The following is a 144,179-nucleotide window of genomic DNA, read 5'->3' on the forward strand; positions in this document are numbered from 1 at the left end:
AATTTGGAATGGCTGGGAGCCTGAGCCACAAGGAGCAAGTGCCCTCACATCTTTTCCCCACTTGTCCTCCCTTGTGGGCGTGTGAGAAGGATGGGGGGGCAGAGCAGGAAGCAGGTCCTGACACCATGATCTGCTTCTGAGGGAGCAGCAGAGGCACATCTGCTGCCCTTGGGGAGGGGCCAGAAGATGCTCAGGGGCAGGGTCCTGCACAGGGCACAAAAGGAGGGAATGTATTTTTTATGGCTGAGTAATATTCCATGTTTTCTTTATCCATTCATCTGTTGATGGGCTCTTGGGTTGCTTCCTATCTTGGTTAGTGTGAATAATGCTGCAGTGTACGTTGGGGTGCAGGCATCTTTTCGAACTAGTGTTTTTGTTTTCTTCGAATAAATACCCAGGAGTGGAATTGCTGGATCATGTGGTAGTTCTATTTTTAGTTTTTGAGGAACCTCCATACTGTTTTCCATAGTGGCTGTATCAGTTTACATTCCTACCAAGAGTGCACGAGGGTTCCCTTTTCTCCACATCCTTGCCAACACCTGATATTATCTTTCTGATGATATCCATTCTACCAAGTGTGAGGTGGTATCTCATTGTAGTTTTGATTTGCATTTCCCTGGTGATGAGTGATTTTGAGCCCCTTCTCATGCGCCTGTTGGCCATCTGTATCTCATCTTTGGAAAAAAGTCTGTTCAGGTCCTCTGCCCATTTTTTATTTGGGTTTCTTGGGGGGTTTTTTTGACATTGAGTTGTAAATCTTACCATTTGCAGCAACATGAATGGACCCGGAGATACGCTAAGTGAAATAAGTCACACAGAGAAAAACAGATACTGTATGATTTCACTCACATGTGGGATCAAAAAGACAAGACAAATAAACACACAGACCCATAGATACAGAGAACAAATGGGTGGTTGCCAGAGGGGAGGATATGGCTGGGGGGATGGATGAAATAAGTGAAGGGGATTAACAGGTACAAACTTCCAACTGTTAACATAATTAAGTCATGGGGATGTAATGTACAGCACAGAGAAAATAGTCTATAATATTGGAACAACTTTGCGTGGTGACAGATGGTAACTAGAATTATTGTGGTGAGCACTTCATAATGTTATAAAACTATCAAATCACTATGTTGTATACCTGAAACTAATATAATATTGTGTGTTAATTATAACTCAATTTAAGAAAAGAAAGGAATTACCTTGGGGTCATTACCTTGGGGTAGTTTCCATGGGGAAAGGGGCAGGGATGTCTCTGGGGCCAAGGCTGTCAGAAGCTTTGCCATCAGGTGCAGCAGCTGGGAGAAACAACACAGCACAGATGTGTCCCTGTGTTAATCGTACTGCCACCACCTGCCTCTCAGTATCCACAATGTGGAGATCGGACAAAGAGCTTCTGGTCAAGCAATCTGGATGCATCCAATGCTTCTGCCCCCAGACTGGCTGCAGAGCCCCTCTCCTCACTGCCTGACGCTCACTGCCTCTGTGGGACCACAGTCAGACCTTAGCTGCGAGGGAGTCTGGGGAGTGTCATTTGAGTTTTTTATATTTTGGCTTTTCTGCTGCTGCAGTTCAAAGAGGCATTGTAGCTAGAGTTCAGGAAGGGATTCTGTAAGTGGGTTGGAATAGGAGTCATAAAAGCCAGTCCATAATATGTACTAACCCCTACCATCCAACTAGATAGATTTCCATCATGCTGTTTATTTCCTTCTAGTGCCAGAGCCCTCCAAACGAAATAAAACACTCATGGTTGTTTGTTGATTTTTATTTGCTCCATGCCTCCCTCTACCGCATTCATTTATAATTTCCACTCATGCAGGGACCCTGTCCCCCCTTGTCCTTCACTGGATGCTCGACTATAAACCACAGTGCCTACCATATAGCTGGCCCTCAGTAAATACTGGAGAAAAATCAGCAGACCCTTTGAGAATTAAATAAAAGCAAGTGATGGCCCTTTCCATGGAAAAATACTTATAGGCACGACATTTACATTCCACTTTCTGAGATTCCCCAGGAAGAAAGTACAGTGAGGAGATGAAGATGAGGTGTGCCCTTATTACTTTGCTATAAATGTAGCGATTTTGCTCTTAGAATGATTACACTGAATGTGACACCAAGAGTAGAAAGGCCAGAGTAGAAATGTTTCAGGCCTCGGTGCAGGTGGGAGAGGCGCACGTGTCACTGGCAGGTCACTGCCCTAAAAGTGCAGGCCAGCAGCTAACACCATGTTTGGAAAAGCCTGACGGCGGGCAGAAACTGCAGTGTATCTCCATCTGGCATTGACACAAATTCCTGGCCCGGGCCAGCTCGTTTTTCAGACTGATTGGCTGGCAACAGAAAAGGAAGAAAAAGAAGTCTTAGGTCTTAGGGTGCATTTTTTTCCTTCTCTTTCTACAGCTTAAAGGAGGCTCAAAGCCTAAGAAGGGATTCGCAGTCCTTGAATAATAGCCAGAAAAGGAGATTAATAAGAAAAGAAGGTATGTGAGTTTCAGAGCACTGGGGGATTTTTCTGAGTTTTAGTATTAGAAGAATTTAGGGCTCTGCCTGGCATTCAACTTCCTAGTTCTATTGGTATCACCCACCGCATAGCTCAGGAGCCCCCATTTGCCTTCCCTTTTCTTTCACCAGAAAGGAGCTGAAGTCAAGGTCAGTCACAATGTCACAGTGAGGTGGTCTCCCAGCCCCGGCCCAGGAGAGGTTAGGGCAGGGACCCTGGCCCAGGCTCTCACCTCAGGCTGCTGGTGGGAGAATAAAGAGGAGGGGTGCTTTGCTCGATCTGGCTACCCGGGGGGCAGGGGGGAAAGTTCTGGTGCCTTTGAGAAACCTGGACTTGGCCCGGAGACATACTCCTTTCAAGTGATGAATTTGTCAGACTTCCATATTTCAAAGGAGAGTCAGCAGTGAACAAGCAAACAAGTGTTCAGCAAGTTAATCAAATGATTCCAAACTCCTTGATAACAATTGGCTTTCTGCATTAGTTCTCTTTTTCCAATGGGGATTCTTCCTTATGATCTTCCCTCCTAAAGCTGTGTCATTTGGCCAATTTAAATAGACTCATTATAGACTTATAGATTCATTTTTCTCCATATGAAATATGGCAATATTCTTGAAAAGAAAGTTCCTTATACTCACCTCCCTTCGTATGAGGGATGGTTCAAAATGAGTATGGGGCTTCCCTGGTGGCGCAGTGGTTGGGAGTCTGCCTGCCAATGCAGGGGACACGGGTTTGAGCCCTGGTCTGGGAGGATCCCACATGCCGCGGAGCAACTAGGCCCATGAACCACAACTGCTGAGCCTGCGCGTCTGGAGCCTGTGCTCCGCAACAGGAGAGGCCGTGGTGGTGGGAGGCCCGCGCACCGCGATGGGGAGTGGCCCCCGCTTGCCGCAACTGGAGAAAGCCCTCGCACAGAAACGAAGACCCAACACAGCCATAAATAAATAAATAAATAAATACATTTAGAAAAAAAAAAAATGCTATTAAAAAAAAAAAAAAAGAGTACGATGTTTTTTGAAATGTATTTTCTGAGCTATTTCCTTTCAGACATCGTTTCCATTTCTGGTAAATCTCAATGGCTGGGCACCCCAGCCTTTGAGGTGGTAGGTTTCAGTGCTTCAGGGGTAAAGTGGATTCCTGCTTGCAGCAATATGCTTTAACGGTGGAATTGGAATTTTGTTGCTGTGGGCTGCAAGACAATAAGAGCAAAGGCTAGACTTTGGAGAGAAGAGAATGAGAAAGAAAAAAGAGTGAGCTGGAGAGAGTGAGAGAGACAAGGAGATGGAGACAGATGAAGAAAGCTGGGAAAAGAGAGAGAATGAATTTCATGAATTTCTGAAGTATGTAAAGATGCTGGGCTCACAGAGCTTCTGCCCTGATGGTAGAGAAGTTACCTTGTGCCGAGCAAGGCATGGTCAGGAGACCTCTCCCGCTTTACTAGGAGGATGTGGTGGATGCAGGGAGTTTTGAGGGAAGGGAGTTAACAGCTGTGTCTCTCCCCTTGGTGTTGGGAGCGGGTGGTAAGAAGAAGAGAGAGGCAATCTGGGAAACTGAGCACTGACTGAAGGGGGATTTTAAATTAAAAAGTCAGGTTGAACTAAATCTGGATTCACCATCCCGTCCCATCATCACCAGCCCCAGCAGACTGACACTCCTGAGCGAGATGTATCAGTTAGAGAGAAATTGAGAAGCCACATTTTCTTTACCCACCTGAGTGCAGTGTGGATAATTTTGCTTCCAGTCAGAGTTCAGCTTAGCCAGTGACTGCATGTCTACTTTGTTGATGAAGAGTCCTGTGAGAGGCAAAAGGAGACCACGAAATGATATCCGAAATCATCTTGATGATCAAGTCCTTTCTTTTTACTACAAGGCACTGAGGCAGAAAACTTAAAAAAAAAAAAAAAAAGGAAATTGGGCACATCAGTTTCTCCCTAACCCATCATCCCCCACAGAGAGGCAAAGTTTTCATCCATCTGAACTCCAGTCAAGCCCAGGTCAGGTCAGTTCAACATCATGAGTTATTTTCAGCCATGATGGGTGTTGAAATTAATTTCCAGGCCCAAGATGCAGCCACTCCTGCCCGGGTGACACATCAGTAAACCAAGATGTAGATCACTTTTGTGTCCCTGTAGATGTTCCTCTTGACCAGAAACGCAGTCTATCCAGGCAGCCAACTCCCAAACGCCAAGGTGACTCTGGGCTCTCTACTTACTTCCTATTCCTTACTCATTTTCTGTTTTCTCTTCCATGTTCCTTATTCTTTAACTTATAAAAGCGTCCTGCCTTCCACCACATTTTCCAGTTCTGTGGACGCTTGGGAACAGAGACTTCCTGTTTCATGAAGTGTTAAAGTTTGTTTCTGTTACCTAAATTGTCTTCTTTAATCGTTTGTAGCATCTAAAAGGACTTTGCTTTGGAAGAGCTGCTGATCAACTTTGGTTTCTGTTTTTTGAGAATCCCCAGATTTATATTAACCAGTAGAACAATCAGCCTTCATCTCATAACTGACTTCTTTGCTGTGACTTGCAGACTGCTGTAAAGACTAGAAGATACTCAAGAAAACAAGAGCAGGAAGCCCAAAAAGGCGACTAACACACTCTGAGGGAAATTAAACCAACTACCTAAAGCAGATTCTAGTACCCTCTAAAGAACATAAATATGTGGTGAAGAAAGCAGAGGAAATTGTCTGTACTTGAACAGGCAAAAGCCAACCAACCAACCAAACAAACAAACAAACCCCAAACCTATCATTTGTTTTAAATAAATGTTAGTTCATTCATTAAAACAGTACCTATATGCATGAAGATTGCTACGTGCATATGTTGGGCTGCACCCTGCAGGCCTGCAAACTCTGTACTTGCCCAGCTCAAGACTGAAGAAAGAGTCCAGAGTCACTGATAGAGGCATGAATGGTTCGCTAGATGCGGGGGTAGGGATGGGGTTAGGGAGGTTACCAGTGATAGAGGGAATTGACAGTTGAAACCAGCAGAGGAGCACGGCCCTCACTGCCCCTTGGATAAACTATCATAGTGGAGATAGCTCTGATCCAAAGATTAGAGCAGTCGCTAGCTGGGGTCGGGGTCAAGTATGTAGGCAGCTACTAATTAGACTCTATGAGTAAGAGGGAAGGTCAGTCAAGTGAATAGGGTGTAGGTGAGGCAGGGACTGGTCGGGCAGGGGATGTACAGGGAGCAAGAGGGCAACCATCTTGAGTGGCCTGACCATACAACCTGCAAGTGTTATTATTTATTCAGTGTACACATTATTCTTTTTTTTTTAAGTGTCTGGGGGTCTTTTTAAGATTTTTTTTTTGATGTGGACCATTTTTTTTTCTTTAAGTCTTTATTGAATTTGTTACAATATTGCTTCTGTTTTATGTTTTGGTTTTTTGGCCACGAGGCATGTGTGATCTTAGCTCCCCGACCAGGGTTCGAACCCACATCCTCTGCATTGGAAGATGAAGTCTTAACCGCTGGACCACCAGGGAAGTCCCCATAATTCTTGATTCACATATGGATTCCCAGTCCCCTGCTGTAGCATTGTGGTTCATCCCATTCTCACTTCCCGCCCCGCCCCCCCAGAGGTAGGGAAATACTTCTAACGATTTATGATGATTCTTAAAAACAAAAAAAACCACAACATTCCTGGCTATTTTCCTAATTAACATCTAAACGTATACCCATTTACATTATTACAAGTAGAATTAAATTGTTATGAAACACTTTACGGTGTGAAAAAAAAACCGTTATTTTTACACGTATCAACTTTTTGATAAATAATTTTTAAATATACAATTACCTATCAAGAACTTGGTCATTCTTAGTTTTAAATATAAAGAAGTAAATATGGGGACTTTCCTGGTGGCTCAGTGGTTAAGAATCCACCTGCCAATGCAGGGGACATGGGTTCGATCGCTGGTCCCTGGTCCGGAAAGATCCCACAGGCCGTGGAACAACTAAGCCCGTGCACCACAACTACTGAGCCTGCGCTCTAGAGCCCACGAGCCACAACTACTGAGCCCACGTGCCACAACTACTGAAGCCTGCGTGCCTAGAGCCCGTGCTCCACAACAAGAGAAGCCACTGCAATGAGAAGCCCGCGCACCGCAACGAAGAGTAGCCCCTGCTCGCCGCAACTAGAGAAAGCCCGTGTGTAGCAACGAAGACCCAATGCAGCCAAAATTAAATAAATAAATAAATAAATAAATTTATAAAATTAAAAAAAGAAGTAAATATGCTTTTGTACATACTCGATGGCTATTTTAATGGACTGGCACATGATGGGAGAAACTTTTCTCCCGACATTTAATATAAATAGTGGGAAACAGGTAGAGAAATTATTTCTCTACATTGCAGAACATCAGTTATCTGTTGGTAAAGGCTGGGTGGAGGTGAGCAGCAGCTCAACTCTGTAACGTTTTTATTTGCTTCTAAGACTGTTGACCCATGGACTATCCTCCGAAGAATTAAAGCCAATTCGTTTCCTGTGTTTACCTGATACTCCCCAACGATCCAAGTTACCAGTTCAGTTTTATTTTTACAAACTTACTACTCAGATCCAAATTTCATTTGCAAGCTGAGATGAATCCAAATCTGCCATTTCAATAAGTATCCCAGTTAATCTATTTTAGTGAGCAGAAATGTAAGGCATGTAAGCCAGAGATAAATGTGGAAAACAAAATACAGAAACACTAGCAATTAAAATGACACAGCAGGGAGGCAATGGGAGAGCAACAGGAAAGATTACACGAATGAATTAATTTGAAAGGGAGGAATTTGAATGAGGGCCCTACATTCAATTACTGGCAAAGGATGATTAAATGATCAGGACAAGCAAATAGAATGGGAGGTAGGGGGTCGGGTGGGGAGAGAACAGGAAAGTAAGAGTTAGAGGTGGAAGAGGTCAAGGGAGCTAGTCCTTCATCCACTTAGCAATTCCTTCATTGACTGAACAAGTGCTTATTTAGAATAAATTTTGTAGAAGGTTATGTGAGAGATGAAATACAGGAGACAGAAGGGAAGAAGAACAAAGGGATAAACTGGTCTTGGCCAAGAATTATGGGCTCTTTAAATGGGGAAAGTGAGGGTAGAATAATCTGATCCAATTCGTCTGTCACAGGAGGGAACTAATGAAAAGTTGTGTTCTTCTAGGCAAGGATGTAGATAAGAGAGATGAAGCTGTAGAAAAAGGGAGCAATGTACAGGGAAGGCTGGGGAAAAACGGGAGGGAGCAGCGCCTGTGATACAGACAGGCAGCCTCACTGTTGGGCTTGACCCAGTGAAGGGGAAGGGAAGGATGCTGAAGACAGAGGTTGGCCACAAGCACAACATCCCAGCCTTCCAGAATTTAGAAGAGAAGCAGCCCGGCATATGGATGTAAAGCAGATGTAGACATCCGTCCCTGGAGTTTCCATAGACATGGGAATATCGGCCCTGTGCACGTTTCACTCACACCTCAAAACCAGTGGGAAAACCCTCTCTTTTTTCTACCACTGCAAGGGAGCCCAAATCTCTACGCTGCCGCAGGTCCAAACAAGGAAAACAAGAAAACAGAGAAGAGGAAAGAGGGCAGCTAAGAGCAAACTCAAGGGTCTAAGTCCTCTAATCTCTGAGTGGCCTCTTCAGTCACTGAATTTTAAAATGAAATTTGATTTTGCCAGTGTTTAGAATTTTCACTTAAGTGACAAAAAAAAAATTGGTCTCTTCGCTCCACCTAGCGTTGCATCTTGAAATGACATGCTGCTCGACGCCTCTCACAACCCGAAGGAGCTGCAGTTATCACAGCCACAGAACCGGAAGTTGAGTGAGGGACACGGTCGGATGAGCCTCTTCTATTGCGTAACCCTGAGAAGTGCTCCGAATTAGATCGTGCATTCCACGCACCAGATGAGTTTTCTCCATGGTGTCCAAGGATATCCCCAAATCTGAGGCAAGGCAGTAACTGTGATCCAGTTACTGACTTGGAAGTTCAGATATAGGACACGACTCTAGCTCCCAGTGCGATGAGAATAAACAAAGCCTGCAGGTTAACTTGAACGTCAGCAACTACATGGTAGACTATAGAGAATTATGTGTAATTCTAGAAGGAAGGAAGAAAGGGAGGAGATAGAGCATATCATACCTATGTATATAACCGTATCTGGTAAAAACTAACGAATACACTGAGTAAAATACAGAGTCATAAGGCTATTTAACTGTAATAAGCATATTGCTAAAAAGTATTAAGTAGGAAAGTAAAATTATCACCAAGAGATACTAATAATAGTAATGACCATTCACTGAATATTTACTATATGCCAGACGTGCACATACACTATTTGATTTAATCCTTACAATGGTCCTCTAAAGTAGGCATCACTATAACTGTTATTCAGGTGTAGAAATTAAGGCCACCCAAGGTCACACATAGTCATTAACTGACAGAGCCATGATGCGAACCTCAATCTTTCTGATTGAGGTTACAAAACTCTGGTTTTCACTGCTGTGCTATGCTGCCTCCTTCTGTCAGAAATGCTTTACATTCATGACTAAGTATAAATCTAAAAACTCAACTTCCTCTTTATCTGTTTCCTATTTCCTTAATCTGTTACCTATCATTTTCATTAGACTAGTATAAAACTATATCCAGAAGTGATCATTTGATGTCGTGACGAGTGCAATGCAGCTGAAATGATCATTGAAAACTTGGACCGCACCTAAATTGTGAGGCAAAGGAAGAATATTTTCATAACTTCGTATCTCATTTGCACATGCCGAGGTGCAGATCTCTGCATCTGAGTGGCTGGTAGTACCAGGAACTAACATTATCAACACATCAATCGTGTGAGAAGCAGGTACCTTACAAATGAGTCTTTTCTCCAGAAACCTTGACTCACTGACCCCATGAAGCAACAGCAGATCTGCAGTCTCAACACAAAAGAGAAGACTGTCAAATTCTCTCCTTGCTTAGCAAATTAGCCAATTCCTAAGGATCTTGTCCCTTTTGCTATGCCTCATCAAGAACTTTCCAAAAATGTAAACCAAAAAATGGGAGAAATGTTCTCTCAAGTTTCATTTGATTGGTTCACAAGCACTCTTTAAATGGTCTTAAGTTAATTACATTCCTGCTGAGAAGAATTTTATTCTATACATGGCCCAACCATTCCATAATGCTCTGGGTCATTAAACCCCTCAAATTTGGGGAAAAAAAAGAAACATTTTCTCTGTGAATGGACGTAAAAGAGCATTGGGCCAAAGTAGCATTTTTTGAGGTCTCCAGAACATCCTAGAATAGTTTGATTTAGGATTAAAGTATGTTTATTGCTAAAGTAGTCAAGCTTGATAGTAGAACTTTTATGGCAGCGAAATGTTAAAAGATCTCATCTACCTCTTCTAAAACTTTATAGTTGATTTTTCTCATACTTTGAGGATAAAGACATTGGTAAATTCAAGTCAGCAAGAAAACAAAGAAAGGTTTATTTCTTTAATATTCCTGGGTTTATATGAGGGGGAATTTTAGGGCTCTGGCTGAATGTAAACTTCCACATCCATAAGCTGAAAGTTTACTTAGGTTTGTCAAATGCCACATCCCTCTAATTTCTTCTGCGTGGATGCTGATATGATGCTGGTCTTATGGGTGTTGGTAGCTTATCTTCACCCTCTGATACTTTGCCAACTAGTTTTGTTTTTGATGCGGTCCGTGGATTTGGGGTTTTGCTATCTAATTGCTCTATCTGCTTTTAATGTGATGATTCAGGGAGAGTCAAATACTCTCTGCTGCCACTGCCATATCTTCAAAGGCTGTGCATCTTAATGTTCATTCTTTATTACAAAAACAGAGCATGGGCATGATAAAAGTTTAAACAACATGGAAGAGTTTACTATGAAAATTAAATCCTTTTTCCTTTCCATACATACCTGGAGTTTTCCCACCCCAGCTCTCTGGAAGTAACTACTATTCACAGAATCTTATGTAACTTTCTAGACCTTTTCTAAGAATATAAAAGAATATAGTTTAGAGATATAGGTCTTTTTTCTCTTTTTACACAAATGGGGTCACACTATACATTATTTTGCAATTTGGCTATATCACTTAACAACATAACTTGAAAATCTTTCTAAAATGGTAAATGTATATATACCTACCTCATTTTTTTTTTATACCTACCTCATTTTTAACTGCTCTGCAAGTATTCTGTTTATTGAGTTAGCAAATAGTATTGGTCAATACCCTATTGGTACAGTGAAAGTTTTTTTAACATAATGTTTTCATCGTTTTGGAGAGTGTATTTAGGAGCCAAATTCCCTGAATGAAATTAAGGAGTATGGAGTGGAAAAGCCTTTCTAAGCAAGAAACAAAATTCAGACATTGTGAACAGATGGATAAATATGATTTTACTAAACTTTTTTATGGCCTAAAACAACACACACAAAAAAATCAAAAGACAGATAACAAACCAGGCAAAAATGACAGGGTGTATAACAAAAAGTTAATTTTCTTAATATTAAAAAACTTACAAGGGAGTTCCCTGGCAGTCCAGTAGTTAAGACTCAGCGCTTTCACTGCTGGGGGCCCAGGTTCAATATTTGGTGGGGAAACTAAATCCCACAAGCCACACAGCACAGCCAAAAACAACAAAAAGCAAAAAAAACAACAACAAAAAAAATGAAAACAAACAAAAACTTACAAGTAATAAGAAAAATATGTAAAAACAGTAGGAAAACTGGAAAAAGACAATCAGATACTTTAGTGAAAAACAAATACAAATAAACAAAGATGAAAAAATGCTCAGCTTCACTCATAACATTTCAAATACGCCATCAAACAGCAAGATGCTATTTTCCATTTATCAAATTGTCAAAGTTTAAGTATCCTTGAGACTATCTGAAAGCAGGAGCTCTCAAGATCTATTTGGCAGGAATATAATATGGTGATTGATATGACATTTTGGATGAAGATTGAACGATAACTATCAATGTTAACGGCATACCCTTACTTTTAAAACATACACTTTTAAGTCTCTTAATATCTTCAAGTAGAGTCTTTATCAGTGATGTCTCCTTAACCAATCTCCCCTTTGATGTGCTGGTGGTGTGCCCTGGGACATATGGGCACTGGCTATAACAGTATCTGAGTGCCACCAGATGGTGATTTTACAGATAAAATCAGGTACTATTTTCCTAGACTGTATCTATGCCTACTCCTCGAGAAACGCGACAGTGTTAATCTGATGCAATTCTTCTTACGTGCTAACAAGCTGTTGTACACAATTAATTTGTTTTGAGTGTTCAAAACTCAGAGGTACAGCCTATCTAGTTTTCTTATAAGCATTACTAGATTTATCTTAATAGTAAAAACAATAGCTATAATTGATTGAGTACACTCTATGTGCCAAACAGTTAGTTTAACTATCCCTAATCTTCACAATAATTCTGTCAGTTGGTTACATTGTCTCTAATTGACAGAGGAGGAAATTCGTGCTCAGATGAAAAAAGTTGCCAAAGATCATAAAGCTAGTAAATGGCTGAGTCACGATTTGAATTTAGGTTTGATTAGCTCCAAAGTATCACACCGTATTTGCCTTTCTCAATAGTTGGGAATCATATTTTGGAACTCACATGTGGTAAGATATCTACTTTTGTTATTGGTTAGACTTACTAAGTTTTTTATTCTTTTTGATGCTATTGTGAATGAAATTTTTTTCTTTTTTTTTTTTTTTGGCCTCGCGGCTCGTGGGATCTTAGTTCCCCAACCAGGGATTGAACCCGCACCCTGGGCAGTGAAAGAGAGGAGTCCTAACCACTGGACCACCAGGGAATTCCCATGAAATTGTTTTCGTAATTTCTTTTCAGATTATTCCTTGTTAGTGCACAGAAAAACAACTGATTTTTTGTGTGTTGATTTTGTATCCTGCAACTTTGCTGAATTTGCTTATTCTAACTGTGTGTACGTGTGTGTAATCCTTGGGGTTTTCTATATATAAGATCATGTCGTATGTGAACAGAGATCATTTCACTTCTTTCTTCCTAATTTGGATGTCTTTTATTTATTTTTCTTGCCTAATGGTCCTGGCTGGAACTTCCAATACTATGTTGAATACAAGTGGCAAAAGCGGGCATCCTTGTCTTGTTCCCAATATTAGGGGAAAGGCTTTTTGTCTTTCATCAGTGAGTATGATGTTAGCTGTGGGGTTTTCATAATAGCTTTTATTATGTTGAGGAAGTTTCCTCTATTCCTAGTTTGTTGATGTCATACAATTTTGGTTTGTTTTGTATTTTCTAATGTTATCTTGACCCTGTTTTGAGGTCCTGGCTAGAGGCTAGTTAGCTGTTCTTGAGCCATGGATTAAGTCCACACCCCAGTCACTTCCCTTACTGGGCTTTCACACAGAGGCCGCTATACATCTGCCCTAATTGCCCCGGGTTAGTTAGGTACCAGACCAGTAGGGACAGCCCCTATGCCCCAGATTCCACTGAAATTATTCAAATTAGTCAATCCACGGGGAGCCACGAAAAGCTATAGCTAAGCCCAGCCAGCTTGCCACACATATATCGCCCCCACAGCCCAGCTTGCTGCTACCCTGTCCCCAGTTGCAACTCCCTGTGTGGGCCTGCCTGGCAGCCTTCTCTTGTTTGGAGCTGCCTTTCATCTATCTGAGTATTACTGTGTCCTGCTTCACCATCAAAAGAACCTTTAAATCTTATAAAACAATTGGCTCTGTGAGCAGGATGGCGTGGCCATGACGATAGACTCTTGAGTAGCTTTGTGAAGGGACAGCTCTTGTCTTCCTAAGTGGTTCCAGGCTCCCGTGAGAGCCACTTAGGACAGAATCTCTGCCTCTGATGAACTTGCAGTTTAACCTCACGGCTTGCTGCTGTGTCTGCCAGTGATTGCCACATCCCTCCTGACACTAATGTCCTGGACCGGGGAATATTCAAAACAAACAGTCCTAATTGGCTAAACTGGGCTTCTAGATACTAGCCCAGGTGGGACCCACCTTAGGGCAGCAGGAATGCTGAACCCTAAGCTGCACTGTCTGGGGTCGGGCGTTCTCCTGCGTTTCGGGTCACAGCCTGTGTTTGGCAAAGGATCGTTCCAGGGCCCATCGCATCTTCGGCGTTGGTGTTTCTCTATTATTATTATTTGGAGCGGAACCTTGATTCGTCCCTGTGTTTCCGGTATGCCCTGTGGAGGAAGGTGTTGGGCGGGCTCCCCGTGGTAGAGAATTGGCACCCCGGTCTCCATGTCGATGTTGCTCAGGTGGAGCTGTCTTCCTTGTGCTGCATGCCTTGCCTCCCTCCAACCAACATGCCCCCCACACTCTCGGGGGGATCGTGAGATGCATCCTTGGAGACCAGTAGCCCAAGGTTTAATCCAAAGGGGGCCCTTCGGACAAGGACACCAATATCTTACTCCTGCACCGGGCTTCCCGCTCCAGAACGCCCTACCTGAGTTACCCAATTGCTTAAGTAATGCAAAGTCCTGAACCGGTGTGCTTGGGCTTCAGTAAGTGCTGCCTGTATCAACATGCAGAAGGACTGGTACTTGGGACAAGGGGACTAATGGTGCTGTCCCAAGGTCAGGCTGCCGTAGCACCCGAGGTGCAAACCCCAGCCCCCGGGAGGTGGACTGAGAACCCTGGGAAGGACAGCCAGCTGCCTGCAAGGTAGGTCACTAGCCCATCCCCCGCTTTTCCTGTGTTCATTTAGAAGGTTCTCCAATGAGTTACCAGACAGAGACAGAAACTAAGCAGCTAGAAGCAACCCCACCAGAAAAAAAAAAAAAAGAATACAGAGGGATGAAATGTTTAATTTTATATTTTTATATATTAAGTATATAAATTTAAATTAAAGCAAAGGTCCATAATTTGACCCATTGGAAATCCAAAATTAACTTTACAAATGTGTATGACAAAAAGGTAAAATGATGCTGATTGGCTTTTGTGCCTCTGCAACATCGGTTCTAAATTAACTTGAATATTTGCTAAAATATACCAATTGACAAACTTCATGGACTTAATCAATATGGGGGCTCAAGTCATAATTACTGGCCACATCTGGGGATCCCAGCAAATTTAAGCATGGTAGCCTTTATAATCTCAGGAAAACAACTAAATATAAAATAGAGAAAAAAATATTTATGCCTTGCCTAAATTTCCCATGGTCATAGTACCCTTTGCCCTAAAATATCCCACAGTGACATAGACACTCAACACACTGAGTAATACATTGAAATCGAACTATGCTTTTGACACTTACAAATCAACTTGACAAAATGGGACTCCATGGACCCCAGTTAAAATAGTTAATATAGCCCAATGTAAATTAAAACAGGACCTTCAAGGATTGAGACTTATTATGTAAGACCTAATTGGTGAATGGGTGATTGTCCCCACTGCTTCTACATTTTTTAAAAATGTTCTTAAACCTGGAAAGAATAAACGATGCCTCACGGTGGGTTACTACAACCTTAATGCTGTAGTCCATCTATGAAGTCTCCCATACCGAGTACCCAATATTATTAAATTACTAATTCCATCCATCCCATCCACAACCAAGGAATACTTCCTATTATAGATTTGGCTGCTATGTTCTACTCAGTGCCTATTTCAACAGTCTCTCAGCTGTAGTCTGCCTTCATCTCCAGAGGGACACTGTGCACGTTTTTCCGGCTACCAATGGGGTACCTCCACAGTTTGACCACCATGTACCATCTTTGAGGACAAGATCTTACTTGCATCCATCTTTCCCCAGGAGCACAAGTATGACATTACATTGATGACAACCTCCTCAGAAGAGATTCATTTGACATGCTCTTAAGGACATACAAGTCCACAAGTCCAATATCTTGTAGTAGTTTTTGGGTTCTGGAGTCAGCATATTCCTTTTTTACCAATTTTACTCAGTCTCACTGATGCTGCTGCCTACAAGTCAGCACATCTCAGATGAAGCCCCTCCAACAGAAGTCTCTAGAATCGGTTCAAATTAAAGTCAACCAGCCTTCCTGTTCGTGCCCTCAGAGACTCCTTCACTGTAGTGGCTTTAGCAATCTCTTCCCATGCTTCCTGGAATCTCTAGACCACATATGATGGCCAAGAAACTGCCCTTCTTGGCCCCATGCTGTAGGTCATTAGAGCAAAAATTGTTGGCCATGTACCAGGTTCCCCTGTAAATAGGATTTGTCACAGACTCTGAGCCTATGACCCTCCATACTCAGCTTCCCATTACATCTTGGTTCAGAATCCCACAAGCTCAACTTGGATACCAAGACCTCTTTGATACAGGTTTGGATGGAGCCATACTTGGGCTCTCTGGCATATTCTACCTGCAGGGGAAGTGGCATCACCCCTCCTCTGTCCTTTGCCAGATACCATGGTGTGGAGGAGGCCACCATTCCCCCAGACTCCTTGGTTACTTGGGGAGTCCCTTGGTATTAAATGAGTGAATAGCAGTGGGAGTTTTTATATTGTACAGGTGGAATTGCCACCATCATATGGGATGGAGCTCAGTTGAGTGTGGGTGCTTTCCATCTCAACCAGGATGTCCCCCCGTAATGGATGGGACCCAAGGGTCAGCACAGTTGGCCAACATTCAGGCAGTAATCTCAGCACAGTACACCCTGGTCAGCAAATGGTTCCATCTGCACATTTTTACAAACTCCTGGGTCATTGCTTAAGTTGTACCTTTCAGAGTAGAGAACTCTTGGCTCCTAGATACCAAAACTATGAGTCAAAGTCACATGTCTCTCTACATATACAAGATCACAGCATAAGGCCTTACCAGGACACTCCTTACCTCCTTCAGTGCTCCAGACATAACTGATCATAACCAAAGCACACATTTCACTTCTCAAAACAAAGTGTTGGGCTATAATGCCTTCTGTAAAAGGCATTGAGCAGAACTTACAGCCTCCGATAGGCCCCTCCTAACAGGTTAAATTGAGAAGACTAATGGACTCCTCAAAAACTTCTGTTTAAGTTACAAAATTACACATAAACCATTAAATAGGTCTCCACCTTTCCCTAAGGCCTTAATCTCTCTTAATTCAAAGCCCTTTGGTTGACTCACATTTCACACTAACTTTAAAAAACTTTCCCATCACCCTTTCCTGTATTTAAAAGACGATGTGTCTCTCCTCCAAGTATACAGACTTATATATGAGGCCCTTTAATAATGTTTCACCCTATTTTTACAGATTTTCTATCCTGCTCCCAGCCCATGTGGGCTGAGGCCAGATCAAGGGTGCACACTCTCCTGGGATCCATTATACCGTAGATTGACCCCTGGGCCAAGACACCTGTCCATCTGATATAAGAGCCACTAGAGCCTAAACTTCCACCACCTAAAACCTTCCTCTATATTCAGGTTATAAGAGGTAGATCATTAATCTGGCTCTCCCTCTGATCCTCGCTAGGAAATTAACATTAGTTTTCCAGGGCCAAGCCCTCAATAGAGTGAACTACCCAGAAGGGAGATAGGAAACCCCACTTAGTAAATGAAAATCACCTTCAGAGATAATAATGGAATCAACATCATATCCATAATAATACAACTAGAAAAACCCTCTTTGGTAAGAATATTTGCCAGGGGAAATCCACCAGGCAACAGAAGACTGTCACGTGCAGCTGCACACCATCCAGTTGGCTGTTGGTCTTGTAACAACTGGTCTCAGAGTTTTCATTAGTTTGCGATCTGGAGGCCTAAGCCTTCCAAGTAAGCCCTTGTTTCAACCATATATGATGAATTCTGATGTCCCTTTGCCATCCAGTTTAGCCCAAAGACCTCACTAGCTTGCCCGTCACCAACCAAACTGACAACGGAGGCAGAGGGCACCTAGTCTTTGGCTAAATTAGAGCACCTGCCAACAGACTAATGCTGAAGCTCCAGCATCAGACAAGGATGTTTCAGTTGCCTAACCACCTGACACCCTGTTAACCACATGCATCCAAATCAGGCCATTGGATTTAAATCCTATTTGCAGTAAAATCTCTCATCATCTATCTGGGCAAAACCTTGGATTATTGGGAGCTTTTAGATTCAGCCACCCTTAATTAGGATAGTAATTGTGCAATTGCCAGTTGGGTTACGAAGCTTTGGTCCAATTACAAAAGATCACCAATACTGGCATCACTTTTGCTAGCTGTGATGCACCCAGAGAGCCCCTTGATTTAAAAGATATTTACAAGCTCCCAGGCCCGACATTGCCTTCAAATTCTATGAAGGGCTCAACCTTGTTATGATACCATATGGTCACAAAAACATGACCTACATCAACCCAAGTGGGTGTCCATGTGGGAAGGATATCCTGGTCCCACATCCAAGACAGCATTGCCCTGGCCCAGGAGCTTGCAGCTAAAAATAACATTGCTCTCCACAACAGATATAACTTCATCCCGGACTCTCAGATCACTACCATGGCTAACCTCTCTAAGGTGCCCACAAATTGGACACGGGACATTGATTGCTTTCTTCCTCTGATACTAGAGATGCTATTACACTTCCTGAGCTCACTGTCTGCTCACTCCATGATCCTTGTATACACCTTGCTCGCTGCCAAAACCCCTACACTCCCATGCCTAAAGGGAAAACTTATCAAGGTTACTACTAACTGTGCCATTCTAAATATAAATGAAAATTATTAGTCCAACCCTCGACTTCCTGGGGAGAGGCCTCCCACTTTCCAGTGCCTTCTCTTACTCTCTCTCCCAGCTTTCCACCATGACCCCCCACTCTGCATTCTGACCACCCCTTCCCTTTGGTTATAAACAAATACCATTAACCTTTACATATACCTTCCTAAATGATTAATTTATACCCTCCAACAATGTAACTGCCAGACCTCCCACCCTGACCCAAGAAATACACCAAGATATTTGTCACAAAATTACAACTCATATTTTAACACACTCTTTAACTCCGCCAAGATATTTTTAGAGACTCCAGAAATTTCAGTTCTGTCTTCTTGGCTGATACCGTATAAATGAGGAACTTGGTGATGGGCTGGCCACCAGGACTCCTTGTACTTCTTTTCTTTTTTTTTCTTTTTTCTTTTATTTTTTTTTAACATCTTTATTGGAGTATAATTGCTTTACATTGTTGTGTTAGTTGCTGCTGTATAACAAAGTGAATCAGCTATATATATATACATGTATCCCCATATCTCCTCCCTCTTGCATCTCCCTCCCACCCTCCCTATCCCACCCCTCTAGGTGGTCACAAAGCACCGAGCTCATCTCCCTCTGCTATGCAGCTGCTTCCCACTAGCTATCTATTTTGGTAGTATAAGTCCATGCCACTCTATCACTTCATCCCAGCTTACCCTTCCCCCTCCCCGTGTCCTCAAGTCCATTCTCTACATCTACATCTTTATTCCTGTCCTGCCCCTAGGTTCTTCATAACCATTTTTTTCTTTAGATTTCTATATATGTGTTAGCATACTGTATTTGTTTTTCTCTTTCTGACTTACTTCACTCTGTATGACAGACTCTAACTCCATCCACCTCACTACAAGTAACTCAATTTTGTTTCTTTTTACAGCTGAGTAATATTCCATTGTATATATGTGCCACATCTTCTTTATCCGTTCGTCTGTCGATGGACACTTAGGTTGCTTCCATGTCCTGGCTATTGTAAATAGAGCTGCAATGAACATTGTGGTACATGACTCTTTTTGAATGATGGTTTTCTCAGGGTATATGCCTGGTAGTGGGATTGCTGGGTCATATGGTAGTTCTATTTTTAGTTTTTTAAGGAACCTCCATACTGTTCTCCATAGTGGCTGTATCAATTTACATTCCCACCAACAGTGCGAGAGAGTCCCCTTTTCTCCACACCCTCTCCAGCATTTATTGTTTGTAGATTTTTTGGTGATGGCCATTCTGACTGGTGTGAGAGGATATCTATCTCATTGTAGTTTTGAGTTGCATTTCTCTAATGATTAGTGATGTTGAGCATCCTTTCATGTGTTTGTTGGCAATCTGTATATCTTCTTTGGAGAAATGTCTATTTAGGTCTTCTGCCCATTTTTGGATTGGGTTGTTTGTTTTTTTGATATTGAGCTGCATGAGCTTCTTGTAAATTTTGGAGATTAGTCCTTTGCCAGTTGCTTCATTTGCAAATATTTTCTCCCATTCTGAGTGTTGTCTTTTCATCTTGTTTATGGTTTCCTTTGCTGTGCAAAAGCTTTTAAGTTTCATTAGGTCCCATTTGTTTGTTTTTGTTTTTATTTCCATTTCTCTAGGAGGTGGGTCAAAAAGGATCTTGCTGTGTTTTATGTCATAGAGTGTTCTGCCTATGTTTTCCTCTAAGAGTTTTATAATGTCTGGCCTTATATTTAGGTCTTTAATCCATTTGGAGTTTATTTTTGTGTATGGTGTTAGGGAGTGTTCTAATTTCATTCTTTTACATGTAGCAGTCCAGTTTTCCCAGCACCACTTACTGAAGAAGCTGTCTTTTCTCCATTGTATGCTCTTGCCTCCTTTATCAAAAATAAGGTGACCATATGTGTGTGGGTTTATCTCTGGGCTTTCTATCCTGTTCCATTGATCTATATTTCTGTTTTTGTGCCAGTACCATACTGTCTTGATTACTGTAGCTTTGTAATATAGTCTGAAGTCCAGGAGCCTGATTCCTCCAGCTCTGTTTTTCTTTCTCAAGATTGCTTTGGCTATTTGGGGTCTTTTGTGTTTCCATACAATTTGTGAAATTTTTTGTTCTAGTTCTGTGAATAATGCCATTGGTAGTTTGATAGGGATTGCATTGAATCTGTAGATTGCTTTGGGTAGTAGATTCATTTTCACAATGTTGATTCTTCCAATCCAAGAACATGGTATATCTCTCCATCTGTTGGTATCATCTTTAATTTCTTTCATCAGTGTCTTATAGCTTTATGCATACAAGTCTTTTGTCTCCTTAGGTAGGTTTATTCCTAGGTATTTTATTCTTTTTGTTGCAATGGTGAATGGGAATGTTTCCTTAATTTCTCTTTCAGATTTTTCATCATCAGTGTATAGGAATGCAAGAGATTTCTGTGCGTTAATTTTGTATCCTGATACTTTACCAAATTCCTTGATTAGCTCTAGTAGTTTTCTGGTAGAGTCTTTAGGATTCTCTATGTATAGTATCATGTCATCTGCAAACAGTGACAGCTTTTCTTCTTCTTTTCCAATTTGGATTCCTTTTATTTCTTTTTCTTCTCTGATTGCTGTGGGTAAAACTTCCCAAACTATGTTGAATAATAGTGGTGAGAGTGGGCAACCTTGTCTTGTTCCTGATCTTAGTGGAAATGGTTTCAATTGTTCACCATTGAGAACAATGTTGGCTGTGGGTTTGTCATATATGGCCTTTATTATGTTGAGGTAAGTTCCCTCTATGCCTATTTTCTGGAGGGTTTTTATCATAAATGGGTGTTGAATTTTGTCGAAAGCTTTTTCTGCATCTATTGAGATGATCATATGGTTTTTCTCCTTCAATTTGTTAATATGGTGTATCACATCAATTGATTTGCGTATATTGAAGAATCCTTGCATTCCTGGGATAAACCCCACTTGATCATGGTCTATGATCCTTTTAATGTGCTGTAGGATTCTGTTTGCTACTATTTTTTTGAGGATTTTTGCATCTATGTTCATCAGTGATATTGGCCTGTAGTTTTCTTTCTTTGTGACATCTTTGTCTGGTTTTTGTATCAGGGTGTTGGTGGCCTCGTAGAATGAGTTGAGGAGTGTTCCTCCCTCTGCTATATTTTGGAAGAGTTTGAGAAGGATAGGTGTTAGCTCTTCTCTCAAAGTTTGGTAGAATTTGCCTGTAAAGCCATCTGGTCCTGGGCTTTTGTTTGTTGGAAGATTTTTAATCACGGTTTCAATTTCAGTGCTTGTGATTGGTCTGTTTACATTTTCTATTTCTTCCTGGTTCAGTCTTGGAAGGTTGTGCTTTTCTAAGAATGTGTCCATTTCTTCCAGGTTGTCCATTTCATTGGCATATAGTTGCTTGTAGTAATCTCTCATGATCCTTTGTATATCTGCAGTGTCAGTTGTTACTTCTCCTTTTTCATTTCTAATTCTATTGATCTGAGTCTTCTCCCTTTTTTTCTTGATGGGTCTGGCTAATGGTTTATCAATTTTGTTTATCTTCTCAAAGAACCAGCTTTTTGTTTTATTGATCTTTGCTATTGTTTCCTTCATTTCTTTTTCCTTTATTTCTGATCTGATCTTTACGATTTCTTTCCTTCTGCTAACTTTGGGTTTTTTTTGTTCTTCTTTCTCTAATTGCTTTAGGTGTAAGGTTAGGTTGTTTATTTGAGATGTTTCTTGTTTCTTGAGGTAGGATTGTATTGCTGTAAACTTCCCTCTTAGAACTGCTTTTGCTGCATCCCATAGGTTATGGGTCGTCGTGTTTTCATTGTCATTTGTTTCTAGGTATTTTTTAATTTCCTCTTTGATTTCTTCCTTGTACTTCTTTTCTTCCTTTCTTCTCTCATGATAAATTGTTTTCTATTCAGTTTAGGGCAAATTATGCCCAATCTCTAGAAGTCTCCTCTATTATTGTATTTAGGTCACTCAAATATCCCCCAAAAACTGAACTCAAAACTAATGTCAAGACATCAAGGGGTCAATTGTAATATAGTTTTAAAAAATGCTCTCTTGACCCAGTTTTGAGGCCCTGGCCAGGGGTCGGTCAGCTCCTCTTCTTAAAGAACTTACTCATTTCCCTGTGGGCCTTTCACACTCCAGGCCACTGTACCACAGGTAATTTAAACAGAAAGGAATGTTACCATTTCTTTTGAAACGGTATTGATGTTAAAGTGTACATTCAACTCTTATATAGGCCTATTTCTAGGTAAAGAGTAAAGAATAAGATTAACATTTTATACAGGCTGTAAACTCTAGCTTACAGCTTTCTGAATTTCACTAGGTTTATGTACTTTTTCTCCAAATCTTTAGCCAGTAAACCTCCCCCTCCCCACCTTCCTTTCACTTTTACTTCTCATTTTTTAAGGACCAGTTCTCATATTCTTATTATAAATCATTCCAGATACAGATATAACTTCCTGTTAGGAGAAAAGCAAGAAGCATGTTCAAAAGCAACTGCCTATCCTTTTCAACACTGGACGCTCTCTTTAATTTTCTGTGTTGATTCAAAATTTGCATTATAAAATGGAGATCGACCTGCATGAGCATTAAACTGTCACCAATGACTAGTTTAATCTGATTACAGTAAATTATTAGTTGCTTTTGATACTTTGAACTTCTTTGTGTTGTGTGATTGTTAATGGCTTTGTTTGACATTTATGACTCCATTCACTGGATGCCCAGTAGGCATCAGTTCATTCAAATTTAATTAAGATATTTAAGGTGTAGGATGATATCATATTGTATATCAACTATACTCCAATTTAAAAGAAAGGGAAAAAAGTAAGAATAACAAGGGCAAATGCTCTTAACAGCAGATTTTGATTTGAAATCAAGCTGCTCCTCACATAGACAGGGGTAGCACCATGAGGGTTATTTATTTAATCATGACTCTGTAGAACAATTCCAGGAGGCCAATTTACTCATAATAAATACTGGAAAAATGTCCAAGTTGAAAGTAAATAAATAAATAGAAAGAAAGTGGGATGATAATGAAGTTTGGTCTGGAATTTTATTTTATTCTATTTTGTTTATTTTTTGCCGTGCCACGCAGCATGTGGGATCTTAGTTCCCTGACCGGGGATCGAACCCATGCTTCCTGCAGTGGAAGTGTGGAGTGTTAACCACTGGACCTGGAATTTTATTTTTCATATTAATAAATGAATATCAAATTTAAGGCATAGAGTTTGAAGAGACCTTCACCATATCCTGAGACTGTCAGTGAAGGAGAGTGAGACCATTCACCCGAACCCATCTCCCAGATTTACAAGAGAGAGGAAGATATCACCACTTTTCACCTACCACGTAAAATTACAAAAAAAATAAAAAGTAAGGAAAAGCTCAAGTTAAGCTAGAAGCTCTGTGTGTCAAATGTTGGTTTCTTTTTCAGAGGGGAAGTTCAAGTTCAGTTCTGCTCAGTGGACATGAGTGAGAGTAACAGGAGGGGCACAGTGTTATTTCTTCTCATTAAAGTTCTTGCTGAGTTTGTTGTCTGACAACAAACTTAATTTAAACCAGCTGAAGCTCAGTGAGCAGAAATGGAAATGACACTGGCAAGAGGAACTGCACCTTTACTTTAGAGAAAGAGTTCACAAAGAAAAAAAGAAAAAGAGATGCCTTCTGGAATTTCAGACAGTTCAGAGCAGGACCATGTCCTTTCTGAATGGTGGCTGTGAAGGGAGATGGGTCAGCACAGTTCAAAATGATGGTCTATCTGATGCTCTGAGGGAAATGTAACTGTTTATCTAGGTCCATAATATACTTATCACATTGTTAACCCATGGGAAGTTTTTTTTTTTTCTTTTTTTTTTATTTATTTATAGCTGTGTTGGGTCTTCGTTTCTGTGCGAGGGCTTTTCTCCAGTTGCGGCAAGGGGGGGCCACTCTTCATCGCGGTGCGCGGGCCTCTCACCATCGCGGCCCCTCCCGTTGCAGAGCACAGGCTCCAGACGCGCAGGCTCAGCAATTGTGGCTCACGGGCCTAGTCGCTCCGCGGCATGTGGGATCCTCCCAGACCAGGGCTCGAACCCATGTCGCCTGCATTGGCAGGCAGATTCTCAACCACTGCACCACCAGAGAAGCCCCCATGGGAAGTTTTTGTTTGTCTGTTTTGGAATCATAGTTAACATACAGTATTATATTAGTTTCAGGGGTACAACATAGTGATTCGATATTTTTATACATTATGATCACCACAATAAGTCTAGTTACCATCTGTCACCATGCAAACTTGTTCCAAGATTATTGACTATATTCTTTATGCTGTACATTACACACCGGTGACATTTATTTTGTAGCTGGAAGTTTGTACTTCTTCATCCGCTTCACCTACTTCATCTGTTCTCCCGCCTGCCCCCGTCTGGCAACTACCAGTTTGTTCTCTGTATCTATGAGTCTGTTTCTGTTTTGTTTGTTTGTTTCTTTCTTTGTTTGTTCTGGTTGTTTCGAGCCCACATATGGACATATATCATAGTTTTGATTTAATTCTCTTAAAAAGGGAAAAATAAACTTTTTCACTGTAGCACCTACCACCATAATAGCTAAATAAGTTAATGCATAATTGAGAAATATACACTGGAGAGAAACTGACCTGTGTTGTATTTAGAAGCCAGCATGAATTGAGGACTATTAATATCTGGATGAGAACTGGTATTATGCCTAAACTGATTATTGCATTATGATTATTTTATTCCAAAATAAAAAATTATTTTTTGGAAGCCATTCTTTAGTTCAACCAACATTATGGAAAACCTGATATTTACAAGAAGCCCTAAGGCATAAGAGATGGGTGTATAGGGTTGTGGGGGGAATGAATTTCATTTATCTGATGATACCCAACACATCACTCCAAATTTTTTTGGTTTAAAACATGAGTCATCTACTTGTTTACTCCTCTGGGATTTTGGCAGGACTTGTGGGGACAGCTCATCTCTGCTCCATGGGGCATCAGCTGGGGTGACTCAACTGGGATTGGAAAATCCTCACCCAATATGGCTTACTCAATGGCTGTCTTCTGGGTGCTCAGTTGGAGCTATTGGCTAGACCCTCGGTTCTCCTCCGTGTTGCCCTGCACAAGGCTAGGCTGGGCATCTCACCACACAGCGACTGGGTTCTGAGAGGAAGAGGGGCAGTCCTAATATGCAAATGCTTATCCAGCCTTGCCTGGCTGCATGCTTACTAATATCCCGTTGGCCAAAGCTAGTCACGTGGTCAAGCCCAGGGTCAATGTGGAGACCACACAAGGGTCTGAATACTGAAGAGCAGCCTGGTTCACTGGAGCCCAAAGTGACAGCCTACCATGGAAGACTGGCCGGAGAGTCACACACAAAGAGCACACCCTGTCCTGCCTTCAGGGACTCACAGAGAAGAAACCTTTTGAATAGTAGTAACGTTTTACTGCACATCCCAGTGGGTAGATGTGGGGGACAGTCGTTTGCCTGCTTATGCCATTATATCATAGATGTGACTTCAGAATCAGAAAAGTGTAACCACAAGGTGGTCCAACTAAGGCTGGAGCCCAGGAAAGGGCATTTTGCACCCTGATACAAACTAACTTCTTGCTCTCAATTCTGCAGTCAAGCTAATGACATGTTTCAACTGTTCCAGGCTGTTTTCTTACTTTACTAGTATAAAGCATTAAGGCAACTTGCGGTATGTCCTCAGGCAGATCCCTCACCTAGCTCTGTTTCATTTTCCTCACTTCTCAAACAAGGGAGCTGGATTCAGTGATCTCTACAGTTCCTGCCAATTGTTATATTTTACTGTATAACATTATAGTTAATCCTATGATGTTATATCAACAATGAAAACGTGTTGCTTTTTTGACAAGCATGCTCCTTACACTAGTTGAAGTCAGTAAAGCTAATTGATAACTAAATAGTGAATCTGAACTTTCTCCGGGCTCATCTATTTGTTCCCTAACAGATTCTGACCATGTAAAGTGGAACAGCATGAGTTAGGACCGGCTCCTGGCTTTGCCAAGCCCAGCTCTTTCTCTGCTGTGAAACTTGGTCTCTTTGATCAAAAGGTTAATTTCTGCATTATTTGTCTTACAAAGCTGCTAAGAAGATAAAGTGAGATAAGAGAAGTGAAAGTGCTTAGCTTTGATTAGGGACTGAGTTTTTTTTCTGTCCCTCTAACCGATTCTGACCGCCATGCATCAGGCTTTGGTTTAAAAAAAAAAATAGAGGAATTCGCTCTCAGTTAGATATTCATTAACCTCTAGAGCCCTGCCCACATCAACGGGTGAGGTCTTAATTCTTTCAACTTTCTCTGTTGCTAAATCTGTGACCCTCTTAATAAAACCCAAGGGACTGTACAGAAGAAGAAAACACAAGACATTTTTAAGAAACAATGTAAAATACCTCTTGCTGAGATTGTGATTTTTTTCCTTTGCCCTTCTTAGAATGTACCAAGGAGAAAACGTTGTTTTTGTTTTTTTTTTAAACTTTAGTTTCACTTTCCAGATTGCAGCGAACTTCCTCACTTCCCAGATGAAAACGACTGGATTTGGACTAATGAGAAAAGGAACGGTCAGCTGCCGTCAGAGTAAGTGAAGGTGTGTATTTTAAATTCTTCCTGGGATGGGATCTCTCATGTTGGGTACAGCTAGAATGCTTGTTGGCTTTAGCATTCTTTGATCTTTCTTGGATCTGGTGCTTGAGATCGAGTCAGAATCATTCAACACGGAGGGTGGAAAAAGGGGAAAGAATATAGGTGTGAAGTGACTTGTATCACAACTCAGAGGACAAGGGACAGCAACAGTTTCTCATTAACATGATAAAACATTTTATGCAGTATTTTTTTATTTCCTTTGTAGTGTTCTGTAACTGGGAAAGCACATTAGGGAAGCGATGGAAATCATTCGGCAACAGCCTTTTTAAAAAAATCACAGCTTTGTCTTAAAGATGCAAAGCCCTGTGAGCTTTAAAGAGCTTATCTCCTTTTCTCAGTTTTCTTGGCTGGAGAGGAGACAGGGGCTGGCATTTTATAATGGACTTGACAAGGAGAAAACACTTCAGGTATTCCTAGGAGTAAGAAAATGGCTTTCTTTGGCCTCATAAAGGAAAACGGAAGAAGATGAGACATGGAAAGATCTTCAGATGTGTAGCAAGGTCAGAAATGAGCAAATATGGGCTGGTCGGCCTCAGGTGGTACTGGTTTCAGGACGTTGGCTCCCAACTTTACAGTAGGATTATGTGTTAGTGTGTATCTGCAGATAGATGTGCCTGCATAAATTTAGGGGAAAAAATATTGTGAATTTACAAACCAGACTGTACAAGCCAAACTGCAAATAATGATTAAGCACCCTGGCGGCAGATGCCACGTCCCAAACATGATGCAATATTGTCTTTTACTTGGACAAAGAAATGTGTAATCCTAGGTTTTTCAAAATTGCAAGGCCCAGTGAATCTACTTCTCATCTCTTTTAAACTTCCTTTGTTTCTGTTACGTCTCATGAAACATCAACTCTTCACTCTAATTTCATTCTCTCCCTTTTTTGTTTGTTTGTTTTACTGTAGCACATTCTAGAATAACTTTTTCATGAGTCTGTGCATATCTCAAAATGCTTCTTCCCCTTATCTTTAATTGTTCAGCCTCATATGAAATTTGGGGTACAAAATTATTCCCCCTGCACGTTTTGAAAGCTTAGCACTATTGTTTTCTAGTGGCTCATGTTGCTGATGAAAAGTTTTGTGGCAATCAGGATCTCTTTCCTCTGGAAGTAATTGATCATATGTTCTCCTTAAAAGGTTTTAGGATTTTTTTGGTGGATGATCACAATTCTGACGTTTCAGAAGAGTCTGTGTCTTTTTCCTTTTTCACTCATCCTGCCTGGCATTTGGTGAGTCTCTTCCATCAGGGGAAGTGTATCTTCATATCTGGGAATGTCTTTCAGTCCTTACATGTTTTGTAAATGGCTTAATCCTTCTCAGTATTTCTTATCTCTAGCTACAGCCCTTCCAGAAGAGGTAAATGTCACCTAGGCAAGGAGGGGAATATATTTCAGGTACTATGCCTGTGAGTTGGTAAATAGAGGTAGTACCCTTATGGTACTGGAAAGAGAGTTTTCAGAATAGGCTTTAGAACTGGAACACTAGATTAAATGAAATTAAAAAATAACTAAGGAAAAATGTGAAGAGGATGAGGAAATAGTATAATTAAGTTCCTCATCTTTTTGGTGGGAAGAAACTACTTAAAGTCCAGAAATGAAGAAATAGAAACATAAGCATATTATTTAGGTTTGTGGAAGTGACCATGAGAATTAAAAGTAGAAACAGTCAAGAGGTTTACCTTGGAAAGTTGCAAATGGGGTGGAGGTGAAGAGCAAGGAGGGAGTTTGTTTTTTGATCCTTTTTTGTGCTGATTGAATTATTTCCATTTGATGTATTACTTGTATAATACGTACTTGTATATCATAAATGTTACGAGTAATGAGATCACATTTGTTACATATATTACATATATAGTCACATTTGTTGCATATATTACAAGGAATAAACCAATGCATATGGAAGCACATGTTATTAATGCTGCCCATTACTTTTTATGTTTTTCTTTTATAAGGCAAAATCATGAGCAGGTATTTGCTTTATCGTATCTACTCCTTTTTGGGACTGTTGCCCTTTTGGATACTGTGTACATCTTCTACCAACAAATGTATTGTTAGACATGAAATAGCTGACTGCAGTCATCTGAAGTTGACTCAAATACCTGATGACCTCCCAACAAACATAACAGTGTTGAATCTTACCCATAATCAACTCAGAAGATTACCACCTGCCAATTTTACAAGATATAGCCAACTTACTATCTTGGATGGAGGATTTAACTCCATCTCAAAGCTGGAGCCAGAATTGTGCCAACATCTCCCTTTGTTGGAAATTTTGAACCTCCAACACAATGAGCTATCTCAGCTTTCCGATAAAACCTTTATCTTCTGCATGAATTTGACTGAACTCCATCTAATGTCCAACTCAATCCAGAAAATTCAAAATAATCCCTTTAAAAACCTGAAGGTAAGATGGAAATGAATATTTCCATGTAAGAAATGAAAAATATGTTATCGAATATTGTTTCAAGTCATTTATGCATCTTTAGACTTCATATCTAAATATCAAGGTGAAGAATAAGAAATCTGATCTACCCAAATGGGGAGAGGGGGGCTCCACACACAAACATGGCCATTATGATTGGAAATATTTTCAAGAGAGCAAATACCGTAATTTTAGAGAACTCTCCTCTCTTGCATCCTTCCACTAGAAATAGAACTTAGATTCAAGAGGTAGAGACCAGAGAGGAATCAGAATATCCCATGAAGAACGGCAAATAAACTCTCCACACTGCTGATTTAGTACCTGCAATAATGAAAAAATATGTCGAGTCCAAATTCTAATTTAAATAAAATTAACAAATTGATGCGTGATAAAGCCAACTGTTCAGCTAAAAATTACACACTTTTGATTTAAGAAATCTTCTACAGTATTGCTTTTCAGTAGCTACCACCTTTTTCTTGTCAGTACTTTGCTTGAATTTTAAATCTGTGAAAAAATATGCTAGTGTGTTTAAATCTGAGGCAATTATTAAGTGCTTTTCTTATAGCAAAGCTATTTTCAGAACTCTGTTTTCTTCATTTTGTGGGCTTATAAAAAACTGAGCATTCCTCGACCTCAAATACCAAGAATAATATACAAATTTAAATATTCTTAGAAACATTTATAAAATGATTTGCTTGCTAGCTAGGGATTTGAAATTCTTTCTTGTGCCTTCTTAGATTCTGATGTAGATGAAATGATGTCTTTGGGCACAAAGACCTCAAAATCTGGTTAATTGCTGGCAAAATGTTATTCTTATTTTTAAAACATAAATAGAAGTCTTAAGCTCTTTGATAAACATTACATAAGATATTGCCCTAACATATATCAGTTTTTCCTTACATTTTACCTGAGTGGAAGTTTACATGTTCAAAGGTAGCACAAAGTGACAAAACATCCTACAGCACAGACAAAACAAAAAAATAATATTCTGAACTAGTCATGATGCAAATTTTACATAACTACCAATCTTTCTCAATATCAAAATCTTTTTATTTTTTGAAAATCTTTTAAAAATTTCATGAACAGCAGCATTCTCCTCATGCTTCTTAAGAAAATATTTCTTCATCTTTTTTTTTGTTGTTTAGTTTCAAGGTTGATGCACGACACTATGTTTGATAAGCCACATGAATATTTCTTACATCATAAATGCTTATTATAAATAAATAAGTAAATAAAAAAGCTTATTATTAATATTCCTTACATCACGAATAAATAAGCTTAAGTCATTTTATTTTGGTAAGAGAAATAAAGTGATTCTTTGAATTAAGAAATTAGTCTTTGTAGCAATGGTATTTTCGATCACAGTGAAGATTTTTTATTACTCCTACCGTCAGTTTTCTATAAAATAATAAAGATGTGACATTTTGCTGTCCAGTTATTTCTAAGATTCATGTACATTTAAAAGAACTATTTTTCATGGCAAGACTGTAACTTATATACATATTTTTTCCCCTCAGAATTTAATCAAATTAGACCTAGCTCATAATGGTTTATCATCTACTAAATTAGGAACTCAGCTGCAACTGGAAAATCTCCAAGAGCTTCTACTATCAAATAATAAAATTTCTGCACTAAGACGTGAAGAACTTGATTTCCTTGGCAACTCTTCTTTAAAAAGATTAGAGTTGTCATCAAATCAAATAATGGAGGTAAGATAAAAAATTTTGTGTTGTACTTTTAAGTGTGGGCAGTCCCTAATTGTGTCACGTGGGTAAGAATCTAAAGGTAGAGATAGAGAAAGAGGTGATAACCTTTGTCACGTCTTCTAGAAATCCTTCACACTTACTGCTTAGGATCATTGATGTCATCCTCACAAGAAAGGGAGTTTGGTAGCAATTAGGAGCTGGAGCTCTGCTGTCAAACAGAAGTGGGTTAAAATCCTTGATCCATTACAGACCAGGACTTTGGCATTGGGGAACTTAACCTCTCTGGGTCTAGTTTCCTTGCCTATGAAGTGGAAATAATACCATCTATTGCACAAAATCCCTGGAAGAATTGGCGGCTTCCCTGGTGGTGCAGTGGTTGGGAATCTGCCTGCCAATGCAGGGGACACGGGTTCGAGCCCTGGTCTGGGAAGATCCCACATGCCGCGGAGTGACTGGGCTCGTGAGCCACAATTGCTGAGCCTGCGCGTCTGGAGCCTGTGCTCCTCAACAAGAGAGGCCGCGATAGTGAGAGGCCTGCGCACCATGATGAAGAGTCGCCCCCCCTTGCCGCAACTAGAGAAAGTCCTCGCACAGAAACGAAGACCCAACACAGCCATAAATAAATAAATAAATAAAATTAAAAAGAAAAGAAAAACAAAACAAAACAAAACGTTTTGGCCCATCAAAGCTGGGTTTCCGGCAGTGTTAGACCAGGGCCCCATGCCCTTAGCAGCTGTGCTGTGTTGCCTCTCTGAGGATGATGGTGTATCCTGCCTTTTAAAAGTAATATCATAACATGAATATCCTCCATGTCATTAAGAATTATTCACAAACTTAATTTTAGTGACTGCAAAATAATCCTATCCTGTAGATTTACCATAATTAATCTAATCATTTCCTGCTTTGTATTTTGACTCACTTTCTTCCACATTTCTCTCGTGTCATCCATTGGCCCTAACATCTCACAAGTGACACAGTAGAAATCAGAGCCTCTTTGCTCTCCCAGGAGACTTGAGCTCTATCCTCTCTGGATCCCTTCCCTCCTGCCCCTGCTCTCTTGCTCCAGCGCTGAGTCTCATAGCAGCCAAGGCTTCTAGTGTGGGACTGGGGGGCAGAGCGGAAGGGAGCTGGAAACACAGTAAGGAAATAGTCAGGAGAAAACCCTGGTGGGAAGACAGAGAGGATCGCTGGAGCTCAGAGTCATAGAAAGGAAAGTGCATGTCAATGCTTCATAATAAAATCCACCCATTCATTCCAGAATGTTCACTGAGAGCAGTGGTCACGAAGAGAGAAACAGGATCTGCCCCAGAGGTGACTTTACAAATAGTTTATTAATTACAATAATACTCAGTGTGATGAAGTAAAAGTACCAGGAGACTTAACTTAGCCTGGGAGATCAGGGAAGACCCTCTGAAGAAGTGGCATCTAAGCTGATACATGGATGCTGAGTAGTAACCAGTGACCAGGGGAGACAAGGGCTGGAGTGGGAGGTGGGTGATACAGGTGCAGAGGAAGGAGCAGGGAGACAGAGGGATGGAGAGAAAACCCAGAGAAGGTGGTGAAAGAGGAAAGGGGATTGAGTAAAGAATATGCCTGCTTTTCAAGGGTCGTACAGACTCGTTGTGTTTTGGTTATTAACCTCTTTTTCTGTCCCACTCTTAGTTCTCTCCAGGGTGTTTTCATGCAATTGGAAAATTATTTGGCTTCTCTCTGAACAATGCCAAACTGAGCCCCAGTCTCATAGAAGAGCTCTGCTTGGAATTATCAAACACAAGCATTCAGAATCTGTCCCTGAGCAACAACCAGCTGTACACAACCAGCAACACGACTTTTGTTGGGCTGAAGCAGACAAATCTCACAGTGCTCGATCTTTCCCATAACAGCTTAAGTGTGATTGGTAATGATTCCTTTGCTTGGCTTCCACATCTAGAATATCTCTTTCTGGAGTATAATAATATAGAACATCTGTCTTCTCGCTCTTTTTATGGGCTTTCCAATGTGAGATACCTGAATTTGAGACGATCTTTTACTAAACAAAGCGTTTCCCTGGCTTCACTTCCCAAGATTGATGATTTTTCCTTTCAGTGGCTAAAATTTTTGGAGTATCTCAATATGGAAGATAACAACTTTCCAGGCATAAAAAGCAATACTTTCACGGGATTGACAAGGCTGAGATGTTTAAGTCTATCCAACTCCTTCTCAAGTTTGCGAACTTTAACAAATGAAACATTTTTATCACTTGCTGGTTCTCCTCTGCTCACACTCAACCTAACCAAAAATAAAATCTCAAAAATAGAGAGTGGTGCTTTTTCTTGGTTGGGCCACCTAACTGTACTTGACCTTGGCCTTAATGAAATTGGGCAAGAACTCACAGGCCAGGAATGGAGAGGTCTAGAAAATATTGTTGAAATCTACCTTTCCTACAACAAATACCTAGAGCTGACTAGCAACTCTTTTGCCTTGGTTCCAAGCCTTCAACGACTGATGCTCCGAAGGGTGGCCCTTAAAAATGTGGATAGCTCCCCTTCACCTTTTCACCCTCTTCCTAACCTGACCATTCTGGATCTAAGCAACAACAACATAGCCAACATAAATGATGAACTGTTGAAGGGTCTTGAGAAACTAGAAATTCTGGATTTGCAGCATAACAACTTAGCTCGCCTCTGGAAGCATGCAAACCCTGGCGGTCCTGTTCATTTTCTGAAGGGTCTTTCTCACCTCTACATCCTTAACTTAGAGTCTAATGGCTTTGATGAGATCCCAGCAGAAGTCTTCAAGGACTTACGTGAATTGAAGAGCATCGATTTAGGATTGAATAATTTAAATATCCTTCCACCATCTGTCTTTGATAATCAAGTGTTGCTAAAGTCATTAAGCCTTCAGAAGAATCTCATAACATCTGTTGAAAAGAACGTTTTTGGGCCAGCATTCAAGAACCTGAGTAATTTAGATATGCGCTTTAATCCATTTGATTGTACATGTGAAAGCATTGCCTGGTTTGTTAATTGGATTAATAATACCCATACGAACATCTCTGAACTATCAAGCCGTTACCTCTGCAACACTCCACCTCAATATCGTGGTTTCCCAGTGATGCTTTTTGATATATCACCCTGCAAAGACAGTGCCCCATTTGAACTCCTTTTCATGATAAATACCAGTATCCTATTGATTTTCATCTTTATTGTACTTCTCATCCATTTTGAAGGCTGGAAGATATCTTTTTATTGGAATGTTTCAGTGCATCGAGTTCTTGGTTTCAAAGAAATAGACAGACAGCCAGAACAGTTTGAATATGCGGCATATATAATTCATGCCTATAAAGATAGGGATTGGGTCTGGGAACACTTCTCCCCGATGGAAGAAGAAGATCATACACTCAGATTCTGTCTGGAAGAAAGGGATTTTGAGGCAGGTGTCCTTGAACTTGAAGCAATTGTTAATAGCATCAGAAGGAGCAGAAAAATTATTTTTGTTATAACACAGAATCTACTGAAAGATCCATTATGCAAAAGGTAGGTGAACACTCTGAAATCTGAAGTGTATTCTCGTTCTTAAATTGAGCTTTTAAATGTTACTAACATTATTACTCACAACTCAAAGTATTTTAAAAATAAAATTAAGAAGAAACGTAACCTGATTTTTAGTGACAGATTAAAGTTAATTACAAGGGAAATGTTAATTTTAGAGCTTTGGGCTATTAAAAACTGTATATTGATATATACCGTAATTCAGTTATTTTTTTTAACTTAGATTCAAGGTGCACCACGCAGTTCAGCAAGCTATTGAACAAAATCTGGATTCCATTATATTGATCTTTCTTGAGGATATTCCGGATTATAAACTGAATCATGCGCTCTGTTTGCGAAGAGGGATGTTTAGATCTCGCTGCATCTTGAACTGGCCGATTCAGAAAGAACGGGTAAATGCCTTTCATCATAAATTGCAAGTAGCACTTGGTTCCAGAAATTCAGTACATTAAATTTATTTAAAGACTAAATTAAAGGAGTAGCTTTCCTAATTTAAAAAAGGTCCATGGTAAATTTACATTTTACTTGATAATAATGTAAATCTGTTCATTCATACTTATCAATAAGAATACCACAAGTATCTCTCTTCTATGGAGATATAATCTCCCTATTTCAGGCCTTTTATTACTAATCAAGTTAATTTGACCCAAAATGAACAGATAAGAATATCCTTTACTAATGAATACACAATTGGGTTACTGAGGCCTATCAAAACAAAGTTTTAAAGTATTCCTCATTTAAAGAAAAGTTAGAGGTATATGAGTGTTTGTGATAATTATATTTGGGTTTTTTTTTCTGGATGCACTCAGAATAAAATATAACTTTTATGGGTACAATGCTATTTCAATTGTGAAAGAGTAAAATATACAGCCATGTTTTTAAAAGTTGAATTACAGCAATTTTTCAACTGAAAAACTTTATATTTTAGTGGTACCTGTCACAGTGTTGATTTTGTTAAATGTTAAATACCATTTTAATATACATACTCAGGACAGAAAACATTTGCACTTCATTTTGATTACTTAATAAATAAATATTTTAATAAATACATTTCCTAATATTTGGAATTCTGCTATATGAGGCATTAGAAGACACTATTCTTTTACTTAGAAGTATTGCAGGAAGGCTTATTTCCTAAAGGTTAATTAGTAGATTGGCTTTGTGGAAACAAAATACTTTCTTCCTCTGGTCACAGATTTGGCCCTGGCCAAATCACGTGGTTCCACTGGGATTTTTTTGACTACTGATCTTGAAAATTACAGTGATAAACAAAATCTTAACTATTCCCAAATCATTACTGATGATGATCCTGGTATAATACATTCCCATAGAATATATTATTATACCATAAAAAAGTATGCTGTGTGTAAATTAGTCCTTATGATTATTTTAAGTTTTATTTTTGTTTTACAATAAAAAGAGTCTGATTATTGGAAATAGACATGAATAGCTTTTAAAAACCTTTATAGGGCTTCCCTGGTGGCGCAGTGGTTGAGAATCTGCCTGCCAATGCAGGGGACACGGGTTCGAGCCCTGGTCTGGGAAGATCCCACATACCGCGGAGCGACTGGGCCCGTGAGCCACAATTGCTGAGCCTGTGCATCTGGAGCCTGTGCTCCGCAACAAGAGAGGCCGCGATAATGAGAGGCCCGCGCAATGCGATGAAGAGTGGCCCCCACTTGCCGCAACTAGAGAAAGCCCTCGCACAGTAAACGAAAACCCAACACAGCCATAAATAAAATAAATAAATAATTCCCATTAAAAATAAAATAAAATAAAATAAAAACCTTTATAGTTCTGGTATTCAAATATAAAGGAGAGTTGAAATGATCATGTTGAGATAATTTATATACTTGAAGCACTCATTTGTCTGCTGAATTGAGGGAGCATTTGAGATGTCACACTTTGGAACTTTGATTTAAATAGTTCCGTATTCTCGGGGCTAAGTTCACATAATCCTAAAAAAAACGTAATACCCGCTGTACTGCTGGCTCTGAAGGACTCTACAACAACATGAATATACGGAGAACTCATTTTCACTCTCTCATTATACACCACCCTCACACTTGAGACATGTGTTTTGTAGTTTTTTTGTTAAGATTTGTTTTCTAACTGTGAAATAATCCTATTTTAATTTGGCATCATAAAATAAAAATCACAACTAGTTTTTTCGTGATGCACTTTGTATGTTATCTATCAATATTCTCAACCTCACTGAAATATTTCTAAATCTATTATTATTATTATGACTTTATCAATATATTGTCAGTTTGTGGAAAACAGAGCAGGAAGTAATTTTGCTTTCTTTCTCTTGTTTATTTGTTTATGAGGTAGTTGATTACATGCGCACAATTTAAATTGAGCTCAAATGTCATTTTTTTAGAAGTTGCTTAATATTTATGAGGTTAGGCTATACAAGGGGTGGCCTGTTTAACTGAATATAATTAAAACTCGTAAAAGGCATAAGCCTTGACTTGTGTTTGACCCACACAGGAAGCAGCATCCTGAACTCTGCAGGCTATCCTCTTTAACTGTTCTCAGGAGGAGTCCATCTCCCTTGGGTTCAAGACAAAGGGAGTGCAGAAAGTGATGTTTTGCTGACCTATTTAATTTACACACGTGAACTGACTTGTCTGAATGCTCTCAGGATGTCATCATGTAATCGGTTCACCCCAACTCCTTCCCGTTTTCACTTTTAAAACAAAATCCAGCTGAATCAACAACATGGAGTTTGAAATAAATCTAGGAATTTAGATTTTACCTAAAAATGACACCTTTTAGGCTGTAATAAGAAGTAGACGCAATCAATTTGTTAGTGAGTAGGGGGGTTTTCAATGCCATTTATTTAACAATGTTTACTTTTCCCAATGTCTACCTTAGATTATTTGTAGAAGGGTCTCAGTAGTAAGTGATGGTGATCATGAGAAAACGTAAAGATGTTCCAACTCAAGAGCTCAAAATACATTTCTTGCGATCTATAGAGACAGTGGGCATCAGAGATCTTTTGGGGGTGATGAAAATGTTATAAAATTGGATTATGGTAATGATTTCACAACTATGTAAATTTACTAAAAATCGTTGAATCATACACTTAAAACAGGTGAATTTTTAGTACAAAATTATATATTAATTATTTATTAGTAAAGCTGTCAAAAAATTGTATTCATTGAGGAGCTAGCTACATGTGCCTAGCCTTGTACTAACTAAGCACTACGGAGTATGATTGGATATGAAATGTGTTGTAGGAAATGGGGCAGTAGGAGTTGGGGTAGGAAGGGATTCTTGGGGATAGACCTGGACAAGGAAGGCTCCATGGAAGAAGATCAGACCTTTCAAAGGCGGGTAGGAGTTTGGTGAGTGAGGAGGAAGGTGGAAAGGAGGGAGGGAGACATGAGTTGGTGTTGGGAGACAGTGGAGATACTGTGGAGGATGGAACCATGCTGCAGAGGGCGTGGCAGAGGAGTTTAGATTTAAGAGGTTAGGTATTTTGAAATTGTAACGTTATCAGTTTCTATTGGCAAAACCAGAAATTATAATAAAATTCCCTCTTGGGGTGTGTTACTTAGATTTATGTGACACCTAGTTGAATAGAGGAGCATAACTTATAATTTCACAGTCCAAACATCCAGGCTTACTTTCACATAATAGAAGGGGATTTGAAGCGTTTTTTTTCCCAGTAAATATATAAGCCTGTATTAAAATAGCAAAGCATGACAATCAATTGATCATTAGTTACTAATTACACCAGGTGATATGTTAGCCATTCTTAGCTCTTGCAACTAAGCTTTGATCCATGTTCCTGTCCAAGGAAGAAACTGGGTCTGTTATGTGACTTCCCGCCCCCAGTTTAACAAACAATCATGAGGGAGGAGTCATGGCACTTTTCAATGGTGGAACTTTTCCAGTTCTGTGTGAGAATTTCTGGGAAACCTGTTTTGAATTCTTAGCTTGCTTTTATCTTAAGTCAGTTCCCCAGGAAACAGACTCCAAGATGGAGATTAACTGAAGCAGGTTAGGGGAGGGCTCTGATTTACAAGGGAGTGAAATAAGCTGGATTGGGAAGAGAGAGAACGATGAGCTTTGAGTCAATTGCAATTGCAGCTGAGGCCTTAGTGGACCCCATGGGGAGCTCTGGAGTGGGAATGGCCCTACAGAGTTGATGCAAATCTAGGCGTAGGGGCTAGACTGCTATACCCTCACGTCAACCAGTCATTGGATGTAGACAGCCCCAGGAAGGAAGTATGACTTGAGCAAAAAGCTTTGCTACAAAGCAATTCCAAAGCAGGGGCTCAGTTGTGAAACATCAGAAGGCAACACTCTGGGCACCTGGAAGAACAGATGCCCGAGCCCTTGACGGTGAGAGCTTGGTGGTTCACTACAGCGTCCACTACACCTTCTAAGGTATTTATCATTCCATTGGTTTCTTTAAGCACTTCTTCAAGGTTGCAGCCATTTTATTTTTAAAAAATAAAGTCTCTTCCAGAAATTATCAATCTGCCCTGATCTATGGATTTTGAAGAGGCAGAAAGAAGTGAACCAACTCAAGCTCTGGAGCTCACAGAGGGTAATACTAAAGAAGATAGCATTGTCCCATTTGCTTAAGTTTCATAATGTTATCAGTGTAACTATATTTGTTCAGTCAATCAAGGTGATGAAGAAACGGCAAGAATTTCAGTTTACTTTTTTTTTTTTAAATTAATTTATTTATTTATGGCTGTGTTGGGTCTTCGTTTCTGTGCGAGGGCTTTCTCTAGTTGCGGCAAGTGGGGGCCACGCTTCATCGCGGTGCGCGGGCCTCTCACTATCGCGGCCTCTCTTGCTGCGGAGCACAAGCTCCAGACGCGCAGGCTCAGTAATTGTGGCTCACGGGCCTAGTTGCCCCGCGGCATGTGGGATCCTCCCAGACCAGGGCTCGAACCCGTGTCCCCTGCATTGGCAGGCAGATTCTCAACCACTGCGCCACCAGAGAAGCCCCCCAGTTTACTTTTATTGGTACTCTAGTCCAGACAACTCTTGTGGGACTCCTTCTTTGATATACCACCCGCTGCCCCACACAACATGCAGAGCGAATCACTTCATTACTTATGCATCCATAGTACTTTATTCATACCCTTAGTCCAACTGCACATCGGGTTCTGCACACTGTTTAGATCTGACTCTATCCCGAACCCCCGGAACATGAGCACCTTGAAAGCAGGGAGCTTCATCTTATTCATCTTACTCGCCTTGATATCTAGATGAATGACTGGAACATAGTAATTTTTCAAGCAAGAGTCTGGGCTGAAAAGTAAATGTTAGATTGGTGTTGTGGCAGTGGAAATAGACATGTTAGCTTTTTTTGAAATATATTTTTACCATCAGGAAATTTTGTATTTGGTAGTTCTGTTTCTGGGAGAGAAAATAAACAAAGAGAATCAGGATGCTCCAAAATTCCCTCCAACCTCCTGCAACTCTGCAATACCTATTCCAAAAACATGCCGGTATGCCACGTAGGAATGGTCCAGGGAGTTCCAGGTCCCTACTTAAATAAAACCTTAGTTTACATTCTAAGTTTTCTTGGGATCTTGTCTCTTTCTTTTCATGCTTCATCTCTAATCATTTCCTCCTCTTTACGTAGCCCCTGACACACAGTAAGCAGTCACAAAATGTTTGTTGATTGAATGATTAAAGGATTAAGTGAATGAATATACCATGATCTTCAGTCACCCAGAACTATCTGCAGTTCCCCAAATGTGCTTTGCCCTTTCAAATTGCCATCCTCATGTAAATGTGGTCTGCTTTCACTGCTGTCCTATCTCCTTCTTTCTTGGCTAAATTTGGTAGTTTCAAGGGTTAGGTCAGGTATCAGCTTCTCCTATAAGGAGACCTAACCCTTGACTCAAGCCTGACCTAACTTTTGAAATTTACAGCCTTCCTAAACACACCTCCTCCATAGGATGAGTTAGTAGGACTTTATCTCGTACCAAGTACTCTTGTATAGGAAGGGCTCAGTCTCCTAAATACTAGGAATGCCTGGGGAAGAATCTCAGGGGAGAGTAACCTTAAGATCCACCGTTATTGATGCAAGAATCTGTACAAACCCTGGTAGAGGAAAGGGCTTTGCCTCGGCTGTGGCCTTGGAGCGGGCTCTCAGGTCAGAGACTTTTCTCCACTCTACCCGTTTGCTGAAGGTAACCCTTTGGTGCAAGGGGATTTAAAGAGCTGTTCTTCTGCTGGGGTTGTTTTGGTGTGAAGCAATCTTGACTGGATAAACAGTGGGTCAAATGAGAACGTCCTTCCTCAGAGAAACCCGGTTACCTAAGCAGTGGTAAGAAACAGAGGCTCCCTCTAGAGTTCCCTCATAAGAGTTCCACCCTCCCAGCCTGGCAGCTTAGTGATTCTGCAGCCTCTTCTGATGTAATTTAGCTCTGGCAGCTCACAGGGCATTCCCTGACCTTAAAGTGTGTGTGCTCCCAAAATCAATCCTAGCCCAGAGGGAGCAGAACATCCCTCCCCACCAGCAGATCACGCTTATCAGGAGGCACCTGATGATTTCTGAACAGAATAGCAGAGTCTATAGAGGGAAGATGGTATGTCAGGGAGGGATGGTCCAGGGCTGTGGTTAGGAAACTGAAGTTCTTTTTAATCCTGGCATAGTAGGTTTTGAGCATTGTACCTCTGAATAATTTCCAGGAGGTGCCATTGGGCACAGTTCAAACTTTCAGGACAGACTCAGCAGTTACATAATATACCCTCCATTTTCCTCCTATCCCTCTTATTTCTCTTTTTACCTACCTTCAATCTCTTTCTATTCCTCTCTGTTCTCCCTGAATTATGCCCCACTGTGGAGGCTTGCTTAGCAGAAAAACACAAACATTAAAAAAAAAAAAAAATCCTGTTAGGAAACTTTAATGTACATTCAATTGATCTAAAGGACGGCACTCTACTGCAAGTCCAGGCATCACTTCTCATCTTGGCTATACTTGGGGAACTTTATACTTGTGGATACTATCAAAACAACACTGAGGGGCTTCCCTGGTGGCGCAGCGGTTAAGAATCTGCCTGCCAGTGCAGGGGACACGGGTTCGAGCCCTGGTCCGGGAAGATCCCACATGCCACGGAGCAACTGGGCCCGTGCACCACAACTACTGAGCCTGCGCTCTAGAGCCCACGAGCCACAACTACTGAGCCCATGTGCCTAGAGCCCATGCTCTGCAACAAGAGAAGCCACTGCAATGAGAAGCCCACGCACCACAACGAAGAGTAGCCCCTGCTCGCGGCAAGTAGAGAAAGCCCGCGGGCAGCAACGAAGACCATTTGTAGAAATGAATTCCCACAAAGAAACGGAAAGTAGTGAAACAAGTCAAGTGTTTATTAGGAGGAAAAAGAGTACTTGTGAATAGGCACACATGGTTGAACTCAGAGAGTCGCACCCTCGTGGTAGTTTGACTCACTTATATGGGGCATGTCTTCCAGGTTTCCTTTGGCCAGTCATCTTGCTTTGCCTGGTTCTGAGTCTGTATTTGGTTTAACTCAAGGTCCTCCCATGTATGCGTGCATCTCTTAGCCAAGATGGATTCTAGCCAAGAGGCCTATGGGTAGGTTGACATCACTCCCTTTTTGACCTCCAAGGAGCCTTTCTGCACATGTATAGTCAGGAAGGTCTCCTTGACCTTGAGAATGAGAAATATGTGGTCTCTATCTTTTATCTGGGCGGGGCTCACCTCTCCTATTATCCTCCTGCTGTGATCTTCATCTCGGATTATCTGTCCACAGGGGACAAACTCCAACTGCTCAGCCGGGGGCCCATCTATCTCCGGCCTCATTGTCACTTCTCTTTCAACTTATTTTTCTTTCGTTAAGATGTTCTATAAGCCTGATTTCTAACCACCCTTTTGAGTTACTCATCACTGAGTTCTCCTGTGTGTATGTGAAAGAATCTTAAATTGGGCACACCCCCCTGCCATGGCTGTTCCTTCAGCTGAGTGCTGCACACCAAGGGCTCTGTCTGTGAGAGGAATCCCGTGCTTGGTGTCCTCATGACATGGAGTTTTGCATGCAGATCGATTTAAAATGTACCTCTTGTTTACATAATTTGCATAATTTAAAAACATAATGTTGCCAAACTTTGGAAATGTTAATGTTCAAACTGAAAATCTCCACTACCTGTAACTTTCCCTCTGGATCAGTATGTGGTTTATAATCCCAGCCAGTGGTTTGATCTGTTCCAGTGTAATTTCCATGAGCTCTGCTTCAACTGGAGAACTAGTCTTTGTGAATTTTTTGTACATAAGTGTCTGTCACAAATATTTTAGCAAACACTTTCTATTTCTCTGGCTTGTGCATATCTTGGCTGGCATTACAGAAAAATAGTGCAAACATTATTCCCTTACTGGGAAACTTTTTAATTTTTCTCTCGTTCATCTATCTTTTGTCAGTCTTTTTCAGGGCCCAGCCAATGAACCTAAGGTGGGTAGAGGGAAAAAATAATTTTCTTCCTCTCCTACAATTGCAAAACTTTTTTTAGAACTCTTAACCAGTTCTTCAGTTCTGAAGTTTCCTCTCTGTCCCTTTTTTGGAGCATCTTAGTTTGTGAAATCTTTTTCATGAAGAGTCAAGGATTTTTACTCTTTTTCTCCCCAGCAATTACCTTGCTTCTGTGAATTTTTTCAGATTTCAATTTACTGATCTTTCACAAGACTGACACGTATTGTGGAACACCAGTTCATGTGCCCGATGCAGAGTAAGGCCAAACAATCTGCAACGTCGGAGTTTGGAACAGAGAAAGGTTTACTGCAAGGTCAAGCAGGGAGAACAGGTAGCTCATGCTCAAAAAACCAGAACTCCCCAATGGTTTCCAGGAAAAAGTTTTTATAGGCAAAATTTAGGGTGAGGGCTGCAGGGTGTGCAACTTTCTTCTGATTGGTTGGTGGTGAGATAACAGGGAGGTGTTCCAAGACTCAGCCAGAAGTTTCCATCCTCCACGTGGATGGGGGCCTTAGTTCCTGCAGAAGAACTCAAAGATATTGTTATGTGTATCCCTTGAGGAGGAGCCAGGACCCTGCTTTGATGGCTGCACTATTGTTTCTTGATTGTTCCTCCTTTGTTTCTGCATTCCCTCATTTCCCCCATTAGTAACTGTTTGAATCAGCCTTTTGGAACCCAGGGAAGGTCTAGGAAGCTGAAGAAACCTTTTCCTACAAACAAGAAACAGGGGACATGGAAGGATTTGTACCCAGGAGGACCCCACAGGGTCCTGTTCTGTTTCATAAGTCTTGCACACCAGTTATTATGTGCTAAAACTGATGCTTTATTCTGAATCAAACTCTCAAGCACAAGGCTGCTGTGTACCTCCAAGTTCTCTTTAAGCACAAACTTGGACGTGCAGACCCTTGAAGCGGACAGAGATCTGCTGGTGAGACCTAATGCCACTGAGCTCAGCAGCCCTACTGCACGGACAGATTTCCTGTGCTCGGCTGGAGGGCGACGCAGCCCAGGAAGGGTCAGGGCACAGCTTCACTGCTGCCTGAGTCCTGGGCTTCATCTGTGCTGCGATAAAGAGCATCCTTTCAATGTAACCTGGTGTCACATGTGATGAAAACTAACATCTACTGAGAGCTTACCCTGTGCTAGGCTCTGTTCCAGTTCCCAAGCATGTATCAATTAATGTAACTATCAAAGTCCCATTATTTGAGATAGGAACCGTTATCACCCCTGGATTACAGGTGAGGAAACTAAGGAACACAGAGAGACTTGGTTGTTGGCCAGTAGCAGAGATAATACGAGCCTAGGAAGTCCAGCTCCAGAGGCCCCCATACTGTACCGTCTTCGTCAAGGTGCTTAGTAAATATTTGTTGGATCAGCAAATACCTCTCCTTGTCCAGAAGTTTAGTGTGGTTTTTTTTTTTTTTTTAAATTTATTTATTTATTTATTTATTTTTGGCTGTGTTGGGTCTTCGTTTCTGTGTGAGGGCTTTCTCTAGTTGCGGCGAGCGGGGGCCACTCTTCACTGCGGTGTGCGGGCCTCTTTCTACTGCGGCCTCTCTTGTTGCGGAGCACAGGCTCCAGACGCGCAGGCTCAGTAGTTGTGGCTCACGGGCCCAGTTGCTCAGTGGCATGTGGGATCCTCCCAGACCAGGGCTCGAACCCGTGTCCCCTGCATTGGCAGGCGGATTCTCAACCACTGCACCACCAGGGAAGCCCTAGTGTTTTATTTTAGTAATAAAATTTGATAGTACTTTTTCTTTATAGAATATTGGCCTTGGTGTCGTGCTAAGTGAGACAATTTAAATCCCTAAACAGATTAATTCCTCAGGTTATTTGTTTCAACTTTCAGATTTTCAAAACATAACATTTCTTCATAGCAACATGGCCATCACTTAATACTTTCTCAATGATGTAGCCAAGCATTATTATACACATCAGAAAACAAGTTCATTAAATTGTTAATTGACCAATGTAAGCATAAGAGTTTTATCACATAAAACATGGCTGTGACATTTCTAATAAAGTCCATCTAAAATCAACACTGCCGAAGTTAGAAACAATGATCTACTGCATTTACTTTCATTTCCTTACTCTGCCTGAGCCAGACCATTGTGGTACATCACCTGGGGCTCATGTTTTGAGAATGGCATGCTACAGGTAATTAACAGAAAAGCCTGGTAGCATCTAACATCTGTCTGAAAGCCTGTTGATTGATGAACAATGGGTATAAAAGACCTAGCATCTTGTGAAGAATTGTTTATCATGTTTGCAATTATCGGTCATTTTCAAAGGACCCTCAAACAAAAGGATCAATCATTCATCTATTGTGCATTCTTCATGAAGCTGGCTGGCCAGAAGTTTACATCCACTGTTTAACCCACAATGATATTTTTCCCCGTCCTTTTTATATTTTCTGTCATCCTCCCTGTAGATTTTTTTTTTCTGTCGCACAGTGCGGCATGTGGGATCTTAGTTCTCTAACCAGGGATGGAACCCTTACCCCCTTCAGTGGAAGCACGGAGTTAACATCTTTATTGGAGTATAATTGCTTTACGATGGTGTGTTAGTTGCTGCTGTATAGCAAAGTGAATCAGCTATATGTATACATATATCCGCATATCCCCTCCCTCTTGCTTCTCCCTCCCACCCTCCCTATCCCACCCCTCTAGGTGGTCACAAAGCACCGAGGTGATCTCCCTGTGCTATGCAGCTGCTTCCCACTAGCTATCTATTTTACATTTGGTAGTGTATATATGTCCATGCCACTCTCTCACTTCATCCCAGCTTACCCTTCCCCCTCCCCATGTCTGCAAGTCCATTCTCTGCGTCTGCATCTTTCTTCCTGTACTGCCCCTAGGCTCTTCAGAACCACTATTTTTTTTTTTTTAGATTCCATATATATGTGTTAGCATACGGTATTTGTTTTTCTCTTTCTGACTTACTTCACTCTGTATGACAGACTCTAGGTCTATCCACCTCACTACAAATAACTCAATTTCATTTCTTTATATGGCTGAGTAATATTCCATTGTATATATGTGCCACATTTTCTTTATCCATTCATCTGTCGATGGACATTTAGGTTGCTTCCATGTCCTGGCTATTGCAAATAGAACTGCAGTGAACATTGTGGTACCTGACTCTTTTTGAATGATGGTTTTCTCAGGGTATATGCCCAGTAGTGGGATTGCTGGGTCATATGGTAGTTCTATTTTTATCTTTTTAAGGAACCTCCATACTGTTCTCCATAGTGGCTGTATCAGTTTACAACCCCACCAACAGTTCAAGAGGGTTCCCTTTTCTCCACACCCTCTCCAGCATTTATTGTTTGTAGATTTTTTGATATGGCCATTCTGACCGGTGGAAGCATGGAGTCTTAACCACTGGACAGCCCAGGGAGGTCCCCTCCCTGTAGATATTTTTAGACAATTATGATAATTATTTTAATTTGTAGCCAACTTTTTAGAGCCAAATATACCCACTGAAGATTTTCATAGAGGTACCAGGAAGATTCTATGATCATGAAGCACCCCAAATATTAATTACTACCCCAATAGTGTATTCATTTTCTAGGGCTGCTATAACAAAGTGTCACAAACTGGGCGGCTTAAAACAACAGAAATGTATTCTGTCATTGTTCTGGAAACTAGAAGTCTGATATCAGATGCCAGCAGAGCCACGCTCCCTCTGAAACCTGTAGGGAAGGCTCTTCCTTACCTCTTACTAATTTCAGGCTATGGCCTTCAAAGATTGACATGCCTCGGCTTACAACTGCATCACTTCAAGCTCTGCCTCTGTCATTACGTGGTGTTCTCCCTGTGTGTTTGCATTCAAATTTCTCTCTTCTTAAGGGTATTGGATTAGGGCCCATGCTAATGACCCTGTCTTATGTTGATTTTATCTGTAAAGATCCTATTTCCAAATAAGATTACATTCACACAGACTGGGAGTTAGGATTTCATCATATCTTTATGGGGAACACAATTCAGCCCGTAACAGGATACGTGCAAACACACCTCAGAGACAGACTGCTTTCAAGGCTGGGATTTGCAAAAGGAGGAGCTTTTCTGTAGCCTTATTGACAGTATCTGCATACTTAAAGAAAATCATGTGCATAGAGGGAAGTGGTTAGTAATGAAAGCATAGAAATATCTAAAGTTAGAGAGCTGAAGACAGGTGGGTGAATCCCGCACTGTTCATGTAGGGTTGCTCTTCCAAGGTGGAGGAGGGTGATTTGCTCCTATGGTTACTGCCCTCTGTATATGAAATATATATCATATATATGACTCACTCCCCTTGCTTTGATTCTGTGCTCACCTAACAATCTTCCAACTTAATTTGACATCAACAGGAATTCCTCCCCTAGGGAAAGAGCAGAGGACAACACTGCAGTTGTTAGTTAACACATTTGAGTTGGGGCTTATGCATCAGTATTTTTGAGTCAAATAAGTGGGGCTCCATCCTAAGAGGCTGGTCAGGTATGAAGGTCCTGGGCCTGTAAAATCAGGAACCCTGAGACATGGCAGCAGACAAGGGCTGCTCCCAAGGAACTGGGTGAGTTGAATCAAGCTTCACTCAGCAATGACCCTTTTTTGCTGCCTGTCCCTTCAAGTTAAATTACATATGTTCAGAATCAATCAGAGGATTAGCAGCTTAAACCTGAAAGCTCATACTCCAGAAGTGATCTGAATACATGTTTTTATTAACCTTGCCTCCTATCAGAGAGCTGGCCATGGTTCCTTTGGTCTTGTCAGATTGGGTAAGTCCCAGATCTTTTGTAATCAGGGTTATCGTTCCCAGGTTTATGGTCAAATTCCTCACCATCAGCCCAGAGTTCTGCGAATCTGGTGAAGCTCTAAGGGTGATGGAGAAATTGGAGAGTGTTCCTTTAAGGCACGGATCAAGGAGGGGAGCCAGGGTGTCCGTTGTAGACGCAGCCCCAGGCTGCAGTCTGGGGCCCAATTAGCAGTGAGCTAAGCAGGGTTTTTGTTTAGCTTAGCAACCGCCTGCGCGGTCCCGGGGGCCCGTCGGGGTATCTGCGGCGGGCGGAGGCCCGGACCTCTTTTCTCAGCTCGCGGTGGCGCTGGCAGCTGCAGAAGTCGCCTCCGTGGGCTCCCGGACCCCTGGCCCTCGGGGTCTCGCAGCACTAGGGCAGAGAAGGGACTGCTCCCCGCGTCGGGGCAGGTCCGGCCGAGCGGGGCCGAGCGCCTGGGGGGGGGGATCCTCCGCGTGGGGAGAGCACCAGAGGCTCCCGGGGTGCGCGGCTTGAGGGGACCCCACGACCCCCGTCCCCACCCCGGGCCGCCTCGTCCCGATCCCTGCGGGCGGCGGTGGATGGAGCCCCGCAGCCCGGCTCCCCGCGGACTTGAGGTTCGGCCAGCAGCCAGGACAGCACTTCCAAGGCCAGGACATGAAGGTCGCTGTGTTGGACCTTGGGTCTCTCTTTGCCAAAATCTTCAAGACCTCGACGGCGCCCGCGGCGATTCCCCCGCCGGTCGCCTCCTCCAGCCACTCGCGAGGCGCAGCCACCGCAGGGCCGGCGGGCATCGGGGCGGGCACCCGGCTTGGCACGGCCCCGACCTTGACCCTCTTTCCAGCCCTGGCGCCCGACTCCCGCTCCGGCTCGCGGGGGGCGCCAGCCCTGCAGCAGCCGACACCCGCCCCGCTCCATCCTCTGCTCGCCGCCTCCCACCCCCGGGTCTCGGTCGCGAGCCGCACGGCAGAAGCGGGAGGGACCCCCCGCTGGCTGCCCAGTAGCCCGAGAGCAGCCAAAGTCCGGTCCTCGCCCCCGCCCCTGCCCTCGGCCCCCTCCAGCGGCGTCTGCGGCGCAGCCGGCTCCCCCGCCCCCCCCGGTGGCCGTGGCGCGGCCGCCCCCGGGCCCTGGCGGGGTCTGGGCGGCGCTGCCGTCCATCGGGGGCTCCGCGGGCAGCGGCAGTGTGACCGCGAGCCCACCGAACCCTCGCCCGCCCGGCCCCGGGGAGCGGGAGCCCGGCACTCGGGTACCCCCCGGGCCTGGCCCCAAGACCCTGTTCTTCACCCTGCCGGACCTCGGCGAGGAGTGGGCCTCGGACAGCGACTCGGAGGACGGCCGAGAAGCGTGAGTAGCGGCTGGGGCCAGGCAGGTCCTTCTTGGGTTGGGACCCCTGCGTCTCCGCCTGTCACACCCACCTTGCCAGGCGCCCCTTACAAAACTGCACTATTTGCAGTAACTTCCACTAAGTGCCCTGGGTACGTCCCTGCCCTTTTCTTGGATCCTTATTCCTCGGCTTTCTTTTCTTTTCAAACACAGGCTGTGACAGGCTTTTGATCAACTTTCTCGGAGGTAGTCCTCTGCTGTTCACTAGCAGAGAGGGAGGGAAGACGAAGCAGGACTTGAAGGAGAGGAGGACAAAATTTTCTTTTCCAGCTGAAGCTTTGACTTAGGTCATTTGATAGTCAGGTTTCCTTAAGGACTTAGAAAGGAGCCTTTCTCTAATGCAGGATACGGCGGATGTGCAGGGTACCGGATACCTACACTGGCAGCTATAATTTTAAGAAATGGTGAGACACAGGGCGCCTCCCTCCTTTTCAAGGATCAGCCCCAATTCTCATCCTAAGTGGGATTTTTTTTGTGTGAGTCATCGAGTTGATTTACATATGTATAACATCATCTGACACAAATGGATTTGTATCATATAGCCTGGAGCTCCTGTGTTATTGCCATGGGGCCCTGAGGTACTCCGGAAACGCTGACTGACTTCGTGGGAGCCATCTCAGTGGGAATTAGGGGACACTTCCCTCAACACACAGACACACACACACACACACACACACACTCACACACTACCCTTTCACCACCAGGAGCAGTGATGAAAACATTCCTCTTGTAAAATGTGGATTTTAGAACAAAGGCAAATTTTATTTTTTTAATGAGAAGATATAACTCCTCTTAAGTGGGTATAAAAATGTTCAGCCTTCTTGAATTTCACAAAAGGATAGTGAAATGGTCAAAGGCAAACCAGAAAGTCCCGTTCATGGATGCAGATTTCTGTATTGTAATCTAGCAAAGGAAGAATGGTCAGGCCTGTTAGCAGAGAAGCTCTCTTCTCCCCCCAAAAATGGACAGGAAAACTTTTGCATTAAGACTGATTCTAACTCAATCAAAATTTAAATAACTATTTTCACAAAACTGTGTGCCATTCATCTCAGTGCTAAAATAAGTTAAAGACTAAGTCGTTCCTTTTCATTTAAAATATTATATTATGAAATAGATGAATCAACTGATTTTTTTTTCCGCTAAGGAAAATCAGTTGCATTTGGATAAGTGGCTAGAATCCATATGTCTAAGGAATTAGGCCTTTGTTATTGGCTACTGGTCCTTAACATTTATGCAATTAATGTTTTATGAGCAAACAGATATACGCACTGACCTTAAACTCTAGTCTTAGTGTTTTTTTCCAACAGGCACTGAAACATTCAGCATGGCCAGTGGAAAGCACTGGTGTTGGTTTCCTTTCTTGAACATCTTAAACCATGTCTGCCTTGTCCAAAAATGCTTAATGGATACTTTTTGAATAACACCGTATTTGGCACTATTTACAGTATGCTAATCTACATTAGCAAAGATATCCAATTGTACTGAAAGGGCAGACATTGAATTTTACACAATTACTTTGAGGAATAATAGGTACAGATATGTGTGTTCAAGGATCTTCCTAATTATGTGCCTTTGTTCTCTCCATGGGACATCCGACAGCCCTTCAAGTACGTTAGCTTTTTTTTGTTTTTTTTTTTACATATGCAAATAGTCATGTTCCCTTCCTTCCATACCTCATTTCTTTTTTTAATCATGAAGTTTACAAACGGACAAGGGAAAAGAAGAAAGAAAGGAATTTTTCCTTCAGTCTTACAGACCTTTTGCATCTTGAAGTATATTTTTTTCACTCCCGGATTTCTGGGGTGGCTACTTATAACACTGAATAAACAAACATGCTTCAGCCCTGGATTTAAATTTTACAGCTGCTACCTGATCTGTCAGTTTGCAGTTAGCTGTTGCTAGTTATTAGCCTGCCTGATTAATAACAAAATCGTGTACTTGGTTTTCTCAAGCCCAGGGACGCAGAGAGTGGAAGATGGTTACAGTAAGAATAAGAGACGGAGGGGGAAAAAGCATAGCTAGAGAGAATGGGGATACATGTAAAACAAGTGCAAGCAAATCTTGAGAAACATGAATCTAATTTGAAGACCACCACACTCATTTACAAAGAAAAGTCCTCATTCACAGTTTATATTTTTTGGAAGAAAACCCATGTATTTTACCTTTGACCTGATTCTGTCCTTGGCCTTTGTTAAAACTAAAAGTAGTGAAATTAATTTGAGTGGGGACATATGCAAACTTTCAATTCAGAGCCTTTTCCTTTTTCACTAAGGTGCTATGTAATAGCATGAGTTTTGATCTCTGATTCATGGATTAAATACATGACTGGCCCACAGAAGAGGGGTTCGCCCTTTTCAGTCCACAAGACATACTGGTGGCCACATTTGAACCAGAGGCAGAGATCCTGAGTGGCCTTATTTACCTCACTCTTCTGCACCCCCAGATGTGTGATTCAGCACTTTCATCCTCATCTTCACCTCCCTGTGTCTTTCACATATAACGTTGTCCCTCATTCACACTGGTTTCTGGTCTCCCCAGCCCTCTTTCCTACCTCCTTTTGCATTTCCGGTTTGAACTACACAGTTATCACCTTGTAAAAGGACTTTTCGTTTGTTCTGCAAATAGAAGAATTTCTAACAGTAGATAAGGAAGATAGATGGAGAATTGCTGTGTATGAAGGTTGGTAGAGTTAAACTTCACATGGTCAGGAAGTATTTCTATCTTTTTAAAATTATCGCGGATAACAGAGAGTCATTGCCCTTTTGAGTGACTGAGTTTTCTTGTTAAAGTCATGTAAATGTGGAAATATCATAGTTGGTGCCTGAAGGACTTGTTAACTTGACTGCCAATAAAATGAATGCAGGGACTTCTCTGAGGCAGCCCAGAGTTGGAGTGATACTTAAGGACCCAGGCAGGAATCCAGTGAGTTGGATTCCTATCTCAAACCACTTGCTAGCTGTGTAATTCTGGGCAAGCTCTTCAGTTTTCCAAACTGTAGATTTTCCACCTTGACAAAATGGAGATAATAATACTTTCCTCATAGGGATGTTCCAAAAATTCACTGAAATAATATTTTAAGTGCCTAACACATGGAGAAGTGTTTAAAAAATAGTATCTGATTATTCTCTGCTTCTTGGCACAGGAATGAAAATAGAAAACATGTTTCATTGAAGAATACATTGCAGGAGAAAAAGAGAGCGACAGAAAAAATGCATTGATATTTATTGTACAACTGTAATAAATGGCATCTTTTAGTGAAAGTATTTGGGAGAACAAATTGCAGTACACTCTAATCTTTCATCATTTTCCCTGTAAAATTTACAGAAGATAAAGGTTACTTTAATTAGTATTACCACTCATTGCTGTACAATACCTAGAAGAAAATGTATTTGCCACCCTGGGATCAAACTTCTTTACTTTTCGAGACACTGCAGCATAACCAGTAGCATCACAAATCAAATCGTACGTAGCCAGTACCTCGTACAGCACTTGCGCATTCCTACCCAGTGATCGTATTATATATATGCGCAGCATATCTTTTTTCAAATGATAAACTCTTTGTCCTGTGACACAACACACACCCACAAAAGGCATTTAATAAATACTTATTAAAAGAATAAATGAGAATATTTTCATCACAAAATCCACTTTCATGGGTTCCTAACCTTATAAAACTCAAGAGGAAATTTAAATGTCCTTCTTTAAGAAATTGTCTTGGGCCTTTCTGTTTTCATTGTCTTGGAGTTTTCCCAGAGTTAGTAATGCTTTTTGCTGGGCGTTTGCATTTCCACAGGGATGAATGGTGAGCTCAGTAGACAATTGTCATATGACTGTTACTTTCTATTACAGTCATATGACCATCAATTTCGTTAAAAGTAATGAACTTGACTTGGTCGTTCATGTCTAGCATTTGCTTAAACCCAAGAAAAGAATTTTGTTCTTAATGTCTTATACAGTAGGTTTTTAAGCTTTAAATTATCTTCTTTACTTTGTTATTATATTTGAAGTCTCAAAAATTGAATTTGAGTTATTATGTTCTCCTGTGTATTTAAAAAACACATTCTGAATTTTTTCTAATGTGATAGGTAACGTGTGTACTTGATATGTTAGCAGTTACCAGTTAGTTACCTGTTATCAATCCATGATAAGTACAGAAAGTGAGGATAAATCTTTAGAAAAGTTTATAGCAATTGACAGAGTAACTTTATGTCTGTTGACTGGTAACAAAAGTTTTGGATTTGTATTTTGTGTATCTTTTTTTCCATTTTACTTTCTAGTAATTTATTTTCATTACACTTAAAAAATTATAACATCCACAATGAATAGGAAAAAAATTTTTAATGGTCAGACTACACATTAGTTTGAGAAGCACTGAAGCAGACTTTATTTAGACACCTTTAGACCACAATGAGCAAATTTCAGGACACCAAGAGAGAAAAAAACAGCCAAATGATTATACTACCATTTTACTCTTCCTAAAGTAGAGGGCTAAGCAATATCTGAACAGTATCCTCTGATTAAAGATGAAATTCTTTAAATTGTTCAAATGATAGAGTTGAGAATATGCTCTAGTCACAATGTCTTTGGGAGCTATGGCTGTGAAGTTACAACCGGTGGCCAAGAATCCACTGCTCAGAAGGAGGGCGTTTCTCACACTTACTGCTTTTTTTTCTCTTTTTGAAGCTGTATGCCAATGGCTACATCCCATCGGAGGTCTCCTAACTCATTCAAAACCCTTGATGGCAATTTCTCTCACAAAGCAAAACTTGCAAACACAGATAATTTCCCCCCAAAAAGGAACTTTTAACAGGAAATTTACAGACATGACATAATCTCTTCTCTTGTTGCCAATGTATAGTCTCTCTGGAAGAGTTCCTGACTTATGGCTAATAGATGATCACGTGTATTAATCCCTCCTGAATCGCATAGGAAGGAATCATGTCATGACGAAGGCAGTGACCCTATGCCCTATCAGGATATTTTTCCATATTTTAAGTTTAATTTCCATTTGGAGCTTACGTTCTGCTACTGGTGGAAACGAAAACCCAGTTATCTGGGATTGCTCTCATCTTTATCTTAGGCTTGCGCCCCATTCTGGGGGCTTACACGAGACCAGGACATTCAGTGGCGGGGAAGGAACCCACTTGTTCTTTGATAACATCTGTTCTTGCTGAATCCGCTGAAGTATCCATAATCTCGTCTTGTCCTTCTTTAGAACCCAGGTCTCATGCCTTTATCCACAAAGGCCCTTCAAGTTAGGGGTCTCCCTCCCTTACTTCTGTGGTACTTAACGGGAGCCCCTGGGGGCGGCCCGCCGCTCTCATACCAACATTCTCAGTCACGGGACTCCCGGGGGAATGCCCACCCACACCGCATCGCCTTTCTTTTCTCTGGGATTTCACCACCTCACCTAAGTTCTGTGGAAGCATCAGGACCCTCTGATCCCTCACCTCCACTGCATCTGAGGTCTGAGCTTTGCGCCTCTGAATCACAGTTGCCTAAAGGACATCCTCTAGGAACTCCCTGGTGCTGAAAGCCTGATTCAGGGCTCCACCAGCCTGTGGGAATAAGAAAAGACACTCCTTTTATTATTTGGCTATGGTGTAAATCAAGTGAAGGGCTGGCTAGATTTCTGCCCTCTGTCGACTTCCTGGCTGGGTGCCTTCCATAGGGAACGGTGTCCCTGGTGGACTATTTTGCTTTGTAGTGGACCCTCAAGCCATAATCCCCATTCCCTAACCTCCCTGAGATTCCCTCTCTCAGAAATATAGAAAATCTGAGCCTACGAAATCTCCCCATTCCAGGGAATCTGTTTTCCTTCTGAGGGTTAGGAAGAATCTCCCTGACCTATCTATTTCCTCCTAAATCCTTTTCTATGTTAAAAATTAAAAATCCATACCAATCTTGTAAGCTTAGGCTTAAAAAAAAAAAATAGCAGCAACAATAGCATAAACATAAAGGAAAAAAACCCTACTGCATTCTCTGCTTTCTGAAACAATAAGCAAAAAAGCCTTGGATCACTCAATGTAGGAAGGGACAAAGGAAAATGAAAGAACACTAGGGAAAAAAATATCAGCTAACATTTCAAAATTCTCTATCACATATCCTTCATGCACAGAGAACACTTTTTTTCTCCTTACCAGTGCAGTGTAGTTATTTGTTTAATTCAACAGCAGCCAAATCACACACCTCTTTGGATATGAATAATTTTGCAATCCATAAGCAAGAATTTTGCTTTGTAACAAAATATTACATGAACATTTTATGGTCCTAGGAATACTAGGTATTATATACATATTAAATAGAGCATGATTCATTAAATACTATGTGCTATTCATTAAATAAATGAATGAATACTATTCATTAAATATGTATTGAAAAAATTCAAAACATGTCCCTTAATTTTTTTAATTTATTTGATCAAAGTACAGTTCATTTACAATGTTGTATTAATTTCTGCTGCACAGCAAAGTGATTCATTTATACATTTATACATACATTCTTTTTCATGTTCTTTTCTATCACGGCTTATCACAGGATATTGAATATAGTTTCCTGTGCTATACAATAGGACCTTGCTGTTTATCCATTCTATATATAATAGTTAATCCCAAACTTAGAAATAGTCAATGAAGACACGTTTCATAAAGCACAGAAACTAAAGAAAGCCTTTGACATGATTAAATATCCAGTTGTGAACTTGGGAAAGAAGCAGATGGTCTTTGGTAGTGACAAGAAAAACAGTGAAGCTAAGACTTTCCCTACTGTTACTTAATAAACAGATGATTAAGCCTAAGTTGAACTCAAAATGTTCTTCTCATATGCATATATACATATATATTCTTCTTAGGATCACTGTCTTCTTAAATTTATTATAGTGCCAGTAATGAGGATGAGGACAAATCCCGTCTGGGAGCTCACAATTTACATCAGGCTTTTAAAGCTAATAATTATATTTCAGAGAATGTCACAGATGCATAGAAAGTTGAAATAAGGATTTATTCAAAAATGCAACATTTCATTCAAATTCCTAACACTGGACAGTGAAGTCTTAAAAACCGTTCATGTATATGCAAAACTCTTCCTAATCCAGTTAAATTAAGAGTCTACATTGAATAAAATGAATCCCTCCCTCTAAAAAACTAGTAATTTCATTCTAAATTAATGCATAAGAAGTAAATCCTAGGGAACTTTAATTTTATAGTATATGAAGTCTATTTTAAAGAAACGGGTGATGTATTCTCAAGAAAAAGTCTTGGTTTTACTTACTAGTTTAACATTTTTAATAAGTGTTTCACTGATTGATGTGAACATTGCTCAAATATGTATTATTCTACAAAGCCAAGGTTCTCAGCATTTGAAATAACGACTAGTATTTCCATGTCTACCAGGTACCAAATGCTGTGTGCATGTTCTATAGTCATTGCCATGAATCCCCAAAACAAACATACAAGGTAGGAATTTTATTTCCATTTTATTTACATATGAAGAAACTGAGGTTCAGAAAGGAGAAGTGGTCCAATTCATGTGGTTATGGTTAATACGTGGAAAAATGTAAGATTCAAATCCAGGCAGTCAATTTTTACCATCCGTGCATATGTGTAACCAAGTGTTTTTAAGACGATAATAAGGGTTAAAGTCTACTTTTACGGTAATTGGTAGTATTTTTCCTGGAACAAACTGACTCTAAGAAATTATACTCTTTTCAATAAAAATAAGTATGAAAAATAAAAATCATGTTAATAAGTAATCTAAAAGTATCTTCCTCAAAATATTATTTCTAGTAGTACTGATCAGGAGACCAAAATTAAAGCATATTTTTGTCCATTTTGAAGTACAGATAACAAAGGACTTTTATCATAAAGCTATGACATCTTTAAAATAAAGCATTAGTTTTGTCATCTCCTAGTTTATTATATATGTGTTTCTTATAAATCATTTTGTGTATATTTAATAGTAAATCAAATACTTTATTCATACAAGTAAGGCAGATAATTAGCAAGCATTGTCTTACTTGAAAAAAAAACAGAGAAGAAGCAATTAGATATGGTCCTTGTTAGAGGAAAGGGTATACATATACATTAGCATTTTCTTAATTAGACGTTTCACTTAAGGGTTTGGAAGAAGCCTTATAATTAAATATTGAGGGTAAGGATATGGAATGTAGATGAAAGGGATAGTCTTGGTAATGCTCTATTTTTAAAAATGCTAATCACTGATAAACTTAGTCCTAAATTTCTTGGTTCACACTTCACACAACTGAGATTGAGGTGAAGGACCATGATTTTAGGTGATAGGTGAGTAAGAAGAAATTGTGCTCTGTAGGAGATTCATATAGTAGTTTTGTCTTAAAGAGTAACTCAGCTAAATGTTATAAAAAACAAAACAAAACAAAAACAAACAACACAACCCTCTGTGGAACACCTCAGTATGCAATACTTTTTTCCTTCTTATAATGAGGAGAATGTGGTTTTATCTTTGTTTTAGCCAAGGGTTGACCTGTGCTTGATGGAAATGTGTCTTCTTATGTTCCAGAGCTCATGATTTTTGTGAATTCAAGGTCAATATGAAATTCAGTTTAGGATTGGAATGCTTATCTTTACTATTTAATGTACTTCAGTTCCTCATTTGCTTAATATGGACACTTTGAGTTTAGCATTGTGTGTGTGTGTGTGTGTGTGTGTGTGTTTGTACTCCAAATACCCTTCTAAGCCATATACCTGTCCCTGTTGGAAACCTCTGTTTTTACCTCAAGCTGACCATGAAGCAGCATGCAACCCTGTTTTCCCCATAAAGCAATTGTGAATTGTTCTTGCATTAAAAAAGTAGGGGGAAAATTTATATTTTACTGAAGATTCCCTTGGCAGAGGAATGGAGATTTATATCACACATTGTGCAATATTTCGGTACAAAAATTCCCTTCATTCTACTTCCAACAGTGGCAAACTATTAATAGATTGTTTTAGAAAAACCACCACCCGAGTACTAGAAAAGCTGGACAATAAATTAAAAAACCACTCCAGAGCTTTGGTAAACTGGAAATAGAGCAGCCTCACAGGGCCTGAAACCCAGATTTAAATCTTCTTAATTCCTGACGGGATTAAGATGATTTGCGATTGCTGGAGCCCCAAGCCCTGTCTGCTGTAAGAACCAAATTTAATCCCCACTGTATTTAAGATATAAGCAACAACTATATACTGTTCATCAAAGACACAATTTATGTATAAGAATACAGAAATGTTTAATATAAATGTATGGATGAAATGTTTGTACATGCAAATTCTAGAAAAAAAAACTGGGGTAGCTTTAATAATACCAGACCAAGTAGACTTTAAAACAAGAAGAATTAGTGGAGGTAACAAGGGTCATTTTATAAAGATAAAAAGGTCAATTCATTACAAGATATGAAAATTTTAAATTTGTAGGCACCAATAACATAGTTTTAAAAGTATATAAAAATACATCTATTTTTGACAGAGCTGGAGCAGTTAACATCTGCTCCTAAGGTTTCTACTACAGATGCAAGAAAAAGTGTTTCATACTTTCTGTTTGTTTAACTGTGGCAGCCAGATTGAATGAGGAAATAAAGTAATTACCATACATGGGGAGGAGAAAAATATAAAACTCAGAAATGATCTTGTAAGCAGTGAAAAGCCTATTTTACTCCAGAAAAGGTAACTAAAATTTGAGTTTAGAAAAAAATTATCTATTTATGTCTATGGTGACAATTGACAGAACTAAGAGAAGAAATAAGCAAATGCAAAATCATAGTGGAAGATTTTAACATACCTTTCACAACAGTTGATAGAAGATATATAGAAAAAGTTGAACAATACAATAATTACTCGAAAGGATATCAAATTTATTGTAAAGGTACTATATATATAAAGCTTATTATAAAGCTTTATATAAAGCTTTAGTATAAAGTTACTAAATATTATAAAGCTTATTATAAAGCTTTATATAAAGCTTTAGTATAGAGCTACTAAATTTATCTATCTATCTATATATGGTCTTTTCGATAATAGTGCAGAATCAATTGTATATCCTTAAGGAAATAAAAAAACTTGATCACCTGTGTCATACTTCATGCAAAAACAAAAGTTCAAGTGAATTGTAGATCTACATATGAAAGAAAAACCAATGAAACTTCTAAATACTATAAGAAAATATAGGAGATGATCTTCCCGTCTTAGGGTTAGGCAAAGATCTCTTAAGTAGGACTCTCCAAAAAAACGCTAACCAGAAAGAAATTACACCATGTTAAAATTTTAGGAACTTCACTTAATCAAAAAAGACCATTTACTAGGTTTTTAATTACCCCAGGGCAGCTTTGTAAGGCCAGCTGGCCCTGTAATTGTAATTAATTGTTGGATAGGAGGTCCTTCGGAATTTGTTTTTGAGTTGAGCTTAGCTTCTGTCCTTTCACTATTATTTTTGTGAAAGGTTGGAAGACAAAAACCTAAATAGTTACAGATTAAGGCTTAGAAACACACACGTAGTATTTCCACAGCAGAGAACTAGTAATATTAATCATCTGACAAATTATCCTGGTACAATATCATTTTCCAGTTTAGACTGCTTTTTAATAAAGAGCAAAATTTTATAGAACTGTTATCCATTTCAGCAAATTAAGCCATCAATGCTGAAAAAAATTTTATTTCAGAATCAGAAGTTACTGAATTTCATTGACTCTAAGATTCTGTTGATTAAAGCCACACTTTAATTTTCCATTCCACTAAAAAGAAAAATGTTACCTATGTTAAATGTGAAATCTGCCTAAATGTTAAATATGATACAATGCTTTCTCATCAATTAGAATTCTAATTTATTCTTTAGTCTATAGGTGTCAATTACATCCAGTTGATTGGTGGAGATGTTGAGTCCAGCTATGTTCTTACTGATTTTCTGCTTGCCAGAACTGTCCATGTTTGATAGAGGGGTGTTGAAGTCTCCAACTAAAATAGTGGATGCATCTATTTATTACTCCTTGCAGTTTTATCAGTTTTTGCTTCACGTATTTTGACCCTCTGTTGTTAATGCATATACATTAAGAATTGTTGCGTTTTCTTGAAGAACTGACCCCTTTATCATTATGCAATGCCCCTTTTTATCCCTGATAACCTTCCTTGCTCTGAAGGCTGCTCTGTCTGAAATTAATATAGCTACTCCTGCTTTCTTTTGATTAGTGCTAGCATGGTATATCTTTCTCCATCCATTTACTTTAAACCTGTATGTGTCTTTATATTTAAGACAACATATATTTTAATTGGTGCATTTAGACCGTTGACATTCAAAGTGATTATTGATATAGTTGGATTAATAGCTACCATGTTTGTTACTGTTTTGTATTTGTTGATTGATTTGGGATTACAAATAAATTTTAACAGGTATATGAATTCACTATTAAGAAACCCACGACTGGTGAGGATTAACTATATTTTTAATGTTTCAATTACATAAAATGAAATTTAGGATAGTGGTCTAGCAGTTAGTACAAAGTCTTCATTATCAGCTCTACTAATTGAAAGAATAAGTCAAATCAAACATTAGAGAACACTTTTTGGAAAATTTTACTATATTATACTATACTAATTTTACTATATTTAAAATATTACTATATTGATGTTGCAGTTTGGTAAATTGAACGCTTCATAGAATATATTTAGGTAGTTTTCCCTTTGAAAGCCTGATGAGTTCTTTATAAAAAATATTTATAAAACAGTTTTTGAGGGCTTGTTCCTTCTTTCACTTTCTACCAATAAAGTATTATAAAGTAATTGTTTAAAAGTAAGAAAAAATTACTGGCTATTAAAGAATGTTATTGAACCCATTTATCCAATGCATTAGTTTGAAACATAAAATTTATTTTTCTGGTTCAAAGCAGTATAGTATTGGCTATTTCATATGATCTTGTATAAAAATTATTGTCCTGATCGATTTCAGCACTTATTTAGAAATTGTTGGGTTTATGAATAACCAACCTAAGTATTTTATTTTGAGTAACATACTATTTCTATATCTTTTTATAATTTTATATGAGCTGTACACCTCATATATGACTTATTACTGTCTAAGTTTTTTATACTCTTCATATTAAAAGTCTAATAATTTTTCTTTCTGCTATCTCTTTTCAGATACAGCATTTCTCTAAATTTTAAAACTTTTAAATATTCTTTGCTAAATATAGTGAGCCTTGGTTTCTCCATATCATTTGCAGAGGGCTTTGGAGGGGTGTGCCCTGCATAGAAGATTGAAGTATGGTGTTGATTAAGCTTTCTCACCAACAGCTTGAGTTAGAATGTTGGCGGTGCCATGCCATCAACTACTTTGTGACTCAGTTTACCGATCTGCAGAATGGTACTGATAGTATTCCCCGTTCAAAGAATTACTGTGAAACTTAAATGCACTAATTTATATCAAGTGCTTAAAATAGGGCCTGGGATGTGGTTAAGTATTCAAGAAATGTTGGTGAATATTGTTATAGAACGCATTTTCTATATCTATAGGAGATATTCATAGAACATCTTTTAGATAAAAAGAACTTCAACAGAACTCTGCAAATTAGCTCTGAGATGAATCCTAGAAAGGGTAAACTTTTGAAGTCAGGCTAGACAGATCTGGATAAAACTGTTTACCTTTGGTAATTAATGTTTCTCGTCCTTGGTTTTCTTTTCTGTACAAAAAAAATGTAATCACCTTTCAGGGTTGTTGTGAGGTTTGGAAGTAAGGTATGTAGGTCTCTGACCATATTTGCCTGCCAACGTGAAAGCACTCCATCCGTGGAGGATGTTAGTATCGTGACACTTTATGTTGGCTGTGCAGACTAGATATTGTTCACAAAAATAGTGATTTCCGATCTAAACAGGATTCTGCATCTGTACTAGATTGAAAATTCACTAAATCCTAAATCTTGCAAAAACAAAATGGAATTAAAATCCAGCTGGGCATGGTTTTCAAAGTGCTAAAGGAGTGACGTCTAGTGGTTTTCTGGCAGTATTGCACGCAAACATTTCAATTTTAAGGAATCGGGCTCCCATAATTGTGGAGGCGTGGGAAATCGAAAATCTGCAGGGTAGGCCGGCAGGCTGGAGACACAGGGAAGAGTTTCAGTTGCAATTCAAGTCCACAGGCAATCTGCTGGCAGAATTCTTTCTTGGTCTTCAGATCCAGAGGACATGCCCCAAGGAGGAGCTTCCTCATCCTTACTTGGATGTGATTGAGATAATGACTTTTTAGGGGATTCTTGAGGGGCTTGAGTATACCAGGCTTGTGGGAGGAATGTAAATAACGTGTGGCTGGAATGGGATTATGGCAGAGTAAAGATGTCTGCAGACTCTCTGGCCCTCTTCTCACTGAGAAGGGCATTCTATCTTCCAATGCTTTGAATCTGTGACTGCTTTGATAATGGAGAACGGTGGAAATGACAGTATGTCTGCTCAGGGCCAGGCTTTAACAGAACAGACAGTTTCTGCCTTGGTTTCTTGGAACCCGGAGCTACCACATAGGAATTCTGGCCCCCCCACGGGAGCGACTGCTTGGGGGCAGCCTTGAGACTACATGGGAGAAGGGCCCAGCTGCGCCCAGCCTTCCAGCCATCCCCATGCCCCAAAGTGCTAGTATGAGGGTGAAGACCTCTTGGACCCTCCAGCCCAGCCCAGTGGCCAGTTGAATAGCACTGAATAACCCAGGTCAGTGCCACATGGGGCAGAAGAATCACCCAGCCAAGTTTTCCTGGAATCCCTGAAATCTGTGGCTTGTGAGCATAACCCCAGGACTGTTGTTTCACCCACTAAGTTTGGGATGGTTTGTTAAGCAGTAATAGATACCTGGGACATACATGCAGGCCACATCCTAGCTGAGTGACCTCGAACATGTCATTATAAGGTGTCTGCCTTCAGTATTTTCATCAGTAAAATTGGATAATGGTATCTACTTACCATGGGTGTTAAAAAATTAAACAAATTAAACAAAAATAACATATAAAGCAGCTAGCATGTTTGGATCATAATATTATTCTTTACTTTTTTTTTTTTTTCCTGTCATGTCTCCTTTCATATAAATAGTATTAGCAGGTATGTGTTTATTTTAGGTACCATCAGTTTTCCTGATTCACACACAAACACACACACACACACCCTGCATGTATATACATATGTATGTATCATTAATTTCAGAATTTATAACCACTTACCACTTTAAAGCTGAGGATTTGTAAACATGGTGAGGGCCCTAGTATCCTTAGTTCAAGAAATGGATCATTGTTTTGCTGTTGGTAGTTGGCTTCTTATTATCATCTTAGGGTTGTCCATTAAGAGTCAGAGTCAAAATAAATAAACTGGATTTTTCACTATTAAGTGGAATAGGCATGGTTTACCTCTGTAAATGCTGAGCTGGAGGAAGAGGTGGGCTTCTTTGTACCTGTCCAGATTTAGCAGGCCTTAGACCTCAAAGGAGAATAGATGCATGGCAGGCTGGACTGTACTCCAGTGTCCCATTTATTCATTGTAATTATTAAGAATCTCTTACTGGGAAAAGGCACGCAACAGGTAGTGTCTGCCCTTGGACATGTTACTTTGAAAATGTGTATTACTTTAGCCAACTCAGCCGTATTTCTCTCAGTTTCTGAAAATGGTGGCTTGGCCATTTTGCTATCTCACGGCATACAATCTGGTGACTCTAGTCCTGGTATTATTGTATGACTTCAAGATTGAAACAAGCACATATTAATAAACCAAAACACAGGTGTACTCTCCGGTTTGTAGAAAAGTTATTGGACTGTATGAGATAAAGCATCTATTTGAAGATGGGAGAGACAGGACAGCATCGGAAGCAAATCTTCGGTGCCTAAGTAGACCTAGAGTTCCTGTTAAGCAGATTAGCATCTTGCATTTACCAGGCTGAGACTTGAATTTTTTTTAAACCTCCCTCTACCTCCCTGCCCTCCCCCCCACCCCCCGCCACGCCCAACTAGGAATCCTTCGATGGGAGGAGGGGGGTCGGTGAAATTGTCTGTATTGCTCCGGTTCATTCAAATTCTATTTAAAAGGATTAAGGACAGCAAACACCTGTCCGGGCAGCCCCGGGGAAGGGGTGGGAAGGTCAGACCGGTGCGCGCTGGAGGCCCAGAGAGGGCAGTGGGGCCGGCGGGTGCCCAGAGGCCGAGTGGCCCGCGGTCAAAGCTCAGGACACTGGGTTATAAAATGTGGCCCCCGGCAGCGGGAAGGGGTACGGCGTGCTTTTCCGGAGGTCGGGATCCGGGGAGAGCGGGACGCGGACCGAGGGCAGAGGGCGGCGGGTGGGAGCGGGGAGCGCCGCCACGCTCCAGAAGAGGGGACGCCGCGGGGAACCGCCGCCTGGCCCAGCCCGCCCCCGGCGAGGGGCGCGACGGCCAGCGGAGGAGGAGGAGGGAAGGGCGGGGGCCGGGATGCGTCGCCGCGCCGCGCAGCGCCGCGCCGGAATCTGGCGCTTTCGGGGCCGAGGGAGCCGGGGCGGGGGAAGCAGCGCCGGGCGAGCGGAGAACACCGCGCCCATGGACCGCGCAGCCCGGGCCGGGAGAGCCCCTGGCCGCGCCGCTCGAGCCTCGCGGTTCCCGGCGGCGCCGCGGCCGCACCTGCGGGGCTAGCGGGCGGGGGCGCAGGGCTGGGCGGCCGGGGAGCCCGGGCCCCGGGGGCGCGGGGGCGCCGCCTGCAGGGGGCCGGCGCGGGCTGGCAGCGCCCGGCGGCGGCCAGGCCTCGGGGCTCTGGGCCTGGCCCGCGGGACGCGAGCCCAGACCTGGGGCTGATGGTGATTGGGTGAGTCCTGATCTGGGAAGGGCGGGAGGGGGAATGAGTTTGCCTTCGTGTCACCTTTTTGTGCCACGCGCGTGATTTTTTCCTGCTTGCAAAGTCAGAATCCATCTGGTCTGTTTCCCTGCATCCATTCCTGAAATCTCGTGCTGACGCCATCAGGCCCTCCGGAGCCAAGATGCTCACTTGGTCTGACAAGCGTTCGTGGCGTCTGAGATGACTTCTCTTCAGTCCCAAGAGCCGGGACCCTCGGTTGCTTCTAGAATGAGCTTGTATAAGTCAGGGCTTACCATCCTGCGTTCCAACCCATTCAGAATGCAATACTCATTTCAGACAGTCTTTTTAAGCAGAAATATAAATTTTGAAAGCTGCCATCACTGTTTAATAATTGAATTTCATTTTTTTTTTAAATTTTTTTTTAACTTATTTATTATTTATTTATTATTTATTTTTGGCTGTGTTGGGTCTTCGTTTCTGTGCGAGGGCTTTCTCTAGTTGTGGCAAGCGGGGGCCACTCTTCATCGCGGTGCGCGGGCCTCTCACTATCGCGGCCTCTCCTGTTGTGGAGCACAGGCTCCAGACGCGCAGGCTCAGTAGTTGTGGCTCACGGGCCTAGTTGCTCCGCGGCACGTGGGATCCTCCCAGACCAGGGCTCGAACCCGTGTCCCCTGCACTGGCAGGCAGACCCTCAACCACTGCGCCACCAGGGAAGCCCTGAATTTCATTTTTAAAAATAAATTTATTTATCTTTATTTTTGGATGCGTTGGGTCTTCATTGCTGCGCAGGCTTTCTGTAGTTGCTTCGGGGCTGTGCAGTGTGCGAGCTTCTCATTGCGGTGGCTTCTCGTTGCGGAGCGCGGGCTCTAGGCACGTGGGCTTCAGTAGTTGTGGCTCGCGGGCTCAGTAGTTGTGGCTCACGGGCTTAGTTGCTCCGCGGCATGTGGGCTATTCCCGGACCAGGGCTCGCACCCGTGTCCCCTGTACTGGCAGGTGGATTCTTAACCACTGCGCCACCAGGGAAGTCCCTAATAATTGAATTTCTATAGGGCAAAGTGGCAGAGGTTTGTGGGCTATCAAGAGGCAACTTTTAAAAAGTAAAAGTAGATAATCTAGTAATTTCCTTGACAACTGGAATGGAGTGACTCGGGGAGATTGAGACTGAGCTTTAATTTAACTTTGATGCACCAACAAATTAGTGCAATATAGTTTGGTGGTTGCACTTCAGTCTACCCTAAAACAAATCCTATAATTCTGTTATTCTCTCTTGTAAAGACATCTATATGATCGCTCACCTCTGTTTATAGTAATTAATTTGTTTTAAAAATTCTCTTTTTTGTAGAGCACTGTAGGTATACAACTAAGGACAGAACTGATTCTCTGATTAATATTTTTTTAAAACTCTATTTACATACAGAAATATAAATGATGAAAATTAGGTACCATTTAATTGAAAGCAAAAGCGAACTTTTTAAATGAGTGGTGTCCCTGTTAGAAATATTGAAAGTTGACTTTTTTCCCCCAAATGACTATCATATCTTAAGTTAATATAAAATATAAGTTATTTGTATGGGAAAATATTATTTCTATAAAAGAACAGAAGTTGTTTACTGTAAAACGTTAGGAAGGTATTTGACTAGAGGGAAGTAAATGTTTTAAGAGGTTCAATGAAAGGACATTTTAATGATTAACACTAACTGGGCTCTACCAGCCAGGTTTAATGCCTTATTTAAAATTGAGAGATTTCTTCTGTTTTAGTTTTCCATTACTCTTAATATTTTAAAACTCTCTACAAATCAGGCTACAAACCCAAGCTACAATGCCAAACTAAAGTGAGTTATTGTTTGTGTGTTTCAGTCATTTCTTTTATTTCTTTGTGTTTAGTGATTCAAAAGAATTTGATATATTTCAGAATTAATAAAGAATTATCGAGTTTTTTTCGTGCAAGGCCGGTTGGCTTTTGCAAGCTCCAGGGCACCTGGTCTAGGGATACGAGGGACCTGAAATCTAGCTCATGTTTCCGTTGCCGAGTTTTGGAGTGAGTCTGTATCCACCTAGGTTTGGAGCAACTTTTACCAGTCTGGCTGAGTCACAAGAAGTTGTTTTTTTCCCAGTTTACATAACAGTTCATGTAGGTTAATAACAACCTTGATTCTAAGAAAAATAAAAATGGTAGGGAACTAGGCTCAGTGTCTTGAGGTGTGTGTGGGGTGTGTGTGTGTACACACGTGTGTGTTTAGGGGGACGTGGTTGGTGGAGAGGGACAACTTTCTACAAAAGGAAATTTTAAATGTCTTAATGAATACACTTATATTATTACATTACGGATACTTTTCATATTTTATTTTATTTTTTCAGAAGAGGGCTGCCAGAAGGATCTGGAAAGCAGAGTTTTGCTGTGAAAAGCAAAGATCCTTTACCTACACATTTTACAAGAAATGTACAGAAAGCCATTGATAAATATACCTGGTAAGAATTAGTCTGTTAAATGTGTCTGATTGCAAAATGAAAATGTGCCCATAATGAATATGGGAAACAAAGTCACTGATGGGCCATGAATTTCCACAAGTAAAAGAAGCAGTTTTATTTTTAGCCAACTGAAATGTTGCACTGCATAAGTCTTTTAAAGTCAGTGTACTGTGAAAATTAACCAATATATTAAAATAAAGAAAGAGGAAGTAGGCACAAGGTCAAGCCACTTCCCAGTATGACCTCTTCTCAGTAAATGTTATTTATGTTACAATTCTTCCTACAGTGAATCCGCGTCATCATTTTCATCAAGTGGAAGCCCCACGCCCACAGAAGCTCCCAACTCCTGGTCTGGGTCTGGGACACAGAGTTCAACCACAGGCTTATCAACCGAGAGGAGCTCCATTTACTCTTGGAGAGATGACGTATGTCTCACAAAATTTTGGATAATCCCATGGTTACAACTTATAATGATGACTTGCTTTCTTATTTAAAAAAAAAATCTTTTTACCAATTTTAAAAGCATTACCTAGTCCACACATACATATACATAAATATAAAAGCACTTACATGTCACACATGAAAACTGAAAATACAGAAACTCTAAGGAAGAATAAAAATTGCCCATAATCGCATAATCCAGAGTCTTAGATGTTGTTAGTTTTGTTTTGTCCACCTCCCAACCCTCCCCCTCAGGTTGTTATATATGATTTCTTGCATAATATGTATGGCTGGAAATTCAGGAGAGACTCTGACAATCAGGAGCTTGAGTAAGAGAAAAATTGGGGGAAAATAAAAGCTGTAAAGAAGAAGAATCACCGCGATTAGGGAATTTCCCCTGAATATTCTAGAATATTCTAGGTCAGATATTTTACTTCTAACGCTAGCTGGAAGATGTTAACCGTAACCCTTTAGGGCGACTCCGCTGGGTGGGACTTGAAGTCTGCAGCCCAGGCTTACGTTCAGATCTCTGCGATTGCGCGCTGGCCGACCTCTGATCCCCTCAAGAGTCCCTGAGAATTCCCGGACACAGGCTTTGGTGAGGCGCCTGTGGCTGTGGAAGAGTCCCCAGGGAGAGCTCCTTGGATGTTCTAACTCCTGCTCCTTTCTTGTTTGTGTTCTGGTTTTCCTCGCCTTCTCTAAAGGCCGCTCTCGCCCGCACGGCGCGCGGGGGTCTGCTCCCAGGGATGGTTTTGTAGCAGCGATTGTGCAAGGGGCCAGAGGGAGGGGGCCGTGCTGGGCGGGGGAGACTGAAGGGCGGCCAGCTGTGAGTCAGGCCCTTGCAGACAGGATGGGACTCTGTCACTTGGGATGAACGGCCCGCACCCTCACGCCCGCGCCCTGCCGCCCTGGCTCTTTGGTCAAAAGTGTACCGACGGGAACACGGCTGAGGACCGGCTTTAGGAAGCGATACGGTCCAAATTCTGGGATGCCTTTGGTACAGATTTTCAGGTAATTATCCATAGAGAGTCTTATGCCTTCCATGAATAGAATTTACTCCAGCCCCTAGACAGTAAATTTTGCTTTGAATCTAAAAACATTCATTTACTCTTTGATAGGTAATATTTGCAAAAGCAACAAAATACAAAAGACAGAAAAATGAAAATAAGCCCTCTTGCACGCTCCAGGCACCCAGTCCCCTCGTAGGAGGCAAATATTCTTCTGAGTTTTCTCCTCATTTTCATTTTAAAAGGGGTAATTCAACTCCCCCGCAGTCTGGGAATCTAGTTTGTTATCAGTTGGGGGGAAGAAGTAGCATGGAAAATATCGAATTTTTGCTGTGAAAATCTATGAAAAGTCTGTGAAAATCAACCTAAATTGACCATTTTGCATCAGGTATGTCAGGCCGCGTACGCACTTGGTCGCTCTGAGTTGTGGGTTAGATTTCAGGTTCACCTGCCACCCCCCAACCCCCGGGGAGAAAACTGAACAGGGCTTTCGCCCTGCAGCCCCTGGTACAGTGTTGGCTCTTCCAGTTGTGGCTATGTTCATTTTTTCCTCACCAGCTGTGGAGGCAATAGGTCTGTTACTTCTCCGTCATGGAGAATATACAGAAAGGCTGGAGGGTTTTCTCACTGACAGTTCACTGTGGCCATAGCCCAAGAACCTCTTAAGGCCACACAAGAAAAATGAATGCTCTGGCCCCGCCCTAATAACCACATCTCTTAGGATACCTAAGGTGGGTTTCTTTTTCTGTTTCCTTGATTAAAAGAAAGTGAATGGCCCTTTCTATGAAATAATTTTCCTTTTCATTAGAAAAAAAATAGTTTGTAATTTGCAGATGTACTTAGGTGTCTCATGCCCAGCTACATGAGGGACACATGTCTGTGTACACGTATGTGTGCACGTGTAAGTGCTTAGATTTATGGTGTGTGTGTGTCTGTCATTATCAATGTCTGTGTCAATATGTATGTTCATACCTGAAACTATGTCTATGTACAATCTTGAATAAGTCTCATAACTCTAGTTATGAGAACTTCTAGTAGTAGAAATTATCTCTATTTAACAGTCAAGGAAACTGAGTCTCAAAGTGGGATGTAATTTTTCAGAAGAGTAAAACTTGGAGCCCTGGTATGTCTGGGAGGGCTCCCTCCTATATAAATTTGTAAGTATCATTGATTCTGAAGCCCGTATTTACAACTTTTAGTCTTATAACTAAATGTGCATTTCTATTTTAGGAGTTTGACAAAGCCAATGCACAGAAAGTACAGCAGTTATTCTGGGAGGTCGAGGAAATGTTATTTGAAGGGAAAGTAAGCCCTCAGACCCAGAATCTACGGGCTGAATGCAGTGAGTGGGCAAGAAGGTCCCTCCATCTGAGGTAAGCAGGTTGTTCATAGTAATTCTCCAGAATGTGTTTGCTCACTCTTGACATGTTCAATAAATTGGGTATATTTTGAGTAAAAGCACTTGTCAAAATATGTATCTGGAACACATGTCCTTTACTGAGGAATCACATCCTTTGCAATGGTGTCTGAGGAAATCTGGAGACATTCCAATACTCAAGTGCATTTTAATTTGTGAGAAGCAAATGTAGCTCATCCCCAGAACGGCATTGCATGCATCACAAATGCGAGAATGGAAGAAGGGCAGGAGTTATCCTTCACACTCACTAGTCTGTGAGCAACATGTATCTGCCCTTGAGAGCAGTGCACAGGGCGGGGTTGGGCGGGGGAGGTGAACAGAGTGATTATTTGCTGAGTGATTGGATAGATGAATCTGACCGTCTCACCAAGATTCCTTATGCAGGAAGGATCATCTATTTTTTTTATATCAAAGATGAAAGATGTAGACTGAGTATAAAGGGAAGATCTTCTTCCTTCAGTTAACTCTGCCAAACCTACTTAGAGGGAAAAAAAATAATCCATGTCAGTTATCTGAAGTTCCTGTATATTATATCTGGGGAGAATAAATTAGAACACTCATACAAATGTTGATAGGTCTTCTGGTTACCTCAACTAAGTAACTTTTTAAAAATCTTGACTAAATAGGTTTTTATTTTTCCTCTCCAGTCCTTTGTAAGCCCCTGCCTTAGTGTCCACTAGATATTAATGATGGATGCGGACTTTTCTAGGCATCATGAGGCACTTGCCTAAAATCCAGGAGCTCAGATCTGTTTCTTTCAGTGTTGTCTTACATACTTAAGATAAAAATGAAGGAGGAGAGGGTAGAAAAAAGAAAAGATGAAAAGGACTGTAAGCCTAGTATATATATTTACATATTTTTCTGCATTATGTATATATCAGTTAACATTTATAGAGAGCTTCTGTGTGCCCAGCATTACCCTAGTTGTCTGAATCTGATTACATTATCTATCAGCCACTCGTTAGTCCTACAAGGGCACGATTATTGTACTTTGCATACAAAATCGAACTGATGAACTCAGTGGCTCAGGGAGCCTGAAAACTTTGCCTCAAGTCCCTTCATCAATGGCAAGAACTGTCTGTCCTCTTCCCTCAAAGCCTGTGGTTTTCCTGTGGTCCCTTTACACCGCTCATGTACTAATATCTACCTTATCACTTCATACACGCTCCTTCAAAATGCTATAGGGAAGTCCATTACCCAACTTTTAAAATTGCAAAACATCTTTCCCTTTCCAATCAAAAATATTAGTTTCCTTTTTTTCACTTGCAGAGTATTAGGAAGACAGCTCATCCTGCCCACTGATGAAGGGGTCCGGCATTTCCAGGGCAGCAAACCTGCTTCTGCCGTCCACAGACCCTTCTTTGACGACTGTGAACCCAGCAGCAACATCAGAGAGTATGTTGCTAGAAGTTACTTTTGAAAAGTATTTTAAATTGCATTTTAGTTACACTTTTTCATGTCTATCTGAGCCATGAGCCTTGGCTCCAACAATTTGGAAGTTTAGATTTCAATGAAGGGCAGGTACAGAGCATTTTATTTTTCCCCAAGATGCTTCTGATTTAAAATTGATGATGGTGATGGTATGTGTGTGTGTAATACAAATATCAAGGGAGTTAACTTTTAAACTGTTTCAAAGACTCTGAAAGGCAGCCTAGATGCAAAATCAAAAACTGCTTTATTGTGATGGATCCTAAGCCACAGGGCAGTAACAGAATAAATAAAGCTCTCTTCCGTTTTCTTTTGCTCACTAACAGATTTTGGTAAATCCCTCTATGCCATTCACACATATTCGGGACTGTGCCATGATATCCCTTCATTACAGCAAAGAGGATACAAACTTGTAGAATAATTTAGACTTTTAAGAAGCCCTTAAAAATTTGAATGATGTCTGAGCCAAAATGTTGCTTTTAAGTGTATGACTTTTGTCAAATGCAATATTTAGTGATTTTTAAAATTTGGGATTCTGTGGCTTTATGGATAATTTAAAGACCCACCATGATCATGTAGACATTGTATTGTTGACGTTTTGCAAGCCCTCACAGAGAATCTTATTTTCCCCATAGGCTGTGCATCTTCGGCTCTCAAATAGTCCCGGCCGCACTCTCAGCCCTCACCCTGCCAGGTCCTGTTGGCACAGGGGTTGCGGACCTCACGGCATGTTCGTCCCTGGAAGAAGAGGTTTATGATGTGGATGGAAAGATTGAAGAGTATTTCGCTTTTGACAGAAAAGAAGAGTAAATAGAATTTTATTTGACATTGACTTAGTACAATAATATTTATTGGGCATGTAGTTTGATTATATGCTCATTTAGTGTTTTGTGCATTTTTCACTTATCCAAAAGATTTTTCCATCCTTTTGAGAGTAACGTGCTCCCCAAAGCTTTTAGATTCCTGGCAGGATGTGGATATGCTAGAGCAGCGTTTCCCTTTCTTACTGACAACGTGGCTCAGACAGAAAACAAGAATTGTGCTCAGCATGTTGTCGAAAGTGGAAAGGCAACTAGTGGCCTTTGTCCCCCGGGGCTCCAGGTGCCCTATACCCGGCCACCCAGGGGGGCAAAGGGGAAAGTCCAGTCTCTACACTAAATGCCTATTTGGTTCTTAGACAAAAGCTATCAGTATTGCCTAATAAACATTTGCCTCCTGATTGAAAGCTGTTACATTAAAACATAGCAAAGTGCTGTTTAACAAAGAATGTTGGGTTTATTTATATATGTACGATGTATATATATGCGTGCATGTTGGATAGATAGATAGGTGGCATTATTTGAACTTCAACCTTTGATACTTTAGTAATGAGAATGGGTTTTGTCCTTAGTGACGAGGACTGTCTTGAACAAAACCCAGCTCATCATCACAGGACGTGGCATAAGCACGGACTTCCTCCTGTATCCCCGCATGACTGTGTCAGAGACGCAGTGGCTGCAGAAGTGTTTGATCACGTCTGGACAGCTGTGGTGGAAATACTGGAAAAGCTGATTAGAAAAAACTGGGAAATTACACTCACAGGTACCTAATTGGTAGAAGTTGACCTAATGAAAAGAAAAAATAACTCCTGTCCTCAGCTTTCTGCCCCACCAGTTTGGCCAAATCTAGGACCTGACTGGGGTGAGAAGGGAAGTTGGGTTTTCTGCCTTTATTCACAAGTGAGCTTTAATCACTTCAAAAAGGACATTCTCATTCTTTGAGCTATAAAAATAAGATAGAGGCATTCCTGAAAAAAACACAGAAATACACAAGAAAGAAGCTACAAGTCACTTTTTAAATTCTGGTTTAAAAAATTACCTAACTAATCTCTAATAATGGGATATCGTTTTTTAATTATAGATGACATTATTTATAAAATAAAATGTAAACAAAGCTAATTTATTAATCACTTCATTTACCTGTATAAAATGTTCTCTAAACTACTTGAAACTGAGCAGAAACAAATTATGGAAATGTCAGTGGTGGACAATAGTGACTAGTATTAACCAATTTGTATAATAGGGAAATAATCATTAAATATTAATAATTAAATTTTACTTAATTAAATTTACTTAATTAAATGTTACTTTTTCCAATCAAAGGGATTAATTGGGATATTATAAAATACCAAGAATCCTTCTTGCCCCAGTGTATAATCCCGATTTTTCTACGTACCACTGAAATGATAGTCATTTCATTAGATGCTCTTGGAAAAGCGTCAGCCCATTGCTCTGTGGGGTCTGTCCTCTACAGGAAGGTTCAGCAGCCACAGCAGACTCATGGTATCTCAAGAACAAATATTCTCTTTGAACAGGGGATTTTAAGTACATGTATTTGATAGTATTTTTCTTAATAATATTGATTTTTCTTTGGCACAGAAGGAAAAAAACAGAAAGAAAAATTGAAAGTAGCTGAGAATAAATCTCCACCTCTGGTCATTTCCTGTATTAATGCTGATGTGTCCGGTGTTCCCCCGTCCAGAAGTTCTGAAACTCGAAGTGTAATCCTGGCTTCTCATCTTAACCCACCTCAGGTAGATGCTTTTCCACTCTCTCTCTCTTTCCTTCAATCTTTATATCTCTGGCCTCAGTTTGTCAAGAGTGCCATTCTATTAAATTCTATTATCAAGATATTTGGGTCTGTTGGCCAATAAGACTAAAATTTAAAAATAATTATTTCATGGAGTTGAATAGAATCGCCAGATTCTCTGATAGAGTAGGGACACTCAGATTTGAGACTTTCCACCTGCTTTGAACTGTAGAGCTGTTTCCGTATTTTTAAAGAAAAAAAATGCTTTCCCCCAATAGTTCTAGCCAATTTGAAGGTTACAGATGTTCTCCTGTCCTCCCACCAAAGTGATAAAAGACTCGATCAACGAGTATACGTTAGGTTCATTCAACATTAATTGAGTTTGTATTAAGTGAACTGTATTAGGTGTTTTAAGGAGATGTAGAGATGAACACAGCATATTCCCTGACCTAGTAAAGTGAAGAGTATGATACAGGTCAGATGCAAAGTCTTCTGTGAGCATTGTGCAAAAGAGAGTTGTAGGAGAAGCAGGGAGAAAATGATTTATTCTGCCTGGAGTGAGGCTTTATCTTTTTGGTTGGAGGTGAAATTTGAACAGAAACATGAAGAAATGAGTAGGCTTTCCTGGATAGGAATTCTGAGTGGGTCAATTCAGACCCACATGGAGGAGTGAGGGAGGGGAGCAGTGATTGGACTGAGGCTTCGAGGATGGGATGCTGGGACCAGCAGAGCCACTGTGGCAAGACCAGGGCGTTAGGAATCAAGAGACCTATGAGGGGAATTATCTTGGACATGTTGTTTAACTTTTCTAAACTTCAGTTTCTTTATCTATAGAACGAGGGTAATAATATGTTGTGCAAGGGATTGTTGTGAGGATAAAGTCATATAAATATGTGAGAGCTCCTAACACAGGCATATACTGGGAACTCAATAAATTTTTCTTGAATTGTGTCCCTATTCAAAGATCTAGTGGAGGGGCTTCCCTGGTGGCGCTGTGGTTAAGAATCCACCTGCCAATGCAGGGGACACAGGTTCGAGCCCTGGTCCGGGAAGATGCCACACACCACAGAGCAACTAAGCTCGTGCACCACAACTACTGAAGCCCGTGCTCCTAGAGCCCGTGCTCCGCAACAAGAGAAGCCACCACAATGAGAAGCCCGTGCACCGCAACGAAGAGTAGCCCCGCTTGCCGCAACTAGAGAAAGCCCGTGTGCAGCAACAAACACCCAATGCAGCCAAACATAAATAAATAAAATAATTAAAAAGAAAAAAACAGATCTAGTGGAAGGTGAGGCTGGAAAGGATGAGCTTGCTTATGGGAGACTTTCAGGAGTGCGAAGGAGTTTGGACTTTATGTTTGCACAGCCCGTCTGCTGTGGGGAAGCAGAAAAAAGATAAGACAGGATTCCTGGTCCGTACAAGTTAGTTGGAGGGAGTCAAGCCATACCAAACAATACTATACACACACACACACACACACACACACACACACACACACACACACACACACACACACACACACACACACACACACCCCTACAAAGAGGCAACCTAGAAGATATGTTTAGAGTGGATGAGAGTTTGAGCTTTGGATATAGACTACAACTTTGGAGTCCAATGTCACAAGCTATTGACTCTGTGATCTTGAATCTGCCCCTTTCTTTCAAAGCCTGTTCCATTATCTACAGGATCTATGAAATAGGAAGCCGTGAGAATTAAAGGAGATAAGACATTTAGTACAGTGTGTGGCACAGAGCAGACTAAGTGTTAGCTTTGATTATTATAATCAGATGCTAATTATAGATCATATATTTTATTATATTATATATTGTAATTAGATGTCTTTTAGCTTATAAATGCTGTGGGGTTCAGAGGGAAAATAGCATACCCTTCATAAAGTAGAGTAATACATGAACTAAATCCTAAATGACAGGCAAGATTTATTAAGCTGAAAAAGAAAAGAGAGGGTGACAAGGCAGAGACAAAAATATGCACCCAGCATAGGAGCAATAGGGCCCGAGGTTCACGGAGCAGTGGGTTAAAACAGAAATATCTAATAGGATTGTTTTACCCTCCAGTTTAAGGGCTTTACAATTAGTCTTTGTTCGTGCTGTTCAAAAGAAACTTTTGGAATTGCTACCAGTTTAATGAACTTTTTGGTCTCTTTAAAGTGCTCTGACAGGCTCAACAGTATTGCCCACTTTTCATATTAAAATATGAAGTATGAATCGCATATAAAGGAACAATTGATGACAACATAGAGGAGAACTTTAACTATCAGGCAATATAAATACACTTGGGAAATACGGAGATTTTAAAATCTAAGGATTTTTTTTAATAGATATTTTGTTGTGTTTACAGTTTTTTATGGTTTTTCAAAATGCTTTTTACGGCTATTTTGTTGTTTGCATTTGGATAAAAGTTAAAGGAAAGTGAATGGGCAACAAAGTTTAAAGTAAAAATAAAATACTAGTAGAATTTATTTTGAAAGAGTCAAAGCATTTTAGTGATAATCACAATAGGTCTTAATTTATTCCTCTAACATTTACTTTTATATATATTCAATATGAGGAAAATGTGATTAGGGTTGCCACATTTTTCTCGAACTATAATTCTAGTTTCAGAAATCCTGTTTGCCTGAAGCTATATATTATTTTAAATCTTAATTGGTCATATTACGGGATGGAATTGGAAATTAATAATTATTTAGCCCTTACTTCATGCTTTCACCAAGGTTATCGAATTGAATTTTCCTAATAACTCTATGAAGTAGGAATCATTATCCCCAGAGTAAAGATTAGGAAGTTAAAAATCTTTCCAAGATGACCAAGCAGGGGCCACTGAGAACTGGGATTCAAATGCAAGCCTTTCAGACTCTGGTCTCAGGTTTTCCCAGGCTCTGGAGCTGGTCCGGGTAGCTCACTGGGGTGAGCTGTGAAGGGTTGGGTCGGAGGAGAGGTGCCAGGCAAGCTGACCAGTGGGAGCTGGGACACCTTTTCTTTGCTTCTCCAGACTCTCTGTCTACCCTCTTCACCCTGGTGAAGGTGAACATACAGCGAATGAACAGAGGGTTCCCTGCCCTGCAGCTTTTGGGAGCTCAGAGCATGGAGGAGAATGAGGCCTGGCTTGTTTCCTCCTGGCCCTTCTACCGGGTCACAGTGGGTTGGTGGCATTTCTCCATCAGCTACCCTGTCCAGATTGCAGAAACCTCTCCCTCACTTCTTGCTGCTCCGAGCCTAGGTGTGGTAATGTGTCCCTACTGTTAACAAGCCTTGGGGAATTGGTCATTCCTTATTCATTTCTCTTCACGCGTCTTTAGAAAGTGTAGTCCCTTTATTAAATGCACCTCGAATTAGCCAGTTTGAGGCTGCCCTTTGTTTCCTGCGGGTTCCTGACAGGCATCAGTAATTGCAATGGCTCTGGGTGCTGTTTAATTTTTATTGTTTTCACTTTCCTCAGATTCACCGCTTCTCCAATAATTTTTATAGTGACTTGAATGGTGTGATGACAATTCAAGCAAAACCACTTCAGCAGAGACCTACCTATTCTGCAGATAGAACACAGTACGTATAAAAAATAATCACCCAGCCTCTTCCCTGCGCTGGACACACTCAACCACTAAAGACCACAGAGGACAAGATGATAAGAATTGCATTTAATCCCATGCTCCAGGTGTGTCTGAGCACACACAGAAATGTGTAAGAGTGAAAACACCCTGTTCTAATGACAACCACAAAACAATTCCTGCTAGGTCAGGGCCGATAAGAAAAGGGGACTGTAGCTGTGAATTCTTAATCTTGTGGGCTATATGGTTTGATTACAAACAATGAGAGACTTAAAACAATGAGATCTTTTCCCCCTGTCGATGATCCTTCACTGAAATTAAAATTGAACTGGAAATGCTGGTCTGTCCATTCACTCAACAAATAGGACTAAGTTCTATGTGCCAGGCCATGTTCTAGACAAAGTCTAGTAAAGGGCAAATGCGTAGAGCTTACACCTGAGTAATGAACTTGACTTCCCTCCCCCAGGGGTGAGCAAGAGGACAAGTCACTGGGTGTAGGGGCCGGTGCTCTTTCCTCTGCCCCCCACCGGCTGGCACGGATCTCGGATGCTCGCGGGCTACAGACTTCTGCAAAGAAAACACTGGCATACACGAGGCTGCCTTCTCTTACCTCAGAATCACAGAGACTAAAAATCCCCAGTGTGTACAGTGATGAAGTTCTTAGGGGAACAAAACTGTAAGTCTTGTTTCTCTGGTGGTAAAACAAAGGTCACGGAGGACAGAGATGCTTGTCAGTTAGGGTCTATGGTTTATTCCGGACAAAGCATCCCCTGTCAAATCTTATGTGGACAGTTTTCTAAGTAGTTCATTATTTGGATATTTAACATGAATTTGCTCCAGTAGTATACTTAGCTAGATACTAGAATATAAAGTCAAGTCACATATCTACAGCACAGGCAGCTAAGCGCAATGAAACTCTTGATGGAGAGGGTCTTAGATGGGTTTCAATGGCTGAGTCTGTAAAACTAATCATTAGCTAATGCTTTTATATATACATAATTAATACTTTCATTGTGAGGTGTAAAAACTGATGTACATAAGATGCTGTTAAAATAAAAGGGACATATACCCATTAGTTTTTATTTATCTTGAAGGGCGAGTTTCATTCTGTGTAGGGAATTTCAGAAAAGCTTTTGACCTTAGGGATCAACATCAAATCATTGCCTTATTAGAAAGGAATTTGTCTCTTCCTTTATTGTAGAATTACGAAGGAGCTTTCCAGTTTTCTCACTCAAGTGTGAGGCAATACTTATGTTAACAACAGCCAGTGTTTGTTGACTGCTTTCATGTTCCCAGCACTAGCTAAATGAATCACATTTATTGTCTTATTTGTGACCTACCACAAACCTTTGAGTTGGTACTCACATTATCCCAAATCTAAGATGAGGAAACAGAGGCTGAAAGAAGTTGAATAACTGGCCAAAGATCATCCCACGAGGGAGAGGCAGAGCTGGGACTCCCCCACAGTGCTGCCTGGCTTTGGAGACCAGCCCCTGGACCACCGGGCCACCAGGCTTCCTGCAGCACGGGAGGCAGTTATTACAGGGACCGCATCTAGGTCCCCGTGCCGGGGGGATGTGTAAGCAGCTGCCAATGCTTAACGAGTGACTGGACTCCTTCGAGATGCATTCCACAGCACCCCTTACAGCTTTATGATAAGTCAGCGTTTCTTTCGCTAGTCGGAAGTGCTCTTTCCAGCTTTATTTGAGTCTGCTCTGTTATTTCTTTCGAGATCTCACTCCCTCCTCCATGTCACTTTGGCCACCTGGGACCCTCTTCGTCATCCTCTGCCGTGTCAATAGCACATTACTGGCTCTCTCCTCTTCCTCCCAGCCCACCCGGGCTCCACTGTCAGGCTTTCATCAAAATCCTTTTCTATTTTTTATTGAAATAAATTCAGACACCTCCAGCTGTACATTCCCTTCCTGTCTTGTCCTGGCCTCTCCCTATTTGTAGATCCATGTTTTTCAACGTTTTAAAAATTATTGCCATGCCAAGAAGCCCTTTTAGAGTATCTTTCCTAATTCCTCCCCCACCTGTGAAATTTTAATATAGTGTAGAGTTTTGTACTATTTTTTTTTTTTTTATAAATTTATTTTATTTATTTATTTAGGCTGTGTTGGGTCTTTGTCGCTGCGCTCAGGCTTTCTCTAGTTGCGGCGAGCAGGGGCTACTCTTCTTCGCATTGCACAGGCTTCTCATTGCGGTAGCTTCTCTTGTTGAGGAGCACAGGCTCTAGGCGTGTGGGCTTCAGTAGTTGTGGCTCGCGGGCTCTAGGGCGCAGGCTCAGTAGTTGTGGCGCACGGGCTTAGCTGCTCCGCGGCATGTGGGATCTTCCCGGACCAGGGCTCGAACCTGAGTCCCCTGCATTGGCAGGCAGATTCTTAACCACTGTGCCACCAGGGAAGTCCCTGTACTATTTTTAATATCTCTGTTTTACACATAAAAAGAATAAGATTTTTGTTGTCCCACCAAGAGCCAACATTTGCCCTTTGGGGGCAACATCACATCTTTGATCATGGCACCTGCTTTCCGTTACTTCTCATCACTCACCTTGCTTCTGGTCAGCATTATCTCCTCTCTGACCCACAAACATACCAGCTATGCATAGTCTTACTTCTGTGATTTTGTTCATGCTCTGTCTTTCCTTTTGATTAAAATACCATTTTTTTCTAATTATCAAAGTACTACAAGTTCACCGGGGACCATTAGGACAGTACCAAAAATATAAGTAGAAATCAAAGATCCCCTGTATGCTCAACACATAGAAATATAAAAATGACAACTGTTGATAAATTTACTACTAGTTTTGTCTATGATTAAATTTCTTCTTTTCTTTCCATTATCGTTTTTCTAATACTAACATTATCTTACTATTTTATAATGTAGCTCCTTTTCATATACTCTTCACTTAACGTTATTCATATTTTCCATGTTATCAGATATTTTTGAAAGCATGATTTTAATGACTAAAATATAATTATGTGGGTATATAATAATTTACTGTGTTGCCCTATTACTGAAAATTTTCATTTCTTCTATATTTTCACTATTATATTGTACAGTGAACGTTAGCTTACATAAATTTTAGTAAGGATGTCTTTAAACTGTTTCCCAGTGGTGAGTCCTAGAAGTAAAGCTACCAGGTCAAAGGTTATGGATATTTTTAAGGCTCTTGAAATATTTTTCCCAAGTTCTTCTAAGAATGGTTCTACCAACTTATAGACCCACTAGCAATCCACAAGACTTTTTCCTTGCAGCCTGTAAACTTTAGTTAGTATGTATATTTTAAAGCTTGATGAGTCAAAAATTGTCATATTTTAATTTTCATGAATTAATTATTAATAAATAAATGAATTAGAATCTGTTTCTAGAATATCCATCTCTATTCTTGTGCACAAATTAGACAATTTAATTTTTCAGTGTTAATATGTGGTAGGGAAGGTCTTTTATCATCATTACTCTTCCTTTGTTGAAATTACTCACCCATGTTGACAAATAAATTTTACAATCTGGTTGTCAAATTTTAAAAAAAATATCACATTGGACCTCATAGCATTAAATCTATTAAAAAGGTAGGAATAATTGACATTTTCACAAAACGTAGTTTTCCCATCAGAAAACATATTTTGCCTTTTATGACCTTACATAAATTTTTGTGGTTTTCCTCATCTAGGCCCTGCACATTGAGAATTAATTTTATCCTTCATTGATTGCTCTATTCCCTAAATTTCTACAGTGCTTGTATTCAGAACCAGACACTGTAGCACTATATTATATCAACTGCATTGCATTGTAATCTAATTACTTGATTTGTTTTCAATACTTTGTAATCTTCTTAAGGAGAGGAACTAGATCTTCAAAAACTTCCGTGTTCTGCGCAGGGGCTAGCATAGCTGAGCACTCAGTAAATACAGGCTCACAGTCTTTACTAAACACAGAGGTGACTGCGGCTGGGACTCAGTCCCCCGCCCATCTTCCAGAAGCTCAGCTCATCCTACTTGGCGTTTCCTTTGGGAGGAAGGTTGTGATTAATAGCTTCGCGGTAAGGTCCGTCCGTCTCTGTACCTGGGTACTCAGGTCATGTTGTTGTGTTTACAGGCAAACTGGCATGGACCGCATGGCCTCCCCACCAGTTCAGACCTCAAGGAGCAGGTTGCCACCAATAGGCTCAGAAACTGGGGAGCAGAATATGGCAGTTCCCAGATCGCGCCCTGTTTCTGTAAGACAGATTTCTTAATATTTAAGTGCACCATTTACATTGCTTGTTGGAAAACAAACAAACATAATTTGGACACTTCCACATGAACACGGTAGCATAAAATGTCTCCATGATCTGTTTCTTGAAAGTAACTGGCTTGTGAGAATTTATAGGAGGTGGGAGGATTAATTCAATATTTTGTGAAATAAAAACACAGCCCGAACTAAATCAGAAAGTCCAGGTGTCAAGGCAATATCTGATGGTCAGGATGGTGTAGTGAAGAAAATAGCATGAAGATTACGTCAGGGGACAGGCAGATCTGTGTTTGAATCCTGCCACACAAACTCTTTATATGATTTGCTTCCAATTAATCTCCCTGAGCCTGAATTTTCTCACTTATAAAAGGGCAATAATGATTCCTACCTCAAAGAATTTTTATAAGGATTAAATGAATTTATAGACGTTAAATATTGCCTGGCATAGATTAAGAACACAGTAACATACCCTGCCATTTTTCTTAGCTCTCATTTTTACAGTTAATCTTTGCCATGTTCACTGGAATGTAGGCGCAATGTCTTCTTCACCCAAGCTCAACTCAGCCAAGCAACCACAGAAAGTCTGGGGAAGGTATGCTGCTGGTAGAAAGCCTAACCAGATTTGCCCCGGATTTATAATGACTGCTCACTTCACTCCAATACAAGTAACTTGTGTCTATTTTATAAAACACAGAAGACCCCCAAGTGTGAGAACATAAAGCCTAGAGAGAGAAAAACCAGCTGAGGCAGGGCTTTCTCTCGCATTCCTTCTGCCTCCTTGAATATAACAGTAAAACTCATTCTCAGAAGGCAAGAGTTGCAAAGCTTTAATATTTAACTTTAGAATATTGTGGCTTAGAGCAGAATCGTAAAAGCAGTCAAATATCACATTAAAAAAAAGATGCTTCAGAAACGCAGAATAACATTTCTATCATAGTTTAATATTAAGAATTTTATGCAGTTAAGGTTTTTAATCCATATTTACTTATTAAGGCCCTACCACTTTACCAGGTTAAAAACTACAATTACATAATTAAATTGATATGTGTGTTTAGTGGACCTTATACTTAGCAATATCTAAATAAAAGTTTTCAAATAAGCGAGTGAATGAATGGTAAACGAGCGACTGATTGAAGCATATATAGATTTTCTTTTGTCTTTTTAAGGATTGCATTTATTTTAAACAAGAGCATATCATCCTTCATTTAGTTCAGAGGAAGGCATCCACAAAACCACGTGTTGAGCGCAGTACCTGTCTGTGTAGAACGATCACCCCTTCAAGAAAGATCTCTGGCCACGGAACAGTTTTCAAGCCCAGCACAACCCATACATGTCGGGTCGGTTCTCTGTTAACCATAACTTTCATTTTTAAAAATATTTGAAACAATAAAACTCATCCCTCATTTTATTTTTCTTCTAACAGTCAGATACGCCTCGAAAAGGTTCATTGACACTGAGGGAATTTGCTGGTCACACATGGACAGGTCAAGGTTTTTTGACAGGTCGGTGTTCTCCATATACAAATAAAATGATGTAATACGTGAAGTTGCAAGTTTTGGCAAGAGAAATTGGAGATTATCGACCTTGAGAGGACAGTTTTGACCAAGAGTTTGTCATCTATGGCTGTATCTCAGGAATCTCCATAAAGAGCAAAACTGCAAAGACAAGCACTTCTCTGCTGTTGGTTAAAAAACAAAAAGTAACTGAGGAAATCTGAAGGTCGAAGTGGTTTTGGTAAATGATTCATGAATCAATTGGGCAGCATCTCATGTGGCAAACAGAGAGATATTCTGAGGAGTTGCAGGGCATGGAAGGCTTTTATAAAAGGAAGGCAGAACAAGGAAAGGAGATCATCAGCAAGGAAAAAAGGAAAGTTCATTGGAGGAAAGTAAAAGTTCAAGTGATGATAGCTTGTCTTTGGCTGAGCTGCCGAGTTTTCCATTGGTTGGGCTTGTTGCTGGGCAAGAAGGAAGTCTTCCTTCCTCCTGCTGGGGCAGGAATGTAGCTGCGCTTCCTGTTTGGGAGGGCAAGGTAGTCTCTTCCTGTTGGGGTCAGTCAGTTACTGATGTCTTCCCGGTGGGGTAATTGAAGGTGAGTGGTGGGCAGGGCATGAGAGCTCCCACTACTGGCCTTCCGACCCCAGCTTTGGCTGAGGTTTCCTTTTATTAATTTGCACAATCTTAAAGGAGAAAATGCCCAAAGCTTCCTAATAATTTAGAGCCTCACCCTCATAAAAAAGAAAATGCTGTCTTATGAGTCTTATGAGAAATCAATGTCTCTCTCTGCTGTAGAGTTTCCATGCTTTTCTTCTGAATGAAACTCTATTTTTAGATTCTCTTTGAAGATCTCATTATAAAAATGCTTCACGAAATTAATACAAATCTTCTAGTTATTTTATGATGTAGAGTTTTACAGATAAATACTTACTCTCAGGTAGTATGCCATTTAAAGAATGAAGTTTCTAGACTGAATTCAGGCCTATGATGTTTTAATTTTCAAAACCGTTACCAACATTTTTGTTCAAGGAGGCAATGTAGCATCGTCATGAGGTGTGCCACTCTGGAATCAAATGCCTCGTTTCCATCCTGACTCGAGCACCTACTAGCTGAGCACTTTAGGAGAGCCTCAACTGCTCCAGGCCTCAGTTCTTTTATAACAGACTAGATGGAGAAAACAATTATTGGAAAAATGTATAGAAAGGACCTAGCTAGATGCCAAGCATACACTGTTTGCTCAAAAATTATGAATCATTTGTGTTATAGATAATCTCAAATGTAGAGGATAATTTGCTGTTTTAAGGGAAATACTTAATATATTATAACTTTAAAATAAATCTAGTATAACTCAAGCACTGGGACAACTCAGGTTTATCACTGTTTATGTCAGCCCTTCTATAGTTCTATAGCATAGTGATGTCAAAATTTCTTTATTTTTTTGAGATTTTTCTCCTATGCTCATAGCTCTAAGCTGCTGTGTCTTTTTGTTGCTTTTTGCCTTGTGCATTCCCCAGGAGTATTCGCTGTCATTTTCAATGACAATAGTTCTTTCTCTAAAAGGCAGCCATGGCATGTGAGAGACAGAACAGTGAGGGTTGATAAATATGATTCTGCGGATGGCCAGTAGACAGTGGTGCTAAGGAGTTTTGATGAATTCAGTTTCGGAGATGTTGACTGCAGCGTGCTAAGTGGAGATGCTGAATAGTTTTTTGGGCGCACAGGAGTAGAGGTTAGGAGAGGAAACTGGGCTCTGAATTTGTTTAAAATCTGCACTCTTAATTTTTCACCAAATACTAAGTCACTGTATTCTCTTATCAATAACTTTGTGACAACTATCATTATTGCTGGTTGGAGGCCTTTTTCATGTCTATAGAAGTGATTGAGGGTACATAAGAGAGATGTTCCTGTATTTCTAAAGATTTATTTTCTTTTTCTCTGACAAGCAGGCTTGTGGTCTCTTGCTTACCTTTGCTTCCAGGTCCAAAAGTGCAGGGGCTATTAACTTATCAATATTATTTCTGTAGCAGAAAAAAAAAAAAAAGAAAAAAGAAAGGAGAAGCTGAGGGACCAACAGTGGAAAGGACTTCTTAAGGTAGCTGACAGAGTTCTCTGGCGGAACTCACGGCCAGGACCGAGGCCCAGTGGAGGGGGTGCACCCCTCTTTCTTCTCAGCACCCAAAATGGCAGTTTTTCCAGATGACTATTTCCTGATTTGTGTACAAGTGACATTAAGTTTTCTTTTTTCGTTTTAAAAAATATCATCTGCATGGAACATTTAACTTGATCCTTTTGAGACCTGGGATTTGTAACATTTTAATGAGAATTTTGCTTGGTGTTTCAGGTTCACAATTTCCACCAAAATCTTTTCAGAGGACAACTTTGACTTTCAGAAAGAGATTCCAAGTGACGTCTTGATGTGACTTCACCAGGGCTACAACACCTGCTGGAGCATTCAAAGCCTCAGTACACCATTTATCACTTGAAAAATAGAAGAAGTATTGTTATGTATCTGTCTGACAGTCTGAGATGTTAGACTACCTGAGAGAAATGCAAACAAATAAACAACTTAATTTTGAACACTTTGTGCTGTAAAGAGAATACAACTCAAACTCAGCAACCTTCTTCATTATCGGAAGCATTCCAATAAAGGTTCTTTAGGCTTTGCTCAGAAGAATCTAATATGTGTTTATAATTCATCCTTTTATTAATTATACACAGACACACACATGCTTAGTGCGTGTATTCACACACTACTTAATATATGAAAGTATATTATCTAGGAATATGCCCTTTTATCTAGGAGTATGTAACTTTATGTCTTGACATTTTTTTGTCTCATTCTATTATTAATTCCATCAAAGTCCTAGTCACTAATAGACATTACTCCCTCCTTTAGAAAATAGCAAAGTCATCTTTGGTGCAATATGACAGGTTGACTAGTGTTCAGATTGTTCTAGTCGTGCTGACTTGCTTATACCTTTTTAAAAAAGCACTTTAGTCATGAACCTCTTTGAGGAATGTCAGTGGCTGTCTTAAGCCAATTTTCTTTTACTAGTTTTCATGCTCAAATTCAGGCAGTCTATTTAAAATATAATAAAATAAAATATAAATGAGTATAAATGTAGTTAAAATATATTGCATATGATTTCATCTTTATTGTTTACGACGGAAGTGCTCGTCCACTGGAGGGAAGGCTTCGCGGCAGCATCTTCCTTATTTCATTATAATCTGATCTCTGCTCAAATGTCACCTCTGCAAAAAGCCTTCCCCCACCCCGATCCTTCTGTTTAAACAGCATCTCTCCCCTCCCTCTGTCCTCTAGCCCTGCCTTATTTTCCTTCACAGCATGTGTCCTGACCTGACATTAATACAGAAAATGGAACAGAGAAGCCACAGGAGCAATGATCAGTTGAAGGCAACCCTCTAGGGTCCTTTATCTTTTGCTCCTCTTTCCCCCTTACCTACCGTTGTTTTCCTTTATAGTGATCGAAACCCTTAGACTCAGTTTGATATTCTCAGATCTCGAATGACCATAATTTCTTCTTTTCCATCAGATAATTATATTCTGTGAAGCTTTCATTAATCCAAAATGAGACTTTATATTTAACCATGTAAATGTATGATAGATCATTTTCAGACATAATTCTGGTTGTAAGAAGAGAAGATTATTGCCAACTAATAGATGTCTGGAAATTAAAAAGTACATTGGGGCTGGAATTCGTGTTGTCCTTTATCACAGAGTGGACAAAACAAAAATGAGCCGAGAGCCTTGCCTCTGAGAGATGATTTCTCCTTTCCATCCTCTGCTCCATTTTCCATGGTAGTGGAACCAGTTAGGGAGCGGACATGAGGACGGTCACTGTATCTATACCCCTTCTGCATGGCCGCAGGTCCGTAACTCCAGGTAATATCCCTAACGCTTAGTTACCTTCACTAAGCAGACCAAATCATTTTGAGAATTTTCTAAACTATCCCCAAACATTAGCTATAGAAACTTTCAAGAGAAAATATCAGTTTGAATTTCATTGTTGGCAAACATGAGGGATTTCTAGACATGTGAGCAGCCTGGGGCCCCGTTCCTAAGGGTCTCTAGTCAGGTGCGATCTGGTCCATAATTACTGCTAAATGTGCCCCTTCTATCCACCCTGCTCTTTCAGAACCATTCAGGCTATTTTATATCAATTTCCAGGAACCATCCAACTCCTTACCTAATCAGCCCAGACTTCTTAGAAGGGAACCTGACTGATATACATCTTAAACTAACATTAAGGTAGACTATCCAAGACTGTTTTTTCATAGAAAACAACTGAATAGATTGCATGGTAGCTTTACTTTATCGGGCTTCAGAGTTTTGCAAATAAGAATCTATTATTAGATATATTGACAAAAATACTTTAAAAAATAGAAGTACAGTGGTCTAGACTCATACCTTACAAACATTTTCTACTGGAAAATAAAGTACTATTTTAGAGATAACAAAGATTTGGCTCTACCACTCACTTAAAAAAAAACCCTGCTCATGCATATATTTTAACACCTGTATTAAAGATAATACAGATAATAATTTAGAGTTTAGTAAATAATGCTTAAATCAAGGATGGTGTAGGGCAGTGTTTTCATAATAATCTACTTTGATAAATGAGTCTCATCTTAAATATTTTTTTTTTAATTAATTACTTTATTTATTTATGGCTGTGTTGGTTCTTCGTTTCTGTGCGAGGGCTTTCTCCAGTTGCGGCAAGCGGGGGCCACTCTTCATCGCGGTGCGCGGGCCTCTCACCGTCGCGGCCTCTCTTGTTGCGGAGCACAAGCTCCAGACGCGCAGGCTCAGTAATTGCGGCTCACGGGCCCAGTTGCTCCGTGGCATGTGGGATCTTCCCAGACCAGGGCTCAAACCCGTGTCCCCTGCATTGGCAGGCAGATTCTCAACCACTGCGCCACCAGGGAAGCCCGAGTCTCATCTTAGAATTTCCCTAACAAAGTGTGAAAAAGGCAAATCAAATTACTCCTGAGATCAATTTTTAAACTAAGGTTAGTGACTATATTAATTAAAATGTCAGTTTATCCAAAACCAAAGAAGAAATGAAGGAATTTAAAAATAATATAAAAACATGTAAAATACCATAGAAAACTACTAGATTGTATGAATTTAATACTAAAGGAAGTAACCATAGAGTTGTTATTCTGAACTAGAATGGGATTTCTATACCAATTAAGAGGTACATTTTTATAATATCATAAATCATTTGCATATTATATTTTTATGGTCATTGTTTTCTTATGACTACAGATCATGGTTTGGATGTTTAATTCTTTAATTTTTAATAAAAAGTGTTGAGTTTTCAAAACTTCATTACATTTATAAAATCTTCTTTAGGTTCCCAATTTTCAATATAATTTGTGTAAATATCTCTCTATTCTGCAGTGTCTAATACACAGGTTACTCATTCATTTATTTCCAACTCCATAGCAAACTTTTCCCTGTGAATTCAAAATATATATCTATATAAGTTTGTGAGGGTTTTACCTCATTTATGAGTACACCAATTTAATCTTCATTTCAGAAAATGGCATTCCTGAGCAGCAATCATACTTGATATTTATCAAGCACCTCCTTTGTATAAGATTCTGTTCTAAACATTGGGCTGAACAAGACAAAGTTTTGCCCTAATAGAACTTATATTCTAGTGGAGGGCACAGACTGTAAACAAATCAATAGAAACATAAGGTGAGATAACAATCAGTGCTATGAAGAAATATAAAATAAGGCCATGTGACAGAGAGCGGAAAGAGTTGCAACTTTAGATAGAACAGTCAGGGGAGGCTTTATTGCAGAGGTAGTCTTTGAGCAAAGACTCAAAGCAAATGAGAAAAGAAGCCATGTAGAGATGAAAAAAAGAATTCTAGACAGAGGAAAAAATACACAGCCCAAAACACGAGCATACCTGGAGGTTTGAAGAGCAACAAAGAGGCCAGTGGGACATGGGATGGAATTAGCAAGGGGGTAAATAATAAAGAATGAGATCAGCAAAGTAATAGGAGCTGAGGGTTTAAGATCCTTTTTGGCCTTGGAAGTTGTAAATTACCTGAAATGGGGAGCCACTGGAGAGTTTTGAGGACGGAGTGATGTAATCTGACACGAGATGATGTTTCAGATCAGATGATAGTGGTGCAGCTGGGGAGAAGTCAGGGACTTTGGGTGTGTTCTCAAATTTGAGCCAATAGGATTTGCCATTGGATTGGATGAGGAGGGTAACAAAACATGAATCCAGATTGACTCCAAAGCTCTGGCTTAACACTTGGAAAGATGGTGTTGGCCTTTACCGAAATCGGAAAAAGTTCAAGAGGAGCAGATTTGGAAGCGTGTTGAGACATGTTTGTTTGAGATGCCTAAGTGGAGATGTTGAGGTGTTTAGATATCTGTCCCTGGGGTTTAGAGAGGAGGTATAGACTTGGGGTGGTATATATATATATATATATATATATGGTATTTAAGTACTGAAATGGATGAGATAACCAAGAGAGTGAGAATTTAGACGCAGGGAAAAAAGAGTTCTGAGCCCCGGGCATTTTAACATCTGGAGGTATGGGATGTGAAGAGAAACTAGCAAAGCAGACAGAAAGAATGACTGGTGAGGGAGAAAAAAATCAAGAGAATATGGACTCCTCAAAGTCAAATGGGGGCGGGGGGGTTCAAGGAAGTGATAAGGACTCAAATATGTTGAATGCTGTTGATAAGTCAATTTAGATAAGGTCTGAGAAATGACTTAAAGATTTAGCTACATGGGAGATATTGGTGATCTTGACAAGATCTGTGCTAGAAGAATGGACAAGGCAAAAGTCTCAACAGGCTTCAGGAGAGAATAAGAGGAGGAATTGAAGACAGTAGGAATTTACACTGATCATTTGATGTGTGTGAGTATATAGATAACATAGTTCTATATCCAATGAGAATTTATTTTTTTAATCTAAATTAGATATCTTTTTCATACTGGGAATCATTCCAAGTGAGATAAAATTTAAGGAAATCAAAGTGTTAACATTTACAAAGCCTTTCTGTAGTTTATAACACATTCTGGCCCATGACTTTAACTTTCAGAAGCACTTATTTCAAGCTGGGGAGAGTAGAAAACAAAGACCTTCCAAGTGGGAAGGGATTCGTCCTTTACTGTAGAATGAATCTTCAGGAGAGAAAGTAAGTTCATACCTTCCTACTCAGTTGGAAGCTCAGTTCAGTTCCATGGAGCTGACAATGAATGTGGTTACAAAGGCAGACAGATTGTCTTCACCTTGGCACAGCACTGTTTCCTACACAGAGCATCCTTACATTTTATGGTGGACCTTCTAAGAGGCAGCACTGTGTACTTCGCTGCCAGGAGAGAAGGATGGTGCTGTGCATTTCTTGCAGGCCTGGCCATCTGACTGGTTTCCTCTGAAATGTAAATATTCCAAGGCAGTATGAGAAGGGTCCCATCTGGTAACAAGAAAACCACAGGAAAGATGAAAGGGAACAAAGGCACAAGGCTTTTATTTTGTTGACCCTTAAAAAATCTTCAGTGTCCTCTTCCTCACCCACAAATTGCCTTCAAAATAAAACTAAACTGTGTACGCCTGGCAGTCAAGGTTTATTTCAGCTTGCCCCATGCCACCCATCAACGTCATCTTGCTCTAGGCACTCTGAGCTACCCTGTGCTCCAAGCAGGGGCCCCTACACTGTCTCCTGAACCCCTCATATCCTTCCCTGAGCTGGAGCACTTCTTTTCTCATGCTGCCTGGAGCACTCACTCCCCCCACCCCACCCTCATCCCCATCCCTCCCTCTTTCTCCACTTCCTGAGGGCTGCAGTTACACGTTATATTCCTTGTTTTGTCCACAGGGATTAGCAGAGAGTCAGATATAGACAAATCCTGTACTTTTATAGCTTTAATTGACCTTGTGGCTCAGCCTCAGTCCTTTAGAGAGAAGAAAATGAAAGCCCAGAAGATATACTGAAAGATATTACACAGATATATTTTTTTAAAGTGTTAAAGTAATTAAACAATATGGAAGGGAATAACATAAAAAGTGTAAGTTCTTCTCCATTCCCACACAGTCAAGTTGATCATTATTCTTCTTTCCAGATATTAGTCTAGCTGCAGAGAAAAAAATTCTCCCAAAGAGGGCATTACATTATATACTTTGTTCTGCAACTTGTTTATTATTATTTTCCACTTAATATTTCATGAACATCTTTCTGTGTCAGCATATATAGATGACTTGAAGAAATTCAGTTGGAGAAAAGTCTTAGGTATGTTTTTCTCTACATCAAAGAGGCTCTGCAGGTGGCTGCGAGTAAAACTAATCCAATTAAGCAAAATAAAAATGCAGGGTATTCTCAATATCCCATCTTCCTTGGCACTTTTCCTATAGCTTAGGGACGTGCTGCTAGGAGAGGGACCCTCCATCCCAGCTCCTTTGTGAAGAAGGATCAAGTGTAGACAAGGGAACCAGAGTCAGGATTGGGTACCTGGAGAAAAGAGAGAATTTGGTAGTCAGGGAAACCAGCCCCTAGGCAGAAGCGGAGCAGCCTTCTCACTGTCCTTACCTTTTCCTTCTGCAGGCTCAGAGGTTTGTCTTCTTTCCCTTTTGAGAGCACTCCACAACTACTGTCTCCTTATCAAAACCTCCCCTCCCAGCATCACTTACCTCCACCGCTTTCAGAGAACTCGACCTCCATTCTCTCCCCCCGCCCTTGTCTTGCTCTCTTGGGGTGCTAGCTTTTCTTGTTCCCGAAAATATTTTGAAAAATATTTGGATCACAACAACCTTACTCACCGCCCCTGTGTCGCAATCAGCCATCCGATGCAGACTGATAGCTGGTGCCCCTGAGGTCGTGTCCCTAAGGCTACTCTGGATGGAAGGAGGCAGCTGCCCGAATGACCCGGATGCGGAAGCCAGGACGCAACCCACCTCCGGGCGGGTAGGCAGCCCGCGCCAGCGGAGTGGATCACGCGCAGACGTGAAAGGGAATGAGCTTAGGTGCCCAGCCGGGAAAAACGAGCTCCAGAGGCTGACTTTCAAACCAGATGCTTCTTTATTTCCACTTTAAAACATCCTGCGCACTCTAGCCTGAGTCGTCCCGTTCCCAGCAGAGGGGGGCCTATGAGCCGAAGCTCGGCCCCTCTGGCCCCGGGGCGCCTCTCCGTCACTAAGCCGCCTTCCATCTCACCTTCAGTATCCTCCCCACTCCACCCACTAACGTGCCGCCGTCTACAGCAGCGCGGCCTACAGAGCGCTCGTTTCCCGGACCTTCGTTTTCCGCTCGAAGCAAACAAAAGAGGCCGGTGACGTAGGCTTGGGCCGAGCCCCTAACAGCCCCCGCGGTGCCTTGTCGAGGAGCCTCGGAGGCCCCAACCTAGTCCCGAGAAGCAGGGCTGCCCCCGCTTCAGGGCGGCCGGACCTGTGCCCACCTCCGGCCGCACGGGGAAGTGAGCGGGGCCGGCGACGCCTCCTGCTCCCGCCCGAGTTTCGAGAGGCCGGGAGCTCCGCCCGGGGCCGGCGCCCTTGACCTCCCGGGGCTGCACCGCGCCCGCCGCCCCGAACATCCCGCCCCGCGGTCCCCGCAGTCTCAGTCCGGGTGCAGAGCGGCCCGCAGGCGCGATGCTGGCGCTGTGGCTGCTGAGCGTCGGGCAGAAGTTGCTGCTCTGGGGCGGGTTGTGCGCGGTCTCCCTGGCTGGCGCCATCCTCACCCTGAACCTCCTGCGGATGGTGGCGAGCTACGCGTGGACATGGCAGCAGATGCGTGCCGTCCCAACCTTGGAGGGCGCCTACCCCTTCCTGGGACACGCGCTGCTGTTAAAGCCGGACGCGAGAGGTAAGGGACCGCGCCCAGGCCGGCCATGTCCCCGTCCCAGGGATGGGGGCTCCCGACCTGCGCCGCGCCGCCGGCCTTCTTACAGCCTGGACACCAGGGCTTGAGGTGCTGACGCTGGGAGAGAGAAGGATTTGTCACCCGCTGGAGGATGGAGTCCCAGTTCTATCCAGTTTCCCTATGACACCTGGCAAAATTGCTAGTGCCCTCCGTTCCCAACGAACTTTTTCTTCGTGTACAGCATAGATTGCAGTATCTCTAAGCTTTTGTCCTTCTGCATTTTTGCTTCTTCTCTTCCCACCTCGTAGCTGCTCCTACCTCAGAACACTGCCGTCTTTGCTTCTGTCTTGGCTGTTAAAGCCTTAAAGGCATAAACTTCCCTGGAACAAGGCAAATCCTTAGAACTTAGAAATCTCTCTCTCTCTCTCTCCCTCTATCTCCCGCTCTCCCTCTCCCTCTCTCCCCCTCTCCCTCTCCCTCCCCCTCCCTCCCCCTCCCTCTCCCTCCCTCTCCCTCCCCCTCCCCTCCCCTCCCCCCCCTCCCTCTCCCTCCCTCCCTCTCCCTCTCTTCCTCTCCCTCTCCCTCTCTCCCTCTCCCTCTCTCTCCCTCTATCTCCCGCTCTCCCTCCCCCTCCCTCTCCCTCCCTCCCCCTCCCTCTCCCTCCTCCTCCCTCCCCCTCTCCCTCCCTCTCCCTCCCTCCCTCTCCCTCCCCTCCCTCCCTCTCTCTCTCTTTCTCTCTCCCTCTCCCTCTATCTCCCGCTCTCCCTCCCCCTCCCTCTCCCTCCCCCTCCCTCCCCCTCCCTCTCCCTCCCTCTCCCTCTCTCTCCCTCTCTCTCCCTCTCTCTCCCCCTCTCACATTTATTTATATGAAAACCACATTTGTAAAATCATCTTGGATAATACTAAAAGCAGAGCTAACCTCCCCTTCTACCCTAAGGCTTTATAGTATTAAAAAATAATTATGTAGAAATATGGGCCCTCCCATCCCCCCAAAAGAAACAATATACTTGAGGAGTCTCATCATATTCTTTTTGGGAATTTTTCTAAGAATTGAAATCTCTAGTGAATAAGACCTGTTTTAAAACAAACTGTGAGTTGATTGGAATATTTAACATAGTTATCTTTGGAATTACTTTCTGAGTGAAGAGAATGACAGTGTACTGTCTTTTATAAAGGGACTTTTTAATCCGTCATACAAGTACTGGATTTTGGCAACAGGTAAACTTTTGCTCAATTTCCAGCTTTGCAACCAAGTTGTTAGATTTGGGGAAGCTGTTTGGAACTCTCTAAGTTAGAGGGGTTTTGTTTGTTTGTTTACCATTTACTTGTAAACGTAACTATATTACAGAGTAATTTTAAGGATGAAATTGAATTCATGTGGTTTCCAGATCACTGTCTAGAACTTGGTTAGACTAAGTTAGTTAAAGCTGTCAATCAGCCATTTACTGAAGCCCTGCTTTGTGCCCAGCATTGAGCTCAGCAAAATTGGGGATATCAGAATACTCTGAGAAATACTCCCTGTTCTCAGCACCTTTGTCTCTTATACAGGAGGCTGTGCCTTTCATTTTGTGGCTGCTGTCCAAATTCTGCCCTCAGTAATTCCACCTGGAGTATTGCAGTTGCTTTCCCATGAGCCCTTTGAACTCTAATCTCTTGCTTTTGCATCTATGTCAGCACCCGTCTTCCTCAGCTGCTACCTGCTATTGGACCTGATATCTTCAAACCACAGATTCAGACTTCCCTGTCTCCTCTGTCAGACCAGACCAAGGCAGGCAGTATATTAGCACGAAGCCGGATATTTTGATACTGTTGACCTGACCCAGCTCTTTTCATGGCAATGTTACCAACTGTCTTGACCAGAAGACATTTTGAAGAAGTGTGGTAATATGGTTAAGGTGGTGCATTCTGGGGTCTGACTGCCTTGGGTACAAAGCCAGATTCCACCATTTACCAGCTCGGTGATATATTGGGCAAGTTGCTTAACTGTGCACAACTTCCTCAACTGTTTAATGACAGTAATAACAGCGTCCCTCCCCATGTAACTGTGGTGAGGCACAAAAGACATAATACACCTGAAACCTTGAGCACTAGATCTGACATATAATAACCTGCCATAGCAAGTAAATATGACATAATGAATGTTAATTATTTTAAGATTATTATTATTAGGTTTGGTGTGCAGAACGTGCAAACACTTACGAAAATCAAGACTATTGATTTAATTTTATATGCAGTGGACATCCCCAGCCTTAGCCCTTCTCCAACTTTGAACAACTTGCCCTGAAGCTCAGGGGTGGGTGAAGCTTAAGGATGGAAGAGGACCAGGGATGGACTGAGCACGTGCACATTTTTTGACATGGAAAAAGAGCTGAAGAGCTTAATGGTTCTGTTTTTTATGCCATACCAGTTTTTCTCCTTACCCAAATTCCCACGTAAAAAAAAACCCTGTCAAAATCTCAAGCATCATATTACTAGCCTCACAGTGAGTTTGGGATGAATCCCACTGTTGTCAATCAGGCATTCCCATTGCCCAGGAGAAGCCCTGGATACCCATATGCCTCCCAACTAGCCTTCCCCTCCACAAAATTGGAAAGGAAGAAGTAAAACTGTTACTATTTGCAGATAACATGATATTATAGAAAACCCTAAAGACTTCAGCAAAAAAAAATTATTAGAACTAATAAACTACTTCAGTAAAGTTGCAGGATACAAAATCAATATATAAAAATCAGTTATGTTTCTATACACTAATAATGAACTATCAGAAAGAGAAATTAAGAAAACAATCCCATTTACAATTGCATCAAAAAGAATAAAATACCTAGGAATAAATTTAACCAAGGAAGTAAAAAAGGTGTACACTGAAAACTATGAGACACTGCTGAAATAAATTGAATAAGACACAAATAAATGGAAAGATATTCCATGTTCATGGATTGGAAGAATTAATATTGTTAAAATTTCCATACTATCCAGAGCAATTCTCAGATTCAATGCAATCCCTATCAAGCTTTCAATGACGTTTGCCACAGAAATAGAATAGTACCAAATTTTGTATGGAATACAAATGACCTCAAATAGCCAAAGCAATTTTGAGAAAGAAGAACAAAACTGAAGGCATCACACTTCCTGATTTCAAGATATATTACAAAGCCATAGTAATCAAAACAGTATAGTATTGGCATAAATGCAGGCACATAGATCAATGGAACAGAATAGAAACCCAGAAATAAACAGATGGTGGTCAATTAATTTACCACAAAGGATCCAAGAATACATAATGGGGAAAGGACAGACTCTCAATAAATGGTGTTGGGAAAACTGGACAGACACTTGCAAAAGAATAAAACTGGACCACTATCTTACACCATGCATGATAATAACTCAAAATTGATTAAAGACTTAAGTGTAAGACCTGAAGCCATATACCTCATAGAAGAAAACATAAGCGGTAAGCTCCTTGATTTTTTGGATTTGACACCGAAAGCAAAGGCAACAAAAGGAAAAATAAACAATTGAGACTACATCAAATTAAAAAGCTTCTGCACAGCAAATAAAACCTTTAAGAAAATGAAAAGGAAACCTACAAAATGGGATACATGATTTGCAAATCATATATCTAATAAGGGGTTAATATCCAAAATGTATAAAGAACTCATACAACTCAATAGCAAAAAACCCTGAACAATCTCATTTAAAACTGGGCAGAGGGTCTGAATAGACATTTTCCCAAAGAAGGCATACAGATGACCAACAGATACATGAAAATGTGCTCAACATCACTACTCATCAGGGAAATGCAAATAAAAACCACAATAGGACTTCACCTCACACTTTTTAGAATGGCTATAATCAAAAAGACAAGAAGTAACAAATTTTGGCAAGAGAGAAGGGAACTCTTGAGCACTGTTGGTGAAAATGTAAATTGCTGCAGCCACTGTGGAAAATAGTATGGGGATTCCTCAAAACATTTAAACATTAAAAATTGAACTACCGTATGAGCCCTCAGTTTCACTTCCGGGTATATATACCAAGAAAATGAAAACATTAACTTGAAAAGATATATGCACACCATGTACACTGCAGTATTATTTACAGTAGCAAAGACATGGAAGCAACCTAAGTGTCCATCACTGGACGAATGGATAAAGAAAATGTGGTACACACACACACACACACACACACACACACACACACACAGAGGAATATTATTCAGTCATAAAAAAGAAGGAAATATTGCCATTTGTGAAAACATGGATGAACCTTGAGGGCATAATGCTCAACAAAGTAAGTCAGACAAAGCAAGGCAAGTACTGTGTGATCTCACTTCTGTGTGGAACCTAAAACAACAACAACAACAACAACAAATATCTCTCTGAGAGATATTAAGTGACTTGTCCAAAGTAAAACAAAAACAAAACCCCCAAGGAACCAAAAGACACAATAAGGAACTTATTACAAAATTTTTGTCTTTTTAAAAATTTTTATTGGAGTATAGTTGATTTACAATGTTGTGTTAATTTCATGTGTACAGCAAAGTGAATCAGTTATACATATACATATGCCCACTCTTTTTTAGATTCTTTTCCCATATAGGCCATTGCAGAGTACTAAATAGAGTTCCCTGTGCTGTATCCCTTAGACAAAATTCTTGTCTTGATTGAATTTAAGATTAAATATTTTCTCCCAGATTTTTTTCAGCAGATGATTCAGTACACTGAAGAACACCGACACCTGCCACTGCTGAAACTCTGGCTCGGGCCCATACCTGTGGTGTTCCTTTATAATGCAGAAAATGTGGAGGTGAGTATGTGGCAAATGTGATCAATATTCCACTGTCTGTCTGATGGTGTGGGAATCTCATTAGATGTGGTCATCCTCCGGATTCACCTGCCTCTACCCTCTCCCCTCAAGAAATGACTCTGCTTGGTTCCTAGTTTGTGGCAGGAACCAGGAATCATCTTGGACATTTTCCTTCCTTTCAACTCCATTTAGTCCTCAAGACTGAATGACAATTATAAGTTCAAAACTCTAATTGCATTTCTTTGAGGCACAGGAATGAAAATGAATCACAGAGAAATAACAATTATAAAATCTTGCTTTAAAAAGTAGTTGTGTTCTAGCCAGGTGTTCTTATAACTGAAATCATTTTGATGTCTATATCCCTCAATTTTTTTTTTTCTCTTTTAAAGGTAATTTTAACTAGTTCAAAGCACATTGACAAATCCTATATGTACAAGTTCCTAGAACCGTGGCTTGGCCTAGGACTTCTTACAAGGTACCTCAGTGGAAATTTGTAAAGCTGTCTTGTAGAAACAGTTACTTCTATGGGTAACTTGTTATTTCAGGAACTGACACAAGGTATTCTTCCAATAGCAAGATTGAGGTATTGGGAATTATGGGAGAAGCTGGAAGGAAAGGTCCAGCTAACAATGGGCCTTTGATAGATAGGGTGTATGGTAATCTCCAGCCACTATATTCAATAATGATAATCACTAGTGTTCCAAGAAAAATGAGGAGGTACTGATGTATGAATGGAGTAAAGCCAAGGATAGTTTGGAGAAGGGAAATCTTGAAAATATCATGAAAAAGGCAGTCACCCTCAGAGAAGTGAATCGAACACAGTAACCTCACTTCTTGAGTTGGCACCCAGAAACAGGACTCCGTCCTCTGAGAGAGGGCCTAGCAAGAGAAAGGCAGGACCCTGGTGGGGACTTTGGAGAATTCAAAGATAGTAGAGATTAAAGAAAATCATGGAGCAGTGGATCATCTGAGGGCTAAGATGTTGATAGAGGGGAGAAAAATTCTAAATTTTAGAAACTCAGAGCTCAGAAATTTAGAAAAATTCTAAATGTTTCCATTTTTAATGAATACTCTTCTAAACATTAGTAATATAGAACAGTATCCAAAATATTCACAACTATACATGAGTCTTTGTCATTCTGACCAAAGCATTTGAGAATCTGTAGATGAAGCTGTTTCAGGAGAACTTGATGATGACTATATTTATATTTTATTTGTTTCAGGTGTTGCTTGTTTTTTCTTTGTAACCGTGTATTTTATTTCTAGTACTGGAAACAAGTGGCGCTCTAGGAGAAAAATGTTAACACCCACTTTCCATTTTACAATTCTGGAAGATTTCTTAGATGTCATGAATGAACAAGCAAATATATTGGTTAATAAGCTTGAAAAATATGTTAACCAAGAAGCATTTAACTGCTTTTTTTACATCACTCTTTGTGCCTTAGATATAATCTGTGGTAAGTCTCACTGATTTATTTTTAAAGTTAGGATGTAAAGATAAAATGGCACAAATAGAAAATAACAGTCCATAGGGTGGGGCGGGGCGGGGGAGAAAGGACACTGGGTTCTTCTGGAAGGTTCTATTGCTAAATCAGCCACCTGAGAAGCAGCAGCCATTCATAGGACTTCGGGCAAGCGGTCACTGAGCCAACGTGACCAGACGGTCCGAGGGAAGGAAGGGCAGGAACTGGGAGTGAGAGAAGCAGAAGACGCAAGAGAAGAGGGAAAAGAACAATTCTACAATATATATGAACAGAACAGGACATAGCGTCTTTGATCAAGTGTCTGCCACTGGAAAATGTACCCAAGATACGTGCATGAATTGAATGGTTGCTTCTCACTATATTTTACAGAAACAGCTATGGGGAAGAACATTGGTGCTCAAAGCAACAATGATTCCGAGTATGTTCAAGCAGTTTATAGGTAAATGAAGTCCTAATTATTTCTAAAATTGTTATTGGGAATTCCCTAGCAGTCCAGTGGTTAGGACTCCATGCTTTCACTGTTGAGGGCCCAGGTTCTATCCCTGGCCAGGGAACTAAAGTCCTGCAAGCTGCGTGGTGTGGCCCAAAAAAATAAAATAAAATTGTTATTGATCAGGGCTTTAAAAAATTCTTGCTAATAATTTCTGTCTGTACTGTAGCTTTTTCATCATTTCAAAGTGAAACATTATACTAAAAATTAACCTAATCATTTAAGCATATCTTTCAACAGTACAGGAATGGTTATGGCACATCCAGATTATGCAGTAATTTTAAATGACTATTTTATAATATATCGAGAGATTACATTATGATGCTAAGTGATAAAAGAAAGACATAAATTTTTTTGTAGTTTGATAACCACTAGGTATAAAAAAATTATTCATAGAAAAAGCTAGGAGATACTATACCAAAATGTTAGCTGCGGTTATTATTATTTTGTGTGTGTGCTCTCTTATTGTGTTTTGGTTTTGTTGTGATTCATTCTCCTTTCCTATATTTTCTGCACTGAGTATGTATTATTTTTTAATTGAAATAATCAACTTTACTTTTAAAATTGCTTGTGATTATTCAGCTATTAAGAGGCAGGGCCAGGATTTGATTCAATGTATCCTATCTTTAAGTCCACGGCTCATTTCACTTCATCTTAACAACTACTTGTTGAGCATCTATAATCTGCCATTCCCTGCACAAGGTACTGACTAGTTTTATATGGGCATATGAAACAGAATAGCAGGGGAGACAGGCATTGAAGCAAATGAATATAAACTTATAAATTATAATAATTGCTTAGAAAGAAAAGATCAAGTTGATATGAGAGAGGAAAACAGGGATGTGTTTTACAGATTGCGTGGTCAGGAAAGGTCTTCTCTGAGGAATTGGCATCTAAGCTGGTCATGAAGGAGGAGATCGTGTAGAGGTCTTTCTGCTTCTCACTGGGAATAATGAGGGTGGTGCTCGTGACAGCTGTGTGACAGATGGGTATTTAATGAGCACTTTTCCGTGGAAGAGGGCAGCCAGTTGTTTACTGGCACTACGGAGGAGTGAGCAAGCAAATGAGTGGACATTATAAAGAGGCAGATTTCATATCAGCTTGTGGTACAAGAGCCACAGGCAGCCTGGGGTGGTCAAGAACTCTCCCTGGAGAAAAAGAAGCAGAGATCAGATGACCATTTAGTATGGATGTTTTATAACAGATTCTTCATTCCTCTAAAGAACCCATTAAATGTTTAAGCTTCACTGGATGTGTAATACCCCATGCCTTCATTGTTGAGTGTAAAGCCTGGATCTTAGCAGCCTCTAAGACGAATCATTATCATCCCTACATATTACCCTCATTGAGAGCGGGCATCAATTAGGTGCTCAAGAAATACACATTTTCAGTGTATCAGCTGATGTGTTTTTATCCTATTTATAGGATGAGTGATTCAATACATCAAAGAATGAAGATGCCCTGGCTCTGGCTTGACCTTTTGTTCTTTATATTTAAAGATGGATGGGAACACAAAAGGAGCCTAACAATCCTACATAATTTTACCAAAAACGTAAGCCCTTGATTTTTTTAATTGTGATAAAATATACACAACATAAAATTTACCATTAATTGCACTCACAGTGTTCTGAAACCATCACCACTCTCCATTTCTAGATCTTTTATACGTCCAAGATTTTTATGCTGTGTTAACATACGCTGGAGCCTGTGTCTCATAAAATAAAAGTTGAATAATAATGGAAAGAAGGAGACGGTGTGATTACATTTTAATTATGTACTCACCAAATATTAATTAAACACTTGTTAGGTGCCAAACACTGTACCAAGTGTTAAAGACACAGTAATAAGTAAGATATGTATGTCCCCTAAAAGAGGTTAGTCTAGTAGAGGAGGTTGTCTATTAAAAAAATTACAAAATGTGATACGAACTATAAATATTTATTAACAACCAGGGTGCTATGTTGAATGAATAAAGAGGAGGGGATCCGTGTTATGAGAGTCTTATGGCAAATGTTTGGATTAGGCAGTAGCTTTCAAAGGCAAAGGGCATTTATAGCAGTATCTCAACTTGGAAAAGATTAAAATTAACTAGATGTCACTATTTTACTTCCAATTAAAAAATAACAAGGAGATAGTGATATTGTTTCATATATAAGATGTCAGTCTTGTGTTAAACATGTGCTTTTGACAAAGCAATATTTAATTGAAGATATACATCAAATTATGATTTAAATGTACTGATAAAAGTACCAATTTAAATATATTCTCTCTTTGCTGTCAATTTCGGTTTCAACTATATTGGCATTGCTTCCTTACAGTGAGGTACAGCCCGTCACCAACAGATCATGTGGTTCCCAGTCAGGAAATGTTGGATGAATGAGGTGTTGGATTCAGGTGGCCACAGTGGAGGACAGAGTTATCTCCATTACTGGGCAGTAGGCGAATGACCAAATTTTTCCTCAAATTACATGCGTTACTATCAATACCAATAATTAATGAATTCCAAATTGGATGGACAATATTATTTATTTAATAAATATTGAAAATTGCATACTGGGTGCCAGGCCCTAGGGGGTTCCCCCGAGAATGAAAGGAGATATGGTGTTTTGTCCTCAAAGCAATTAGGATCTATTCATTCAAATCACTTAGTAGCAGGTTTGGTCAATTGCCTGATAGGAGAAGAAAGTTGAAATGTATAGCCACATTAAGTTTATGGGCTTTAATTCTTTTATTCATTCAGAAAATATCTAAGGGACGTCCTTAAAATGCCAGGCAGTGTTCTAAGGGTTGGAATTATATCAATGAACAAAGACAAATTTGCTGCCACATGGATGGTACATTCATGCAGTATATTATATAGCAAGTATACTATAATGTCAGGTGGTAAGTGAAATGGAAAAAAAATAAAGTAAGGTTAGGAAGATAGTGAGTGCTAGGGACCAGGTTAGCAGTGATCCGGGAAGGTCTTTCTGATGGTGTGAGAAGGGGCCAAGACCTCAAGAGGAGGGAGGGAGGGAGTGAGCCACACTGGCATCTGAAGAAAGAGAAATCTAGGCAGCAGGAACAGCAAGCACAGAGGGTGAGCTGACTGATCAACCTGCTGTCTCTTTCCTCCAGTGCAGCCTGTAATGAGAGCAATCCGTAATTTGTCTATTATATAATGATTGCATTCTCTCCACCACCTAAACTTTTTCTCATTAGCTCATCCAAATCTCTAGGGCACCACTTAGGGGACTACTAACTCTATTCCCGTGTTGGAAAGATGGCAGAAATAGCAATTGAATATTCTGAATTTGTCTGACATTAAATTTGTTTTTAAAAGTCTTATCAAATAATGCCCTAAAATGTTAACAGGAAGCTTTACTATATTTTCCACAAGAGCCTAAGTTATTGTTGAGTTTGAACAGGAAAGGTTTAGAAAAAATCCATGAAAGAAGCTAGTGTATTTTCATAAGAAAATATATTATGAGGCTACATCAAATTCCAAACAAGAGCATATGATTGTTTAAATCATACAGGTCATCACTGAACGGGCCAATGAAATGAAGAGACATGAAGAAGGTAGAAGTAATGACAAGGACTTTCCTCCACACAATAATAAACGCAGGGGTTTTCTTGACTTGCTTTTAAATGTGACTGATGACCAAGGGAACAAGCTGAGTTATGAAGAGATTCGAGAAGAAGTTGACACCTTTATGTTTGAGGTATTTTATCTCATCACGTTATTTTCGGGTATCATTAAACAAATTGCAGTTATTTTCTAGAATCTTTAGCATCATTTTTAAAAGTTTATTCAAGTTTTAAAGTAGCTTCATATAACTGAGGATGAGTCGCTGCATTATAATTAGAAATTACAAAATGTAAGAACCTGATTAAGTACCAGATCAGCTTTCTTCTTCAGAAAAAGCCTTTCACTCGTGGTGAGTATAGCACTAGACACATTGTTTTCTCAGGAAAACCTAAAACCCATTGGATTTTTCCAAGTAGAAAAGAAGTCAGAAATTGCTCTCATTCCCTATATTGCTTCATGCTTTTAAAAAATCTCTGAAACCCACAAGTCTGTCTTTTCACTACCTCCTTTTTGAAGTTCTAGCAAATGAGTGCTTAGCTCCTGCTTTGAGCTGCCCAAACTAGAGAAGAAAGCAACAGCCCTCCGACAGAGAATTTAACTAGTTTGTGATTCTAAAGGGATTTCTGACCTTCAAATAATGAAAAGAAAGATGCAGTTTTTACAAAAGGTAATTCTAGCATTATTAAATATTACAGAGTGAATCTCTCAGTGTGTAGATTGCCAAATAAAGTGAAGAAATGGTTTTAAAAAGCACCCTGTGGTAATATCCTGGAAGTGGAGGAAAGTGAAGGGCATATGTAGTTTTGGATGGCTCAGTACACGCCAGCCATGGATGGTGTGAGCAGCCCTGCTTGCAGACACCTGGGTACAGTGTACCTCTGGGTACAGTGTACCTCTGGGTATACTGCCAGAGCGCACGTTCTCCCGGGGGCACAGTGTAGGAAAGCAAGCTGTGTCAAGGGTCCCTAGACCCGAGTGCTCATTCTGGCTCCATGCTGACTAGCCTTATGAGATGGTGCCAATCATCTCAGATCTCTGTCACAGCTTCCCTGTGTATAAAATAGAGAGATGGATTAGATCAGTGGTTTTAAACTTCTTTTTTAAGCAGAGCGCTTCGTTGAAAAGAAATTTTATGCAGAAAATGGACATCTAAATTAGCTAAAAAGTGGAGCGGTGTTAAGCTGGGGTCTCTGGGGCCAAATCCCACCTCTAACCTGTACTAGAGGCGGGACCTCCGGTAACTCATGGAGCCTTTCTGGGCTTTGGTGTGCTCATTGTTATAGTACGGGCCTCGCAGGGTAAGTATAAGGATTAGATGAATGATTTTTTAAAGCGCACGAAGAATCTTGCCTGGCACATGGGAAGTGTGTGGTGGATACTGGCTATTATCATTTGATGTTAAAGTGGAGAGACTGTGTCACATCTCCACCCTGCATACACACGTACACACACACGCCCACATACATACACTCTCATGCACACGTGCACCCACACATCCTTCGCCTACCAAAAACCTCTCACTTTCATGAAAACAACTGGAATAATGATCTCTTTCTTCCAGCCCTAACACTGTTTGAAATTCTAAGTTTTTTCTTCTTTGCATCAAATAGGAGACACACCTCGTATGATTATAATATTGTGACCTCCTCCATAAAGAGGTTGCAGGTTATTACGACCACACCTTTCCTGCCCCAGGTGCTGACCACTGGATACTAAGGTTTCTGCCCCTGCCCTGTCCCACCAGCCTGCTTCTATAAACTGTGTGCTTTGTGCTTTGCTTAGTCCTGCTTTCTTCAGGTAGCAGACACGTGGAAGTAGGAAGTTCAGCAGACATCTCTTACACATTTAAATCAGGCTTCCACTTATAAATTCAAGAGAAGTTATTAAGAATTATTTAGCAAGAGCACTTCCTCCTGTGACTTTGGTAAACAACTGAGTGAAATGGACCAGATCTGGTCCGGAGCTCAGGGTAGTTTCTGTGAAGGAACAGCAAACCTGAGAAGAGGCAATGACACCAATATCAGAGACTTGGAAAATATATATTTTATAAAATTGCAGAATAAACCTCAAACAATTCAACTTAGAAGCTGTTTTATGAAGCAAGTGCTTTGGAGATTTCTGCCCAGAGAAAGGAAAATTATAACCATCACTTGTGTTGCGTAGGGAAAATGGAAAAGTAAGAACTTCCATAGAGGAAACAATTTGTTTTCTGTTTAGTTCCCCTAAAAGTCTTATTCATAGAGTTATAATATTATTATTGATTTTCCAAACTTTTTTTTTCTGCAGAACTCATGTAAAAAAAAATTCTTAGTCTGTTTTTAATCTCTAAGATGTAAATATCTGTATCAAGTATTTCACAGAGTTTTTCTGAAGGATAATTGAATTAGTTTCTGCACAGTACTTAGTATTTTGCCTAAAGCTCAGCAACTATTATGGGAGGCTATTTATCAACTTCCTGACATGCAGGATGTTACTCAGAACCACACATAGACACCCTGGTGTCCAGGGTTGACAGGTAAAGCCTACCTTACAAATGCTAGAAGGTGGAGGAGTACAGATCTGGTAAACTGGCTCATAAAAGTCAGACTCTTTCCCCTTAAAAACAGTCTAGAGCACCTAGTTCCCTTGGAAGGCCCCCTTATTAGCACAGCCTAGCCACTTCTCACCACGTATGCAGCTCTGTGTAGTGTTGAAATATCTATCTAAGCATGAATCTCCCCTTTGAAGGGATCATTTTCTTTGTTTGTTTCTCACCAAGGTAAGATACTGTACCAAATTAATTTGTTCTGTTTGGAGTCCCAGTGCAGCTGTCAAATCCAGAGACAATTCAAAATAGAGTTCTCTCTTCTAATCTTCGCAATACTACTCCGCTAAGTTATTTTTTCCTTACATTTGTAGGGTCACGATACGACCGCAGCTGCAATAAACTTGTCCTTATATCTATTGGGTTCGTATCCAGAAGTCCAGCAAAAAGTGGACCATGAACTGGAGGAAGTGTTTGGTATGTTTTGTCCCTTCACTAGTTACACTGTGGGTACCACGTCCATGGAAGCAAGTGTTGTTCTTGCTCATGAAGGATAAACAGCAGGACCTGTTCTAAAGATACAGCAATAAGCAGGAAGTCTCCCCTATGGGATCCCTTCCAGTCCCAGTCTTCTTAGCAAAGCCTTATTCAGCACTTACAGAATACAGGCATTTGCTAATTGCATGGCATGTGCCTGCACTGGGCTAGATGCTGGGGATGCACAGATAAATGTTACTGTCCTCAAGCATCTCACTTAGTAGATGAAGCAGACATATCTACATAAAGCACTGAGTCATGGGGTCAAGGAAAACTGTTTCATACAGCATTGCATCTGGCCACGAATGAGAGAAAAGATGCATTAAGCCGGTAGGACAAACTTTTCTATTACACAGCCAGCAGTCCGCAGGTACGCTGTCCTAGGCTGATGCCAGCAGTGATGTCATTGGAGTCCCAGCACCCCAGAAGGGAACTCTGTCCCATTAATCAGCCGCTCTCCTCTCTTCCCGCAGCCCCTGGCAACTGCTAAGTTACTATCTGTCTCTGTGGATTCACTACCTGTTCTGAATACTTCCTATAAATGGAATCCCACAACATGTGACCGTTGGTGTCTGGTTTCTTTTACTGAACATATCTCATTTTATTTTGATTATGGGTAATACTAGAAACTCTACTTTAGCTGTAGGTATTTAACATGTTTTGATGCGTGTATTCTTCTTCAATGTCCCATCCCCCAAGCTCAAATAATCCTTTCCTTGTTATCTCATGTATTTACTTAAAACCAGGGAGATCTGATCGTCCTGCTACCTTAGATGACCTGAAGAAACTTAAATATCTCGAATGTGTTGTTAAAGAGAGCCTTCGCCTTTTTCCTTCTGTTCCTTTCTTTGCCCGTAATCTTAATGAAGACTGTGAAGTTGGTAAGAATTCTATAATTTGAATAGGAGGGAGAGTGGATTATTTTAATGTCTGTCTTGCTCCATCCTCATGGCCTATTGACTACTTCTTGACAGCGGGTTACAAAATCGTGAAAGGCTCTCAAGTAATCATCATGCCCTATGCACTGCACAGAGATCCAAGGTACTTCCCCAATCCTGAGGAATTCAAGCCAGAAAGGTTCTTTCCCGAGAATTCGAAAGGACGTCATTCATACGCATATGTGCCCTTCTCTGCTGGACCCCGAAACTGTATAGGTTTGTATCCGTCAGAACTTGTTTGACTTTTCAGGCCTGCAGAGTAGGCGGTTTCACACAAAAATTTCTTGAGATGTAGCAGCCCATAGGCAACTGTCTTTTAAAAAAACTGGCTTCCTCTTCCCTCCACTTTACTATACATTATTTTTTTAAAATATGACTGTCATAAAGTGTATTAGTTTGCTAGGGCAGCCATAACTAGGTACCACACACTGGGTGGCTTAAACCACAGGAATTTATTTTCTCCCAATTCTGAAGCTAGAAGTCCAAGATTCAGGTATCAGCAGGATTGGTAATAAATACCTGCTTAGCTTGTAAATGATCTTCTTCTCCCTATCTCCCCACATAGTCTTTCCTCTGTGTGTGTCTGTGTCGTAATCTCTTCTTTTTATAGGGACCACCAGTCAGATTGGATTAGGGTCCACCCATCTGATTATTTTATTTTATTTTTGACCATTTTAATTTAATTACTTCTTTAACATTCCCATCTCCAAATAGTCATATTCTGAGATACTGAGGTTTAGGACTTCAACCTATGAATTTGGGGGTACACAATTTAGCCCATAACATAAAGCATAAATAGTTTCATGGTAGAGTTTGAAAATGTTGTAGCTTTTAGATTAAAATAGAACATACTTCATATGATACAAAACTTATTTATAACAATTAGTTATATTTAGCTTAATTTCTGTATTTGTTGATTTTAAGAACTGCATTTTGCAAAACCAAAACACAAAATGCTTACCACAAGGCCAGCTGAAGTGCTTAAGCAAAGTGAATGCACATCACCGTGCATTATAAACACTTTCAGCTTCAGAATCTCTAGCATTTTATCGTTTATGTAAATGCAGACATTTGTAAATTAAGGCCAGATTTAAATGGATGAATCTGACGCTTATTTAGTACCTCTAGAGTAAATTAAATTTAAGTTAAAGGCTCAAATAAGAAATCAGTCGAGAGTAGTGATTCTCATGCTTAAACGAGCCCAGGATTCATCTCACGTTTTGCTAAAATACAAATGCCTGGCCCACTTCTGCTGTTCAGATGCACTGGGTGGGAACAGGAAGGGCACTCAAGGATCTTCATGTTTTACAAGCATCCCAGGTGATTCTGATTCTCCCAGGACCCACTGCGAAAATATAAAATTGCTTGCTTCCTCTAATCGGACTTGTGATTTCTCACATTTGAGATATATCTATCATTAAAGTGTTGCTATTTACATTAATTTGAAGGTCAAAAGTTTGCCATGATGGAAGAAAAGACCATTCTTTCCTGCATCCTGAGGCATTTTTGGGTAGAATCCAACCAAAAAAGAGAAGAACTTGGTCTGGCAGGAGAACTGATTCTTCGTCCAAGTAATGGCATCTGGATCAAGTTGAAGAGGAGAAACACAAATGAATCCTAACTATACTATTGGGCTGCTCTCTTACCACAAAAAGGTCTTTCTTTAAAGGAAGCTTTGCATTTACAGTTCTTAGATCATGAACTCAATATTCTTAATCCCTAAACCTAATTTTTTTCTTGTCCCCACTTACCTTGGGGTCAAGTCTACCAAAGCGAGAGTTTTCATATCTCCATCACCATCATAGCTCTGACCCCTGGTCTTGATCCCAAAAGTAAACTGATGACTGTACCCAAATAAACACATAAAAGCTTCTCAACAGAGGGATCCACAGGCCAATTCAATTTCAATCAATGGGCCCAAAGGATATAATTTAAGTGAAGTTCCAGAATATTTTTAAGGTATTCTTGTAGACTCAGGAACATATACATGCATGTATATATATACATTTGTTTGAAAAGGGTGAGTAATTAAGTACTTAGACATAAGGAGCTTAAGTTTCAAGAATTATATCAGTGGCATCAATTATGAGAAGACTAACCATTATGATACTTTTCAGATTTAATCTTCTACAGCAGATCATTTATAAGTTGACTCAGAGGTTCTGTTCCTATTTCCCTTTGGACGGTGTACTTGTAGCCTTCCTTTCATTCCTCAGAGCATCACAATTACCTTTTTATATCATGTGTTATTGGAAGAGATTCCTCTTGGTAATCTCCCATCCCTCACAGTGATTCAGGGAGTTGATTTATGGCTTTTGGAGCTCGAAGGACCTTAGAGTTTATTAAGTTATGCTGTGGGCTCTCCCTATCCACGAATTCTGAATCCATGTATTCAACGAATGGCTGATGGAAAATATTTGAAAAGAAGTCCGTAAAGTTCCAAAAAGCAAAGCTATTTACATTGTATTAGGTATTATAAGTAATCTAGAGATGATTTAAAGTATACAGTTGGAGGTTCAAGATGGTGGAGTAGAAGGACGTGCACTCACTCCCTCTTGTGAGAACACCAGAATCACAACTAACTGCTGAACAGTCATCAACAGGAAGACACTGGAACTCACCAAAAAAGATACTCCACATCCAAAGACAAAGGAGAAGCCTCAATGAGACCGTAGGAAGGGCACAATCACAATAAAATCAAATCCCATAACTACTGGGTGGGTGACTCACAAACTGGAGAACAGTTACACCACAGAAATCCACCCACTGGAGTGAAGGTTCTGACCCCACGTCAGGCTTCCCAACCTGGGGGTCCAGCAATGGGAGGAGGAATTCCCAGATAATCAGATTTGAAGGCTAGTGGGATTTGATTGCAGGACTTCAACAGGAATGGAGGAAACAGAGACTCCACTCTTGGAGGGCACACACAAAGTAGTGTGCACATCAGGACCCAGGGGAAGGAGCAGTGACCCCATAGGAGACTGAATCAGACCTACCTGCTAGTGTTGGAGGGTCTCCTGCAGAGGTGGGAGGTGGCTGTGGCTTACTGTAGGGACAAGGACACTGGCAGCAGAAGTTCTGGGAAGTACTCCTTGGCATGAGCCCCCAGAGTCCACCATTAGCCCCACCAAAGGGCCTGCAGGCTCCAGGGCTGGGTCGCCTCAGGCCAAACAACCAAGGGAGGGAACTCAGTTCCACCAAATAGCAGACAAGCAGATTAAAGTTTTACTGAGCTCTGCCCACCAGAGCAGCACCCACCTCTACCCACCACCCGTCCCTCCCATCAGGAAGCTTGCACAAGCCCCTTAGATAGCCTCATCCACCAGAGGGCAGACAGAAGTAAGAAGAACTACAATCCTGCAGCCTGTGGAACGAAAACCACATTCACAGAAAGATAGACAAAATGAAAAGGCAGAGGGCTATGTACCAGATGAAGGAACAAGATAAAACCCCAGAAAAACAATTAAATGAAGTGGAGATAGGGAACCTTCCAGAAAAAGAATTCAGAATAATGATAGTGACGATGATCCAGGACCTCAGAAAAAGAATGGAGGCAAAGATCCAGAAGATGCAAGAAATGTTTAACAAACACCTAGAAGAATTAAAGAACAAACAAACAGAGATGAACAATATAATAACCGAAAGGAAAAATATACTAGAAGGAATCAATAGCAGAATAACTGAGGCAGAAGAACAGAGAAGTGACCTGGAAGACAGAATGGTGGAATTCACTGCCATGGAACAGAATAAAGAAAAAAGAATGAAAAGAAATGAAGACAGCCTAAGAGACCTTTGGGACAACATTAAACGCACCAACATTTGCATTATAGGGGTCCCAGAAGGAGAAGAGGGAGAGAAAGGACCCAAGAAAATATTTGAAGAGATTATAGTCGAAAACTTCCCTAATGTGGGAAAGGAAAGAGCCACCCAAGTCCAAGAAGTACAGAGAGTCCCAGGCAGGATAAATCCAAGGAGAAACATGATGAGACACATAGTAATCAAATTGACAAGAATTAAAGACAAATTATTAAAAGCAACAAGGGAAAAATGACAAATAAAATACAAGGGAACTCCCGTAAGGTTAACAGCTGATTTCTCAGCAGAAACCCTACGAGCCAGAAGGGAGTGGCATGATATATTTAAAGTGACATACAATGGAAAAAAGACAGTCTCTTCAATAAGTGTTGCTGGGAAAACTGGGCAGCTACATGTAAAAGAATGAAATTAGAATGCTCCCTAACACCATACACAAAAATAAACTCAAAATGGATTAAAGACCTAAATGTAAGACCAGACACTATAAAACTCCTAGAGGAAAACATAGGAAGAACACTCTCTGACATAAATCACAGCAAAATCTTTTTTGACCCACCTCCTAGAGTAATAGAAATAAAAACAAAAATAAACAATTAGGGGGCTTCCCTGGTGGCACAGTGGTTAAGAATCCGCCTGCCAATGCAGGGGACACAGGTTCGAGCCCTGGTGTGGGAAGACCCCACATGCCACGGAGCAACTAAGCCTGCGTGCCACAACTACCGAGCCCGCATGCCGTAACTACTGAAGCCCGTACACCTAGAGCCCATGCTCCGCAACAGAAGCCACTGCAATGAGAAGCCCACGCACCACAATGAAGAGTAAGCCCCGCTCACCGCAACTAGAGAAAGCCCACGCACAGCAACAAAGACCCAACACAGCCAAAAATAAATAAATAAATAAATTTATTAAAAACAAACAGACAAAAAAAACAGATGGGACCTAATGAAACAAAAGCTTTTGCACAGCAAAGGAAACTATAAACAAGATGAAAAGACAACCCTCAGAATGGAAGAAAATACTTGCAAATGAATCAGCAGACAAAGGATTAATCTCCAGAATATATAGACAACTCATGCAGCTCAATATTAACAAAACTAACCAATCTAAAAATGGGCAGAAGACCTAAATAGACATTTCTCCAAAGAAGACATACAGATGGCCAAGAGGCACATGAAAAGCTGCTCAACATCACTAATTATTAGAGAAATGCATATCAAAACTACAACGAGGTATCACCTCACACTGGTTAGAAAGGGCATCATCAGAAAATCTACAAACAACAAATGCTGGAGAGGGTGTGGGGAAAAGGGAACCCCCTTACACTGTTGGTGGGAATGTAAATTGATACAGCCACTATGGAGAACAGTATGGAGGTTCCTTAAAAAACTAAAAATAGAATTACAATATGACCCAGCAATCCCACTACTGGGCATATACCCAGAGAAAACCATAATTCAAAAAGACACACGCACCCCAATGTTCATTGCAGCACTATTTACAATAGCCAGGTCATGGAAGCAACCTAAATGCCCATCGACAGATGAATGAATAAAGAAGATGTGGCAAAAATATACAATGGAATATTACTCAGCCATTAAAAGGAACGAAATTGGGTCATTTGTAGAGATGTGGGTGGACCTAGAGACTATCATACAGAGTGAAGTTAGTCAGAAAGAGAAAAACAAATATCGTATATAAACGCATGTATGTGGAACCTAGAAAAATGGTACAGATGAACCAGTTTGCAGGGCAGAAATTGAGACACAGATGTAGAGAACAAAAGTATGGACACCAAGGGGGGAAAGTGGCGGGGGGGGGGGATGGTGTGATGAATTGGGCGATTGGGATTGACATGTATACACTGATGTGTATAAAATGGATAACTAATGAGAACCTGCTGTATAATAAAATTAAATTAAAAAAAAAGAATAAACTCATTCAAAAACAAACAAAGGATATTGACAAATACAGCTCTGATTCTAAGGACCCTGTATTTTCAGTTAATTCTGATGTGAAATCCTCCGTTGTTTTCTTATTTCTTTAAGAAAATATTATCTTCTAATAAAAAGAAAATATGTTCATTATGTAAGATTTATTTGGAAATTAGAGATGAAAAAATAGAAATCACCCATAAAAATCACCCTATGGAGATAGTAGTAATATCTCGGTATATCTATTTCTAGTGTTGTTCTATACCTAAATATAAATACATATTTACAAAATTAAGAAAAAAATAAAGTATACAGTTGGATGTGTGCATCCATATGCAAATACTAACACCATTTTATATAAGGGACTTAAGCATCCATGGATTGGTGTCTGCGGGGTTCCTGGAACCAATCCCTTGCGGATACCCAGGGATGACCGCACTCCCTTTTATTAGAAGGGAATGAGTTCGATGGAAATGTACGTTTCTTCCTAAATTTAGGCCACTAGTGGGTGATAAGGTTGGCAATAGAGGTCTTTAAATCTCTCCACTCCCGTTATGATGACACTTCTACAATATGCTCTTGCTTTATGGAACTCATGTCTCGATATGTCATTAGAACACAGATGTTCTGCCTCTGATTTTGGCATATTTCTTCTAGAATTCTTTCATGGTTAAAGGAAAAGAGAAGCCGTTCATCTATATTAAGTAACCCAGTCATGTCTCACTTAGTTTAGTGTTGGACTTTCAGTAAATTCAATCCTCCAGAACATACCTGTCAAGCTGATAACTGACACCCGCTCCCTGAATTTTAATGCCATGGACAACATCTCTAGTCTCTCACTCAGTGACTTTTTAAAACTTCATTTAATAAGTAATTTTAATAAAATTGTTTTTTCAGTTTTTCCAAGGCCATAGCTGATAGAAACGACAAATTAAGAGGATGGAAGATGTATTCTTCAATGGATATCAAAGAAAGAGCTTACAAAAGCAAAGCCACCTGGGAAACACCATAGGCTGCGGCACTGAGATCAGGGTCAGCAGCTCTGCCCACTTTAATATCCAAAAGACCCCAGTGTAGACCACCCAGCCCCTAAGCTGATCGGAAAAAGTCAGGAACATATGTGATACAAGTAGAAAAGAGTCCCATCCTATGGTTAACCTTCTTATCTAGAAAGTGGATATACATAGAAAATCTTGTTCCCAGATGACGTTGGATAATTGGAGTTTTATTTGTAGAAATCAGTCTTATTTATCAATTTTATGCACTTATGTTTAAACCTTTGTGTTTGTTTGTTTGTTTGAAGTGACCCTACATTAAATGTGAAATTCAATGTAAAGTAAAATATTGCTACATGTTACCTTTTGGACTAAAATCTTCATTTAGCCCCAGAATAATTTGTTATTCATATTTTAATTGGAAATTCTCCAAAACCGTGTCAGAGTTGGAAATGAGAAATTATATCATCTTCTGTAGTATGGAAATGCAGATGCTGATTTTTTTAAATTAAAGGATGATCAAATATCCGTTTATATCCCCATTACCTGTCTTACTTCTAGTCAAAAGAGGTATCTCAAGAAAAATAAATTTTAAACATGGGTGCTACATTTTATTCTAAGAATTGATCTCAGTTTGAAATATGGATCATTTTAAAGGATAAGTTAGTGGATGACTGATTCATAATGTAATTAAAGTAAAAGCACTTTTGAATTGATGTCATTAGTGTCACTCAGGCTTTCTAACAAAATGATCCTCACGCTGTTACCAGACTGATTTCGAGTTTCCCATACTCTGAAGAATAAACTAGAGGAGAAGGAGAAATACCAGAACGTTTTGCTCAGCTGATAGCAAAAAGTAAAATCTCTTAGGGCTATCTGGGAGTCAGCAAAAACCATAAGCATCATTGGGTCACAGGGATTTACAGCTTAGAAATCTCTCCAGGTGGTGGACTGTTGAATTGATGTTCTATTCCTTGTCACAGACAACCAAAGAATGTCAGCTTTGAACCAACAGACCTTTCTCACAAAGAGATACTGGGCACAGAAGGGTCAGTTTTTACCCTGGAAGGTATCTGGATCAAATGCATTTATTTCCAGCATCTAATGAGATGCTGATAGAAACATTTAACTTTGACCCCCTTTTTCTAGGAACAGCACCTTCTTTATTTTTGGAATTATCCTGGGATATCCCCACCTTCTGTTCTCCTCATCCTTTTGCTTCCCCAAACCACACCCGCTGTAAACATGTGGTTCTAGAGGAAGCAATGGAGAGCCTCCCTCCTGCCCAGTCGCTCTCACACTTTGAGTCTCTAGAACTTCTTTTATACTAACAGCAGAAGGAAACTGTTTTTAAAGGGATCATGTGATGAGATTAGGCACACCCAGAGAAGCCCCATTTTGATTAGCTCAAAGTTGACTGTTTAGTAACCTTAATTACATCTGCAGAATTGCTTTTGTCCTGTAACATAGCGTAATGATGGACAGACAGGGTACCCCCAGCTTCTTCAGTCCCTGGGATCTGAGTGGGAAATCTTGGGAGACATTTCAGAATTCTGCCTACCACTGCTTCTTTCCAACTTCATTCTGATTTGGTTCTTCTGAATCTACAAAGAAATTTTTAGTTTTAATGTATTATGAGAACATATGTTCCACTGTAAGAAAAATTCAAAAGAAACACAGAAGTATATTTAAATAGGTTAAAATTGGTAATTGCACCTTTTAGGGAAACAACCTCCGAGGGTTTCCGCTGTGATTTGGAGACACGGTAGTTTTTCTCCCAGTCACCTTTTTTTCCTGATGAGGCCAGTAGCAGATGAAATCTCCAATTTAAATTCTTTAATATTGCACAAGCCAGAGGATTCCCTTTTGTCGTTTGCTGGTGTACCAGTTGATACCCTGACAGCATGAATATTTGAAATATGCTACTTCATTACAGCCAGAAAATATTTTATTGGCAACATTATCCTACATTTTTAATAAACACTGTTCTGCTGTTCTGCATTGCAGTAACATGCATTAAATATTTATTTAAGAACTAACTCCCTAAAAATCTAATTTACTAGCCAGAAAGATGTATTGCATTTTTGAAGAATAGTTAGAAAACAAAGGAGATTTAGTGGGCAAGGGATTATAGTCTTTAAATATTTTTAAAAGCACAAAAAAGAGAATAAATCATTTTGTATGGATCTAGTAGGTTAATCTAAGAATGATGGATAGAAGTGGCAAGGAGGTATATTTCAGTATATAGGGAGACTTTTTCTTAAAAATAAAAATAAAATAGAATTCCCTGAACAGGAACAGGCTCCTAGGAAAACCAGTTTGTTTCTTTCAGGTCTAGGTGTGCTGACAGAGGAGTCAAAACTCTATGCTAGGAGTGCTAACTTTGTCTGACAAGGGGCAGATAGTAAGTCTTTTCAGCTTTGCAGGCCGTACTGTTTCTGTCACAACTACTTAACCCTGTAGGGTGAAAGCAACCATGGATAATACAGGAATGAATGAGCATGACTGTGTTCCAATAAAACTTTATTTACAAAAATAGTCTGTGAACAGTGGTTTGTCAATCCCTGCTATGTCTTATTTCCTGAACTGGATGGGAGGAAGACCTAAAAATTGACCAATTCCCTTCCATCCTTAAAACTTCAGTGTTACAGGATTCCTTCACTAGGATATAGGAAGGCATGGATACCATTTGCCAAAAGGGTCTTTGTGCCTTCCAGGATGATCTATCCATTCCCACCCCTTATTCAGTTGTGTATCCAGGTTATTATATTGGAAAAGTCTAGTTAAGATTTATTATGACCCCAAATAACTAGGAATGTTATGGATCTTTTAAAAAATGGAAGCCTCTACATGAATTCTGTGGTCTTATTATGAAATAGTTAATGTATTTAATAGCTGAACACAGGAATGGGACATTCATAGAATATGTTGACAGGACGAAAAGTTGAAACTGTTGGCAGAAAACCAAAGTCAATATCGGAGCCAGGAGCCAAGCAAATACTGCCTGCCTAGAGCCCCATAGGGAAAGCTCAAAGACTGGCCATTTTTAAGTGGCGAGAGACACCCTCACCTCCAGAACTACGAAGCAGTTGTGCTTTCAGGTGGAGAATTTCTGTTATTCTGGTTGCTTCCAAATAGTTTTTTTTTTTTTTTCATTAAGCATTGTTTTTACTTTATGAAGAAACTACTAGTTGATGTTCTAATTCCCTGTGTATCTAGAGAATGTAGAAGGAATTAATATTCTTATATGTGGAAATATTTAAATGGAAGATATTTTTAAATCAAAGAGAATATTGAATGATTTAAAAATTTAAAACAGGCTTGAAGATTTTGAATATCTTTCCTTAGGGATTCTGGACCAATACTATTGCTGTGGTTTACAATAATTTTCTTTTTGTTCAAATCAAGAGGCTTCACAAGTGTTTAATTGCCTTCTACCAATTGCCTTTCCATAATTACTAAGAACATAGGTGCCAAATGAACAATAAACACAACAGTAGTCTAGAGGTGTCAATTTGTATCCTGTGCCAAGTCCTTGGGTACAAAATGTACAGAAAACCCTTGCTTTCTATACTGGTAATTGGGTGCTTAGATTTGCTATTCAGACATTTACAAGAAAATCTGTATCAGCTTAAATTAAGGTTCATGTTGAATATGATCTACAACCAGTAGAGTTATGCGTGTGTTGCCTTCTCTTTTAGGATGATTTCATTCAGACAAGCAGCTTACTTCATTTGCTTGTTTGCTACAGTTTCCTGTGGTGAGTGGATTATCTATAAGACCTAAAGTTAAGGGTGAATGGGAGAGTAATTAAGCAAGACATCCACACCTCAGGGCACATTAAGGTTCAGCACCAACTACCACTTAGATGTATCGCCTTATATACACCAGAGGGAGGAGCCCAGAGGTGAGAATGTCTTGGTAGGTGTTAACAGAAACTTCAGTTTGGAAATGACTCTCTATAGAGCAGATCTTACTATAGTCAGCCCTCTATTTTTATTACCAACATTAAAAACAATCAACTTTATCTGAATATTCAAGAGTGCTAGGAATTTTATAGTGTCTGGGGTCCAGTCCAAGTATCATAATATGTACTCAGTACATATTTTTACTCTTTTAGACCTCTGGGGAATTATTTCAGAAATGAAAGCACCTGGTTTATATTTAATTTAGTAAACCATCCACTTGAATAGTTTGAGCTTCAGCATCAGGTTTTGATCTTATTTCTCTATCCATTCCATTAAAGTTTCACAAAATAGGGATGATTCTGGACTCTGTTTTTCATTAATCATTGTAGAATGGAGTTTCCTCGATGCCACTATTATGGGTGATTTCTGAGTCTATGCTGACTTTAGACCACACCACAATGATTGTTTACTTATCTCTCAGATGTATGGTTAAGATAAACACCTCTAGGATAAGGGTTACATTTGGAAAGAAATATAATTTCTTAAGGAAGAAGCTTCTGTTCCCTAAACCAAACTCCCCTCCATCTGCCCCCTCACTCCTAATCGCTCTGAGCCATAATCATTACCACAAACAAATACACTGGATGCTGAGAAGCAGAAGTCAGAGATGCTGTGAACCGTGGCCACTTCAATTTTCTTATTTTTGAAAAAAAAATTATGATCATGCTAGGAAAATTCGAGGTGCAAATGAGCAGAAAATGAGAAACTACCTATTGTCTGTAGTCTTATAATACAGGAATGGCCTTTGTTAAAAATCTTTTGTTTAGTCTTTCAGATATTTTTTCTGCACACATTTACACACTCAACAAAGATGTTATTAATTACAAATAGTTTTTTGTAACTTGTGTTTCCCATTTATAGCAATCTTTTCATGCAAATAAATATATATCACATTTTCTGGAGCTTAATATTCTTCTCTATTCATGGTATTTTTGTATGTAGCTTCTTATACACGTTTATTTCTGTAGAATAAATTTTTGGAAATTAAAATACCAGATATGAAGATGTGCATATTTTTGAAGGTTTTATGACATACATCATAAAATTAGCTTCCAGAAAAGTTATTCCCAGGTTGACTTTTTCTACCAGCAGAGAGAATAATCATTTACCCCACTTAGGTCAACTCTAAAAACCATCTATTTTTTTGTGGCCTAGTATATATTCACTTTTCTGGAAACAATATCCTAATTTATTTCTGAGAACTGCTGCCTCCCAGTTTGGGTCCATGTGATGGTGACCCACGCAGGCTTGAACCAGTGAGGAATGCACACATCCTGCTGTCTGCAGTGACCTGACCAGAGCCAAAGCCTTTCAACTTCTAGAAATAAAACTCTAATTTTTTTTTTTTTTTTTTTCCGATTGGACTTGAATTACGTGAGAATACAGAGGCCTGAGTTTCTGGCCTCATCTTGCCACTCTGTGGAGCTTGAGAGCAAAGACAACACTTGGGAAGAATAGATGACATGACAATTGAAGACAATTAGATTGTGTCTTGAGAACATCAGCTGAGCACCACATCCAGTTATTTCTGAAGCCACATCCACCATGGGCTCTATGGCTTTTGTATCAGTACATTTCCTTTGTGCTCAAGTCACTTTGAACTAGTTTTTTTTTTTTTTTTTTTTTTATTTATTTATTTATTTATTTTATTTTATTTATTTATTTATGGCTGTGTTGGGTCTTTGTTGCTGTGCGAGGGCTTTCTCTAGTTGCGTCAAGCGGGGTCCACTCTTCATCGCGGTGCGCGGGCCTCTCACTATCGCGGCCTCTCTTCTTGCGGAGCACAGGCTCCAGACGCGCAGGCTCAGTAATTGTGGCTCACGGGCCTAGTTGCTCCGCGGCATGTGGGATCCTCCCAGACCAGGGCTCGAACCCGTGTGCCCTGCATTGGCAGGCAGATTCTCAACCACTGCGCCACCAGGGAAGCCCTGAACTAGTTTTTTTTTTTTTTTTTTTTTTTTTAATTATTTTCAACTAGAATCAGTGCATCAACACTGGTTAATTTAAAATTTTTGCTGGTGAGTAACATGGCATCTAGTTGTTTTAACTTGCCTGTATTTGATTCTTACCATTTTTCATAGCCTTACTAGTTGCCTGTATTTCTTTTGCAATTTATCTTTTCATATCCTTCACCCAATTTTTAAAAATTAAAGTGTTTTTCTTCTGCATATTGATTATGAAATTTTTTTAAAACAAGACTGAATAACCTGCCCAAAGTCCTTGGACACAGGGGCCAGTGTGATATAATTTAACAGAACATTTTATGCTATGAGACAACTTATGTAACAGTGCTTCACATACACTCTAAAATATAATACGAACAAGCCTATCCTTGCGGTCATCATCACCATCATCACTTGTGGTCATTATTACCAACTTAGGAGGATAAGCAAGACCACTTATTAGAACTTTCTTTCTGATCCACTTCAAAGTTAGCGTATTTTTAGTTGCCCCCTCTCATCAGCAGAGTCACCTGGCAGTTCACAAAGGCTCAGTTGCAGAATGGGAACTCCCGGGCTAGCACCAGCCATTGTTTGGAACCTTGTTTGTGCACTGGGATGGGGAAGAATGGCTGCTTGATAGTTACGAATCAGCCAAAAACACCAACTGTCTAAAACACAGGTCACTTTGAAGTTATTGTCACTGGACCAGATGGTAACTTGTATTCCCAGAAGCTTCCACCTGGAGAGATCTCCACTCTTTCTAAATATGAACCTTACCCAAGGCTTAGTCATCTTAGCTACACCTCTGAGGGGAAGAGAATCGATCTTGCTGGGTTGGGTGTCGTAATAGGGCCCAGGGTCAGAATCCCCAGAGGTGTGGGTTAGCGCAGAGGAAATTTTAATCTTTAGTGCTTAACGAAATGCATGTGTCTAAGCTGTCCATTCCCTGAAAGGCAATATAAAAATAAGTATTACTAGAATTGAAGTGTGGTTACTGCCCTGGGGAATGGACAAGGTTGTCATTGGAATATGTTATGGTTAATGGACTGTTTATCAACTGCAGAGAAGGTTCTACCTGAATTGGAAAAGCTTAGAAGGCAGACTTTGACGTGGGTCTTTCAAGGTAAACCTAAACTCATATATAAAAGTTAACACGTTAATATATGAAACAATAAAAGTAAAGGTAACACAATACTCTAATAATATGTGGGATGCAGGGGACTTTAGAGCTGTGAACAATTCTAAACAGCAATAGTTCAAAATTTTCAATTTGGTAAATGCGTGCATTTGCTTAAACTATCTAAAACTCAAGCGTCTAGACCCTGAGCAAATATTGCCTCCTTTGCACTCATTCCTAAAGTAATAACTACTTAATAACCCCTAGATTGCTTGAGTTAAACTGAGATGAGGAACATCATTTAACATTGCACATAAGAAAAGAGAACAAGATTAGGAGTCAGAAGAGTTGGGGTTATGTCCCAGGACATTCATTAGCTGTGTGGATCTTGGGCAAGTCTGTACTGCCTTGAGATTCAGTTACATACCTTCTTTCTTAAAAAAAGAAAAAGTCAGATGCATATGATGAAATCTGTCTCTAGCTTCCCTTTCAGACCTATTGTGAGAATGTAGTGCAGATGTTTGTTATGAAAGTGCTTTGAAAAATGATCATACATCATTATTTTTAAGGCACGATATTTTCACAGCATGTTAGAAGACAGGGAGAAACCAAGCTAAGATTGCATTTGGGGGGAATAATTTATGTACAAATTATGATTGAGTATGATTAATAAAAATCATCCAAATATAAAAACCAAACAAATAAATAAATAGGCAGGAACAGGAACTTTAGACTCTTGGAAAATTTATTGAATCCCCTTCCACTGAAACCATAAGTAAGTTAAAAATACAAACAAAGCTAAATTGCATAAAATTAAAATTTTCTTCTATTTCTAGAAAGAGATATTGAATATTCCAGATTGTGGAGTTTTAGGTCATTATTACTTAGTCACTGAATAAAAGTGTTGTAGTTTTTAATCTTGGTATATTTTTATTGACAAATACTACAATATAACCCTTAGTTTTCTTAATATAAAAACAAATATATAAATATATATAACAAAAATAAAATATTTGGATAGAGTAAAATATCACTCGAATTTATTGTAGCAAAAATAAAATAAATAAAATTAAAAATAACTTAGAAAAAACCTTAGAAAAAATAGAATAGGAAACCTTAGAAAAAATGGGAGGACTAGGAGACCAGAAAACTTTAATTCTGATGATGATTGCTACTAATGACTTGGGAAACAATTTCCCACCCTATCCTAATAAATTTAAGGCAAATGGACTATTTCTCTAACGTGACTGATCTGAAAGTGGAAAGTGCTGAAAAGATTCTCTCAACTGATGGGTTGGCAGAACCTGAAAATAACCATGATGGGAATATGCATCATTGCTGTATTACCTTTGCCATATACAGGTAATTTTGTAGATTTAAATTGCAGATGTTTTTAAAATTTTTCATCCTTTCCCCCTGCCCCGGTAACACCACTCCGTCAACACACATACACACACTGTGTGCCTGCCGTTTGTGTAACAATCAGCCCTTAGTTCTAAACATGGGGGCCTAGCTTAGTCAATATATAGTTTACCTGAGGAGGAGTACTTTTCCTATTTTATAAGATCAAATTGATATCTTAATACAATTTAGTGTAAATTCTTCAATTAGGCATTATTTTCCACTGTGATATCCAAAGAAAACTTAAAGAAAAAATAATATTGTGCCTTTCTCAATACCCCTAGTTATTGTTTCCCCCCCAACTTAGTCTACTCACAGAGCTTGATTTAATGTTCCCTTCTAACGCTCCCCAGATATCGTCAATTAAAGGGAAAAATTGCTCCCAGGCACATAAAGTCTCTAAACTCAGGACCGATTTTAGTTTAAAACATTTACAGGTAGGTTTATAGCTTTTAACTAATCATTAAGAAAACTTTTCGTTTTTAAATATTCCATCCCAATTCTTAGCCTGTTTCTTTTCTTGTGTAAAGCAGAATTGGAAAGAGATCCCATTTCTACAACTTACAAATTCCTGCCATCATTATTGCCTTGTTTCTCTTCCACTGCTCATTGATAATTCCAGCATGAAATATTACCTGTATTGCTGCACAGACCTTGCAGTCTGGGAAGTAAACTAACCCCTTTTCCATGCTAGTGCTCTAAAACATATTGGAATGTATTTATTTCAAGTAGAGTTTGATAGTTTAGTGATGAAATAAAAATTCTAAATCCCCTAATAAATGGGGCAGTTGCCAAAAACGGAATATTATCCTTCAAAACTACCCAGCCCAGACTTGGAAAACAAACTTATGGTTACCAAAGGGGAAACATGGAAGGGAGGGATAAATTAGGAGTTTGGGATTAACATATACACACACTGTATATACAATAGGTAACCAACAAGGACCTACTGTTCAGCACAGGAAGCTCTACTCAATATTCTGTAATAACCTATATGGGAAAAGAATCTGAAAAAGAATGGATATATGTATATGTATAACTGAATCGCTTTGCTATACACCTGAAACTAACACAACATTGTAAATCAACTATGCTCCACTATAAAATAAAAAATTTTAAAAAACCACTACCCAGCCCAAATTGATGATTTACTTCCAGAAGGGAAACTGATTGAATTTGCTCTATGCGTTTTATTTGGACAGCTTGTCACCGAAACATTTATAAAGGAATTGATATGAGAGGAGTCAATTTCAATGTATCTAAGGTGAGCAGTGTTGAAGAATGCCAAGCAAGGTAGACCGATAGCATTCACTGCCAGTTTTTCACATACGCCACGCAAACCTTCTTCAGTACAGGGCACTGGTGAGTAAAATTCCCAGTGTCTGTTCTTTCTCATGGTGTTTTTAGGATTTAATTGTATTCTTCATAACCTTTTTTTTTTTTTTTTCCCAGCTGAAAACCAGACAGGGCTTTTAGATCTAACCACTCTTCTTATTTACTCAATTTTGGCATCATTTTTCCTGAAAAGAGTAATTTCCATTTGGTCCTCAAATTTCCATTTGTGCTTGCAGAATGAGGGTTCAGCAAATAATGTAGAAGAATGGCTCCCACTGCATCCTCACCTTAACCCTCCCTCTGCAGAGCGGGGGGATGTCTATTTGATGAATAACACAAAACCCTAACCCAGTCATCACCAAGGTCTTGCTTTGTTTATTTTCCACTGACCATGGATCATTTTCAACTGGAAATGGACTTCTGCAGGTACCTGGAAGTTTAGGAAGCAAAGTAACCTCTGTTTTTCACATTCAGGAACAACTGCCTATTAAAGTACAGTCCACGAGGGACACCTACTAGTATAAAGGTGCTGGCTAACGTGGATTCTGGATTCTCACCGACGCCCTGTGCAGACTCGGAAATTGGTAATTGTATGGCTCCTACTTCACTCTGTGATTGTAGTAGGCAGAAAAAGAGCCCCCCAAAGACATCCACATCCTAATACCTGGAATCTGTGAATATGTTACCTTACAGGGCAAAAGAGGCCTTATTAAATATGTGATTACGTTAAAGACTTTGAGATGAGAGATTATTCTGGATTATATGGATGGGCCCGATGTAGTCACAAGCGTCCTTATAAAAGAAAGAGATACCAGAAGGGACAGAGTCAGAGAGAGAGAGAGAGAGATTTGAAGAGGTTACACTTCTGGCTTTGAAGATGGAGGAAGGGTCCATAAGCCAAGGAATGCAGGTGGCCTCTAGAATCTGGAAAAGGTAAGGAGCCCTGCCAGCCTCTTGACTAAAAAGCCCAGTAAGGGGCTGCCCTGGTGGCACAGTGGTTGAGAGTCTGCCTGCCAATGCAGGGGACACGGGTTCGAGCCCTGGTCTGGGAGGATCCCACATGCCGCGGAGCAACTAGGCCCGTGAGCCACAATTGCTGAGCCTGCGTGTCTGGAGCCTGTGCTCCGCAACAAGAGAGGCCGCGATAGTGAGAGGCCCGCGCACTGCGATGAAGAGTGGCCCCCACTTGCCGCAACTGGAGAGAGCCCTCGCACAGAAACGAAGACCCAACACAGCCATAAATAAATAAATTAATTAATTAAATTAAATTAAAAAAAAAAATACAAGGTGCTATAGAAGCACTTAAAAAAAAAAAAAAAAAAAAGCCCAGTAAGACCCATTTCAGACTTCTCGACTGCTGATCTCCAGAACTGTGAGATAATACATCCGTGATGTTTTAAGCCACTACATTTGGGATAATTTGTTACAGCAGCCATAGGAAACTAGTACAGTGACATTGTAGAGAAAACTATAAGGTCATTTCTTGGTGGTGTCTGTTACCTAGTGAAATGACTCTAGCATAATGAATCAATGAAACCCTGTAGTCTCAGACACAGAGGTAATTTTAATTGAATTATCCAGAAACTTTGCTATGACATTCTACCTTATTTAGCATATCAGCATGTCAATGATAACATGTTATTGAAGCCAAATAGCCAACAGTCACTTCTACACAGTATCAAGTGCTGACCCTGTACCAGGCCCTGAATGGGGAGCTCCTGGGAAGACTGGGAAGTTGGCAACAATGCACACCTTTTCCTATCTGTTCCCATCCTCCCCAAACACACCTCCTCCATGGTGTGTTCCAGATTCATTGCTTTGAATTAACTGATTATTTAATTTTTTGATATTCAGATTTGGTTCTTTTTTTAAATATAATTTCTTTCTCTTCATTGATATTCTCTATTTGGCGAGACATTGTTTTCATACTTCTCTTCAGTTCTTTAGACATGGTTTTCTTTCATTCTTTGAACATATTTATTTATTTTTTTTTTTTGAACATATTTAAAATAGCTGATGTAAAGTCTTGGTATAGTAAATCCAATGTTTGTGCTTCCTCAGCAATGGTTTATACTGACCTTTAATTCTGTGTATGGGCCATAGCTCCTTGTTTCTTTACATGTCTTGTAATTTTTTGTAAAAAAAAAATTAGACTTTTTAAATACTAGCATGTGACAACTCTGGAAATCAAATTCCCTCCTTCCTCAGAGTTTTTTGTTGTTACCATTTTGTGTTGTTGTTACTGTTTGTTTGGTGACTTTCCTGAACTAATTGTGTAAAGTGTTTAGTCTTCGTTGTACATGGCCACGGACGTCTCTGCTTGGTTTTCTTCGTAGTTAGCTAATGATGGGACAGAAGTTTCCTTCAGTGCCTGGAACCAGTGAGTTTCCCAGCCTTGAACAAGTGGCTTTTTGTGAGAGTTAGGGCATGCCTACACTGCCCCCGCAGGGATTTTGCAACTCTGCCCTGGTCTCCACTTTCTGCTGACACAGAGCTCACAAAGGTCAATGTCAGCCGGCTCAGGGCTTCCTCAGATCACTCACGGGCTTGTGCACAGACTCGGTCACGCACGCAGTCAGCTCTATACATGCTCATGGCCTTCTAGATGCCCAGGAATATGTCAGAGATTTTCAGGCTTTCCCTGGTTTTCCTTTTAAGATTTTTATGGGCTTGTGGTTTGTCCCAGCTGTTACTGCTGCCTTAGGCAGCTACAATGCTGTGTAATGGCCATAGTTGTTTTCTGTGACAAATACTTCCAAGGAAAACGCCGTTAACACTGAGGAAGCTCTGAGTCAGGTGAAAGAAACTCAATCCTTGGGAGTGGGGTTTTCCTGAGACCTTCCACACAGTCAAATAATGACAATGCTCTGGGGACAGAGCTTTGGGGCAGCTCCAGCTCCGATCTGCCCCCTCCTGGGGCTGTTAGGCTGCTGGTTTTCCCCGTGACTGAGGGTGTTTTCAAGGCTTCTGTGGAGCTGGGGAGAGGGGGTGGGAACAGGGCAAGTTAAAACCCCACAAAACTTGCTGTTCTTATTGAGATTCGGCTGTTTTTCTTGAATAAACTCTCCCTGGACTTTTATAAACCTTTGGTTAATTCCTAGAGTTCTGAAACAACGTTGATTTTGACAATTCTGCCAGCGCTCATTACTTTTATGGAGGAGAGGATTTGGGAGGTCCTTACTCTGTCATTCCCGCTAACATCCTGTAGTGCTTTTGGTAAACGAAACAAATGAAAAACAAACTAGCTTTAAAAAAGAAATGGTCTTTGGAACAAGATAGCCCTTGTCCTTCTGTCATCTGGACAGGGTAGACTGTGACTGCACTTTGCATTCAGCTCTGTGTTCCACATTTTGTACGGAGCAACGGACAAGTGGAACACTTCAAAGGAGAGTAACCCGAATGGTGAGATATCTAGAAATCATGGAAAATAAGATACAGTTAAAGAAATTAAACCTGAAAAAGAGTCAGGATGACTGTTTTAAATTTTTGTTTTTGAAGGACTGTCATTGGGAAAAGGATTAGATTAATCTGTGTAGTTTTATAAGGCAGATACTACTATGATAAAAATAAGAAAAAAATTCCAACACCTGCAGTGATCCAGAAGTGAGCCTTGTCATGAGGTAGTCAGCTCCTTGTCACTATAAATGTCTTAAATAAATGTTGAACAACTTGTCAAGGGTATCCTTGAGAGGATGCAGTTGTAGGTAGGTATGGATGACCCATAAGTTCTCTTCCAGCTTCAAGAGTCTGGTTTGTTTTGTTGTTTTTTTTGAAAAAAATTTAATTAGTTAAGGTCTAATTTCCTAAACTGCCCATCTGAAGATATTATGTTATGGTGAACACTCCCAAAATATGTCCAAGGGGAGTCTGGACACTGGTGCAAATTAAACTATTTGTAAATAAATTGTTCTTGTGAAAAATGCTCACTTACATTTACTCAAAGAACAAAATATTCTTCTATTGTCGAAGGTTTGTTTTTTTCAAAAATTATATATGTATACTTTTTCCAGTTTTATTGAGATATAATTGACATACAGTCAATTATAAACTTATACATGCATAAGTTTAAAGTGTACAGCATAGTGTTTTGACTTATATGTGTTGTGAAATGATCACTGCTATAAATTTGGTTGGCATCCATCATTTCATACAGATACACACACCAAAAAAAAAAAAGTAAAAGAAAAAAACGTTTTTTTCCCCCTAATGGTGAGAACTCTTAGGATCAACTCTCTTAACAACTTTCAAATATACCCTACAGCAGTGTTTTTCATGGGTGAATAATATTCCATCATATATATATATATGCCTATATATATGATGGAATATTTTATTTATATATATATACATCTATCTCACAGTGTCTTTATCCCTTCATCTGTCAAAGGAAACATCTTAAGTTTCCATGTCTTGGCTATTGTAAATAATGCTGCCATAAACATGGGGGTGCAGATAGCTCTTGGACACAGTGTTGTTATTTCCTTCCAATATATTCCCAGAAGTGGAATTTCTGGATCATATGATAGTTCTGTTTTTAATTTTTTGAGGATTCTTCATACTGTCTTCCATAGCGGCATTTGTTATCTCATATCTTTTTGATAATTATCATTCTAACATGTGTGAGGTAATATCTCATTGTGGTTTTAATTTGCATTTCCATGATGATTACTGAGGTTGAGCACCTTTTCATGTACCTTTTGGCCAGTCATTATCTTCTTTGAAAAAATGTCTATTCAAGTCCTTTGCCCATTTGACAATTAGATTATTTGGTTTCTTTTCTTTTTTTGGCTTTTGAATTGTGTGAATTCTTTAAGTATTTTGGATATTAACCCCTTATTAGATAAATGTTTGCAAATATGTTTTCCCATTCTGTAGGTTGTCTTTTCATTTTGTTGATAAAAATACTAATTTTAAAATTATCATTTTGAATATGTAAAACAAAAACAGAAAGATAAGAGCGTCTAGGCTTTCAGACTGTAGGCAATAAGAGAGAATTTGAGAGATTTTTATGGAGATGAGAGGATGGCAGAGAAAATGAAAGTTCTTTGGTCAACCTAAGGTTCTAGGGTGGTCCCAACGCTGCATCAGAGCCCAATACAGGGCTCGCTCTCTCTCTCTCTCTCTCCTTCTCTCTCTCCTCTCTCTTTGTCTGTGTGTGTAACTCTACCTTCTCACCTTTACTATTTTTATCCAAAGAAATGACCTTAATGGAAAAGTCATCATTCTAATTTGTTTTAAGACTGTAGTCTTACTTCTATATTTATTTTATTGCCTCCTTCTGAAGTTGTACATTGTTTTACCTAATAGGGAAAATCCAAAATACCCTACAAAAGACAAATGTTCCTTTGGTATCAAATGAAGAATGCCAGAAAAGTTACAGAGATTATAAAATAACCAAACAGATGATCTGTACTGGCTGTAAAGAAGGAGAGAAAGATGCTTGGAAGGTAATGCATTGGATTATGAAAACACATAATAGGCCACTTGAGAAAAATCATTTCAAAATATATTTTTTCCAAGAGTACTTCACTATAGTTTTCCAAATAATTCAGAACCAAATAATCTGAAAATTTCATAAGAAGTCTTTAACAAATTGAATATACACATATAATTTTTATATATTATACATCTCACAATCTTTGCAGGAGCATGCCATATTTAAGGGAAGACAATTGTAATACAATAATTGTGCTGGGGCTTCCCTGGTGGCGCAGCGGTTGAGAATCTGCCTGCCAATGCAGGGGACACGGGTTCGAGCCCTGGTCTGGGAAGATCCCACATGCCACAGAGCGACTAGGCCCGTGAGCCACAATTGCTGAGCCTGCGCGTCTGGAGCCTGTGCTCCGAAACAAGAGAGGCCGCGATGGTGAGAGGCCCGCGCACCGCGATGAAGAGTGGCCCCCACTTGCCGCAACTAGAGAAAGCCCTCGCACAGAAACGAAGACCCAACACAGCCATAAATAAATAAATAAATAAAATTTAAAAAAAAACAAACAAAAAAACAAACAAAAAAATAATTGTGCTAAAATATAAGAGCATTAGATTTATCTCACCTTGGGTGATGACGTCAAAATTTCCTTGTTGGAATGAACAGAAAATGCAACCATACTCTATTGACTTAAGTCACTTTCACCCCATTCAACAGCTGAGGCACATGAGTATCTGAAGAACTATGAGAAATTTTTTGTGTGTGGTGTGACTACAGAATTTTAAAGGCACATCTGTCATAACCTTCTGTCATTTTATTTTTTCCACTCACTGTGACATAGGGTGATTCAGGTGGTCCCTTGGTTTGTAAGCACAATGGAATATGGCATTTGGTGGGCATCACCAGTTGGGGTGAAGGCTGTACCCGCAGCAAACAACCAGGAGTCTACACCAAAGTTGCTGAGTACATGGACTGGATTTTAGAGAAAACACAGGATGGCGATGGTCAGTCTTTGATGAAAGCGTCATAGAGATGGGGAAGAACCCAGCTTAGAGCATTCGTTTTACAACCTGCGTTCAATTCAAGTACTGAGCCTTGGGGTCCTCGTCTACAAAAACGTGGGGAGTGGTGTCTACCTCCTGTCCTTGTCATAAGGGTAAAAAGGGCCAAAGCATAACGCTTTCAACTGTCAGTAATAATGCTGTAATGGGAGAGGAAACAACTGAGGATCTCCGCGACTGTTTGTTGTGAAATAAAATGGCAAAAGAATGTGATTAAAAAGTGTTTTCTTCTGATAGTGAAACAGACTGGAAGATACATGACTCCAGCTTCTAGCACAGTACCTGGGATCATTCTAGTCTCACCATCTCCTCTGGGTCTCAGTCTGTCTCAGAGATACTAAATTCTTCTCTCAACCTCACCTGCATGATTGTTCATACCTACTACTGCCTGCCTCATTTGGGGTGAAAAGCCGGTAAGCTTGGATTTTGTTCTGCCGGGTGGAATCGAAGAAACCTGTGTAACATGCACTTCTGCAAGGAAGAGGTGGGTTATCTGAACCTGGAAGAACAGTAGTGCCCCTTTTTACGTTGGCCTCCTACCTTGGTCCCCCAGGCATTGCCACAGGGCTCCAGGCTGGCCGTGCAGGGGAGACCAGTGGCGGTGCCACTATCTGGGTGCAGCTCCTGCAATCGGCTCATCACACAGCCTTTGCGGAAGGCAAGGGGTCTGCACTGCTGGGATTCCGTGGATATTGGGTTCTGCAACAGTAACCCAAGGAGCAGTATTAGGTAAATTCATGGTAGGAGGAGGCAGCCCTGGAATGAATGACAGCAATTCTTATGCAACACAAATTCCAAACTTGCCAATGACCAGGCACCACAACTGATACCAGGCAGTTAGATTCAGTTCCGTGAAGCTGACATGACATTGACACAGTACTGACCACTTACAAAATATTGTGTAAATCAATTAGAAAAATAGAAAAGCAAAGTTCCGAAAAGAGACTGAGTTTTTCCTTCTATGCTCAAAGACACACTGAGTGGTAGAAAGGACTAACGATGGAGGAGGCTGAAGGAAAACCACGAGGTCTGAGTTATTTATAAATCACACAGTAGGAAACTGAAGAGTTAAGGTTTTACTCCACAAGTAAATTCTCCAGATTTTATAATATCTGGCTGGATTCCCTGAAATGATTTAAAACAAAAAAAACCCACAACTTCGACTTTTACTTTCGCATGCAATAAAGCTATTGGTCTTTGTTCTTTGTGGGTGTTGTTTTATATTTTAAAAGAAAAAAATGGTTTACAATGAAAATCTTTTATCTTAGCTTTTAGTATCCTAAAGTGTGTTTGAATAGGACGTTCAAGTGCTTGCAGGGTAACCCTTGGGCTTTTTTTGGTCAGGGAATGACCTCCTTTGGGCAAAAGAGGAAAGCTTTGAAATGTGGAACTCCCACATTTGGGGTATGATGATCATTTTAAAGTTGCCAATTGGAACCAGTGGTGCTGGAATGGTCTCTTTATTACCCAACATGTGTTCAGTACAAGGGGGAACAGAAGAGCCCTTCACACAGTAAGAGCCTCAAAGGACTGAGATGTGTGTAAGAGGCTAAGAAGGCGAGAGGTTGGGGTGACTTCGCCCTCTTGAGGGAGAGTAGACTGGAATGTGTGGGTCTCTGGCAGTGCCGCCCACGAGAGGCCGGTGGCAGCGCTACGCCTGGAAGCTGGCACTGCTCTTGCCCTGTGACACCAGCATATGTACCTGTGGGACGTACAGCACCTTACACATCTGACACGAGGTTAGCCAAGGGCTCCAACATGTGTCTCGTTCCTCACCAAGGTCTGGGAAACCTCTAATGTATACTTAAAACTTTCATTAAACCGTGAGCCACTTTCATTCACATCACATATAAATGGGCATTCAGTAAATGTCCAATGAATGAGTACATCTTTATTCTCAAGATGAAGCAATGGCAGCTCAAAGAAGTAGAGAGGTTAGTTCCAGGTCACTGGCAAGGCCAGAGCCAGGACTAAGCTTGCACTCATATCCCAGGTCATGTCTTCTAGGTTTGTATCATGTTGTCTCATACTATGAAGAAGATAAAATGTGACAGGAGCACGTATAACAATTATTCATTATTTTCATTGTTATCTAAAGCAGTGGTTTTTCAATGGGAGACACTCCCACCCAGGGGACATTTGGTAATATCTGCAGACATTTTTGGTCGCCACACCTGGGCAATGGGGTGCTAGTGGGTAGAAGCCAGGGATGTTGCTAAACATCCTACAGTGCACAGGACAGCCCCTTACATCATAGAATTATCTGGCCCAAATATCAGTAATGGCAGGGTTGAAACCCTGATCTAAGGTCAGCATTGAAACTGTGTCATGAAAAGGGGATATTTCAGGGACAGCAAGAAAGAGGTTGCAGGACACAGGAGTCTGTGTTTTTTTTTCAAAGCAAGTCTTGATAAGAAAGAAGGAACTCCAAGAGAAAGCTGACCGTGGCTGTGACTGAGAAGGGGTCACCAGCACACCTGTGTGGCTTTCCCTGTCCCAGACAGAGGATTTTAGGTTACCCATGATCCCAACTTCTGACTTGTTCTTGGGTCCAGTAATTCCCCATTTTCATTAAGGTTCAAAAGCATTTTATTTCACTGGGAAGAAAAAAGCTTTTTTTGAATAGTTTTTAATTAATTAATTTATTTTTTTGGCTGCGTTGGGTCTTCGTTGCTGCGCGCAGGCTTTCTCTAGTTGTTGCGAGCAGGGGCTACTCTTCGTTGTGGTGCGCAGGCTTCTCACTGTGGTGGCTTCTCTTGTTGTGGAGCACGGGGTCTAGGCGCGAGGGCTTCAGTAGTTGTGTCACGTGGGCTTCCGTAGTTGTGGCTCGCGGGCTCTAGAGTGCAGGCTCAGTAGTTGTGGCGCACGGGCTTAGTTGCTCTGCGGCATGTGGGACATTCCCAGACCAGGGCTCGAACCCGTGTTCCCTGCATTGGCAGGCGGATTCTTAACCACTGCGCCACCAGGGAAGTCAAAAAAAAAAAACTTTAAGATAAAAGTAGTCGGGGGCTTCCCTGGTGGCGCAGTGGTTGAGAATCTGCCTGCCAATGCAGGGAACACGGGTTCGAGCCCTGGTCCGGGAAGATCCCACATGCCGCAGAGCAACTAAGCCCGTGCGCCACAACTACTGAGCCTGCGCGTCTGGAGCCTGTGCTCCGCAACGAGAGGCCACGATAGTGAGAGGCCCATGCACCGCGATGAAGAGTGGCCCCCGCTTGCCGCAACTAGAGAAAGCCCTCGCACAGAAACGAAGACCCAACACAGCCAAAAATTAATTAATTAATTAATTAATTTAAACAAACGCAAATGAGTTAAAAAAAAAAGTAGTCAACGTTAGAATTCTAAACTGCAATGCATTAGTTGAAAATAATTTTTAGAATACTTGGTATCAGTGTGAAAAGATGGTCCATTTGATCTCAAAGAGTTTCTATGTAGTTAAGACTTATTCTACTTTTATTTGACTGGACAAAAATATTTTGGAATCCTTATATTATTTCAAAGGCTTTAGAGATTTCACTAACTAGCTAGACCAAATTTAGGAAAATATTATTTGGTTTCCCACTGAAGTATATCTCTCATTAGACTCTTTCTGTTTCTCTCAATAGAGTTGGAGGGTTATCATTACAATCTTTGTAATGAGGCTTTAGGATAGAGATGGGGTTTCATGGAGTAACCAATACAGGGATATAAGGACCTTACATAATCTCACATATCAGTTTTCCATGAAAAGCTTTCTTGGCATAAATTTTCTATTTTATGTTCAAGCGTCACAAAAAAACAGTGCATAATAGATACGTGCTTTTTGTGTAGCTGGAATGTGCTTTTATTTTTATTTTGTTTATTTATTTTTGGCTGTGCTGCATTGGATCGTAGTTCCCCGACCAGGGATCAAACCCATGCCCCCTGCATTGGAAGCTCGGAGTCTTAACCGCTGGACCCCCAGGGAATTCCCTGGAATGTACTTTTAAATGGGAAACTCAAGAAAGCAACTAAGGACTCTTTATGCCAAGATAGGCCAGAAAACATTGGTAGCAGATCAAATAAAAGTATCTGAATAACTGCCTTCCAGATAGAATGTTACAATAGTTCCTTAGCATTTTGCATAAAGATGACTTCTAAGTTCAAATCCCCCTTAACTTTCTACCCCAGGGAACAAAAATGCTGGCTTCTCTCTTCTTCTCAAAAAGTCTCCAACTAGTCTATATGGGGCTAAGCTTCAAATTTACCTTTTCCTTACTGTCTCCTTCAGTCAGTTCTATTTCCCCCATATGTCCCTTCCTGTAAGAGCTTTGAAAGGACCTTCCAGTGTTCCTGATCTGGGGTCATCTTTCTACGTAGGCATTTGGCCACCAAGCAATGGCTATTCCACATCTTCAGAAACCGTTCAGATAACGGCAACGTTGTTATGATAGACATAAAATGAGATTGTCTCTCTCTGTCTCCAAATATTGAAATAAGCCAAGTAAACTGGCAACACTTTCTAGATTTGGAAGATCACACTCATATCAGCAGTACTGTCCCTGAACAAAGCACAACATTTCCTCTGGTACCTATAACTTCAGCAAGATCTGAAATGCGGACTGACTTGTCGTTTTATTCTTCTCTTTGTCTTTAGAATATTTTTTTTAAAATCATGACTCCATTTATAAAGCTAAGATCTTGTTTTGCTTTTCTCTGGAAAATATGAAGTCTTCTCTGAACCATAACATCTTTCTCTAAAATTTATTTAAATCAAACATATTTTAAAAGGTTTTTAAATTTTTTATTTCTTTTAGGTTTTCAGGGGACCACACAGAGATCCTTAGAGCTAGTTAGTGTTTAATGTTCTAAGCGAAGACCTGAAGTTTGGAGAGAGAAAGCAGCTTGGCCAGGGAAGCACGGGTAGCTAGTGTAAGTGCAAGAGTCTGGTTTCTGCTTAAGTTACATGACCAATAAACTAATGAAAGATCTGGGTAACAGAGGACATGCACCATCTTGATTTCCATAGAGCTTCTAGCCCTTCTTCAAGGTCCATGGGAAGGCTCTGAACAGAAACATAATTAAGTGAAACCCCACAAAGTATTTCACAAGCTTTCCTCTCTATGAACTGCAACAAGTCCTACCACTAGGAGGTGCCCTTATGGACAAAAGGAACTGACCTGCTGTTTTTGGATTGCTTGTCACTCAACAGCTAGACAGTCACTTCTTAGCTCTCCATTGGTGTCTTAGTGCACTGAGATCTAAAGAAAGTTATGTGGACTTCCCTGGTGGCACAGTGTTTAAGAATCTGCCTGCCAATGCAGGAGACATGGGTTCGATCCCTGGTCCGGGAAGATCCCACATGCTGCGGAGCAACTAAGCCCGTGCGCCACAACTACTGAGCCCACAGGCCGCAACTACTGAAGCTCACGCACTCTACGGCCCGCATGCGGCAACTACTGAGTCCGTGTGCTACAACTACTGAAGCCCACACGCCTAGAGCTCGTGGTCTGCAACAAGAGAAGCCACCGCAATGAGAAGCATGCGCACCACAACAAAGAGTAGCCCCCACTCACCGCAACTAGAGAAGCCCTTGTGAAGAACCAATGCACCCAAAAATAAAAAATAAGAAAAAAAGAGGGCTTCCCTGGTGGCGCAGTGGTTGAGAATCTGCCTGCCAATGCAGGGGACACGGGCTTGAGCCCTGGTCTGGGAAGATCCCACATGCCGCGGAGCAACTAGGCCCGTGAGCCACAACTACTGAGCCTGCGCGTCTGGAGCCTGTGCTCTGCAACAAGAGAGGCCGCGATAGTGAGAGGCCCGCGCACTGCGATGAAGAGTGGCCCCCGCTTGCCACAACTAGAGAAAGCCCTTGCACAGAAATGAAGACCCAACACAGCCAAAAATAAAAAATTAATTAATTAAAGTTATTTAAAAAAAAAAGAAAGCTATGAAAGTCGCATATTTTTCCATTTTTCAGAAGAATTTTAAAGTCTAAAGGCATTCAGTGTTTGCAAGTGGGATAAAAAAGAGCTGGGCTCATTAGAACGAATCCTACCTTCCTAGACCTCTGAGGAGGTAACACTATATAAATGGAAACTGTGATTGCAGAAGAGCAGGGCTTCTACAATCGGCCCCTTACTTTCTACCCACTCTGTAACCCCCGAACAGCTGAGTTTCATTTCTCTCTATTCTGAGCATCAGCAAGTCCATCAGACTTCCCTTGTTTTCTTTTTAAATGGTGAAACTCAAGTTAGCCTGGAATTAATGATTAACAGTTGTTATTTGAAAGTGTGGTTAAGTGCAGCTTTGGCCAGCAGGCATCCTAATTTTGACCAACTGCTAAGGCACACGGGCAAATTCAAGTTCTCTAAGCTTCTCTGTGTGTCACTTGTTTAAATGCATAGTAAAATGAGGGAGAAAAACATTAATGTATTGAAAAAGCAAGCACCTCTACCAAGGTACGTGTTTGATATGCAAAGATTTTAAGGACTTTCACAGGCATGCTGTACAAAGAGATGATGTTACATCACACTGGGAACCAGTAAAAGTAAATATTAAAGTTAAGTGAACATTACCTGAAAAAACTCATTTAGAGGAGGATGAAAACCATTTTGGAAAAAGAAAGACATTCTTATTAAGAATTGCAGCAAACAAGGAGATTCAGGTATGATTTCAAAAATTATTATTTAAGATTTCCCTCAAGCAATTATTCCTTGAAGTGCCTTTTTCTATTGTACCATGGGGTTTTAAAATATTTTTACAAGAGACAATGATTGATTTTTAAAATGTGTCTGATTTAACATTTTGGAGGTTTTTAGTTAATAACCATAAGCAATGTGGGAGGAGATGCAGAACAGAAGAAGAGTAATAGTTTGTACTCAATAGCAAGTATTTTACAAATTAAGAAGATTTTCAAGAGCAACATGAACAAATCAGAAGACCTGATTTGTCTCATAGCAGGTTTTTCACAGAGCTGTAAGTTCAGGGCTTTGTGGGGATAAGTACATGTATGAGTGACCAAGACAACCTAGGAATAGATTTGTAACATAATTTTTAAATTAGAAAATTTTGTTAGTAAAAAATCATTTATAGCTTCTGTGATAGATTTAGAAAAGAAACTTCGAAGATGGAAAGAAAGGAAATGAATTGAAAGAGAAGAAAGAAATGGAAAAATTGGGATGGGGAGAGGGTCAGATGATGGCAGTGAGAAATGTCTGATTAATAGTGAGCTGAGGTGGAGGAGAGGGAGGGAAGGGAGGAAAGTGAGAGGACCCTTCCCTTTTAGCCCTTGGTCCTTCCTAACCATGAAAGTGTTGACCACTGCACATACGACCATGCTGAGGAATGCTCTAGGGTTGGGGAAAGATACAATTCAGCTTATGATAGGAGCTCTGTGAACACTACTGAATTAACTACTCCTCTCCTTCCATATTTCTTGTAAACTCTGATATCAGTAAATTAATTATAAATTCACATTTTGTGTTCTAAACACATGTACATTTTTCTTTTTGTAGGATGACTTTATTATATCAAATGGTACATTTCATTTTATTTGCCTCAGTTTCTGGTGGTAAGTAGAGTTTTATCTTTAGTATGGACTGGGAATAGCTTGGTTCCCTGACTTGTGGATGAGAAAACAGAAGGGTATAAGCCCAGAGAGGAAAATCACACTATTGTCCCCATAGATGTGGGAGAATTCCATGCCATCTACTCCAGGGAAGGAAATAAAGTCTTTTTATTTATTTTCTGCTTAAGCTTTCAGGGTTTTTCAAAGCAGGGAAGGCAATTGAGGTAAAGGAATTGTTCATGATAGTAAGAATCTATGTCTATATCTATATCTATATCCATATCTGTACTATGTTTATGTCTAAATCTATATCACACATTTAAATGATATTTAAGACCAATATTAAAAAGCAGAAATCTTGACTTGCCTCACTGATTAGTCAATTTTCCATAAAGCAGTCAGTTCAATGCAACACACACACACACACAGAGGCCATTTTGGACTGAAAAATGTCCCCCAAAATGTCCAAAAATGCAAATATTCCTACATAGTTTATGCATTTCAATAATTTAACCACTGCTGTGAATTCTCCACTCTACATCATGTCCACTAAATTTGTTTGTAAGTTACTTAACCAATATTCAGAAGGACATATCAGTTCAAGTATTTTTAGCCCTTATATTTATTCTTTATTTAAAATGAAAGTTTAAGCATTCCTTTTAAAAAAACCTTACATATATTACATTTAATTTCTGCTACTGTTGCTAGCATTTAATGCACAGTAAACTTTTTTTCTGGCATATGTGGAAAATGGTAAATCTAGGTAAAGAGATTTAAAATAAAACAAATTTCACTACAGTTCATAATTTCATTTTTCTTTGTGACAAGATTCTTATCCAGGTTATTATATTCCTTCATTGTCATCATTATGAAATAGTATTGTTATTTAATTGATAGGTCAGTGGTAACTCAATGGACATATTTTGAACATTGGACCCAACAACAGCATCTCTACATATATACTTTCTTTACATATGCGTATGGAACATTTACAAAAATTGACCACATAAAAGGCCCTAAAGCAAGTCTCAACAAATTTTAAAGGATTAAAACTCTACAAAGCATGTTATCCAATCACAATAGAATTGAGATAAAATGCAAAAAAAGACAACTGGAAAATCACAAATGTTTCAAAATTAAATAATACCCTTTTAAATAAATACTGGTCAAAGAAGAGATCACAATGGAAATTAGAAAATGTATTGAATTGAATAATAATGAAAATACGGCTTATCAAAACTTTGGGACGTAGCTAAATTGGTGCTGAAATCAAGTGTGTACACTTACGTGCATATATTAGAATAGGGAAACAGTAAAAATTAATGATGTAAGAATCCAGTTTAAGATGATGGAAAGAGAAGAGCAAATTAAATGTAAAAAAACTAGAAAGAAGAAAAAAATAAAACAGCAGAAATTAATTAATTGAAAAACAAACATATATTAGGGAAGCTTAGCTTAGTCACAGTCTCCAAAGCATGTTGTAAGGCCAGTGTGATCTTGATACCAAAACATGACAAGGACATTGAGACAGGGATATTATGACATTTTGACAATATACAAAAACAGGCACTTTCTAGTTCACCCAAAACAGATTAACCAGTTTTTACTGGCACTAAGAAGCTGTGTTTGGATTTGGAAAATCAATCTGCCTTGTAAATTTAAATGATCCAATTAGTAGGTGGTATATTTTAAGAAATACAGCACCTATATTAAACATGTAAAATCTGTTTAATTTACCAAATAATTAATAAGCTTCTTTAAAGTAACACTTTAATATAGCATGCTTGCTTTGCACTAAGAGGTGGGATTTGCTTGGTCAATGGGACTATTTCGAGGTGCGAATAGACCCTCCATTAATGGAGGCTGCCGTACAGCTTCCTTAGAAGCAACACAGAGCCTGGGGAGAGGAGCAAGATTCTGTTCACCTGCAGGTCATTCTCAGGGAGCTGCCAATTTTGGAGAAAATCATGTTATATACAGAGGTTATAGGTGGGTAATATAGAAGGCATGTGGGGTGGATTTTTGAGGAGAGCTGTGGCAGGGTCCTTGACTCTCTTCTCCCATGTATCCCTTGGCAGTTTAGTGAACTGGACTCCATCCTCAGAATAATGTTTTAAAGAAATGAAGTGAAAATACATAGGATTACCAAACAAACTATATTTAAATATAGTTTGTTAAACTGTAAAAAAAAATTTATATAGAAATAGATGTGCTTCTTATTAACACTTTTTGTAATAAGATTTAGTGGTGGGTCTAAAACTGCATAGTAATTACCATCAAACTAGTAATGAGTGATAATGATATTTTGAGATATCTGCAACTGTAGTGTTTTTAAATCTGCAATTTTTATTATGACAAAGGCACAGATACTGTGAACCCTAATGCAGTTTGTTCTTACATTAATAATGGAAATATATGCCATATTTTAGTTAGAAGCTAGGGAAGATAAAGATGAAATTTGCCCCCATTTAAGTCCATGGACTGTATAATCCTCTAAGCCTTAGTGATAATTTCTACTGTTTTTTACCTATATACTTTCCCAAATATTTATTGGTATGTTGGTTATTACTACAATAGAAATTAGTTATTTTTAATTTTATTTATTTTATTTTTGCTACAATAAATTTGAGTGATATTTTATTCTGTCCAAATATTTTATTTTTGTTATATATATTTATATATTTGTTTTTATATTAAGAAAACTAAGAGTTATATTGTAGCATTTGTCAATAAAAATATACCAAGATTAAAAACTACAACAGTTTTATTCAGTGACTAAGTAATAATGACCTAAAAATCCACAATCTGGAATATTCAATATCTCTTTCTAGAAACAGAAGAAAATTTTAATTTTATGCAATTTAGCTTTGTTTGTATTTTTAACTTACTTATGGTTTCAATGGAAGGGGATTCAATAATTTTTCCAAGAGTCTAAAGTTCCTGTTCCTGCCTATTTATTTATTTGTTTGGTTTTTATTTTTCCTCCAGTTAAGGTATAGTAGACATACAGCACTGTATAAGTTTAAGGTGTACAGCATGATGATTTGACTTGCGTACATTGTGAAATGATGACCACAATAAGTTTAGTGAACCTCCATCATCTCATAGAGATACATTAAAGAAACTGAAAAAAATGTTTTCTTATGATGCAAACTCTTAGGATTTCCTCCCTTAACAACTTTCATATGTAATGTACAGCAGTGGTAATTATACTTATGTTGTACATTATGTCCCTAGTACTTATTTATCTTATAACTTGAAGTTTGTACCTTTTGACTTTCTTCATCCAATTCCCCTCTTCTCCAATGTCTGCCTCTGGTAACCACAAATCTGATCTCTTTCTAAATGAGTTTATTTGTTTGTTTTTGAAGTATAATTGACCCACAAGACCATATTAGTTCTTGAAAAACAAAACAAATGAACAAACATAACGAAACAGAAACAGTCATAGAAAAACAGAATAAACAGGTTGTTGCCAGAGGGGAGGGGGATAGGGGGAGGAGAGAAACAGGTGAGGGAGATTAAGAGATGCAAACTTCCAGTTGCAAAATAAATGAGTCACAGGTATGAAATGTACAGTGTGGGGAATATAGTCAATAATTATGTAATAGCTTTGTATGGTGACAGATGGTAACTAGACTTGTCATGATGATTACTTTGAAATGTACAGAAATATCCAATGAGTATGTTGTGCGACAGGAACTAACATAGTGTTGTAGGTCAATTAAACTGGTCCATTTAGGAAATAAAAACAAAAATAAACAAATGGGACCTAACGAAACTTAAAAGCTTTTGCACAGCAAAGGAAACCATAAACAAGACGAAAAGACAACCCTCAGAATGGGAGAAAATATTTGCAAATGAAGCAACTGACAAAGGATTAATCTCCAAAATTTACAGACAGCTCATGCAGCTCAATATCAAAAAAGTAAACAACCCAATCCAAAAATGGGCAGAAGACCTAAATAGACATTTCTCCAAAGAAGATATACAGATTGCCAATAAACACATGAAAGGATGCTCAACATCACTAATCATTAGAGAAATGCAAATCAAAACTACAGTGAGGTATCACCTCACACCAGTCAGAATGGCCATCATCAAGAAATCTACAAACAATAAATGCTGGAGAGGGTGTGGAGAAAAGGGAACCCTCTTGCACTGTTGGTGGGAATGTAAATTGATACAGCCACTATGGAGAACAGTATGGAGGTTCCTTAAAAAACTAAAAATAGAACTACCATACGACCTAGCAATCCCACTACTGGGCATATACCCTGAGAAAACCATCATTCAAAAAGAGTCATGTACCACAATGTTCACTGCAGCTCTATTTACAATAGCCAGGACATGGGAGCAACCTAAGTGTCCATCAACAGATGAATGGATAAAGAAGATGTGGCACATACATACAATGGAATATTACTCAGCCATAAAAAGAAACGAAATTGAGTTATTTGTAGTGAGGTGAGTGGACCTAGAGTCTGTCATATAGAGTGAAGTAAGTCAGAAAGAGAAAAACAAATACTGTATGCTAACATATATATATGGAATCTTAAAAAAAAAATGGTTATGAAGAACCTAGGGGCAGGACGGGAATAAAGATGCAGACCTACTAGAGAATGGACTTGAGGACATGGGGAGGGGGATGGGTAAGCTGGGACGAAATGAGAGAGTGGCATGGACATATATACACTACCAAATGTGAAATAGATAGCTAGTGGGAAGCAGCCACATAGCACAGGGAGATCAGCTCGGTGCTTTGTGACCAACTAGAGGGGTGGGATAGGGAGGGTGGGAGGGAGAGAGACGCAAGAGGGAGGAGATATGAGGATATATGTATATGTATAGCTGATTCACTTTGTTATAAAGCAGAAACTAACACACAAAAACAACAACAACAAGAACAAAACACACACACACAAAACAAACCAAAAAAACTGGTCCATTTAATATAGTGAGGTGATGTAGTACGTTATCACATCCAGGGCCATTGAATGCTACCCGAAGATGATCACTGTGGAGCCTTTGTTTCATGTAAACATGGAGTTTAGACACGGAGCAGTGCTGGGGAAAGGGAAAAGGAGAGGCCATTCTAGACCTGCAAGCATTTTTGCCAGTGAAGATCTGAGAAACGAATCAATTGCTCACAAAGCACCCATGTCTCCAAGACAATCATTCAGAAGCACCATTCCATTGAGGCACACGTGCCATTTAGTGATTTTCTTTTCTATCTGAGGCTGCTTATCCAATAAACTAAAAGGTTTTATTGCCCTGATTTCCATGTTCAGGCATATTTCCTGTTAAGTAGCCCTACTTCACTTGCCTTTGTGAGATTATTACCTGATTGGGTATGTGCTCACTAAGATCCCAAGTAACACGTGTCATGTATTATAACAGAGTGTGTGACCAAGCTGTTCCAAGATGCCTACTTTAAAGGAGGAGACATTACTGTTGTTTTCACACCAAATGCCAAGCACTGCCAAATAGTCTGCACCCACCATCCAAGGTGCTTGCTCTTCACTTTTATGGCTGAATCATCATCTGAAGATCCTACCAAGTGGTAAATGTTTGCTTTTCTACATAGAGGAAATAGATTTTATACGACAGACAGACAGACAATTACCAACAATAAATTGCCATCTACCATTTTATAAAATTTAATGTTAACAATTGGAAAATGTATTTTCCTTCCATTGAAATATTAAATATTACAGAAAAAAGAGTAGTGTTTAGGCAGGTCAGGAGGAACAGACATGCCCCTCAGTGTGGTTTCTTGTGGTCTCAATATTAATGATACTTTCTCTCTGATTTCTTTCTACTTTAATGCCAATTAATCATTTTGTTCTTTGTTTTTCAATTGATTATTGATATTTGATATGATTTAAACTGGTACTTTTCCCTCAATTATTTTATTAGAAAAAAATTCATTATTTATAAAGGTAATTTGAAAGAATAGTACAATGATTTCCTATTGCCCCCAAGACTTTTTGCCATTTTTGTCTTCCCTATTATGTATGTGTAGATGTCTAACCATTTGAAATAATTTGAAACCATCATAACACTTCA

General features: G+C 40.1%; 4 protein-coding genes and 1 non-coding gene across 15 annotated transcripts in view; all 5 read left to right on the plus strand.

Moving 5' to 3' along the window:
• The first annotated feature begins 2,307 nt into the window (after window positions 1-2,307).
• On the plus strand, window positions 2,308-34,876 carry TLR3 (toll like receptor 3). Of its 7 annotated transcripts, none has more exons than XM_036838879.1 (7): window positions 2,308-2,480; window positions 26,570-26,661; window positions 27,857-27,948; window positions 28,671-29,122; window positions 30,658-30,849; window positions 32,509-34,361; window positions 34,600-34,876. In XM_036838879.1, the coding sequence occupies exons 4-7, from the start codon at window positions 28,679-28,681 to the stop codon at window positions 34,826-34,828; spliced, it is 2,718 nt and encodes a 905-aa protein (XP_036694774.1). In that variant the 5' UTR covers window positions 2,308-2,480; window positions 26,570-26,661; window positions 27,857-27,948; window positions 28,671-28,678; the 3' UTR covers window positions 34,829-34,876. The 7 variants fall into 7 exon arrangements, with proteins under 7 accessions (XP_036694774.1, XP_036694773.1, XP_036694771.1 ...); XM_036838878.1 differs by lacking the exon at window positions 2,308-2,480 and adding an exon at window positions 26,076-26,130; XM_036838876.1 differs by lacking the exon at window positions 2,308-2,480 and adding an exon at window positions 26,308-26,348.
• Window positions 34,877-47,566: 12,690 nt separating this feature from the next.
• Window positions 47,567-86,523, plus strand: FAM149A (family with sequence similarity 149 member A). The gene is given in 17 exon segments (XM_036838948.1): window positions 47,567-48,690; window positions 48,692-48,939; window positions 56,370-56,432; window positions 67,122-67,232; window positions 67,519-67,657; window positions 69,911-70,053; window positions 71,367-71,492; window positions 72,161-72,331; window positions 72,916-73,106; window positions 73,943-74,097; window positions 77,553-77,656; window positions 78,125-78,334; window positions 81,760-81,880; window positions 83,104-83,203; window positions 83,206-83,231; window positions 83,318-83,396; window positions 85,732-86,523. Coding segments are annotated over 17 exon segments (2,499 nt in total). The 5' UTR covers window positions 47,567-48,252; the 3' UTR covers window positions 85,806-86,523.
• LOC118888105 lies at window positions 58,437-58,569 on the plus strand. The gene has a single exon (XR_005018249.1). It is a non-coding gene; the product is annotated as a small nucleolar RNA SNORA31 (small nucleolar RNA).
• Window positions 86,524-92,923: 6,400 nt separating the features above from the next.
• LOC118888005 (cytochrome P450 4V2) lies at window positions 92,924-109,466 on the plus strand. The gene is made up of 11 exons (XM_036838954.1): window positions 92,924-93,243; window positions 97,931-98,043; window positions 98,433-98,518; window positions 99,310-99,500; window positions 99,897-99,966; window positions 101,443-101,569; window positions 103,536-103,721; window positions 106,487-106,589; window positions 107,396-107,530; window positions 107,624-107,803; window positions 109,036-109,466. The coding sequence occupies exons 1-11, from the start codon at window positions 93,030-93,032 to the stop codon at window positions 109,206-109,208; spliced, it is 1,578 nt and encodes a 525-aa protein (XP_036694849.1). The 5' UTR covers window positions 92,924-93,029; the 3' UTR covers window positions 109,209-109,466.
• Window positions 109,467-117,371: 7,905 nt separating this feature from the next.
• Window positions 117,372-144,179, plus strand: part of F11 (coagulation factor XI) — a 40,167-nt gene continuing 13,359 nt past the window's right edge. For 2 of the 5 annotated variants that reach the window (XM_036838949.1, XM_036838951.1), the window contains exons 1-3: window positions 117,372-117,430; window positions 118,031-118,089; window positions 143,511-143,673. In XM_036838949.1, the coding sequence (XP_036694844.1) occupies window positions 118,032-118,089; window positions 143,511-143,673 (221 nt within the window). In that variant the 5' untranslated portion in view covers window positions 117,372-117,430; window position 118,031. Of the gene's footprint in view, window positions 117,431-118,030; window positions 118,090-136,874; window positions 137,208-138,057; window positions 138,114-143,510; window positions 143,674-144,179 lie in introns of those variants that run through there. The other 3 variants (XM_036838950.1, XM_036838952.1, XM_036838953.1) reach the window with 2 other exon arrangements.

The sequence above is a fragment of the Balaenoptera musculus genome, chromosome 21, assembly GCF_009873245.2.
Source record: "Balaenoptera musculus isolate JJ_BM4_2016_0621 chromosome 21, mBalMus1.pri.v3, whole genome shotgun sequence".
NCBI lineage: Eukaryota > Metazoa > Chordata > Mammalia > Artiodactyla > Balaenopteridae > Balaenoptera > Balaenoptera musculus.

Coding starts and splice junctions, on each gene's coding strand:
- TLR3 (XM_036838879.1), top strand. CDS start 28,679: ATGAGCAGGTATTTGCTTTATCGTATCTACTCCTTTTTGGGACTGTTG. Junction 30,850..32,508: donor CATCAAATCAAATAATGGAG/GTAAGATAAAAA, acceptor TCCCACTCTTAG/TTCTCTCCAGGGTGTTTTCA. Junction 34,362..34,599: donor AAAGATCCATTATGCAAAAG/GTAGGTGAACAC, acceptor TTTTTAACTTAG/ATTCAAGGTGCACCACGCAG.
- LOC118888005 (XM_036838954.1), top strand. CDS start 93,030: ATGCTGGCGCTGTGGCTGCTGAGCGTCGGGCAGAAGTTGCTGCTCTGG. Junction 106,590..107,395: donor TGAACTGGAGGAAGTGTTTG/GTATGTTTTGTC, acceptor ACTTAAAACCAG/GGAGATCTGATCGTCCTGCT. Junction 107,804..109,035: donor TGGACCCCGAAACTGTATAG/GTTTGTATCCGT, acceptor ATTAATTTGAAG/GTCAAAAGTTTGCCATGATG.